This window comes from Pempheris klunzingeri, chromosome 21, assembly GCF_042242105.1.
Source record: "Pempheris klunzingeri isolate RE-2024b chromosome 21, fPemKlu1.hap1, whole genome shotgun sequence".
Lineage (NCBI taxonomy): Eukaryota > Metazoa > Chordata > Actinopteri > Acropomatiformes > Pempheridae > Pempheris > Pempheris klunzingeri.
This window is the reverse complement of record NC_092032.1, coordinates 16,860,025-16,964,440: the sequence shown is the minus strand read 5'-3', so window position 1 is coordinate 16,964,440 and position 104,416 is coordinate 16,860,025. Positions and strand designations below refer to the sequence as shown.

The 104,416-nt window shown below is 40.8% G+C and overlaps 4 protein-coding genes across 4 annotated transcripts in view; all 4 read left to right on the top strand.

Annotated features, from left to right (window-relative positions):
* The first annotated feature begins 2,951 nt into the window (after positions 1-2,951).
* Positions 2,952-7,993, top strand: LOC139221156 (patched domain-containing protein 3-like). Its single transcript, XM_070853069.1, has 4 exons — positions 2,952-3,704; positions 5,034-5,155; positions 5,963-6,108; positions 6,423-7,993. The coding sequence occupies exons 1-4, from the start codon at positions 2,985-2,987 to the stop codon at positions 7,991-7,993; spliced, it is 2,559 nt and encodes an 852-aa protein (XP_070709170.1). The 5' UTR covers positions 2,952-2,984.
* A 4,179-nt stretch (positions 7,994-12,172) lies between these two features.
* gpr158a (G protein-coupled receptor 158a) lies at positions 12,173-73,327 on the top strand. The gene is made up of 12 exons (XM_070853233.1): positions 12,173-13,050; positions 24,769-24,874; positions 44,039-44,141; positions 47,261-47,487; positions 50,049-50,117; positions 63,096-63,205; positions 64,825-65,063; positions 67,149-67,287; positions 69,738-69,843; positions 70,636-70,782; positions 70,876-70,959; positions 71,444-73,327. Exons 1-12 carry the CDS (start codon positions 12,173-12,175, stop codon positions 73,325-73,327), a joined length of 4,092 nt encoding a protein of 1,363 aa, XP_070709334.1.
* Positions 73,328-90,965: 17,638 nt separating this feature from the next.
* Positions 90,966-96,804, top strand: anxa13 (annexin A13). The gene is made up of 11 exons (XM_070852845.1): positions 90,966-91,067; positions 92,154-92,229; positions 92,345-92,439; positions 92,582-92,752; positions 92,900-92,933; positions 93,820-93,899; positions 94,750-94,818; positions 94,902-95,003; positions 95,357-95,432; positions 95,619-95,731; positions 96,428-96,804. Exons 1-11 carry the CDS (start codon positions 91,053-91,055, stop codon positions 96,545-96,547), a joined length of 951 nt encoding a protein of 316 aa, XP_070708946.1. The 5' UTR covers positions 90,966-91,052; the 3' UTR covers positions 96,548-96,804.
* Positions 96,805-101,498: 4,694 nt separating this feature from the next.
* Positions 101,499-104,416, top strand: part of LOC139221324 (coiled-coil domain-containing protein 106-like) — a 5,093-nt gene continuing 2,175 nt past the window's right edge. Inside the window, exon 1 of the mRNA XM_070853262.1 lies at positions 101,499-101,573. The gene's annotated coding sequence lies outside the window, so the exon portion shown is untranslated. The remainder of the gene's footprint in view (positions 101,574-104,416) is intronic.

The window sequence follows — 104,416 nt, the reverse complement described above, 5'->3', positions numbered from 1 at the left end:
TTACATTAAATACTTAAAGGAACTGATGGTGTAGAAACCTTCTGAAGGTAATGTAATCATTTGTTTATCCACATTATTAGTGTAATTATTAAAACATCCAGTATTTTGTACCATGAGTTGTTGTTGAAAGCATTTTCAACTCATTTAGAGGAAACGTCTTATCGCGTCTTTATGACATCCTCTATCCTCATATTCGTGGTGACTTCAGGAATATATGACCTTGACTAAAAAAAGAAAACAAATGAAACAGTATATGAAATATTTGAGAGTGAAACTGTAGAACATCTTACACGTTTGTGACCTCATGACCTTTCATTACAGAATTAGCTTGGCTGGAAGATGCTTGGTTTTCTATACCAAAAAAGTCACCTGATCTGATCCAACAACACAGTGAAAACTGTGTGTGTGTGTGGAGAGTTGCTTTTTTTAGACTGGTGTGTTATCAAGAGTAATACTGCATAGTGAAGTGATTCTCTCCACGATCGATGGTTTCTTTCTGGAAGCAAGAGCCAAACAATCAGCCAACGCATCTCAACATCGTGTTCACCCGAGGCTCCCCTGCTAATTACCTAAGACATTGATTCGCACCCCGACATGCCTCTGCCAAGTGTGAGGAAGAGGAGGAGAGAGAGGAGAGACAATGAAGGTGTCAACAGGAGCTCGCCACCAGAAGATGATTGTTGTTGGATTGAGCTGATTTGCATTTTGATGCAAACCCGGGGCTGAACAATCTGCACCTATCTGTTGTTAACAGTGTTTGACAAGCACAAAGACAGAAAGCTGTGATTCGATTCAAGGTGAACTAAATAACTGAAGGGTCCTGAAACAGATTACACTTAACTGATGCCTCCATCAGGCTTCTGGCAACCGTCTGCCGGGATCTTCTCCTCTCTCTGATGAAGGCAAGAGAATCCATTTCTCACTCAGAGAATGAGAAATCAATGACCCCGAGATGGATCAGTGTGAAATGAGATATGAGCCTGGTCTCGGAGGACTCGGCGGGAGCTCGGATTGACAGCTGACTGACAGGGGTTAACTGCCATGGAAGGCCGACTGGTTTTGAAGGTGTCAAACTGACCCTCTCGAACTCTCACTTCAAATGTGCAGCCGAACGCGAGGTCGAGATGCTTCGTGTTGAGGGCAGGACTGATGCGCGGAGGCCGGCTGCTGCTGGATTCCCAAGATATTCCTGTAATTGACCGCTCGCTAAGCCCCAGACCCCCTTACTTACTGTTGCTACGCCTGTCAAGCTCTCCTTTCTGGTACAGCATGTACGCAGTTCAAATAATAATGGTGGCAAAATGAATGATGTTTTAGGATTAATAATGCGGTAGATACATGGAAATGGAACAGGTACCTGAGTTGCATCAAAGGCCCCTGAGACCTCTCACAATCAGGACACAGCCCTTTCATTTACACTTTATTTGCCTTCCCTCAAACACTGAATATGAATCACAGTGTTATGGACCTGAAAACTATGCTGCAGTTGTAACACCACCCACCCCCTCTTCAAGATTCAACATCCAACATGTTTATTGTCACTCCACTTGTACCAGTGCACTTGTGTGAAAGTCTTTGGCTGGAGGCTCCATTACAGAAAGATGAATATGAAGACAACATAAATTAGTTAAAAATAAATCAAATCTATTGAAATGAAACAAAATAAGATAAAACAAAACAAAATCAAGATCTATATGTCGAGCAAATAAATATAAATGGAATATGAGGTATCCTATCCATCTGTAAATACAACACAGCATCAAATAAACATAGAATAAAATATACAACAGAGGTAAAGCAATAAAAAGGTGCTCATGGAGTCAGTGGTCAATTATTGCAGAGATATTAATATAGTAAGATATTATAATATTAGTAATATTAGTAAGAATATAATAAATGGTACAGATATTGATGTACTGGATCCCTCTGTCATGTTTCCACCATTTCCTTTCCTTTTTTAATGTGATCTATCTTAACGTTATCTTAATGTTTATTTCTAATATGTTCGATTTAAGTTCTTTACTCTGTTTCCTCCGTTGTTTAAGGTAGTGGCTGCTTAGCTCACTAGTTTGTATTTTCAAATGATATCTTTACACTTTTCATTATAAGAGAAATGCTTTTGGGATGAAGACTAACTGGTGTGTTCAGCAAGTGTCTTTCAGGTTACACTGGGCTGGAGTGTAAACCTCCATAAATTCAATAAAAAGCAGGAGAGAGAGCTGCTAACGTTAAACTAAACTCGGTGAAATACTCAAAAAATACTAGACTTACGTCAGAGCCTATAAACACACTTGTTTTTGGGTCAGCCTAAACTCTTAATCTGAAGTTTAACAGACCTGCAGTTCCTCGCTATGTTTGCTAAGCTATGATTTGTTTAGACAAAGTTTTCAGTGAATTTTTAAGGTGTTGCTCAAATATCAAGCTCCAGTTCCAGCTCTTATTGTGACTAATATTAACAATTAAATGTAGAGCAGTAACTGTTTGGCCATTAACAACTCACAGTGGTTAACCTTTGATCTCCAACACAGGAAACAGACATTATAAGAGTCTCAACATTTTTATGATCTTGTTTTCATTTCAGTGTTGAAGCGTAGTTGTCTGTTGTTTTCATAAGAAAAGCCGATCAAATGACAAAAACAGATTTAGTCATGGATGCTTGTATTGTAAAGTAATAAAATGCCATGCAAGTTGTAACAAAGTCTAATTTTTTTTCTGGGAAGTCACATTTTATTATCGCTCTGTTTTAAGATTGTCTCCTTCGGTACCATGTTATCTCCACTCTTATCATTTTACAACCACTGACAAGCACAAGATTACCAGTAACACCAAATACTTTTCCCTATTTTCTTTTCCTGGTAAAAGAGTTATTAAGAAGTCTTTACTGACATTACAGTAAATGCTACGTGTGTGAGGAATCCTATCATCTCCACAGCCTTTAAAAGGCTGCAGTTCCTCCACATTTGCTCACACCGTCCTGTCTGAAGATGGGCTGCAGACGCACAGACTGCCTCACACGGCCTCTGTCAGGCCTCTTTGAGAAACTTGGATCGCTGGTGGGCTCCTGTCCTTTTTATTTTTTTGTAATTCCTCTTATACTCTCAGCAGCACTCAGTGGAGGCTTCACTTTTCTCAAAGACAGGGAGGATAATGACTTCGAACGGCAATTCACCCCCAAGAAAGGACCCTCGAAGGCAACAAGAGCTTTTGTCAGGGAAAGCTTCCCCTACAATGACTCCATGTTTTCAGAAGACAGGCTGTACGACAAGGACAACTTTGCATCTCTCATCGCTGTATCAACCAATAACTCAAATATAATAACACATCCTGCCTTTGAGGACATCATCAGGCTCAACAACAAGATCCTTAATATCACTGTTCACAATGGGAGTGTGGGATTCAAAGAGTTGTGTGCAAAAGTCAACGGAGAATGTGTGTCGAACATCATCCTGGAGGTCGTGAGCTCTAATGAAACTGCTCGAACCAGCATCGTCCTCCCTGTACACACACACAGATCCACGCCTGTGTTCCTGGGCTCTGTGCTTGGCGGGGTTATCACAGATGCCAACAGCTCAGTCATAAGTGCTCAGGCTGTAAAACTCTCCTACTACTTAGAGAATAAGGAGAGCACAGCTGGCGCCTCAAAATTATGGCTGAGAGGTTTCAAAAAACTCTTATCAGATGAGATGGACAGCAAACACATTGACGTACGTATCACACTGCTACTGTTAAACTGTTCTCTCACTGCATCTCTTTCATTGGTCTCTCTGAGAAGCTAAAACATGTTCCCAGGGCTCCTTAGATCCCTGCATGTTTTACTAACGTTGGTGTCCTTTAATGGGAAAATCCACCTTAACAACACTTTAAAATGTTGCACTTGTGTCTAATGGGCACAGAAACTTCTGTGAAAAGACTCACCTTACTGGCCTTGAGTTGAAAAGTGAAAATTATTTATCAAGTGTGTTGCATTTTTGGTGCAATTTCGTTGTTAAGCGATATATTTTTCTATTTTGGATGTTTTAAGTTTCACTGCAGGTGAAGGTCAGGTGTCATTCAGCATCAGGAGCATCTTTTCAGACACGATGCGTCAGGACAAATATCATAATGGAAAAATACCAGTTTCTCCACCTCCAGTGGCCTCGCTAGACCACAATGCAATGCACCTCACGACTTCTGAACAGCTGTTTTGACAGGAAAACCTCTCATGCTCTCTTTCACGGCTCTTGCTCTCAGCTCCCACGTGTAAAACCTACAACCAGGACTGTAAACAGAATTTTAGAAAATCAGAGGTCACGAGTCCAAATCCCCCTGAAAAACATGTGCGCATCGTTTTCTGAATATTCTATTTTATTCACATTCTTTATTCATCTAAACGGCCACACTTCTGCAAATGGTATCTCCCTGTGTGCCCTCTTGCACGAGAAGAATTCTGCTACAGAAATGCTAACTTACATCGTATGTTATATATTTTTAAAGATATTAAGTCTAAAAATATCAGAATAAGTCTTAAAAAGCCCCTCCATTGGTACTTGTGTGTATTTGTAGAATGCTCAGATCAACATTATCAGAAACAGAAGAGAGATCATGACCCTACAGCCAAAAGCAAAAAGATTGTGTAGTCACAGTTTAAGCAGCATCCCAGTGCAACATTAACTCCTCAAATACATTCAAAACCACAACATGGTCAGTATCAATAACTGCAAAAGTAAATAAAGGTAGATTTCATCTCATAGCCGGGCACGCTGCTGCACTGACATGTGAAGAGAAGCATCAGCTTAGTATCTAAAATAAAAGAAAGCATATACAGTAGATGGATTTCCTAAACATATTAGTTCCAGCCTGTCTGCTCCCACTGTATCTTTACACTTCCTTTTGAGATAATGTGTTTGGCGAGGCTGCACATTGCGCTGCGTTGTGCTGAAATCCAAGCTGTGCTGTCACACACTGCTTTCATTGCTGTCATGACACCCGTGTGTAAACACTGTTGTCTGACTGAAGTGCTCATGTTGGCTTCTTTGTGCTGTTCTCTGTTGCAGGTGTCTTACTACACCTCCAAATCCAAGCAGGAGGAGATTGACAGTCACACCACAGATGGCTTCCCTTTATTCCTCATCACTTATGCCTGCGCTATCACCTTCTCGGTGATATCCTGCCTGAGGTAAGACGTGATCAGTGACTGTCACACAGTGAGAGATTTTCACGACTGCAGGCTGAGTCTGGGACGCAGAGAACGAGTTGTTTATCAGCGTGACTGATGCAGGAAAGACACACAGGCAGGTTACATGTAGTGATCATTACAACTTCAGTGTCCAAAGCAGTGACAACCGCAAATGAATTAGAATTCAGTTCACTCTTTTGTTTTTTGTTATTTTCAATGCAGATGCAGAGGTTTTAGTTCATATTTAATCTCTGTCAGGTGCAGCTGAGAGTAATCTGTAATAGCTAGATTGTGATTTTCCAGCAAGTGGATGAAATAATAGAAATGCGTAATGATTGGACACAGTCTATTAAAAAAAACAAGAAAATCTTGCTTTTATTGCTGTTAATTCTAAATGTGAAGTTTTAAAGTGAGACTAGAGGAAATAACACATTCATTCTTCTTGAAAATGAAAGGTTGAATTCTTAAGCCAACAAATGTAGCTTCACGGTGGTTAATGTCAGCTATAGTTTGCAAACTGTAGATAAATGTTGCTGATTTGGTTTGTTGACTTTTTCTCTCCTTGTGCTTCTGTAACTTTTAGCAATTACCGTTCTAAAGTATTTATCACTTATATCCTAAGTGGCAAATTTAGCAAAACTTTCAAAGTGCTTGTGGAGTTTTCTTGTAAACACATAAAGATTCTGTTCTCAGTGTTGATGCCCAAACTGCACTGTGTGTAATCCTGAGGTCTAATAAATGTGTTGAGTTGCCTTCATCAGTTACATGAATTAGAGTGCCACAACAACATCTTTACTTCCTCGACAGATTGGACAATGTGAGGAACAAGGTGTGGGTGGCTGTCTTTGGCGTCTTCTCCTCTGGCCTGGCTGTTCTCTCCTCTTTTGGCTTGCTGCTCTACATCGGAGCGCCATTTGTTATTACAGTCGCAAACTCTCCTTTCCTAATACTTGGTGAGAAAAAGCACCCGTGTCCTTTTTTTTTTAATTCCATCCTCGAGTTTTAAGGATGTAGTAATAATAATATAGTGCATTTACATAGAAGCGACCACAATGTTGAAATACTCCTTTGGTCTTGTGCAGAGCATTAAATTGTTAACCACTGAGCTGTATCTTAACCGCCTCATATATTTTAAGGTAGATTAGACTACAGCAGTTCATCGTGTTTTATGAGCATTTTATCTTTTACATTAAAAGTCTTGTTTAAAGTCTCACAAATGGAAGTACAGCACCTCAAAACTGACATTAATTTGACATCATTTTTCCAGGAATTGGTCTCAACAACATGTTCATAATGGTGTCTGACTGGCAGCACACCAGCGTGAGAGACCCGGTGCCAAAACGGATGGCTCACTCCTACAAAGAAGCTATCATGCCTATCACCATCACCGCCCTGACCGACGTCCTCAAGTTCTCCATAGGCGTCACGTCCGACTTCCCTTCAGTGCAGTCGTTCTGCCTGTACACCGCCATCTCCATCATATTTTGCTACATCTACACAGTCACCTTCTTTGGAGCCTTCCTGGCTCTAAATGGGAGGCGGGAAGCCAGCAACAGACACTGGCTGACCTGCATGAAAATACCATCAGACAATTCTGGTCATCACACTGAGATATATAACATCTGCTGTGTGGGAGGCGACTATGATCAGAACACTGGAGCAGAGAAAAAACAACCTGCGAGTAATTTCTTTAAGGATTACTACGGCCCGTTTTTGATCAAACCCTGGGTCAAAGGAGTTGTAATCTTCCTTTATGCGGTGTATTTAGCTTCAAGTATTTATGGATGTTTCCACGTACAGCAGGGGATTGAGCTCTATGATCTGGCAGCTGATAACTCCCACGTTACAAGATTCATAAGGAAGGATAGGCAGTATTTTTACGATTACGGTCCATCTGTGATGCTTATTGTAAGCGAGGAATTCCCATATTGGGATAAGAGCGAAAGGCACCAACTTCAGGGATGCATTGACGACTTTAAAAGGCTCCAGTTTGTAGATGAGGATGTCTATACGTCCTGGCTGGACTCTTATTTATCATATGGACAAGACACACATTTAAACCTCGATGATAAGGATGTTTTCCTCAAAAATCTATCCAAATTTTTTGATTTATTTCCTTTTTTCAAGCAAGATGTGACCCTCAGTGGAGACGCCATCCGTGCATCCCGGTTCTTCATTCAGACTGTTGATATTGCGAACGCCAGCATGGAAATCGACATGCTCAAAGGTCTTAAAAGCACCGCAGGCAGGTGCAGCGCAGCATCTTTATTAGTCTATAACGAGAAATTCATCTTCTACGACCAGTACGACGTGGTGGTCAGCAGCACCATTAAAAACGTCAGCGTGATCACAGCCGTGATGTTGGTTGTTTCTCTCCTGCTGATTCCAAACCCCGTCTGCTCGTTGTGGGTGACGTGCTCCATCGGCTCAGTGACTGTGGGGGTGACCAGTTTCATGGTGCTGTGGGACATCAGCCTCGATTCCATATCCATGATCATTTTCACCGTCTGCATCGGCTTCACCGTGGATTTCTCGGCTCACGTGTCTTACGCCTTCGCCTCCAGCAGGAAAGCCAGTCCTGATGACAAGGCTGTGGAAGCTCTCTCCAATTTAGGCTATCCCATACTTCAAGGGGCCTTGTCCACCATTTTAGGGGTGTCGGTGCTGGCCATGTCTGAATTTCACACGTTCAGAACATTTTTTAAAATCTTCTTTCTCGTCGTGTTTCTTGGGATGCTTCACGGCCTCATTTTCATTCCAGTGATTCTGACATTATGCACATGCTGCTCAGACAAAGAGGAAAGTAAAAACACGACTTTGAAAACGAGCAAACTATGACCCCTGTGACGCTGCTGATCATGTGGAGGTAGTTAGGTTAATTAGGCATGTTAGGTAGGAAAATGGACTTGCAGATACTATAAAAACAACAACATTTGGTTTGAAAATGATAAAAACATTTTGAAAGAAAAAAAATTCATTTACTAAAAACATTTTCAATCTAAATTCATCCAGCCGACTACATAACAAACAATTTGTCTAATTTGGTGCATTTGCCTAAACAATGTGAAGAAATGTAAGAACGTGTTAAAGTTAAAGTGTGCTGTATTTTCTAAGTTATTTACTTTTATATTTATTTTATTGTCTTTTTCCTAATTGATGAACCTTTCAATGCTTTTGATAATTCCCAGTGATTGTAACCTAAACTAGTTTAGGTTTCAATAAACATAAAATCCATTGGACGTGTTACAAACGTCAATAAAGTCTTCTGTTTCATATTGAATGTGGACTTTGTGGTTGCTGTTCAGACACTGACTTCCTTAAAAGTTGACAGTTAAAACCAGCTTTTCTAATCTCCCTCAATGTAGCAGTGAATGAATATATATGCTGAAAGGCCAATAACATCCTGTAACCATTGCTGTCCTGACAATGCCTCTTACTAAGCAGCTTATAACAAACTGTATAATTAGTGGGGCACATTAATGTGCTGCCAAACTTTAACAGCATAAAACACCACCTGGAATGACTATAAGACACTTTTATTTCTTTATTTTCTATCTTTCATTTTTATTGTGGCATTTCTTTCACTGGGGATGTGATCATTTACCAGTGTGTGGATGACTTCATATTTCTTAACAGATATATTATCTAGTCGTTTTTTACATGGTAAAAGAATGAATCACTTTAATGTCACAATTATGACTAACTTGGGTGTTATGAAAAATAGAGGTCCTGCTGATTATCTTTATGTCATTGTGAGTTATTGGTCAGATTATTGCTGATGTGGAGGCCTCTAAGGCTGCAAATATGAAGGTCACCTAAACGTACACAGTTCACAAATCTGAATTTCTCACACCAACATTTTAAAGTGATGTTTTCCCTCTCATTTGGGGCAGAAAAAGAATTTCATGCTCTGATAGAACTGTCATATTATCCCATATATCCTCATATTATATGTGTAATTAAGCTGCACCATAATTTCTCAAATCCAGGAGTCGGCGCTGATGACAAAACATGGTCTCCAACTGGCAGCACATTAACATTAAAAACCTACTGCTCATGCAGATGGATCACACCTCCAAAGAAGGTGCCATCTCCACCTTCGTCACTGTCACCATCACCATGACTGATGTTTTAGGATTTTTTTTTATTGCTTTAATTTCCCTCTCTGCAGCATTTTGGTGGCACCGACATCGACGCCAAGACTGAACGGGAAAGAAAGAAAGGTTGGGAAAGGTTCTCTCTAAGGCCCACATGCTTTCATTAATATAAATGGTAAAGCACAGACAAAGACATGAATACGTTTAGTTGTGCAGAATCATGTCTTCCTCGTTATATTCTGTACTTCATGTCTCAGGATGTTTGCTTGCAGATATCAAGATTTGAAGACGGGCTGTGCGAGCACCCCTCGGATGCAGCTGGATGTAGCTTTGTCAAAAAAAATCCAGGAGGTCTTCAGGTTCCAACTTCCAGCATCCTCGGTGGCCCGTGCAGCATTCAGGCCGGCTCCCGGCTCTGTCACCCTCCGTCACGCCTGTCTTCCTCGCCCTCCTTCCAGGACGAGATGCCTCTGGCCCACACAGCGTGACGTGACATGCCCCTACATCCAGGACAGAGAGGGAGAGAGCAAACTTTAGAGCTTGAACTCATAAGAAAAACAGAGAGAGAGAATGAAAGATTGGTGCCGATGTAAAGATAATAAGCTTAGATCTGAATCTGATGACAGTTGGTGTGTTATTGAGACAACCAAACAGCCCTGATGAAGCACGTCCATGCAGTCTATTAGAGTGTTAAACACTTTTAAATGACACAATTGTTGCTTTTTATTATGACTATGAAGTGTTATAGGGAAAGAGGGTTTAATTGAATTTACAGGGCCTGGCCCAACCCATGATGGGTGATAAATTAAAGGAACAACCTGAATAAAGAGCAGAGAATAACATCCAGTACAGATGTTTTGATGCTCCAGGGCTCGATGAATGGTTTGGTGACCAACGTGTGAGACAATAGTTTCCACCACATCTCCATAAAACCAAATTACATTGTGGGAGACAAAGTAAAGACATACTTTATTATTGGTGATACATGATACTTGTTGACAGACTACGTTTCTGCTGTTAGCTGCTGATGTTTATACTGTGGGTGTATTACAAGGCCCTTATTGGTGAAGTGTGCCTCCTAGTGCCATAATGGAGAAGTCAGATGTAAAAAGCTGATTAGTCAGCAGCTAGTGAAGGAAGGAAGTTGCCTTATGGTTAGTCTGACTGAACACAGCTTTGGTGGCTGTTCATTTGGAATATTTTGGATTACTCTCTGTGGAATACAGTTTTTGTTTGTTTATATGGATTATCATTCACATTGGAAAAAACGTCGATGTCTGCTTGGAGAGACAGAGAGAGGTCAGCTGGGGTGAGTAACAACTTAATCTGAAAAGGATGCACAGTGTAATGATAGGAAATGTGTCAAAACAACATACAAACTAACATTAAACAGCCATGTCACTGCATTTACTTTCAAAACTGTTAAGTACCATCTGTGATTGTTATGTCATTTTGTCATGTCTGCCTACGTTTGCTTGACTTTCTCGTCTCTCGTGCAAAATAGATTGTGATCACCTGATTTCTCACACTTCCTTTCAGTGTTTTTTCCTTTAATTTAGGACCCATCTGTATTTGGAAAGGGATGTTTCTGGATCTGCCTCTCACCCAGTGTCAGCTAGGATTGGCTCTGCCCCCCCCCCCCCCCCCCCCCCCCCCCCCTGATCCTTAAGGATAAGTAGGTGGATGTTTTCTCATCGTTGGACATACAGTGCTGTCTTTCATCATACTGACATGTTGACATATACACAGATAATACTGTCACCCAATTTTCTGTATTCTATAATTTTATATTCATATCTTATTCTGGCCTAAAGTTTTAGTTCATCCAGTGGATTCATCATTCAGATTTGGAGGTGTTGCTGTTCAGTGAAGACAAAGTACTTCATACTGAATGTCATTGGTACCATTGGGTCCCAAAGATATCAACAGAAAACAAAATAAACAAACAATTTTTCTATTTGTTTTCACGCATAAATAGATATAGATGTGTGAATTTATCTTCATCATAGTTTTAGAATTAAAGTTGGCCTGATTGATTTTTTTTTTTTACGTGTATCTACATTGAAAACGACTCTTTGACGCCAACATGAGAGCACATCTCCATGAACTGATCTAAATTAAAAGCCTAATTTGGATGTTTCAGCACTGGACAGCTCCTTCTCCGCCTCGTGCGCTCCCGTGTTTCGGCACCGGACAGCTCCAGCTCCGCTCCACCAAACGCTGCGTCGTGATTGACAGAAGAAGCGACCAAACGCGGATCGATGGCGCTTCTGGAGCCCTATGAGAGGAGGAAGAAGACGGGCTTTAAGGGCGCACGGCTCCCGATGTGTCTCCTCTCCGCTTCTGTAGGCCTACTTAATGCTTGTTGTGGTCGGAAGAGGGCGGAGTGCGTTTGACATCCAAGTGAGAAGCTCCCTGACTCGGTGCTTCCTGAAGAAAGAAAAAATATAAATATATAAATGTAATAATAACCTGCCCTTTACCCCTCCCTTCCTCCTCGTTTTGATTCAGTCTGTGTAGCCTGCACGCAGAGGGAGAGCACAGAGAAGCCAGGACAGTCTTGTCTACAGTGAGAGAGGGAGAGAGAGAGAGAGAGAGGGAGAGAGAGAGAGAGAGAGAGGGAGGTGGGGGGGAAACAGCTGCAAGCGGATACTCAACATCAACAAGCTGTATGAGGCATCTGTAAAGGAGAAGAAGGGATTTGGCGAGGACAGCGAGGGGGTTCCTTGTGCTTTCCTCCTCCTCCGCTTGCTGATTTGAAGAAGAGAGAGGCGTGGAGCGAGCAAGAATATCCTACAAGTGGTGAAGCGATGGTTTAGCGGAGCAATTTGGTAGATTTTCCACAGCACGCCCGCCCAACGACACTGTAATTCCGAGCAGCAATCCCCCCCAAACATCTGTGGACGCTTTCCGGAGGGAGATGGCTGTTTTCCGGCTGTCGTTCCTGCTGCAAGTGGGATTTGTGATCGGATCAAACCATAAATACGCGGAATGGTCAGCGCATGGGGAAGATGTGAGGGCACAGGAGGCGATGTACGGCGCTCAGACGCACCGTCGGCAGCTGGCGCATCTCCGTGCGTCTCATCCTCCTCCCGGGGAGACGGCGGAGCTGCCGCAGAAAATAGAGGAGCATCTCCCCAGGGTGGTCACGGCTTTTCTTCACACCGGGGACTCGACAACCTTAAAGCACGCCAACTGCTCGCGGAGGTACGAGCTCACCTCTCTGCGGGGAAGGTCACAAGCCGCCCCGCATTACTCCATGAGCAGCGTGCTGGATACGGTGCTGCACGCCACAAACTTCCTCAACATGGTCTTGCAAGCCAACAGGTCCAGGGAGCAGAGTCTCCGGCGAGACATTGAGTGGTACCATGCCTTAGTCAGGAGTGTACTGGAGGGAGACGCCAAGATTCACCGGGCGGTTGTCACTTTTAGCGCGGATTCGTCCGTGGCGGGGCCCTCGATGCTTCTGCAAGCCACCAGGGCCGGTGGAGAGATAGTCCTCCAAGACCTCTCCAGCATGGCCCACCACCATCTGCACAACCGCACAGCAGACACAGAGTGGTACCACGATGTCAAAGACAGGAAGAAGCCCAGTTTCCATAAGAGGGTGCTGAGCCAAGACTTCAGATCAGTTGACAATTCTTTAAAAAGAGGAGAGAGTTTTATCCCGGACAAGACACATGTCAAATGGTCTGCGCCCTACCTGGAGTGTGAAAATGGGAATTTTGTTCCCCGTTGGCTTTTGACCTTATCGGCAGCTTTCTATGGCCTGAAGCCCAACCTGGCACCTGAATTCAGGTAAGCACACAGATGGTTGAGAGCTGAGCAGTGAAATAGAAAAGCTCAGCAAAAAACATCACTTCTGCCCTCTTGTCTTTCAAAAGACTAGTTCACACACCCCTGATGCCTTCACTCATGTTATAAAACTACAAATGTACGTGAGGAAGATTTACATTAACTTAAAGGTGAGTTCAGGTGGGTCGAAGCATCACTACGCCTCCAGTCCCTAAACATAAACCTGGATAAGGTGATCGTACCTGCCTCTCTTTCCTCCTCTTGTTATAGGAGGGGGTTTTCTTCTTTCCTCTAGTCTGACAAGGCGGCTGGATGCTAAAAATAACCCTGGATGTTACTGGATGTAGCAGTGGTGGAAACCTCTGGCTACAGGCCCTAATTCATTTTTCAAACTCACTGTCCTGCGTGCTTTACTACTCAGGAAATGTCGTGTGCCCTTTCTTTTCCCTTCTTCTAGGGGGGGAGGCTGCTAAATCTGCGATGAGTCAGAACCTTCCTGAGATTAGAGACTGCCAATTTTTTATTTTTTTTTCAAAGCACAGCAGCCAGTGTCAGCAGATGAAGAAATGCTGAAATACGTCTGATGTTTGGGTGCTTTGTACAGTCCGTGTCCTAAAGCCACCCCTGGTGCAGCCTGCTTGTGTAATGTGCCATGTTTACGCCACCGGTCTTGATATGCACTCGAATAGTCAAGTGTTAAGGCTCCATAGGATCCTGACCAACATCTTTCCAATGAATATTTAATCCGGATCACTAGTTGTGTGTGTGTACTGCCTTCAATGAATCTTTAATTGATACACTCGAGTCGCTCACAGGCAAGCACGGATTGCAAATGAGTCAAAACCTGCAGTGATTATACAGTAATAGGCTATCAGCTACCTAGTGTTATCCCAGAGCCTCTCAGAGCAGCTTCACACACTCACTCTCAGTCTCCTAGTGAAGCAGCCTGATAGCAAATTAGCCTGGACACTCAACTGATGAACAGCCAAATCTACTTTACACCAAAATTCCAGTTTACTGTTCGTTTGTGAAGCCAAATGTATGATTTACTTCCCCTCCGTTGTTGAAGGAGCTGTTTTGTTGTCCATTTTCCCCCCTTTGGAGGCCTCCCCCATAAGATCGAAGGTGTGACAAGCGTGGGCGTCTGGTATTGTTTAATGTCCCTGGAGAGTAGCCCGATCAGTGGCACTAAAAGAAACATCGAGGGGAAGGACAGCAAAGTCCATTCATGAATGTGCTGCTTATGGATTGCCTGTGTAAGTATTACAAATAAAATATGGAAAATGGAAGGCTCTACACACTTAATACCAATGCAAGTATTTAACACAATAGTTTGACATGTTGGGAACAACTCTTATTCACTTGCTTGCCAAGAAATAGATGGGAATTCTGTTGGCAGCTGGTTAGCTTAGCATAAAGACTGGAAAAGGGGGGAACGTCTAGCCTGGGTTGTTTGTCTAACAAATGAGATACAGCAATAGCTAATTAGTGAGATTTAGATGTGCTGGTAGGTGGATTTTGTTAGCTTTGTCCAGATCCTGGCTAACAGTTTCGCTTTGCTTCCAGTCTTTATGTTAAGCTAAGCTAAGCTAAGCTAAGTAAGTAAGTCTGCCAAAGCCTAATTAATAGATAGTTCAATATTTTGGGAAATATGCTCATTCAATTTCTTGTGGAGAGTTATATTATATGAGAAATTTCTCTTTACCCCTCTTGTGTTTGTTCGGTGGATGTGAAGCTATCACCAGCAACTAGTTAGCTTGGCTTAGCTTAGCATAAAGACAGGAAGCAGAGGGAAACAGCTAGCTTGGCTCAGGACTCTAGAAAATCGATACTCCGTCAAGAAATAGCCAATCACATAATCTGTGAAATCACAACTTCTCGTTTTTATACTTTGTTTTTTTTGTACAGATAGAGGTGTTTTCCAATCTTTATGTTAAGCTAAGCTAATGCTGGCGTTAGCTTCAAATGTCACTGACAGCCAGGCCACAAAAAAGGAAAGAAATCAGTTGCTCCATGTCATGACCTTTTTTCCACCCATCACCCTTCCTTTAGTTTGTTTCTTAACAGCCATCTTTCAGACGCTCATATCAAAGTAGCGGGCGGCTCATCCTGCATCCTCCCTGTGCTTCAGCACCTCGCCAGATAAGACACAGGAGAGGAGGGGATAATATAGCTGCCTCAGACATCAGCTCTCCTCCGTTTCTCCTCCAGATGAATACACAATCAATACAACAATGAATTAATAATGAAAGATGTAGAGCAACAACCCTGAATGGGCCATCTTGATTCCAGCCTTTTAATGCTGCAGTCACTTCCTGTTTGGTGACTTGTTTTCAGATGCATCTGGCATAATATGGAAATAAATGCAAATTTAAGGCGGTTTTCTTTCCTGTTTGTTTGTTGAACACGCAGGTGCTAAACAACTAATATGACTTGTTAGAGCAGGAGTGCATGGACATGTGTTCGGGATAGATCGACCTGTTGTTTCTGCGAAGGTGCAAGAAATCGCACCTCGCACACTTCATCTCTTCTCTTCCTGTCTGTCTCTTCAGCTGCACTCGAGTCACAGGGGAGGCAGCTTAGACCACACAGAGAGGACTGCCTGTTTTCAAGCGTGCAGTGTGAGTGTGTGTGTGTGTGTGTGTGTGTGCATGTGTGTGCGTGCCACTGTCGGAGGCTGAGACATTCTTCAGGCTGATACGCGCTGTCCTAATTGGCAGATCACTCTAACTTCAGACACAAATGCAAAAACCAGTGTGAACAAACACACAAAGTGGGAATACACAGAAGAGGAAGAAAGGGAAGGGGAGGCAGGAGGTGGTGTGTGTGTTGGGTGAACGCTCGCTGCACTTCAAACTCACCTTTCACAACACAGACCTTAATTGCTTTGAGGCTGAAGCTCAGGAAGCAGCAGCACTATGATAAGGCAAACTAATTGAAAGTACCTAAAAAGTTCAACCAAATGGTACAGAAATTTACACTTTTTTCAGCATATTTCTCCAAAGGCCAAATAGGTTCTAATTAGATGGCAGGATCGTCTTCATTTACGCTTGGCTTAGCGCCCTATTTTGCTGTACAAGCAGCTAAAGTCTGGACAGCCTGACTGCTGTGGGACGCCTAGGCGTCTAACAGAGCGGGAGGCCTCAAGCTCCAGGAGGAGCTGGCAGCATCTGCTTAGATGGACACCATCCAGAAACAAATAGGAGGGAAGCCCCACAATTCCCGGGGCTAAGCATGATAATATATGATGGTAAACTGAGATGAAAGAGAGCAGGAGGGGGAAAAATTGCATTTAAGAGGAAAATTAGTGGGGGCTCGGAGCTAAGTATTTCAGAGCAGGAAGCTTTCTTACCCGATAAAGAAGCTGAAATTATTAGTGCACCTGGAATGAGTCTAACCTGAAGCAAGCGGGGGTTAAAGATCCCTAAGGTGCTGCTTCTCTCCCCGCTGACGTCAGTGGGACTCCACTGCTCTGTAAGGTGGCCTGTCAATATGATGCCTTCAGCCAGTAAATGTCAGCCTTACAGAAAATCCAACCGCCAGCCTTTCTGGCTTGCTGTACAGAGATATTGTATTGGTAATAATACTGCTAATGATGGGAATCATCTCAGTGGTTTTGATACTGTTACGGTCATGTAATTTGGATGCCTCTCAAAGGATTATTAATCTGTAATATCATTGCTGTAGGTTTATCCTTTAGTAATCTGGTGTGAGAGAAATGGACTCATAGTACTACAGAGAACGACTCTGAATGGAGCACTTTGGAGTGTAGTTATTTTCAGATTTTGTGGACAAACGTGAAAAGTTGCTGTTAAACCTCTGTCATCTCTCAAATTGTGATAGACCTTCAATGTGCTGAATATTTCACGCTCCTTTCATGATGTATAGATGTTACAGAAGGTGTAAATACATTATAGTTTAGTTCTAAAGGAGGCAGGAAACAGGCTACATTCAAGGACAACAGAGAAGTTAAACACCATTTTGCAGCTCCAACACATTTGATATTTAACATGCAAACACGACTGTAACCTCATCCCTTTGTCCTTTGGTTCATTTAGTGTTATGTTGCTATAATATTTCCACAGAGGAATCATAACAGTTTCATCCTGTCCCATCTTATCCTGCAGTTGTCAGCAATACTGGATGATTTTTAAAGTAAGGGCAAAATATAGAAGAGAATATATTTGAATGCGATGATGGATAGTTGAATATTGCTTGATGCATGAATTATAAGGTGAAAATTTCAATTTCAAGCACATTATAGGATGATAAGAGTGGAAATGCCGAAGATCAAGCCCTGTTTATTAAATGTGTTAGACAAGAACTGTTTCATTCTGATGTAGCTTGTCGCCAGACTATCAATCAGCTAACATTCTCCTCATGACTGTCAGGTCTCTCTTGTCAGCAGCTCAAATTATTGAATGATCTCCTGACTTGGTGTTTGGTCTTCAGAGGACTGCTTTTAATGACAAGAGTGTCAACAGTGCAGAGGTCCAGCTCTCATAGGAAAAAAAAGGAGGTCTTTATTCGCTTTCTGTGACAGCTGCCTCGCCACAGGCGCTGTGTCGTTTTTGATGACCAGCGACAGAACTCAATAAAATGACCCAGGTTGCATTGAAATGCTGGTAGACAAGCAGCATCCTGCCCACTGGCTATACTCACATTAGCTTCTGCTCGTCCTGTCAGCTTAATGCATTTCCATCACATAAGAGACATTCTCCTTGGGAGGGCTGAGCTGTTCTTGTATTGAGATTGTTCCACGACATAATGCATGAACTGTGCCCTTCTGAAAGGACAGCGATGTGTTCTTGTCAAGACACCGTGGAAGCACGAATGTGCATGCAAGTTCATCTGGGCATGCAAGTCTTCTGGCTACATGGATAAGCTGAAGGATAATGTTTTAGCTTGTGCAAATCTTACAAAAGCATGTTCACCTCTGCTTAATATTATTCTTGGTTTTCTGCATGCAGTCAGTATAACTGGAGACATCGGGGCTTATTCCTCTTTCCTTCCTTATGCTCTTCATTCTTGTGCAAATATACTGATATAGAGATATATTATATATATACAGACAAAATGCCAGGTAAATATGAGGTCCTAACATTCCTTTCTTTTTTGTTGTAGTTACAGTCAGAAAATCTCCACAACACACAAAGATGCAATTTTACAAATAAAAAGATTTTGATTTAGTTTCCCAATTCCATACTTTATGCTTATTCTGTGAAGGATATGAATTTGTAATATGTTCAAAAAAGTAAAGTGAGAAAAAAAAAAAAAGTGTGAGTGTGGTGATGATGAACATTATTGACCACCGATGCAATTATCAAATTAATTAAGTTATCGAAAAAAGTATATGGACATCTCACAGCTGCAATGAAGAACAATAAAACACAGATGGTTGTAGGAAATAATAAATACATTGGAACACACATATCTGCCTTATATATACAGACCAGTTTCTCCACTGAATGCACAGACTAAAGTACATACATACATAAAAAAGAATGTTGCATATTCATAAAAGCATTAAAGTGATTCACTACATTGCTCATATCAGCCTGTGCCCACTTAGCCTTATGAGAAATATCTAATTATCTCTGTTAATAGAATAGATTCATGTGTAGCCTTGATCTGGTATTAGTCTTAATCCATTCACTGCACTTCATTGTTTTATCACATCTCTGTGCCAGAGCACTGGATTAACTATGAAACTAAGACAAAAATCATATGATATGATCATATCTTCCTACATAATCTTTAGATGGCTGTTCTGTGCTACAATTACTTAAAATTCAGACTTTACCACAGCCTCCTGTTCTCTACAGAGCGGCTAAATGGGCAAATCAATCTGAGAGACCATTTTCTTGGCCTGAATAGAGACATACAGCTCAAAGCGTATTAAGACCTTCAGCATTCATTCATGAATACATCAAAGACTGACTTGTAACAAAGAGGGCACACAGAGGCCTTCATTTCGAGAATGTTTTGGTGAATATCCTTTTGTAGCCTATAAGCAATTACCCAGATATATCTAGAGTCTACTTCATAATGCTGGAGCTAACATTAGCACAGCCTGACTGGTCTGTCAGAAAGACCAGAGCCCCTGCTGGTGGGATGCTCCTCTCTTTGCTGGCCTGGCCTTTAGACCCACACAGAATGGGGGATGAAAGGAGAGAGCACTCTGTTTCCTGGGGCACCACTATCTCCTGCTCTCTGTGATAATCCCCTCTTTATGCCCGAGGGCCCTGATGGCCACCATGATGCTTCTGCCCATGTTCCTCGTCGCTACTCTCAAATTACGACCCAGTGTTTGAGGCTGCGCGCATTTTCAGTTGCCCTCTCCGTTTCAGACCAAGCACGTGCCCTTTTTTTTTTTTCACATGCTAGTTTACACGCCATATGTCCACTTTGGCTGGGACGCTGAAGATTGCCTGGAGAGCTGGAACCAGACGAAAAAAAAAAAAAAGATTGCTGGGGAAAAATGCTGTTTTTTCTTTGTGTAGATTCTCAATTTTAAGAGCAAAATGCTTGAGCTTCCAGTGAAAGAGACATTTTGATGAATCCTACATCCTAAACAAATGATCCTGTTATTGGGCTGTTTCCTACCCTTAATACATAACAGAGAATTGAAACAGAGGTAATTTCTCAGCAAAACAACCAGCAGTGCAGTGGAAAACAGCGAGGTCAGTTCGCCCCGAGGCAGGACCGGAGCAGCAGTTATTAATAACAGAAGTACAGGCAAAGAGAGCGTTGCACTCGCATGGTGTCCACTGGGAGCTGGATATAGTAAACCAGCTCCCATACACCTGGAGAACATGCCACACCAGCAGTATTCCTGTGTGTATGTGTGTGTGTGTGTGTGTGTGTGTGTGTGTGTGTGTGTGTGTGCTAAGGACGTGAAAGCTGGAAGTTCAGAGAGAATAATGCATTTTATGCCATTTTCTAAATATCAGGTATCGAAATGTTTTTTTTATTGCTACGTTGTCAATATTTAAAAGAACAGAGGATGTTTTCTGGCATAATAAGTCGTTAGTGCTGTAGTGGGTTCATTTGCTGTACATAATAAATCCATTATGGGCATTAGACCTTAAAATAGACAACCCATTACACATATACTAGTTCACGCTAGCAATCCACATTTGATTATAAGATTTTTTTTACTTTTAACCACTTGTTTCCACCACAGAGCTTTTATTTATCCTGCTAAATAAAGCAATAATACCGAAGCCTTGATTACCAGCTGGACAAAAAGGGGGAAGATTGGACCTTCAAGGGGGGCTCGAAACGTTTGGGACTATACATCACAAAAGCACATTATCAAATGCTATTTTTTACATATTTTGGATGTGAAATTACTATTAGGTACAAAAAGTCTTGGAATTGGTCCAGTAGATCGCCTCAGCTGACAGCCAGGAACGGGCTACAATGGCTGTAATGTAATCCTTTGGGGCAACCTTGCCCGTCAAAACATGAACACTAAAAGTGCTTGTTTTTGTCAGTGACAGGGTCACATTGTTATTCTAAGTGCCTGACACCATTACTGATAGGATCCCCTCAGAGATAGACCTGTGAGATCCTTTTTGTTTAACAAGAAACAGCCGTTATATTACTCTCTTCAAAGTCACCAGAGTCCACTGACAAAAACCGTAATTTTACCCTACAGAATACAGGAGTTACTGGTCTTCTGCTGCCTTGATCAGCTGATTTGTTTCTTTTATTGTGTGAGTTTGATGTTTGAAAGACTTAGTTCAGATCCAGAGTAACATGTTAAAACACCAAAGTCACAGCAACTACAATAGCAACTCCTGTGTTCTGCATGGAACAATTACTATTTTTGTCAATGGAATCTGGTGGCTTTGACCTGAGGGATATAATGGCTGTAAAAAAAAAAACAGGCCTCTGTCCTTGGGGATCCTTTCTGTAATCTTGCCAGACACTTAGAATAACAATCTGAGACTGCCAAGTGGACCCGAAAAACCGTTAGTGGACGTACTCTGTTGGGCGCAGTTAAAGGTTACCCTTTAAAGAGCGGGTTAAACTCTTGCAGTGTACTGTAAGATAATTTTGACAAATGTGTGGAAGCCAATCAGACACAAGTGTTTCCATTTGTGTTAAAAAAATATATTATGTATTATGTAATATAAGACTGTGAAACATCCGTTTTACTGACCTTTTTCACAGCAGACATTTTGACTCATCATAGATTAAAATTATTAATTACACTTGTGCTTTTTCTGCTCTGACATGTCAAACTGTCTGCTGTTAAAAAGGCCAAATATAGATCAGTGGGGAGTTTTATCCTTTGGTACCAGCTGCTCCTGCAATTTCACACTTTGTCACAGTTGCAGTTTTCAGTGCTTTCTGCCATCTCTTCTTTAACTACAGAAAACTGGAACTTATTCTTTCCCAAAGTGATAAAGCAACACAGACAGCATCCCCTGCCACGTTCTGTTTAGTGGCTCTTTTCTCTCAAGTTACCACAAGAGATGGTTTGACAGAGGCGTTACTATGGAAACCACACTTTGAGTAGCTGGGACGAGGTGTTTACATGCCTCGGTGTCCCAGCTATAATATCAGCATACCCCCAGTTGCTTTTTCCCCAATAGCTGGGATATAATCCCAGAATTTACACGTGCCAACTCACAGACTGAATGTTCTAGATAAAATGTGTACTGTACTTTAAATGCATCAGTTACTACGATTCTCTAACTCTAACTCAACACATTAATACTTAATGATTAGAAATAATTTACTGGGGAGTTTCCTTGAAGGAAATATGTATTTTGGTACTAATTGTGTTGACTTTCTATGCAGACCTGATGGTTAATTTCCTCTCAAAAACAACTAACACAATAATAAGGTGACTGGAGAGCAGATCATGGCATGTTTTTACTCTCATGCCACACATAATGACATGTTCTTGTCTCTGATGCAGCTACAGTACAGTACAGTTCATTATTACTGTATCAAGTGATTATCTACTCAGAGATATGATTAAAAAACATAAGGTTGCATCATTCCCATAATACATTTATTTCCAGTCCTTTAATTTGATTGGCAAATATGCAAGAGGGGTAGAATGAGGTGGAAAGAGTTGTTCATTTAAGGACATATCCCACGTAATAATGTTCCCCATTAATATCTTACTGAGACCACTAAGGGCTCTTTAACAAAGTGGCACCAGGAGCAAAATGCATTAATAATACAAATCACAGCTATCTAATTGAAGCCTGATTAACCAATGATCACTGGTACAAACTTACATACTTACTCTGAAGGGGAAATGAACCCTGTAATCTAAACAAGTTATCATGCGGTGCTTTTGAACAGAAATCCTGGAAATTGTGAGACCAAAATCAGGAGTGAATGTGCTTCTTTGCTCTCTTTGCTATCTGTTAATCCCATAACAAAATAAAACCAATGAGAATGTCGATGCTCAAACAAGCATCACGGCAGTTAAAGGTTATTACAAAGTCAGCCACTGATTTATTGTCAGAGAAGCAGCTCTGGGTTTTGCCTGATTAAACAGATTACAGCGCTGATTCAGTTTCTGGCTTTGAAGGAGAGTTGGTGTCTTTTATTCACACTGATCAAAGTGTCTACGGGTATAATCTGTGGTTTCTGTTGAAAACTACATCTCGAACAAGCTTTGCTTCCTTTTGTGGTAGCTGTTCTTTATGCAAACGATGTTCGTGTGTGCGTGATGGTGTACTGTACTGAGGAATTTGTATTTTTTTCTCCAATGGTGCACATTATCGGGATGTCATGACACTCTTCCAGCAGAGCTATAACTCTCAAACATGTCTTCCACAAAGTCCGTATAGATTTTCTAACAACACTTAGCCTCGGGCTGCGCTCCATTTTTTAGTCTGCCAGGAGGGAAAGCCTTCACGTCGCCGAGGCAGAGTTCAGGGGTTCTTGCTGAACTGTCTGAAATGTATTGTCTTGTATTAAATAAACAGAATAAGACAGTGCACCTCTGATCCCCACTGTGTGCATTTGCTTGTTTTTCTTGTATGCACATATATAACCATATTCGGCTATTGGCTTCTCCTGTGTGCTGCAGCTGTTAGGTAGAAAAGACATATGCCACACCTGTGAAAAGACAGTCAGCATCAGAGAGACTGACCTTCAGCTGACATTCTCCTTCATAGAGCTTTAGGCAGCTAAGTAGGTGTAAATCCTCAGCAGTCCTGTTAGAAGTTGCTGCCTGGCTCAGCTGGCCCAAATGAAGCAAAGACCGTAGCCTTTCCAAGCTGCTGTTGCTGAGTGTTTTGTTGTGTTAAGTGATCTGTCTGCAGTTTATCGTCTCGCTGACAGGCTGAGTTTCAGCGGAGCAGGGAGACAGGTGATTAAGATGTGGATGAACTTCTTTCTGTTTCCTAAAATGCAGATTTGTTTCACTTAAATTTTTTTTTTTTTTTTTTTACTGTTGTTCAACAATCCGAATTGTTTTCTAAATTTCCATTTATAGACTTTTATGTATGTATGTGTGTGAGTAAATCTTTTATTATTAAATGTAATAAAAGAAAAGGGGTTTCTATGTCTCGGCTTTGGAGACGTAAACAGGAAGTGCTATGTTGCCATGGAGTCACTTATATGTTAGCTGTTGGCTACAACTTTAGCCCCGTTGTTTTACCTCATATATCTTTACATTTTGAGAAACTGGCACTATTAAAAGTATGCCGAATTATCTCTTAGCAGTTCCTGTTTGCAGTGTACCAATTGATTTACAGACAACTATCATCGGATTACTTAGATACTGAAGATAACTTAAAAACGTGATGATTTTCAGGGAAGTTCTGCAGTTAAGGACGGTCTTTTTTTCTATGATTTGTTAGCAGGTTGATGGATCGATGGATAATCTATATAACTATACCCTCGGAAAGTGTGAGTGACTCTGAATTTAAGAATATTACTATCCTCCGTATGTGTTCACATTTGACCGAGTTTGGACTCCGCGAAAGAGGTCCAGCTAAGACTTTTACGGTACCATGATTATCTGCTTAAGCTAGCTGTACGTATAAAAGTGGCTGAGAAAAAAATAATTCCTACAATTTAAATAGAAAGATGAGGTTTCTCTTTTACCTTTGGTATTGTGCAGCACGTGGATGGATGTTTTATGAATCAACAGGATGCTCACACCTGTCTGGCATGTGATTAGTGATTAGTGATTAGTTTTCTGTTGTCTTTATATTTTCTACCACAAAATGACACTAAAAGTACTATAGATACTATTCTGATCTTGATATACTGATATTGATACTTTATATTGTTCGAGGCAGCTAATGTACTGTCATTTAAAGAAGAGAAATAAACCTATGTCGTGATTTATGAGGTGTATTATTAATAGGCTACTTCTGAATATATTTTAATGCATTTTGTTTTGTTAAAAATCAAAGTGTTATGTGCTCAGGATGTAATCTAACATGTGAATGATACTGTTTTTCATATTGATGGTATTGACATTAATATTGATACTGAGAGTAAGACTTTGTATTGATAGTGTTGATACTTCGGTATAGATTTTCTGAGACAATATTGATATCCAATCAGATAATTTTAACAGTTCCCAAAACTCTACGTTGGAGGAAAAAATAAAGTGTAATTTTTCTCTTAATGTTTAGAAGATTGCACCTGTAAAAATGCAGCATCCCTCACTTTGCACCGACAGTCTTAATTCTTCAACAGCCAGGTTAATGGTGTCCTCCTGTCTTGCAGGGGCGTGGTGCGCGTTGACATTAATCTACAGGATGTTGATATCGACCAGTGCTCCACTGACGGCTGGTTTGCTGGAACCCATCGATGCAACCTGACCACTATGGAGGTGAGTGTGCCGAACATGCGGATTAGACAGAAGATTGATTTGCTCCGGAAAACTGAACTGTAACGTACACGCGTTCAGTCTCACATCTCCAAGAGCCACTAAATGGAGAAGCACTAAATCTGTACATCTCCTGATAAATGGATGGTAATCTGGTTCTTTAATGATACTGTTACAGCCTACTACCAGTTCATTAAACACTATAGGCTTCCCTTTAATTTCCGTCTTTTTTAACATCTCCTTTAAGGCAAGACTTCTTCTGTTTCCCTTAAACATATATACAGTACAACGGATAGAACTGTTAGTGCACAAAGAATTCCTTTATTTTCATCCTTATAAAAGTGTCCTTCAGTTTATCAAGATACACAGTGAAACATGGTCACACCTGAAGCTTCGGTAAATGCACTTGCACCCCATCGTAGTTATTACCTATGTGAAGGTTATTTTGTTATAAAGTATGATGTGTTCAGCTTTGCATGAAACGAGGTGGACAGATGTGGACAGCTGGACCAAGGTTCACTTAATTTGTAGTCATTTTTTTAGACATTAGTCAAGTAACAGAGATACAGTATAAAGCCATGGCTCCAAATCATTACAAGGTCAAGAAATATATTCCACTTAAAATTTAAGTGATAGGAATGGAGGTGGAGAGTTGGAAACGTGTGCAGCATTGGCAGGGGAGAAAATAGCTCTGACCATTTTCATACTGATGAAAAATAGCCTGTCTCAAGGCCTTGGAACATGTGGGCAGATCTTTTGGAAAGGATGATAAAACTCTCAGTGCTCTGCTATTTTTAAGAGGATGTCAAATGTCCACATCCTCCATTTTGAATTTGAGAACTAATACAACCAGCAAGTCGAAATATTTTTTGCTTTTAAGTGGCTGTTTTGCTTTAATTGCTTTGTTGATTAGTCGAACTTTTGAGCAACAGTTAGCAATTTTCACATCCAACAGTTAAGGAACGACATTATCTTTCATTTAAAGTTTGTGGTCACCTGGCGTATTAAAATCAGATATTCTCCCTCTTTTAGCTCTGTTTTTGGTCTCCACCAGCTCGTGAGAGAAATATCTGGCTCCTTAGCTGCTAAATGATCCACGTTGTTCCTCAGCTTATTATTCATTTTGTCCACTTTTGGTTTGAGGTGAGCCAGTATTGTGTACAGTGGGTTAATCAGAGCTTTTTAGCTGAAAACAGCTTCCACTGTGAGAGTATCAAAACAGACAAAATTAGCTAAAAGATGCTAACACGCTGCAAAGCTGAGGGAACATGCAGAATCAGCTGATAACTCCTTGCGCCTTCATTGCTACGAGTCACTCAGGTGGTCATGTTTTACATATGAAAATATTGATTATAGACGCTACGTGTATTCCCTTTTTTTTTTTCAAAGCACAATTCATTATAAGCTTCTGCCTATTTTCATAGTAACATTTCATTTCCTGAGTGCAGCTGTCTATAGCAGCTAGCCTTCTGGTCGATGCGTCTTACCTGCCGGTTCGGTTTCATCGTTAGGAGCGATAGATTTTGAAGAGTTGCTGTAGATCAGACTGCTTCATAATGCATGTGATGTAATGGATTGCAGTGAACCTCTTTGAATAATTAATCACTCTCTTTGTCTGAGTACTTCCACCTCTCCGTGGACAGTCAGGGCCAGAGACATTTGACATTAGTGTGTGTGTGTGTGTGTGTATGTGTGTGTATGTGGAGGGTGAGTACAAGGAGAGAAATACATTGTTAATGGTATAGATTTTAGCTGGGTTTGCAAAATAATGATCTCTGTGTGCTTACAGTGCAGGGGTGTGTTGGGAGGATGCTTGCTTACAGCTGAATGATGAAAGCTGTTGTGGTCATGGCATGTTGCGGGATGTGTCTTGTCTTGCATGGCAGCTTTTATCACACAGGAGTGCTCATTAATGTCATGTCTGCTAGATAAACAACATAGATAGGGAGAGGTGTAGACGTAGGAATATATATACGGAGGTAAATTTACCGAGGACAACAGTGATTTTAACCACCTTGTTATCTTTCGTGAAGGTGTATCGCAGAGTTTTTATCGTAGTTCATAAATGACACAAGATACACATAATAGTAGTCTTGTGGAGCCATCTTTGTATCTTGTTCCAGCGAACAGCCTACGTTCTCAGTCCTAAAGTGCACGACCAGGTAAATCAGAGATGACGTGGGAGGCTGATGTTTCTCAGGCTGTGAATAAAAAGCACGACTGCAGTGTAATCAAGTCTTGTAGGGCCGCGTGCGTGTGGTAATGTGATAAAAACAGCATTTGGAGGGATGCCCTGTATTTGCGAACAGGGATTAATTTTGTGTTATTGCCGCATTTTCTTTCTCATGCAGGTATTCCCTCTGCATGTGCAGCAATTTGGTGTTTAATGGGTTTCTTTGAGGCCATTGAAATAAAAAAGACAATCATTTAAGGCTGCTAAAGATCCACAAGTGTTTTCTTTGTTATATCGGAAACAAAGCAGTTGGTTTAGTTAGTGTTGGGGCAGTTTATTTACTTCAAGTGCTTCATTGACGTCGTCACTACCCGTCCATTCTACCCTTGGATGGTCTTTGCAAAAGCATTTTCACCAGCGCTGCACTTTTCCTTACACTTAGACGCCACACTCTGTTTTGCATGCACAACTCTTAAATGATTAATCCAACATCTATGAATTCCTTTCATCACACGTCAGCTGTTGTTCTTTTGCTTCTTAGCAGCGTTTTAAGTGCCACCATTCCAGCAATTGAATTTGACAAAATGCAGTCGTTCCAGCCAGCCGGCCGGCTCCCTGGCCTCGCCTCACATCCTGCCTCTCAAGCTGCTGTTTGCCCAGCCAAGCATGCAGGCAGCCCAAACTCAGATGGAGGCAGATGCTATGGATGACTGATTCACAGGGCAAGCAGAGGAAGGCAAAACAAAACGCGGCTCGGACTGTTGACAAGAGAAATACAATAACCCAACAGTGTGAGGAACCTATGGTTATTTGAAGGCAGTGCTACTTTAAAATCCAACAATTGTTAACAGTTTTCCTTCATTCTTTCCTCACAGATCATTTTCACAAAACCCAGTGTGGTTTTTTTTCCAGTGGTGCCACAGAAGACTAAATGCTAACAAGCCTGAGGATGGTGTATTCATTGATTATTTTTAGTTTTAGTTCAATCATGTCAAATTGATCTTGATAGTTTGGAAAATTGTGTCTGTAGCTTCACTAAAATCAAGTAAGAAGACAAATTATTGGAGAAAGTTTATTTGTATTAGAAATAATCTTTCTTTAGTTGCAGATTTCTTTATTTGATAAACAGTTAGTTTTCTGGACTTAATCTACAACAAAAATTACATGATAAAAAATGCTGAAGTGTAGATGACTAAACTGAATAGTAAAAACAAAACAATATACCATTTCCACATTGTTGTAAATCAGTTGTTTTCGCTAATAGGCATATATCACATATATCATATAGCATATATCACCATCACATTATATGAACTTGCATGCAATGGAGAAAATCAACCATAGTGCGTCAACGCTGCTGTCAAGGACAATATACAGCAATCAATTTTATCATAATCTCTGACTGCAGACCGGTGCATGTATTAAGCTAAGAGCAAATATTGTATTTACTTTGATTAAACATCTAGTACAGCACTGACTTATGCCAATCATGCTAGAAGCTAGATGAGCCACCGCATCGCCAAGCGTGCAGCCCAAACATTATCAACCACAATTTGGGCTTAATTTCAGGTGGATAAGGTGTATACATGCTGTTTGAGGCTGACGTTTTCCTTTCTTCCTCTCATCTTTCACTAATGGCACTTCCATTAGTGGGTTTCACCGTTCTTCAAAAGTCTAGGACTTTGCCGCCCTGGGGGCACCTTTCATATGAGAATGTGGCTGTGGATGATGATGAATGTTTCAATCAATTAGCTTATTGCTCAGAACAAGTGCTGGAGCCCTGGGGGACTGTAGCCTGTGAAAGGCAGTGACACATAACCTGAATGATTACTCCAGCCGGCACGACAAGGACTCCTGAGTCTGCGCAGTTTCTTGTTGAGGGCTGCTGAGTGAGAAGAGTGAGGGCCAGCGGTTAGAAATGAACATCTATAAACTAAGAGTGATATGAAAACATGAGAGGCCATAAACAGGAAAGTCATTGTGCCCTGTAGATATTTTCTTTTTTGGCGATTTATTTAATGCTCTGGAAAGAAAAAAAATTGTAGTTCAGTGTCATAATACCTGAATTTGGACTTTTAAATCAAACAATTTAGTACATCCTTCCACCCACTGCTTCTTTTGATGCTGGATATTACAACATCTGGTTTGTACCTGTTCTCAACCATGTTACAGTGCTGAGGCTCCAGGGACGGTCATGTCAGTCCACTGAAAAACTGAAATATCTCACCAACTATTTGATGGATTCTCATGAAATACTTTACAGACATTCGTGGCTCCCAGAGGATGAGTCCTACTGACTTTACTGATCCTCCGATTTTTTCCTCAAGTGCTCGTGAGTTGACATTTGTGGTTTTGAGTGAAATATCGGATGCCTGCACAAATGGTTTGTGCAGACATTCACGGCCCCTTCAACATGAATCATAATAACTTTGGTGGTAACCTGTCTGTTCTCTAGAGACATCATGAGGTCAACATTTCATTTTGTTCAATAATCTAGATGATTTATATGTCATAAACAAATGGCATTGCTGTCAGCCTCATGCGTCACACCTGCTAAGCATTAGCACGGTCACTTTACTTGCGTCCTGATTTTAACCTTTACCTTAATTATTTACCTTATTATTTATTACAAATTTAGCCTACATTAACCTAAATTGAGTTAGCATGGCTGTAAACTCTTTAGTCTTGTCAGTTTAATTTTGTTAGCCACATTAGATGAACTGGAATCCAGTTCATGTAGTGGATGACTGTAACTTCTTTGTCTTTTCATCTTCTAATAGCACCCCTGGTCCACATATTCAACCCTTTTACAGTTGACATTTAACTACAAATTCACTCCCAGAATGCTTTGCTGAAATATTTTTTAGAAATGCAATTTTGGATTCAAAGTCTAGTCTGAGTTGAAGTATTTAAATTGTAATTTCAGTCATTCTAGTGCTAAAGCTAACAACCCACATGTATTGACTGGGCTGACTGTCCACATCAAGACACAAACAGCAAAGTAGGTGTCAAACCACTGAATGGCAGAGGACATTTGATGGTGTTTTGTACACTCAAGAGCATGTGTGGTTTATTTTTTGCCTTGATGTGGTGCTCCTTCTGTTGTTGAAAAGCTGAAGTGGATATTCCAGCTCTGTCTCTTGAATCACTGCTACATCTTGACCTTGGTTCACAAGGTTGTCCTGGCCCGGCCGGCTATCATCTCAATCACACGCTGATTTCTCCGCCGTGTACCTTGTGCTGCTGAATTAATAACGCCATCAGTGTTAAACAACTGCTGCTACCATCCTGCTCTCACCTTCTGTCTCCCTCTGGTTCTATCTCTCTCTCTCTCTCTCTCTCTCTCTCTCTCTCTCTCCCTTTGCAAACAGAAAAATGTACACTCGTGAGGACATCACATAGATGTAGATTGATTTCCTGGAGAACTACCCCAGCTCCAACCATAACCACTTTATCCCACACTGAAAAAAACAAGTCCGAACCCAAAAAGAAATAGCACCAACTGTGGGAAGAAGCTCTTTGTTCTCAGATTGTTTTTGTCCCTACAATTGCCACTATGTGAGCAGAGTCTTGTAACCATGTGGACAAACTTTGACCGTTGTCCTAAAAGTAGCACCATTTAGATTTTTGTGGCCACAGCAACTGTGTGCACATATTTTTGTCCTCACAGTGTCACTATGTACATTTCCATCCACTTGATTTACGCACATTTTCTATTTGCAAATAAAAAAAAAACCTGGATGGATATATAATGTGGCGAAAACACACACAAATTCAATTTTTTGTCCCTACAGTAAATGTGTAAATGTTTCTCCTACAATGTGATAATTGCAAGTATGTAAACATGATGGCATTGATAAAAAAAAAATCAGTGCCAGTGCTGTAGTTGGATTAGAACTAAACTAAAAAGAAATAGTTGATTGGCATTAACCCCAGTGTTGACCTACAGCTCAAGCCATTCATGCCATGATTGTCACTGTGATTTACATCTCATTGTCTCTTGTCCTGCAATCTTTTTTTGCAGGTGCCTATAACTCACAAAGATTAGACAAAGGCCTTCTATTGTATTGGCAGCTATGATAAACAGTCCCTTATCTGCAAAGCATTAGAAGTGCTACAGAAGAACATACATTTCCAGGATGCACTTTTGCTCAGCTGCTAGCACCTGTTTTGAATCATTTGAGTGCTCAACAGCCAGTATATATTATTTTGGTTGGCTCATTGCTTCAGCCTGAGAAGGATATGGCAGGCTGAATTGCTGAAATGGGATTAATTTAAAACACTTTGAAAACTGATTGCCAACTGAAATTCATTAATCAGTGTGTCACAGAAAAAGATTGATTCAGGCATCAGAAATGTTGCCTCATTTGCATTTTAGGCCTCATTTTGTCCCATAATGAGTTGTCTTTTGTGTCAGCAGTCTTTTTTGGTGGATAAACTGTAAATGACCATTATTTCACTGTTGAAATGAACTCTGAGCACAACATATAAACAATTAAAAGTGCAATTAAAACATTGTCTTCATATTAACTTTTGTTTACCAGTAATTCGTTTGAGGGTGGTAATGCACCCGACAACTCAACATGTGCTTTGAGCAATTGTAAAAATGAGAAACCTTTTATTACGCAATGATTTCTGGTTTGAAAATTGAATTGTTAAGATATCTCCTTTTGCTTACAATAAGTAAGCTTTATAGTCTTTATTTGGGATAAACTTTTATCCCTAATAAATATTAACAAATACTAGGAATTGATTTGTTCATTGTTCATCTCATTCATTGAAATGAAACTGCTCAATAGGTCATGTTCTCCTTCAAAATCCTAACACAGCACATAGTTTTATGCCACATTTAAATATGTCATTCCTCACTGGGACTTGATTGTTCATTCAACATGCTGTATGCTCTGTAAACTCCCTAAGCTCCTTCGTGATACACGTTAGTTGAGCAACAGTGAGTAACGTCTCCCTGTTCAAGTCTTTCCTCCACACTCATTCTACAAAAATGCTTACCTCATCATGCGCTGGCCCAGCAGCGTATTATAAGATTAAAATTTGCTTTTTAGCATCTTGGGAATTCCCCCTCGGTTAGAAATATGGCATCGTAGTGGGGCAGGGATTCCCCAAAGGGACCCATATCAAGAGTAGTTTCACACCAAGCCATGGCCCTTTCAACCTGCTGATCTAGTTTCAGCTATCTGGGTGGAGAGAAAGGGCTTGAAGCATCCTAATTAACTACATTCCTTGCTATGTTGCCTATTGGAGTATGTTCAGGAGCCTATAAATAGGGTAATTGCTAATTATCTACAGTGATCTCACCAAAGCTGTGATTATGCTTCAGAGCTGATAAGGGTGCTTGATAGGAAGGGAATAGTATACTGCTGTGCACCAGCAGATTTAAATTCACCCTTCAATTTGAGCAAATCCTTTTGTGCCGGATGAATTACGCAGCATTGTAGTAAAGCAGTAGAGAGACCAGGACCAGGAGAAGATGGAACTGGAGATGGCAGCCGTGTCTTGAGCTTCTCCTCAACTTTGTGTTATTGTTATCTTATTTTGTTTTAAGTCATTATTTAATTTGGACTTATTCACATAATGCACACTACCCAAGTGAGCCCTATGATATAATTTAATAGAGAACAAGTCTGTAGTCCCCACATGTTTTAATAAAACCACCATTGAGCCTGTCCCCAAAAAGAAAAGGCAGTTCTCTGCCTGAATGACTACCACCCAGTAGCACTCACCTCCGCCTTAATGAGGTGCTTTGAGCGGTTAGTCATATCTGTCACCACTTCAGTTTAACTTGACCAAACAGATCAACAGAAAGTGCAACATCCGTGACCCTCCACACTGTCCTCTCTCACCTGGACCAGAGGAACACGTATGTGAGGATGCTGTTCATTGACTAGAGTTCAGCAGTCAACACTATCGTGCCCTCCAAGCTCGTCATCAAGCTCAGAGACCTTTGGCTCACTACACCCCAGACTGTGCTGGTAGGCACCACCACATCCTCCACCCTGACTCTCCACACTGGTGCCCCTCAGCCCTCTCCTGTACTCCCTGCTCATGCAAGACTGCGTGGCCACCCACAGCTTCAACACAGTCATTAGGTTTGTTGACGACATGACCGTTATCAGTCTGATCACTGACATTACGATCGGCTACAAAGGTCAGAGCCCCTGACATCTTGGTGCCAGGACAACAACCTCTGTCTCAATGTCAGCAAAACAAAGGAGCTAATTGTGGACTACAGGAAGCGACAGAGAGAGGGATTCATCTCCATCAATGGGACATGCTGGAGAGAGTCAGCAGCGTCAGCCTCCTCTGGGTTCACATCAGTGAGGACCTGACCTGGACTCATCACACCTACAGCGAGGCAGTGGTTCTTCTTCCTCTGCAGGCTGAGGAGGTTCAACATGAACTCTAGGATACTCTGCAGCTCCTACAGACGCACCATTGAGACTATCCTGACTGGCCTAGAGTAGGGTGGTGAAAACTGCTCAGCACATCTCCAGGACAAAGCTGCCATCCATGGAAGACGTCTACACTCATTGGTGCAGGAAGAAAGCCAACAGGGTCATCAAAGACCCCAATCACCCAAGCATCTGGGGTATCTTAGCCTGAACCATTTTTAATGTCTTCAATTCTCACTTTTACATTTTCTTATGTGTCTCTTTTTTATACACATGGTTTGAGCTGAGATTTAAGATTTTTATCGCCAACAGCTGTTTCTCAGTAATTGTTGTGCACATGACAAAAAAAGAACTTGAACATAAACAAAAACAATAAATTTGGGTTTGTTTCCACTATAGAAAGACAGATTAAGGAGTTTACGGATGAACAGAGAGCTAGATCTGTTTGCAGCCTGGCAGATGGATGGAGAATTACATCTTCATTCCAGTGCTGGAGGAAGAAAAACACACCTCTTTTAATGTTTTTATAGTGTTTTTATAGCATGTCAAAATTTCATGTTGCGCTAAAACAGTCTGGGTCAGAATATTTTAGTGTACTTTGAATATTTTCCGTAACATTTCATCATTCAATATCCAAAAAAATTGGAAATTCTGTTTGGTTCAGTTTCTGTCGCCATCTAATAAATAATATTCATTATACAGAACATTTTTGTGTTACCGATAAATGAAACCACTAATAAACAAAATTCAAATCCCATATTTGACTTTAGTCAGATGCTCTGTGTCCCCCGGTTCTGTCTATTTAGGGGTATTGGAGATGAAAACATCAAGGTTGAGGGCTGTTGGCCATAACGCATTGGGACAAGAGATCACAGGACACTTCTGGTTTTAACTCTGGCTCCCGGCTCTTGGCAGTACAGCCCTTCCTTAACCACTGTCCCGCTAATTGGCTCTGTGGATAATGCTGGAACTCTGAATTTACATGGAAACACTTTGAAGACTTGAGTACATTTGCCCCCGGGCGCAGTCTTACATCCAGTCTGCCCAGCCTTAGCAGCACTCCGCAAAGCGAGGCAGAAAGCAAACACTCAGTCCAGGGAGGATGGGAAAAAAAGTGGAGTGTAGAGGTAACATTTGTCTAGGGACCCATGAGATTGGATGTGAAATGAGCACAGCCGTATGGTTACAAAAGATAGAAACAGACAGAGAAAGAGTGAGGGACACTGGCAAAAAGATATAGTGACGGTAGCTTGGCTGACATACACAAAAGTAACCTGCCTTCCCTTCAGTTCAGGCGTGATTACATACTGCAACCTGCACTGAGCCTCGGTGTTGTCCTAAGTAGACCTGCTGCCCGAGGTGTCTCTCCACAGAATCCAACAAATCAATCATTTTTTCCACGTGAAGATTTTGGACCATCGGCCCATTTTCCATCATTTATCTGGGTGCATGTCATGATGACAGCAAGTTAAGCGTGAAAGCCCAGACCTGCTTCTCCTCAGCCGCATCCTCCGCTCCTCCTGGGAGATCCTGAGGCATTTGCAGACCAGCAGGGATATATAATCCCTCCAGTGTTTTCTGGGTCTGCCACCGGGTCTCCTCCTAGTTGGACTCAAGGAATACCTCCACAGAGAGGCATCCAGAAGGATCTGATACTCTAGAGATCTCTACTGGATCGTTTCAACATAAAAGAGAATGGGTTGTAGTCCGAGCCTCCTGCCGATATTGAGGCTACTCACCGTGTCCCTGATGGTGATTTCAGACAAACTCTTTTTGGCTGCTTGTATTTCAATCAAATTGTTTCGATCAGTCCCCACATCTTATGACAGTAACCCTCAATAGTAACCTGCCACAATAAGCTACATAACATAGACAGTTGCGTTTTACGAAGTCAGCAAACAGCTTCTTTATCCAGGATATTTTCCTATATAGTGTCATGATTAAACCCTCAGTGTAGATGGCAAATTTCCCCCCATTTTGCATTAATGAAAGTTGCATCAATAGCCTGCGATAGGTCATATAGACTGTGAATTTAGGAGCGTTTGAGTACAAGGAATCGTCTGCATCTTACATACAAGCATTTATCATATTCAAGCTACAAATTAGGATGACAGGTACTGTTGCTGTATATGAGTCGAGAGTCACGCAGGGTGAGTGGACGACAGTGGCAGACTTGCCTGGTCTTCATCGCCCATGACCCTATTTGTGCTTGTTGTCGCTGGAGGCTCCTGTGAGGATGTCATAAAACTTTGTGTGCTGCTGATCCCTCGTTTGTGTTGAATGTGCTTATATATGCAATTGTGTGTACATGTGGTTTGTCTACAGTATTTGCAGTATTGTCCATTGCAAGATGCAAGAGTCAACATTACTGTGCATTTTACTGTGTGAACGTGGAGTATGTGCCCAGCCGGTTCACTCTGACACTTACATAAGCTGTGAATGTGATTATGAAAGCAATATCCCAGTGGTGTCTGTTGTGTGCACTAGTCCCAGCCTGATGGCACTGTTAAGCTCCCTCTAGGCCAGAGTGTTTATCTCACTGGTGTTTAGGCTTTGGTCTTTGGACTGCACCCAAAGCCAGTCCTGCTGTCCAGGCAGCTCTGCTCTGGCTAACTCCTGCTAGTTGACCTCGTTTAAAGGCCTGGCTGGCTGTCTAGCTGTCCCTCTGAGCACAGAACCACAGCAATCCAGCTCTGTGCAGCATCCCTGCAGCATCCCTGCAACTGTGGACACTTTGTGTGTTTGTGTTTGTCTGTCCGTCTGAGTTAGAGTAACGTACAGACCTGAAATTGTGGACTGAGGCAGACACAGTGCCAATTTATTTAGCCCACAGTCACTGCCCAACAGCTAAAAAAGCGTGAACTCAGCCTTAAGCAAATATATTGATGTCAAAACTCATTTTTCTCTATCTCTGTTTTTCTCTTTGTCTCTTTCACTCTCTTTTATGCAAAAACTAATTCACTTTTCAGCCTTGCTGCTCTAACTTATGGACCTATTCATCATAAAACATTAAATGACTAGTGAACCAAATGTATATTGTACCCATTATTTTCTCAATGACTGTAAGTGTAATATTAGACTTAATATATATTTATATTGTAGTTTACTTCACAATATTGTAATTCTACCACTGATTTGTTTGTATTTTTTTCTAATCCAACTGGGGGTCTAAGGATAGAGGCTGTCACACTTTGTCCTTATTGTGAAGCCCATGTGATTTTCTGTTACAGACATAAACTTCACTTGTGAAAAGAGTAACATTATCAGTAAGTATGTATTACAATGAGTACACAATGCAATACAATACGCAAAAGTCAATATGCAATACAACACACATTTCATACACATCAATACATGTCACACGCAATAAACATTTAAGTTAACAAATAAACATAATATCAATGTTTGATTGTATTATGTATATTTTAGACTCAAACCTGGCCTGAATCAAGCCTTTTGGTTCCCATTTCATCAAATTACATAACACTTATTTGGCAGAAGCTTTTGTCTACAGGAACTTTCAGTAAAAGCATCCAAACTCAAAAGGAACAAGAGCTACATGTCCAAAAATTGGAAAATCAGCCCACTCAAATAAACAGCTAAAAGTGTTTTAGAAAGCTACAGCACCTGATACAATACCCATCAGGCTCGGGGCCTCACAGCTCCCACCTTTAGTACAAGTTAAAGGAGTATTCCAGCAATTTATTCCCCATTAGATGGAAGAACTTGCAAGAGACAGTCCGACTATTAAAACTCTGAAGCCCACATAAATGCAATTTGATGTAAATGCAAGCGCAAGCTGAGATAACCCTGGTGACATCACCAAGGTTATTTTCTCTTCCAGAGCCATTACACAACCCCATGAGTTGTATATTAATGTGTAACATCGATGGAAATGTGTGCAAGTCTTCAAGTGTATTTATTTTATTTCAAGAATCTCATTCGATTGAGTGTCAAGAAGAAAAGAAATGTTTAGTAGAGCATGTAAGACTCGTGTGTGTTTTTTTTTACTCCTCCTTCAAAACAAACTCTAGCTTATCATCTAATTTCCCTGGTGCCTTCATGCACATCCTGAGCTGGCAGTTTATAGCACACTGCACATAACATGCAAACACACGCACAGACACAACTGCACCGTATGTGCAGAGTAAATTGTCCTCTAGCCAAGTCTCCTCTCTTCTAACCTCCTTTCTGTGCATTCTATATTTCAATCTGTAATTATGTAGGATGAGCTTTCCTTTAGGGTTTATGTTGCACTCTGTAGGATCATTACAAATATCTACAGAGGCCTATTAGTGGTTGATTAGGCACGGTGCTGGACCGGAAGAGCGTGGGCTTATTTCAAAGACAGGGAGAGTCCTTGGCAGGCCTTAATTAGCCAGCAGGATTGAGCTAGTTCCTGGTTTCCTGGTCAGGTGGAAGATGCCTGGCCTCCGCATCAATTAGTGTTACTCTTGGAGTTGGTTTTTATTCCCCTGCTCCGTGTCACAGAAAGGTGATGGAGGAGAGCTGCTGTGTTTGATGTAATGAGAAAGAGTATGTAGAATGTGTACATATTTGTATGCAGGAAGTGCTGCAGTCTTATGTAGATTAATGCAAAGATGTACAGTAAATATGCAGTTATAGTGAATTTATGATGTGAATTTATATCAAAAAGTTAGTGAGGTCCTGACTATCTTGTTTGCACAAGTATTTACGCCTGTTATGCTTAAAGTAAGACCTATTTTGCATAGTCTTCTCATTTCATTTGTGCATTTCTTATAACAACTATTTTGTTTTTTACTGACCAAACACATTTTAAAGTACAAACCTCTGCCCAATGGTTGAGTTACTCATTTACAGGAAAGGAACTTTTAATGATCTGCATGAATGTTTTCCATTACAGTGAAATAACAGACATTTTATGCAGAGGAACAACCCCGGATTCACCTAATTAGCCATATTTTCATTCAAACTTTGAAGAAATGTCCTGAATCATGCTGATATAATAATTTCCACAAACATACAATAGAGTAACATCACATTTATCAGACTGTTATCAGTTTAAAATCAGAAAATGTCATGCAATATTCATTTCTGGTTAAAATGAATAAGTTAACACCACCTTTAGCACGACTGGACATCAGTACTGATTGGTTGAGCAAGCTTTTAAAAAATTACAACATCCTCAGACTATTTTGAGAGTAGTCATTTACATCATTCAGTTCAGCAAACCCTCTAAAATGAATCAAAATCAAATAATGTTATTATCTTTAAAAACTGAACAATAAACAGACCACATGCCAAGAGTGATATTTCTGCCACAAATTTCCTGGAAAGAAGCCACTAAAAAGGTCTGGTTCTGAAAATCTCAGTGCACCCTGGGGATTTTACTGACACTGCTAGTGATGGCTCAGACAAGTTAAGGACAAATAATTTTTCAACAAGAGATCACGAATCAAAATGTGGTCTGTCGAACCGGTCTGGTTATTGAAGACCATTACAGAGGTATTAGACATCTGTCACATGAGTACAGTTTTATTTTGTAATATAGATGATGTGTTTAACAAAAAAGAAATAGTAAAAAAAAATAGAGGTAGTCAAAGTTAAACATTTTAATGCTAGAAAACTATTCAAGCAATTATCAACCACAATAATTCTGTTAACTTTCTTGTAAATGCTGAAGGGGAGGAGTCCTTGTTGCATCCAGGAAAAATGATGTGAGGTTGGGGTGCTGATGTAGGGTGATGTGGCCTGAGGCCCGTTTCACCAAATCTGCAACATGCAAGCTGCGACTTGCAACGTGATAATTTCCTCTCACACCAATTTTGACACGTATAACTAATCAAAAGAACGAAACACAGTACTCGTGATCTGTGCATGAGCATGTGAGAGGGCTGAAGTGACAGTGATTGTTAAACGTGCAAAGGCATAAATTGCGTGCAAGTAGTGCTCGCAAATTGCTGAATTGTGAAACAGGCCCCTGGCTCGCAGTCACAGTTCTAGTTCATCCCAAATGTGTTGGATGGGGCCACCTTGGAAAACCATTTCTCTATGGACCTGACTTTGTGCAGTGGGGGGCATCAAAAAGAAAACCTAGGTGAGAAAAAAAATCACTCTTCGGTGAAACGCAGCACATAAATATACAGTCTGTGACAGTGGGGGGTTCTCAAGAAGACATTGCTCTATTTAAGGGGTCACAAGCCAAAAAGGTTGGGAACCACCAGTCGAAGAATTTCAAAATATCATGAAAAGATCAGACCAAAAGTAAACCACAGACCGCAGGGTGTCCACAGACTTTTGGCAATACAGTATTCAAGTTTGGTTTTCTTGGTTCAAGGCCAACATGTAGTCCTGGTTTCTGTTTTTTGCTTCAATATGGGTTTGGTCTCTGTTTACCAATTTCAATTTAGATCACTGGTGAATTATGAATTGATCACAATTTTACAAGCAGCACTGGCGCAAGGAACTGCATACAAGCCAGAGAGAGACTGAGTGTGTGTTGTGTCTATTTTTGAGTCCTCCGGCCCTTTTAAAAGTGCTCTGTCTGACAGCGTGACGCACTCCGATAAAAAGGCTCTCGCTTGCGGTCACACACATGTCACCATGGCAATTAGCATGTCAGAATGTGTGTGATTGGCAGCCGCCACAGCTGGGATGTAAACAAGAACAAGCGGTGCTGGTGGCGAAACCTGGAGGCACTCGGCAAGCTGTAGGTGTCTCGCTTACATGTGACTGTCATGAAGAATGAACGAGGCAAATCATATTTACTTATCTCTGCATCCACAGGTATGTGACAGGGATAAGTGGACTGGAAGAGACACTTTATTTTTTGTCATTCACTTATTTTTCACTTTTTTGCATCCATGTCAGATAATATCAAAGACAGCACTAAGATATTCTGTATAGTCCAACACACCATCCTCTATAATATGACTTAATTAATTATGGGTTAATTTGATGATGTGATTTCTGCTCTCTGGCAGCACAGTTGATGCCTTCAGCTCATCATGGAACGAACAATATGGCTGCCTGAGTTGTTCTCTATCAACAGAACATCATCAGCATAATTCATAACATATGTCATGCATATAGAAGTAGGTCACAGCCTTTGTGTGCTCTGTTTTAAATACATACAGCTGTATGTTGTCTTATAATTAGAAAAGATTTAGCTGTATTTCTTGTATATTTGCCAATTATGTAATCCTATATAGACCATAACAGTATTTCATGTTGTAATTTTGCTGCTATATTGATTTTGAAAAATCCGTTTGGAAGGGCTGTTGTTACATTTCTTTGTTGATTAATCATTGAGTTATTTTCTTGATCAATTGATTAATTTTTTAGTCCATGATGTCAAAAAATGGTCCTCCACTGTTTTTAGTGGACCAACTGCCCAAAATCCCAAATTATTTTATTTACTGTCACATATATGAAGGGAGAAGAGAAAAATCCCCACATTTGAAAACCTGGAAATAGCAAATGTTTGGCATTTTAGTTTTAAAAAAAAAAAAATCTAAATCATTTCTATTTTTTTGGTGTTTCTCACCAAAAAGCATTGACTGTATCCTTGAGGCCTGTTTACATCCATGTTTGCTATCTTGCAGTCTTTTTATGCATTTAGCTTGTGTGTTGCTGCTTGTTTTGCCATCTTTTGACCAAAGGAGTACTGTGGCTCCATTTCACAGGAATGCATTTGAATTCAATTAATTTTTTTAGATTAAATCTCATCTGATGTTAACTTCACTCAACACTTTTATCCCAGGAGCCCCCTCAGCTCCTTATCCCTGTCTGTAGACCTGAACCGATGTGGTCCACAAGCTCTGTTTGTGTTATGGCCTGTTGAGTCTGGCTCCTGGTTGGACCACTGCCGCTAAGATCACATGTGACTGATGGCAGGTAGCTGGAAGGCAGGCCGCGCTGCTGGGGCTGCCTCCCCGTTCAACATACTCCACTTCCGAGCCCCCGCATCAATCACCGCAGCAGGCAGGAGTGGGATGCACTGCCAGGGCTATTTCTGGCTCTCCCTGTCACACACACGAAAAATATGCATACTCACACACACACACACACACACACACACACACACACACACACACACACACACCTGTCTGGCTGTTTCTTCCAGTGTCTCTGTGAGGTGGGCATATTAACAGTGGCAGGCAGTAGCTGCAGCACGCTCCACCTGTCCTGGGGAGACAACTGTTGAGGAATCAGAGATGAAATCAGTTGCCTGACTCACGTTGCACCACAGTGCTCATTTAAAGCTGCACCAGGCAGATTTTAATGAAGGGATACACAACTCTGAAGTCTAAATCAAGAGAGGCACCAATATGGTGGACCATCTCTGCTGCAGATGCATCCAATTTGCCCAAATAAAATGTACACTTTGATGCCCACAGGATGTATTGAATTAACGATAACTGTTGTGATCCAAACTATTTCCTCAGCAGTCAGGGAGCACGTCATTCACTGAGAGGCTGCTTTACCAACATCAGATTTGCCTCTTTGGTTTTCTGAGAAAAATCTCTCAGACTGGCTGGTTTGGTTGACATGATCAGTTACCTGTTGCTGTCTTTTAGAGACACTAACATGCACATTTATTAGGTTATTATACATCTTTTATAATAATCCTTCAGATTATCTAAATGCTCTTTCTCATAATTCTATGAAATATGTGTTCTAACTTGGCTACATAATGCTCTCTGTAGATTGGTGGGTTTATCACAACGTGTTGCTGTTGTAATATTCAACAGTTGTTCATTCTATTATAAAAGCAAGATTTTTGGAACAAATGTAGGTTTATGTGTGATTAAAATATATAAAAATTGGGGCACTGCAAATGTGGCTGCTGACGGCACTGGCAGCCTTTTTTCAAAATGTCCACCAGGTGGGTGCCAAATATTCCTGAATTCTGCAGAAAACTAATATTATGACTCTTGATGATTGCCAGGTTGTGTTCAAGATGACTAGATCATTTGTCTAAAGACCACAGACATGTTTCTTACCTTCTGTATGATGTTTTTAAGAGTACCTTTTAAAAGCTTTTAACCTGACAAAAATGCAAAACCAAATAGAAGGGGCTTGGTCACTTCAGGGTCAAATTTCATCCCATTGTCTCTGTGGTAGAATTCAAATCATACATCTATAAAACAACATGATCTTCGGCTTTCCATTGGTGCATTTCTCTTTTTGTCAGCAGTGAAACTGACAGATAACACTGGATTAAGTTCTGTTTCCCTGGTAACCCCTTTGTCATAAGTCTGTGGTCTTCTGAAATCAGCTTGAATCTAATCAGCTTCAACACACCCTGGCAATCATCAAGAGTCGTGAAATCAGTTTTCTGCAACATTCAAGGATAGTTAGCGCCTATTTGGTGGCAATTTTGAAAAATCTGGTGGCAAAGATATAAACCTACGTCGGTGCCAGTACATGACGGTGGTACACATTCAGAACATCTGGGGCTAATGTTAAAAGCATACGATAAAAACATGTCTTGAAAAAGGAAAATACATCCAAGTATTCCATGCTGTTGAGGTCTAAATATGTCATGGCAAAGCACTGTACACAGGTTTAAGATTTTAAGATCAAAAGGGCTCTTTTCAAGGCTGTCACCACTGACACGGGAAGCCGTCTTCAACAGATTAGTGCAGTGCCACTTTAAATGCTTTGGTCTCTTCAGTGGAATTTGTTTGAGGAACTTGTTCGCTGAATAGTAACCTGGTAATTACCTTGTGCTTTTGAGGCCCAGCCGGCCTCTCCAAGGCTTTGACTGAGGGCCTACACTCTCAGACTGAAAAATGCATTCAGACCTCACCAAGGACCTTGAGAGACAGTCAGAAATAGCTGCCTCTTAAGACGTGCAGAGTCCACTCCGCTGTGAGGAGCATCACAGTGACTGATGCTTCATTTAGACGCCACCACTGGCCTTGCCTCTGGATCTCACAGTCAGGTCACAAACACTTCATAGCGTGTCAAGTGTCAGCTGAAGTACCGTAGCTATTCTGGGCCCTTTGTCGTTTCTGGGGGCTCATAAGTCATTATCGTCTTTGCTTAGAAAAACATTACGTGAAAATAAGAAAAATTAGAGCTTTATGTCAATGACCCAAATGTGTTCGTACAGAAGAGAAGATGGAATCTCATTCCCACAAGAAATAGAATTAATGGTTCTGCTTTAATCATGCAAATAAGTCTGTTCTTAATTTAGATATTAATTATATCGTAATTTGGCAAACGGCACACAAAGTCTGCCAAGGATGCCCCCTGACGCCCCTCGTGTTTTTCTCAGCAGCCCTCAGTCTGTTTCCTATCAGACCTTCAATCAGATGGAAGAGGCTTCACTAATTTAATATTGAGTGGCGAGAAGGCACAGTTAGACGCAGCGAGGACTCTCACAACTTAAATAATTAGACCCTTGTCCCTCCCACAAAACCTTTGATCTCACATTCTGTTCATTGGCTTTCAGCTTTAGGTTTACATCTTTTAATTGCTTCTATATTGGTGTTTTATCAGTCTGCATTATAAGATGACATGTTTAAAATTCAAGTTCAAATTGCATCCGCTGTCTTCTGTGTGTGGTTGATGGATTTTTTTCTCTCTTCACAGTGTTTGCCAATCCAGGGTCATGGATTTGTTTTAGACAAGTACAAGTGCCACTGCAAGAAAGGGTTCTACCACCCCAACAGAGTAGCCGTCAATGGCTTTACAAGTAAGTCAGTAGCTGTTATCACCTGTTGTAGTGATTACAGATAAGATATTTTCTTTGTTGCTGTGTGGTAATAAGGATGTTAGGTTCATGCAATAATAAAGAAACAACTAAAAAGTCTCTTTCTAATGTTATTGTTTGCTAATTCTTCATGCACTTGTTAATTATCAGCTATTGACCAGGGCTTGGCACTCTGTTGTGAGTGTGTTATCCAGCTCCACCTTCAGATGCATTTCAGACTATGAGCTCGTCACAAAATTTTATTATATCACACATTTCAAGCAATTTGCCAGCAAAGGTTAAAAACAACAAAGCAGCCTGTTTGGAAGAGGAGTCTTTTCATGTAAGTCCCTTTTCTTCTAATTTAGTACAAATGTGGCAGACAGGCTCTTTTTGTTAGATTCTGTTGTTGTATATAATGCTGATTATTGTGACGATCAGCAGTTACAAAGTATATGTTCACCTCATATGCTACGTTACATAGCATGTTCATTTTGTAACCGCTGTATGGTAATGATGGAGACACGCTCTGCTGCCCTGTCTGAAAGTTGAAGTAGCCCCAGTACCTGGGGAGGCTAATCAGGTTCAAGATGGGAAATATCTTTTTAATGGTAGTTACTTTTCCCAGTTTATTCTGTCTGCTGTGAGTTAATTAAAAAAGGCTTTTGCAGACACAGAACCCCAGTGGTTTTCACCTGCCCTCCATCACTCTCTCCGCCGTACTTTCATTTCGATCCACTTTCCCTCCTGTCTCATCCCACTCAAACCTCATACAGCATGTTCCTCTGCATTTCATCTCAATTTTACCCCTTCTCTCACCCATTTCTCTTCCTTCTTCCTTCACTCAATTTTTGCAACCATCTTATTGCGCCCATTCTTTACCCTAAAGTATTTTCTCTTCAAGCACAGAAAAGCAAAAGCCAACAAAAAGTCTCAACAATTCCTCCCTCAGAGAGCTGGATATCCGTGCTGTCTGCCTCTGCCTGTTTGCTGTGCTGCGAGTGCACACAGACTCGCATGTTCATGCCTGCAAGTCTGCATGAAAGCTCAGTGTGTGTGTGTGTGTGTGCATGTGTGTGTGTGTGTCTCTGGGAACACAATAATAGAGAGGAGAGGCAAGCCTGTTAGCGAGGCGTAGTGCTGCAGTCTGGCCCACCATGGGGCCAATAACAAGCCTGTTAATCCACAAGGGGACATCCTTGACACTCCTTTGCAGAGAGAGCCAGTGCAACTCACTTTCCTTTGTCTCCCAGTGATCTTCCACTGTGGATCGTGTAAATATAAGGGAGAAGTTACTACAGCTAAGCTTCCCCCCCGACTGTCAGTCAACTGCATGAGAAACAAACCAATGAGAATGAGCTAAAGGATATGACTCATTGCTACGGAGATAAGAAGTCCTTTTGAAGGGATCAATGATGTGCAGAGTCATAGCTTTGAAAAATAGGCCAGTTTCTTTTTAAAGGCAAAATCCCTGCAAATCTCTAAGACAATGGTTGTTTCCAACAAAGCCTCCATAAAAGCTCTATATAAGTCCACCATTCGTTATCTATCCAACCATATGGGCATCTCTCAGGGGATTTCTATACAAACCAATAACAAGTCCACTAGCTTCTTGTTGTCCCTTTCGTTTGTTTGGTTTTTACCTTATTCTACCCCATGAAGGATTTTACCATGAGGCTTTTTTTAGCAGTCACCGCTGTCCAGTGTGACAAAACTCCTCCTCTTTAGGCAACAGAGCGGCTCCTTTTGAAGCAGTTACTGGTTTAGAGGTTTATACCTCAACCTCAGTGGTCTTCTTGAATATCCCATCCAGATCTTCAGAAAACATCGATTTTTATGGTCTCAGCCAACCTGCACTTTAGACTCCCCACCGTCCCTGTCCTTGTGAGGATAAAAAGACAAAGTCCTGGCATGTCTCTGTGTGCTTTTTTCCACAGTTATCAGCCGTGTATGATATGCCTGCAGCTGAACAAGGTGCTGCAGTGTTGACTTTTCATGTTCACACATATAGATCCGTCTCCCTTCTGTTGACACAATGTCGATGACTCCTTGTAAGGTCAGAGAGGGATAAGCATATATATACTCAGGACGCCTCAGTCTGTCATAGAAGCACTTCCTCTCCTTTACCTTTTAATACTGGTCTCCACAGACCCCGAGGATCCACTAACAAGGAAGCATAAGATATTATAGCTGTTTTCACACAGCCTGCTTCAATTCTTGTATCACTAAATGATGAACAAGTTCTGTAAACTTCATAGTTGCATGACAAAGTATAATACTTCTGGAGCCACATATTTACAGGTGAAGTTTTTCAATAAAGAAGGTTTTCTTTTAGGAAAGGTCAGTGTTAAGTGACAATAAGTAGGTTTTCTGTTAAATGTGCTTAGATACCTCCAGTGGCACCTTCAGGCACAATACAATCTCATGTATTTCAAACGGTGTTATTTAACACTACAAATTAAATAAATGTGATTATTGTTAATATTCTTATCAGAAAATGTAACTGTCCAAGTTAAGATCCGTTTGGTCAAGTTTACATTCATACTACCATGAATGCAAAGCTGAACTGGCCAAAGACATTTCAACTGCTCATCCATTGCCCAAGCTCTCAGTTTCAGCTATTATCACTTTTAGCTTTAAACGATTTCTTCATTACGTTAAGCTGCTTACCATTCATCCATAACTTTAAACTAACAAATGAACCCTTTATCTGCTACTTTTAGCTAATGTTTAGCTTTTTTCTTTCATCTGCTACTTGTAGCTCTCTACTGTCTGTTCTTCTAGCTTACTGTTCACTCTCTAACCAGTTTTTATGCACCAGCAATCACAAGAAATATGGTTTTCAGGTGTTACATCAATATGTGGATACATTCATATAATCAAATCATGAGTTAATTTCTCTTAAAATTAGCTGAACTGGTCCACAATCTTTCCATATGCACCACATGCGATAAGAAGTACCCAAGGTTAGGAGTCACTGTTCTTCGGCATATAAGTGATGCTATCTGCCGAGGATTGATAAGCTTGCGAATCAATACCAATGGCAGAAATATTATTGAAACAGTTGCTGGGATCTCTTGGAATTACATTAAGACACATTTTTTCCATCTTGTTTCTGACAGGGATGGGGAAAAAGGGAAAAGCTGCAGACAGCGGCCCCAATGCCGATGAGGGGTCCTCCAGCGACTGCCTGCCGTGTCAGCAGGGCTGCGCCTACTGCAAGGACGACACCCCCTGTGTGGCACGAGAGGACGGCGCTCTCCGCATGGCCGTGCTCTCTTTCCAGTGCCTCTGCTTGCTGATTGTTTTTGTCAGCATGGTCCTCATCTACCACTTTCGCAGGAATAAGGTATGTTTAATTTCATGTTCATAGCAAACATTCCCTGACAGAGTTTGATTCATTTGTGGTAATCTGACATTGTGAGTGATTAATGGGCCTGTAACCAGGCATTGGGGACTAAACTGAGATTGCTCCAGATACACTCCAGAGAATCTTCTTTTTATAATCTTTAAGACAGATCACACACCATAATATTCTCACACCACTTTCAGCTTAGAGAGAATTTGTTAGTTGCCATTAAGAGTGAAAGTTTGAAACTCAGCAGTGCTACACAGACTCATTACAACATCACATCAGTTACGTGTTTGATATTCTCTGGGCCATATGGTCATCAAAGCCCTTGCGATCAATAAACCAGTGTGTATGTGGGTGGTCACAATAAACCTTTGAAATCATTTCAAACAGCTCAGACGCACACAGATCAACACAACATCAGCAGCTTGGACGGCAAACAGTGTGTGCAAACGAATGCACTACCGCAATTTTACCATGATTTATACATCAGACCACTGAGCGCCTCATCTTTCATAGTTTGAGTGACAATGTTAAGGCATAAAACTTTATAAAGATGAAATGTGCATTGGTATTTCATTCATATCATGTATTTTTTTTAATTTTTAATCAAATCTATCTCTGTTGTTAAATGTGGCTGTAAGAAATGTTGACTGATTTCATGGTCTGCACCTGGCTGACAATGTCATCACCACCTAATTTAAGAGCTTTAGTAAATAATATATTCTGTGGTGACATTTTCACTGCATCCTCCAAAGGTGATACTAGTTTCCTAGAATGAGTTGTGAGGTGTTGTGCTTTTATGTATCCAGATCACAAAGAAGTTGTCAGATTATTGGAATATTTTTGAAAAAAGTAGTAAATGTTAAGATTCTTACTTTTTAGATTTGACAGCTGTGTTTCTGCTCATGTATTTCCTGGCAGTCAGTCAAACAGAGGGGACAGTGAGGAGTAACTTGACTTGACTTGTTGTCTGCTCAGCCATGGCATCTGTGTCTACCAGTATCTGCTCAAGTCTTCTTTCCCACATATTACTGCAGTTTCTACTGAAAATGCAATGCCACTACAAAACCTGACGCAGACTTACTTATACAGTAGCTGAATCATAAATATATCAATCAGTAACACAGAACTGTTTGTGTAACGGTACAATTACTACTCTGAATGTGACAGTAGACATTGTATTTGTCACATTTATCATGGTCATGTGGACAAAAGCCTCATTGTTTACTCACCTTCTGATCACTTAAATCGGTCATACAGTGTCTAAATTAGTCAGTAAATCAGTGACAGTAAATCTAAATTATGTTTTTTACTTTTATTTTTAACACGTTATCATTTGCACTACTGTTATTTGGTTTACAAATTTCATTGCTGTTTTTTATATACATACTATTTTTTACATATCTGTAGTAGTTAAATATTTATGCTTAACGCTGCTCAGCTTTGTTGTCCTTGTTTTTTCTCTAAGTCTATTTCTGTGCAAGTACATTGAGTACAATGGGGGGGAAAAAAACACGTAGTCAACTTTTGACAACGTAAACTATGGCCAAACTTTTCCTCTGAACCTCTAGTTGCTGTTGTCAATTAATTGGCGTAATCAAAGGCTTTGTCGTGATCATTAGACATGTGAGGATTAGCCTGAAGATTCTCCACATTTCTGACAAGGGAACATCTAGCTGCTCTGTCTCCCACATACCTGAAGTCCGATGCCAGTATAGCAACCAGAGTTGAACAAAAGATCGCTCCTATTAATAAAGCAGATGGAAGATTTAGATACTCCAGAGCTTTGTCATAATCATGTAATCCCCATTTATGTAAGATCCATTAATCTTATCAAACTTATTAAAGTTCAAGAGGTTTGTTTCAAGCCAGACTTGCAAATAAAGTAAAAACATTCATCTGTATAAACAAATTAGTTCATTTGGGCCGTAGATTTCTTTTATATTTTAAAGAAAACATCACTCATCTGGTCTTCATAGCTGTGGCTAGTGTTTTGTGTTGTCTTTTATATGTATTTTTAAATAGGGGTCACAGTTGTCTTGTGTTCTTTGAAAGCCCCCTCAAGCGTCGTGTCAATTAGAGGACGACATGTTGTTAGATATCCTACACAAGAGGTGCACACAAAGGGCCTGAAATGCTGAACCCTTCTACTAAAAAACTCCTTGAGGCGGGAGCCTTCACTTTACTCAACCAACAAAGAAGAAGTCCCATTCCCCCTTTTTAAATCTGCACTGAATATTATGATATGCTGCTGCTTTGGACTTGTTTAGACATTTTAAAAGTACATATCACAAACTGTCCTATATCCATCTTGTAGAAATAAAAACATATAATTTAGAGATTTTGGACATTATAATTCTGCAAGACAAGAATATAAGATACCCTCCATCCTTTTAAAAATAATTCTCTCAAGAGTTGGTGGAGACCAAACCAGAGCTAATAAATGCTAAATGAATAATTTAGTTTACAGCCTCTTGCTCTCGCTTAAATAATCAATGCATGTGACATGAACAAATGAGAAATTGAACAATTGGTGCGACTTTCTTTTTTGGCAGAGTATCAGAGCATCAGGTCTTGTCCTGCTGGAGGCCATCCTATGTGGAGCACTGCTTCTCTACTTTCCGGTAAGCCTGACAAACTTGCTATATTGTATATTTGTATATGTGTGTGTGTGTGTGTGTGTGTTTGCACGTGCAGGCTCACGTCCTTTTGTGTGCTCATTTCTCGACGTGTTTGCTGATAATCCTCATGCCATGCTCCTTTGAGCTGAAAACAAAAATCTTCTCCTTGACTGAAGGTTGGCATTCAGTTTGACCTTCAGTTCACTCTGTCGCTCATTCATCTAAAACAGAATCAGAGCTCAGAACAAAGTTTTATATCTGCAGCAGCAGCGGTACAGCGCAGGATTGTTTGCCTTGTCAGATAGTACAAACCACAGTCCATAAATCATACCGTTCTGGTGTTTTTGTTTGACAGCTGCATGGAGCTGTGATAAGCAGGGTTGTCACAGCCAAGGTGTGCGTGTGATAAAACAGGACCGGCAGAGACAAACATCCTAGGGCTTGTTGGTGACCCCCTGCTAACTGTACACAGGGCTAGCCAATGAACCCAGCAGCCAGTCAACGCTACCATCTGTTGACCAGCCACTCACGCTGCTTCACACAGACCTCATCATTCACACACAATAAACTCCATTAGATTTTATTTGACCTTAACCTTTTAAGACTTTTTATTCTTAAATCATATTCTGGGCATTACTGCTTTTAGTTTTTTTTCATATTCATTTTTAAGTCCACAATCTAAGAACCCAACCATTAACCTTTTAACACCCAGCGCCCTTTTAGCGACCGAAAGATGATTAATTCTTCAAGCTAAAAAGTCAAACATCTGCTCTCTTTGAAAAATGAAACTTGTTTTTTTACTCTTTTCTGACATTCTATTGACAAAGTGATCTATTGATTGAAGAAATAATTGTTGCATTGGCTGTAGGGATTATTTACATAACTTTTCATCATTTTTTAAGGTTTTAGTTCTGGATCATTACTTACTTGTTTTCTCTTTTTCTTTTTGAAAGTGACTGCGAAAAGACAAAAACATACACAAATTACGTGTTTATGTTCATAAAACTTTTCATATTTGCAATTTTTTAAAGTTTTGCACAATGAAAGTGTCCTGCAGGCATAAAAGTGGGTGGTAAAAGGTTAAAGTGTCAGCCAAGAAAGTACCAAAGTATTGGCCAAATCAAGTGGATGTCTTATTACAGAGCAAACAATCAATGAAAACAGCGTTCTTCAAGTTTCACTTTTGGCACTGATCTTTGATTGTTGCCTTTGGCCTCAGATGACTTCTTGGTACTGATATGTCTCAGGTCCAACAGCCTCTCTCGCTTACTTTGTTTGATGTACCAAACAAATTGGATGAATACGCTCTGTAATAGAGCTTAAACATGTGGAGACAGTAACTTAGTCCGGTCATAATTATTATAATCTACTGTACGAAAATCAATCTATATTATTATGTACCAATTAGAAAATAGTGACATTGTTTGACAACTTGTGAAGCACCTCGTTATTCTTGCAGATGACCAGCCTCTGTTCAACACCCACATATCATCGATTTACATGAATCTACCATTATGTCTTCCTCTTGGGTGCTTGGGGCATTGGCTAATTGCAATTTAGTTGCAATCATGTGGAGCTATATGCTTAGCGAAGCAATGCAGGGTAGATGTAATTAAAGCCAACTGATTTAGAGCCAGCTAATCAATGCAATTTGCTGCGACAAGGTCCTGGAAAGCAATAATGTTTGAAATCTGCGGAGTGAAAGCAAGCTGGGAGTCAGGTTATTGGTTAGTGAATGAATGAATAGTAGATGATAATCCTGTATCCTGCTGGTGTAGTGATGGCACCGAAGGCTAAAAATAGATTGCTTGTAAAAAGGTTCTACAAAGGGAACTTGACTTTGTAGCTTACTCTGTAAATCCTACCTCGTTTGAGTGCTTTAAGTGTAGTGAAATTCAGTTTGATTATTCTGTGCTGTTTATGCTGAAATGGTCACTGTGAACACGACTTTGATAAAATATCTCAGCCCGATCATGTGAAAACAGCATCTTTGTGCACGGCTCTGTGCCGCACGCTAGATTGATCTCCACCCTGATGCATTTCCATGTCTCCCCTGCGAATCCCACATGAGCCGTGGCTGTGAGGGTGAGACGCATCACTCCCAATCTAAATATAGATTCAGAAATATTCTGCCGCTGCTGCTGCTTCTATTTTAAATAATTCCACTGTTATTAAGCAGCAGGAGATACATCTCATCCTGCTCCCATGGCATTCGGCTTTGTGGAGTAATGCAATTCCCCCCCACCCTTTTCTCTCCAGAGTGTGTCACATGCAATAACTTCAGCCCCCCTGCTTTGAAATGAAAGGGGAAAAACAGGGAGTGCAGAAGGAGAGAGGCAAAATTATGGCAGTGCCAAAGCCGGCTATTTCCGTCTGGCTGTGGAGATGAGAGAGGGGGAGAGCGGACACGCATTTGTGATTCACAATGTGATCTCTGGATTAGCTTGCCAGTCCTGCGTTTGTCTCTCTGCAGCTTCTTATTGACGCTGCAAGGAAGGCTTAGATTGGAGTAAAGTGACAGAGTTTGGATTACTATTGCTACTTGTTTTTTCAGATGCCGTCCTCTCCTCCAGTCAAGCCAGGAGTAAATTCAGACAGGAGTGATGAATCAGAGGCGTTGCATTGTGCTGCCACCTGCTCTCGATTTATCAAAAGGCACTCTGATAGGTGCTCAATGGGGAAAATGCAAAAAGCAGATTAATCAAACATGATTTTACTTGTCATAGCAATAGTTTTTGTATCTTTCTGTCCTCATGTGTCACACAACAGCTTGCTGGAGAGATAATACCTCTTAGGGAACAACGAAATCATCACTTCGACCTCTTTTCCCTTTTTAACCTCACAGTTACTTTCTTTTCACAAGAGGTCAATAGAGTTTATCTTTTGTCACCCAACTTCCTTGTGATGTTTCCTCACTTCTCCCCACTTTTCTTACCACTTCTCCTTTAATTTGAGTATGCATATAATAAATGGCTACCACCATCAAAGCACCAAATGAGGGACTGTCTTTTGCAGGACAGGTGCTCATCTCAGACCTCTACAGAGCACTGAAGCTGTTCTGGAGGCTCATGGTAGCCCAACATCTTACTAAGACACCGTATGTTGTTTTTTCCTTGAATTTGTCACTCGTTGTATAGTTCTAAAGCTTCAAGAGTCATCTCTATAGTAGAACAATACACAGTTTTTTTCCTGTGTATGCACAGGTGTTTGAAATGAGCCTACTGTTCAGCCGTGGAAACCGACTCAGTAATTATCCGATTAAGTCAAACCTTTGATGCTACTGCTGTCCTAATTTGTGTAAAGTCTGTCATGGCCACACAAAAACCAGGTTTCTGTCAGTCCCTTACCCTGATTAAGTTTCTCTTTTAAATTATGTTTAAGAAATCAGGTTACTGCAGAAAGCTGACAACACTGCATGTAAACATGTCGTCTGAGACTTATTTTCCCATTGCTGCTTCCTACCCATCTGTGTGTGCACCAGTGCAGGCTGCCCCAGAGACGGCACTAGTTCTCTCCCTGCATGTTCTCCCCTGTGAGACGTGTCACACCTCCTGCTCTACTGCTTATGCATTCATAAATGTTAGCTCACACAGAAGTGGTAACCTGCAAGTTTCTGTCTCTATTTTAGTGACACCTTTTGTGCTAAGCATTCATCATTGTGGTGTTTTTGCAGTACGCTTCCCAGAGATCAGACTTTCCCTTACATCCCCTTTCCCTTCAGATCTGCCTAAAATTAAAAGATATTCTGTCATGGATTACGTCCCTCCACTTTGCACGTTAATCCAATCCTTTAGGAGCAAAGTAAAGAGCGCCATGTACGTTTTGCTCACGACAAAACTTTGTGGTTTTCAAACTGGTGTCCTCTGGGTTCCCCTGCCCCTCGCTCCTTGTCTTTCCACCTGTCCAATCTCAGCATTGCCTTGGTACCAAGCTGGGCCAAGGTGCCACCTCATCCCCAACTCAGGGTTTTGCCGTGCATGGCAGGCAGGCAGGCAGGGCTTCACAGCACATCAGGGGGCTAATGAGAAACAGTATGGCCAGGGGATAATATATCCTGACCTGACAGGCCATGAAACACAGTCTGCCAGCCACTTCGCTCCCTTGCTCTGCTCTGCTTTCTATCCAAGCTGTTCTGACACTTTCAATCTGACTTAAGTGAATCTGGAGGGTTGCTGTTTGCATTTCCAGCCCTCCCTTCATACCCTGCTTCCCCTCTTCCTGCTGCAAAGTGCTGTACAGTCTCCCAAAACATACGGTCGCTAAGTTGAAGTTGAGGATGCACTGCTGCAGCTGGAGTGCTCCTTCATATCTACATGAGCCCAGAGATAGAAAGTGTGAGAGATTGGAAAAAGAACGATAGCATCACCACATGTGGGCAGGCTATTCCCTCTCCGATACGTCCCTTTGGGCCCAAGCAAGATGGGAATATCTTTCAGGATCTAACTGGTGATGAGGAGGGAAGGGAATTGTGGGAGGCGAGCACCAGCCAGCTCAGGTCTTGGCTGTGCAGAGGCCGAGTTGGATGTAATTTACACTTGGCCCACCTCAGGGAGCAGCGGGAGGAGAAGAAACCATTACCTCCCTCCAGAAAGCTGCCCTTCCCATGTGGCAGTGAGTGTCGGCTTTCATATAAAAATGGATCCATTGCTATTACAACACCCCACCTCTCCTCGGCTCCTACCTCCCACCGGTGCCTCCTCCTACTCTCTCATACTAAAGGTGTTTTGTAGATTAGAAAAAAGAAGAAACGGGGAATGAGCAGGAGATGATGACCAGAAAAAGAGGGGCATGGGCGGACCGGATGGCTGTCACTATTTCATGTCAAAACATTAAAAGTAGCACAAGAGCTTTGTTGTGACAGAATGATTCCCGAGGCTGCACCATCCCATTCTCTACTCAGATGGAGACAGACACATTAAATGGCTGAAAGTCATTTTTCTCCCCTTTAGCTGGTAGCAGTTTCCAAAGAAACTGTGATAACAAAAGCCTGAAATTCAGCACCATCTGTTCTATTGACTGGAACTGGCTAACTGTCTTCAGTTTTAGTCATTTTTAAATCTGCAAACTGATGTGTTCATACTGCATCATTGACAGATGACTAATATATGATATTTTATTTTGGCATTTTCATTTCAGTAAGTGCTCCATTAGTATGAGGTTGCTCTTCTACCCGTCACAGCTGCCGACATTAATAATAATTCATCATTCAAGCCGTAATTTTAAAAGTCTGACAGAGCCACGATTCAGAGGCATTGAAACCGTTTGGGTCACAGTTTGAGCGTCTTAACTTTATTAAGTTCTGACCACATTCATTTAGAAATATTAATGAAGTTAATATAAACAAGTTAGGTTTCTAAGATTATTGGCAAAGACTTCAAGCTCCACTATTCAGCATTTACCCCTCAGCTCTACAGAGTTTTAGTGTCTTTTAGTTAATTGTTTTGGTTTTAGTGTAGGACACACATGTTTAATGTTTTAGTTCTTTCTCTCACTGATCAACCTTATTTCCAGCTGCAGCAGGTCATACTTGTCAATAAAAAAAGTTCTTGTAAACTTACTATATGCGATACTATATACATACACAGCGGCATACAGTGGACAGATAAAATTAGCGACACAGCTAAAAAGAGAGGAAATAATGGATATATAGTCATCAGGTGGTCAGAGAGACGACTCAAAATGAAAGCTAATGTTGCCATATCATCTTCCTGAGGTCATGATACATCAATGTTGGATTCACAGCTTATTTTACTGGCACACAGTGACTAAAATCAGTTAATAAAACAATTAAAGAAGGACTGAACACACTGTTTGGGCGTCAGATTGAGATGGACATGGATTTCCACAGGATAGGATAACTATTTTTTTCTTGGAAAAGAAGAACTGCCCTTGAATAAACACTATAAACTGTCACCAGATTCAACTTAAACTTATTAAGTACATGTATGTACATGTAATATGTTGTAAGTGGATGCATTGTTACAGTTACAGCTTGGTATTTTCACTCTCCACTGCCGTAAACTCATTTCATGGCATTGAGGGAGAGGTCTGACATCCTATGTGATCGATACCCTGTGGGACCCTGACCTTCACAGGAAAGGGGATCAGTCCCTGAAGCTTTCACCCTCTGCATCGACCCCCGTGCACACACACATTTGCATTTTTATTGTCTACACGTTACAAGTTAATTACACACTGCTGCTTTTTGGTGCTCATTTGCTAACTGCATTAGTCTAATAAAAGAATCCACCCACTTTCTTTTTTAAAGTGTTATTTGTTGAATTGTCTCCTGTTTGCCCTGCAGCGAGAGCTAATTATCTAAAGCGGTCTAGCACAAAATTATTTGTGTATGCTCTGCGGTGCATCCAGTTGGGCGTCATATTTTGGTTGTTGGTGTGTAACCATTCTCACATGAAGCCATTGGGGGACTGCAGAGTGCCAGAGTTTGTGTTTTCATTACAAAAAAGTTAGGTGCTATCACTAGCTGTGTCTATACTAATGGGGTAAACCTGGCTATTATCCTTACTCCACTTAAAGTAATGTTTAAAGTCTCAGCATACGTAAAACAAACAGATTGTACAAGGTCTCATCCACCCATGTCTAAAGCTGTTCTTAACTTTTCTTAGTGGCTTAAGCACTTTAGAGAACTTTAAAACTTGGCTTGCTTTTGTCAACTGTGTAGTAACAATGACAGTAGCAGTTGACTTCAGTCTTCAGATCAATTATCCATTCAGCTGGTGCAGCAGGCCCCTGTCTGCATCTGTCTCCTTAGTGTTTCTACAATATAAAAGGTCACAATAAGAAGAGAGGACTGTCCATGCTCTTTTAAAAAAGCCAACATCACAAAAGCTCCCTGGAAGGCTGCTGCTCGCACCACAGCTGGTTGGCTTGCGTCACCGTCGTATCAACAGGGACACTCTCTAGCGGGTAACTGGCCCACTGAATCTGTGTGTGGAGCCAGCTGGTGGGTGCTGAAATGAGAGATGATTAGGAATGAAAGATAGCTGCAAATTAAGTGACTGAGTGTTGATTGAATGAGTAAGTGGGTGAGCGTGTGAATCTTGCTGTTGTTATGTCTGTCTGTTCTTTTGGGCTCCTGTCAGTCCTCATTTTACCAGTGATCATTGTTGAATATCCTGAAACATAGATGAAACAAAAAATAAATGGATCATGCAAATTAACTTTGTAAATCTACAGGGATTGGGAATCCACTGGGACGTCTCTATACTATATATGATATGTGTCTTTTAGTCCGACAGTCTTGATTTGTCTGAAATATCTGATCAAGAAACATCTCAGTGGAAAATTTGGGTAATTAATTAATTTGGACGTCTCCCCGTCTGTCTTGTGTATAATATGTTGTGGTGGTTAGAGAAGCTGCCCTTTATCCACCATCACAGGTCAAAGCCCCAACAATGTTCCCATCAGCAGCCATCGTGTCCTGTCGTTGTCCAAAAACAAAACACTGATCACCCACCTGCTTAGTCACTGTAATACAAGTCACTCTAGATAAGATAAGAGCATTAACAAAGCCCCTGCTATGTGTCATAACATCGGCTGTTAGGTTAATATCTCTTTGACAGCAGTCCATGTGCATCGTTGAGAAAACAAATTAACAACTGATGCATTATGTAATGCCGGTTTATAGAACTTCCAGTGGGATGGAGACAACTTTAATAGTTGTTGAATCAGCTGTATGGTCACTTTGCAGAATGTAGTTCGTGGTGGTGTTGAATTATACTGCATTGTACATATTTACAATATATTATTACAAGGCTAAATAACAAAAATATCTCTCTCTAACTGAGTTTAATTATCCAAACTATTATATTACAAAGTAGTTTGTAATTATACCCTGTTAATAGTTTTATATTTATATTGATATTCTGATAACCAATAAGTGTTAGAGCAAAGGGATCATTTAAGATATTGTGTCACGTTGATATATTGGTGCTTGTTTGGTAACTCTTGCACTTACAATAATAATCTGCTGGTTAAAGCTCAACTGTGCACATTCCTCTAATCAAAGCAAAATAATTCTAAATAAACTTTTTTTCTGTTTTGATTACAATTTAAATGAGAAGATCGACATAAATCTACAGCCAGCAGTGAACTTGCTTAGGTTTGCATGAAGACTGTCCAAAGGTTACAATATCCACCTACCAACACCTCTAAAGTTCACTAAGTAACACATGATACAGATACAGAATGAGAGGATCCAAGCATATTTCCCATTGTCTTACTATTTCTTTAAAAGTTTGCATGACAAGTAACTAACTTTCTGCAAACATTTGGTCTAAATTTCATCTCCTTAATGAACAGCAAGGCAGAAAGTTTGTTATGAATAATTTCACATCAGTGAAATACTGAATGAAGCCTTGAAAGAAAAAATAAGCCATGTTGTGCTTGTGTCAGTCAGTTAGCCACCATGCACTCCTTCAAATGTGCCATTATGCACTTCTACAACTTAAAAAAAACTTTCATCTGCTTATGGAAGCTAAATGTTACCCTTCTCAGGTGTGCTTGTGTAGAGCACACTGTTCTCCTTTGTAGTTTCCACATGACGAGACTCTGTTTTGGAGGCTGGAGGCAGAACCAGGCTGTGTTAAGTCAGGCGTCTGGGGAGCCTGAAGACCAGGCCAGCAGATGAACATCATCATCGGGGGAGACATCCAGCTGGGAAATGTTCACCTGCCTGCCTGAAACCAAAATAAAAGCCTAGATATGTCCTAAGAATGTCCTCAGTCCCAGTTCTGAAATCTTTGCCATTTCAGAACAAGGACACTTTAAACAAACTTCATTGAAATCATCAGCAACTTTAAAATGTTGGGTGCTAACAGATGTTGGCAACCCTCACTCAGCATTTCAAGAAGCCTTTACTCATACTGTAACTGAGACGAGGCAAACGGGGAGAGTCAGGCTGAAGAGTAGTAAGTGTGTTGATAATTGTCTCCTGGATATTGATGTCCATTAGATAGGTATACAGCTCCCTGATCCTCTCAATCCCTGAGCGTGCACACTGGCATGCACATACAGTACACACACGTTCCCAAACAACACCCGATCCCTTTACTTTCCCACGGCGCTGAATCTAAGATTCCCAGCACTTAGCATTGATTATTAATGGAAGGTTTCAAAAGAAAAGGGGGGCAGAATCTGATCTTACTCTTTATGCACGCTGGCGTTAAGAGAAACCTGTCAGAGGTTCAGGATGGAAAGTGCATGACTTGTGTAATTAATTTCTGCTCAGCACTGTGCAGTCTGGGGGTCATGGTAATGTTTGAGGACAATGACTGCGCTAGGTTTTGCTCTAAAATGAGCATTGATATTGGTCTGAGCATCAATGAGGACACTGGAGGATGGGGATATACCTTATAGTATCAGATGAACTGGGGAGAGCTGAGAATCCAGGGGGAACAGGTTGTTGGTTTTGAGTTACAGTGAGTACTGGTACTAGAATTTGAGCCTCATCGTATTCTGTAATATTTTCCTCTACATGGACAAAAAGATTAAAGCTCAAACTTTAACAAAAACAGTGCGTGTTTTAACCTGCATGGAAGCCAAGCACATTTGGCATTTATGTCACATGTCTCAAAAGGTAAACGCTCCTTGAATACACCGGTCAAACGCAGAGGACATCAGGAGACTGTCTGAAAAGGCTGTGTGGTTTGTCAAAACTGATATTATGTCATTATGGGCGTAACGCGGTTTCTCAACTATTTACAGACGATCATCCATTTTTACATACAGTCTATGGGTATAATTTTTAACATATTCACTATCTCAGTTTATCATGTTAGCATGCAAACATTTGGTTATTAGCACTCAAGCGCAAAGTACAGCTGCTGCTTGGAGGAATGTTTTAAGTTTTTCAGGTTATTGGGAATAAACCAAACCATGACAGAAGATATTAGGGTTTGTTATCTTTGGACCATGAAAATGTTATCGAAATCCATCCACAATCTGTCTACATATTTGAGTCGGGAGCAAAGTTTTGAACAGATCATCCCCAGAGCTACGGTGCTGGTGTAGTTAAAAATGTATTCAAAAGCAGTCGGTGACGTAGTAATCAATATACGAGGAAACCTCCCATGATCCAATCTGCTTTTCAAGTGACCCCATGTAGGCTCTCATTTTCAACCTTCTGTGGGATAACGACAGCGATTTAATTACTAGCAGTTACTCATGCTTACAGGGCTTAACATGACAAAATGAACTTCAAGTTTGATAAGATAGCGACGTAGCACAAACCACAGATGTTCAGAAGCCTTGTAAGGAGTAAGTCAGGAATGTTTAAACTGGTCCTGATGTTTTCTGTGATGCTAACTGCAAAACTAAATCTAAAACTTTTCCATTGTGATTTTGACCAGTGAAAACAAACAGCAGGTGAGATCACGCCATCAAGAGAGAAGCTTAAACTGCTAAATGTGTTTAAATTTGTTTATGACGACTCATTCGGATCAGTTGGAGTCAGGTCTCGAGGGAGCAATGCTGCTGATAACACCTCCCGGTCTCTGTCTCATCACAAACAACACCAGCCTTACACTGGCACGTGACTGAGATCCAGCTGCTATTTTGTAGTTTATCTACAAAGGAGTCATGAACTGTGTTCTCCCCCGATGCATTTTTACTCATCTTCCTGTGCCCTCTTCTGTCCCTGTGGACTTAAATGTGCGTCAGCAAGTTGCTCAGCGCTTTGCCAGCCTGCTATCTTTTTATCGGATCCTGTGCCTCCTTCTCTGTTTGAAAAAAAAAAAGAATGCACAAAGGAGCGGTCATGTATTTACTTGGTTATTTTCTTTAACCTCAGAATTGAGTTTTTGTGTCCATGGATAGTCTACAATACAGCTTCAGAGTCTTTTACATCCTCCCTAGGGTAAAATTCAACATGAAACCCCCTGCATGCATTTAAGATTAACCACTGAGCAGTTGTCTATTCTGTAGTTTCTGTGTTTGGTCGGCCAGCGTCTGTGAGCAGATGAAGATGTGGACCACCCTCTCTCCCGTGGGGTCCTCCGTGTCCCTTGACTGACTCAAACCTAGTGAGCAAAAATATCCACATGCCTGCGTCTTCTCCGCCGCCTGAGGGAACGTAATAATGCCTCGGCTAATCCGATTAACATTAACAATCCCACAGGGGAAATCGCTGCACATCTGCAACGGACAGATAATTATGTTGCCTCAGATGTTTGTTTCTTCGTTTTTTTCATGTGTTTGTGTTGGCGCTTTTTATGTCTTTGGAAGACCATCAGAGTTTTTTTTTTGTGTGTGTGTGTGTGTGTGTGTGTGTGTGTGTCAGCTTGGATGGGACACCATCACAGTGTGTTTGTAGGTCTTTGCAGCACACATGGGTGGATGCCCTCCTCCTTGTCTCAAGGGCAAGCTTTGCATGATGTTAGCAGGCTCAGATGGATTACTTTTTTGAGTAATGCCAAGGATGGTTATAAAATGACACTGCACTTCACTGTTCTGTCTTGTTTCAACTACTGAGACCAAATCAATTCGTGGCCTTTCTCTTTGATGTATCAGGCATGAATTTCCACCATTAATATCAGTGATAGTGGTAGTAGTAGTAGTAATAGTACCAGCAGTCTCTAGTATATATATATTATACTGCTCATATAATTCATGTTTAAATTATCCTTATTTTCTCTCATTCTTAGCCTTTCATCCATTAAATCTTACATCTAAGACATCACACTGTACACAGTGCATACCAAATGCTTAATTGCTGCATTATGCAATGATTGCACATTAAGGACTTCTTTACTTGTACAACTTGAAAGGATATCACAGCATTAAGAGTAGGTTTCTTTGACAGATTCTCAGAGCTGAGACCCTGGCATGACACACAACTCCACTACATGTTTAGACATGTTTAGACTTACTGCACTATATATATATATATATATATATATATATATATATATATACACACACACACACATATATTTTGTCTCAATCACATTAATAATCAGACAATGACATGCCCATTCAGTCTGGTTTTCAAACAAGCTTTGGTCATTTGGCATTTCACCTCGCATTTTAGCTTCCCCTTGGATGCATACTTATGATCTGACCTGCGTGTTGATATTGGCTGGTGGCCACGTCCCCACTGTCCAAAGGTTGATGCCATGAAATGTTCTGAACACGGCAAAATAAGAAAATGCAGGGAAAGAGGGCAGCAGGGTCTCTGTAGATACAGGCACCACCACACCGCTTCTTGTGGGTTATAAGTAATGTTTAAGAGGCTTTAGACTTTGTGGTGGATGAGATGGGAGATGAGGACTTCATGTAGGTGAAAGTGTCCTTTGTCAGAATTTCACCTGTTAGCATGAAGTAGTAGCAGGAAACCACATTGTGCCTCTGACTGTACCCAAGTGGCAGGAGTGTGTAGCTTTTTAGCATACTTGGCTAAATTGTGAGTCGAACTCAAGCCAGAAAGCAGCAGTGTTGTGTTATGTTTTAATATACTGTTCTTGGGCTGGAAACTTACTTTAATCGTTATTTTTTTGTCACAATTTAGTGCTTCAAACCAGCTTGGAGTACTATTTGGACAACATTAATTGTTTAAATAACTAAGACTTTATTATTTTATTTATGTTACAATGTTTGGACTCCCAGCTCAAGGTCCATTTACTAGGTTTTTCTGGAGCTTTCAACATATCACACATTGACATGCAGACTCAACTAACAATTGTGATTATATTATTTCAAATTCCCTTTGGCTTGATGCTAAAAGAGGAAAACTGGAATAAACCAACATTTGAATAAGATTACTCCAGTCTTTAGAGAGCCGTCCACTGAGAGCACAACAAGCAGCGACTTCCCATGACTATGTATTTCATTTTCCCAGAGATAGAGGGCCCATTATCATCGAGATAACACCCACACCCACAGTCGGACGGCTCTCTTGTCTTACTATTTCTTACTTTGTTTACATCACCCGTGTTATTTATGGCTTCTTCTGTGCTCTTGCAGGTTGGGATCCTCTATTTCCAGCCGAGTGTTTTCCGCTGCATCCTGCTGCGGTGGGTTCGACTGCTGGGTTTCGCTACCGTCTATGGGACACTGACTCTCAAGTTATATAGGTAACACACACACACGCACACACACACATTACACACACATCTACACTTACCCGTTTGTTCAACATTGTTACCCATCCCAGGAAATGCCTGGGATCGGATTACACTGACCTCTTTGAGTGCAATTACGCCGTGTCTTACATCTTAAATCCTTGAAAAAGAAAGAGCCTCATGAAGTGTCGAGGCAGCATGTTTCTCAGCTCATTCTTCACCAGACTACACTGTTGTACATGTTTAGGGGTGGATTCACTGCCTCATTAAGTGGAAGAGGGAAATGCCAAGTAAAAGTAATTAAGAAAACACAGAGTGCTTTGGCTCCAAATGATCTCTGTATATAACATTGTATTAAATGCTGGTTGGCAAGAGACAAACGGTGAGACAAATCTGTGTGAGATCAGAGGAAGGGAAAAGACTGCTGGAGGATACAGTGAGGGGGAGGCGAGAGGGGGGTTATCCAGCACTGAATAGCTGTTAATGAGACGGGGGGGGGCTGCTGTATTTAAAATAACGCACTTGAAATTGTTCATCGGTGGGGCTTTTTGTCAGGTGAATCTGTCAAAAAGGCCTAATGAAGATGCTGATTAAGAGGATGTGGCTAATACGAGTGGGAGCCAAGTAAACCCATAGAGGTGTAAGTTAACATATTGCACAGATCAATTTTTGATGGGGGGCTCATTAGTGGGGAGCGCAGTGGACACTTCATCAATGTCCGTGAAGGGCAGAGCCTAAGAATAGAGATGGCTGGTCATGTGTTTTAGCACAGTTTAACTCCAGTTACACAGTTTTTGTGTTTGTGTATTTAAAGTTATAGTCTTGAAGATCGTCATGTAAGTAAATGTCTGTTAAGTCACCATCTGTAACCAAACGAGGTAACAAAATGGTGATGAAGCCCAAAGCCCACTTATGAAAGCCCTTTGCCTTTGCAATATTACCAGATTAGAACTCAGTGTCAATGGCCACATTCCCAGGAGAGCTCACACGTGATGTCCATCACCCAGCAGTAGCCGGTCTGCCAGAGAGGATCGGCGGAGCTAACGCAACAGACTCGCTCCTATAACACATCCATGTCTTCAGTTCACTCGTGTGAAGTAGCGTTCTGTTTTTTCCCGTCTCTGTTGCGAGTAAACCAACTGCCAACTGAGTCTCTGGGAAGTGCGGTTTAAAAACACACCTGAAATTACCACCAAACAGAACCAAACACAAATCTTTGAGATTACAACTTTAAAGTTAGATAGAAGCTACATAGAAAGGCACGGAATAACTGCTCTGAACGTGGTAAATGACAAGTGGACTGTACTTGTATAGTATAGTATTATGTTTGTGTCAAATTGCAATCAAAGACCAAAGGTTACTGCCTCACAGTACATGTTCAATAGTTATATAGTGAACTCAAGAGACCAGAATGCATTGCAACGACAAGAAAAGAAAGTTTTGTTATTTGTAATAGTGCCGTTACTTGACTCAGAAATGTTCCCTTTCCCTCTAGCTCTTGTTTTTTGTTGTTGTTATCTGGTGTACCTACATATGGTATTCCCCTAACTGATGCTGTCTTTACTGCTTAAAATGATTCTGCTATAATCTACAACAATGACAGTTCGAGCTTCTCATCTGCCCCCCCACAGAGTACTGAAGGTGTTCCTGTCCCGTACAGCCCAGAGGATCCCCTATATGACCAGCTGGCGAGTGTTGCGTCTACTGGGCATCATCCTGCTCATCGTCTGCTGGTTCCTGGTGGCATGGACATCTGCCGTCTGTCAGAACCCGGACAGGAAGTTGGCACTTATCGACGTGGGCTACACGCCCAGCGGGCTGCAGTTCAGCATGTGTCTGCTGGATCGCTGGGACTACATGATGGCAGTCGGTAAGGCCCACTGCAGCCCTCTGCGTCCACAGCGTGTTGTGAATACTTTTGTATAAGCTGAACTCTGCCTGTGCATACCGCAGTGAAAAAACACGGGTTATTTGAGGTATTCATGGCAGAAGATCAAGAGGTAATTTGTTAGGCGTGATAGCATTTAGAGTTCAAAGAGTGTGATGAGTGATGAGTTGAAGTAAAAGTTGGATGAGTAAGACAGTTTGCCTCCATCTACATTTGGCACTGCTCTTATGTTTCCCAAACGGAGACATTAATCCTCTCCACTGGTGCTACACTTTTGGATGTTTTCCTGTGTTATGCGTGAAGCAGAGGGCAACCAGCAGCAGCTAAAGACAGATGAGAAATCAAAGATGCTCGGAGGGGAGCATCTCACTTTGAGAGAATCTGCATGCTGTTTTACGTCCTTTTTGCCTTTCTGGGAAAACAGATGGACCCCCAGCAGAGCCTCCATGCTGTGATACTGTATACTGAAGGCACATTTTCTTCCTGTTTATTAAGAGGTAAAAATAGACTGGTAGGTGCGAGTCAGCCCTGACGTCACCCACATACGGGTCAGAAATTACACACAAACCCAGACGCAATAAATCTTTGTGATTTAGAAATCCACATCAGCATACACTCCCAGTCAGTGGTCTCATTGTAATACATTTTTGCTGTGCAAAAACCAACATGCAAAAAAGTTAGTTTCAAACCAATAAGGATGTATCATTTAGCCCAGAAACAGAGCAAAGCAGTGTCAGCATTGCAATGATATGTTAATTTAATCTATGATATTATATTTCATTTCATTTATTTCACATCCTTTCAGAACTAACAGCATTTTTTATGCCTTGGTCCTTTCGTTCATGCACTGTAAAGACATCTCTTTGGTCAAGTCATTTTTGCCTGTAAAAATGGAAAAATCTTCTACATCCAAGCTGTGTAATTCTGCTTTATAGACTAGTAACAATAAGCCATTAATAAAAACAGCTGTTGGGTTGCCATGTTGGGGTGGTGGTTATCCTCCTCAAATGTCTCACCTTCTGCTTATGAATTGAGCTGAAGCCCATAGCCCACTTATGGTTTCACACTTTCTAATAAACTGTCAGCAAAGGTTGTAAGTAATGTGCAATAATGAATGTTAATATGCTGTTCATTTAAGTTCTAGATGCTCTGAACTGGCTAAAAATAGCAAAGCAAGTGTCATGCTGGAGGAGGATATACTGTGCATTAGCCAAAGTGTTTTTTCTCAACTTGGAGAACTGAATTCTCATTTTTAAAGCAATTTAGATGATTTATTAGTTGTTAATGAAGCCTTTAGTTACAATTCATAATCCCTTTATAAAGGCTGCCCTAATAGACATTATTACTCAATATTTTTATTATATTATATTTATATATATTATATTTATTTCAAATAAAACACTTTTCATGCAGTGACCTGCCTTGTACTTTTTAGATACAGACATGTTTTTCTTTTAAGGGCTGGTTTAACTGGAGCTTTTCCTTGACACATTTAGGTGAAATCAGTCTATTTGGCTAAATGCTTCTGCGCTGTAGGTCTCCTTTAGTTCATTTTAGATATTTTAACACTCACATGCCCTCTCATAACCTGAACAAATAATCTATGAGTGGCCAGTTGCTTCTGATGCTCAGTGTTGTTCCCATTGTGAGGAATACATGTGATTCACTCAGACCACTCAGACTCTGACAACCCCACAGTTCAAGCACATGACACCATCAATGTCAAAATAATGGTTTTCACGGAAAAAGCGACGTGTTTATTGCTGTGGAGCTGGCTACCCAGGAGACACTACATGGGGTTGCCATGGAGGTGCACGGGGATTTATTTATCACCCAGAGAATACAACCACAGCTGTAACAAATGAGTCTGATAGCTTCTGTTGAGCGGGGCATGCTGCTGTATACCTGTGTCGTACAACAGTTTGCACCAGCTGCATGAGAGCACTGAACTGTAAAGTGGCTGGTTGGTGGGTGCATGTCCCTTTTTTGGCCTGCAAAGCCTGTGCACTGCATAGGAATTATTTCTTGGCCCGTGTTCACCGTCTCTTTCTCACTGTTGCTCCGCAGCTGAGTTCCTCTTCCTGCTGTGGGCGGTGTACCTGTGTTACGCTGTGAGGACGGTGCCGTCGGCGTTCCACGAGCCTCGTTACATGGCCATCGCTGTCCACAACGAACTCATCTTGTCAGCGATATTCTATGTCATCAGGTAACATCTCCTCCCTCCCCAGTCATCAGGATTCCTTTGTGGGCATATGTGAATTAAAGGGTCAGTTCACCTACTCAGGTTGTGAATCTATTCATGCTGAGCTCTGGTTTTATTCATCTTGGGTTTTTTTGCTGCTTTCCAAATACAATAGAAGTGAATAGAAAGGAATTTGTGGTGGTCACAGCAATAAAAAAAATTCATTTCAAAGGTTATCCAGAAATATAGAGCTTATCTCATGTTGGCGTACCTTCTACAGAGCATGTTTCCTAATATCATTCACTTCAGTCACTTATTTCAAATGGGTCAATGAGGATATGATGAACTGAGAACCTGAAATTAAGTTTGAGTTGGTTATATAAAGCGAAACCCGTCATTTTGTGTAATTTTGTGAACTGACCCTTTAAATGACAATCACAGAAAAATCTTTAATACAAACAATTTCCTGGCACTCTCTTAATAGTTTTGGTGCAGTAAACCCCACCCATCTAGGGCTCCAAGGAGGATAAAACAAATGTAATTACTGTCAAAAACATCATCTTCAGCATACAGATACTGTCACTTACATTCACAACATGTTTCACATTTAGGCTGCTTGCTCCATATTTGATATCATACTCCTTAATTTGATCTGCGCTGTTGTCACTTTGACGTTTATGTCCTCCACTAGATTGTCTCATTTCCATCACATATAGGCTGCCCCTGCACGAGGCTCCCCTCTGTTCATCTGGGAGTTGTTTTTTATTGTAGTGAAAATCGGCCCTCTCCCTCCAGTGTGCACGTGAAATAGCTGCACCATGCAGTTTATAAATGAGACTTTTCAGCTGACACTGCCACAGACGCTCCTAGCTGGAGTCCCCCTAATTGAGAGCTCAGTTCCATCACATTATTTACTAATGAACCATGTCAGAATGATTTATGTTTTTTTTTCAGGACAGAATAAATAGCCTGAATTATTGGCAGCCATATTCCTGTTATAAACTGATATCCATCACTGATAAATTGTGTATCATCGGCGTATAGTTGATAGTTTCTTGGAAGAAATTAGAACTTTTAACAGTTTTCATGGGGTTTGAACATCTGGCTCTTTGTGAATTCTTTGCCAACTCTTTTAATCTGCCTCTTCAGCCTTGTTGTGGGGCTTTTTCTCTACAGAACATGGCCAGATGAGACCCCTAATAAATTGGAAAGTTGCTGAGTGTGGCTAGTTATTCTGACTGGCTGCCACTGGAGACCACAGTGTACCCTGGGGCTTGTTAGAGGCATCCACGTCCATTTGTGTTACTCACAGAACCTGCAATTTGATCCCACAGTGACCAGTTAGAGCTCAGGCTTCATTGCTTGCTGTGATAGTCATCCAGTTTTAGCTAGGTCCAGGTGTGAATGGGAAGCTGAGAGAAAATGAGGGGAATGCAATAGCTGGAGGTCGAAGTGTGAGTGATGGGGAGTGTTTTAGTGAGATGCTGCAGGCTGAAGGAGACACCATGCCAAGGTTATTAAATCCTCATCTGCACAGAAACTCCTCACAAAACATGAATGAGGGAAGACTTCAAAGCTTTGGGACATTTCATATGCTGGACCTTTGCCTTCATTCATGGCTCTCAGCTATTACCACAGTAGCTGTTCGTTAATTAGCCATTTGCCAACTTCAACAACGTAATGAGCCTGCTAGATGACATTTGCTTGAATCGAGGCTCTCTGGTGGTTGAATTAGCACCTGACAGGACGTACCTTCATATCCTTAGTGCGCATGAGGTCTGACTGTGCTGAAAGCCTGTTAGTTGATTTTAAATAAAAGGCTGCCGCTACTCCTCGCACTGCAATTGTTTCTGCCGGTAATTATCTCATTTTCCACCAACTGCTGCGCCACAGTCAGCCCGGTGTATTACTGTCTGATGTGTAAATAGGCAGAATCTTGTGACCAGATCAAGGTCACACCCCTTTATTGTGAATCCAGTTGTAAGAATGAGGAAAATATTGTGTCCTTGCTGGCAAAGGGATCACCCGAGTGGAACATTATATGAGGCAGTGGAATCAACGCCTAGACAGGCGACAGTGTATAAACCTACTTTGGCTGAAAACACATTAAGTCTGCTGGTGTGTGTCTCTCCAGGCTCCACTTCCATCTAAGAGTTTTACTGAAATGTGTGTGAATATCACAGCATAATTTAGTCCTGCTTCACTGCATTTTACTGTACGTACATTTCGAATCAGCTGTCATAAAGATGTTTTGCATGTGTTTGTTAATAAACCACTTGCACTGCAGAATTTGTGAGCACAGATACAAAAATACTCTGTCGATAAACATGGTGAGCTTGATTTATGACATTGCATTATTATTAGTCATGTTATCTGCAGCCAGTAAAACACTTGAGTAACATCTGGATGTCCCTGCAGTTGTATTAATACTGGAGTAAATTTTACTTTTACTCTTTCCTGTTTCTCGTGTCCAGATTCACTCTTGCTCCAGAGCTCCATCCGGACTGGATGCTGCTACTGTTTTTCACCCACACCCACTTAACTGTGACTGTAACGTTGGGACTGCTACTCATCCCTAAGGTAAACTTCACAAGTCATGTTTCACATTTTACTCTGCTGTCCTAAATGAAAAGAAAGAAATGTTGCTTTTTTAATTAAATGGCATGACTGCCCTACTATTTAACAAATGCTAAATTAAATTGTTCTATTCTTACTTGGAATTTCTTTTGTAAATATTTAATTCTTTTATTTCTCTTCATGCATTTTTGTGCATTTTGTTAAGGACTTTGTGAATTGCTTTTGAGAATTCAATCAACGCTCTTCAATGTTTTACTTACTGTCAGAAATTCACATGAAAAACCAACAATAAATTGATCCTAGTAACAAGTATTGTCTTTGTACCCAAACCCTGATATATCTTATTACTGTGCAATAGAGCTCCATTGATTTATTTAGTCACTAGATACCCACTAGAGCACCAAATGTGTATTAATGCAGAGCTTAAAATAGTCCAGAGCAAATGCATTATTTACCCCGTTTTACGTAACATTTCTTAAGAGCTACAGCGCCCAGCTTTTTTTAGGAATTTACTAGCAATGTATTTGTGACAAGTGTGACAAGCAGAACCAGTGGACCTGAGAGCAACAGACATGCTGCAGAAGTCAGATTTTTAGATTTGTTGACAAACAACAATTTGAAATTTATAAAATATTATCATTATTCAATTTCCAGCAAAATTGGGAGATTTTGTCATTAACAGCAGTACTACATTATATAGTCTGATTTCAATAACTTTATGATTGTTGCTCAAGAAGTGAATTTTTTGGAACAATGCATCAACCGATTTTGTTATTTCTTATGTCACTCCACCAGTTCCTGTTTGCTGGCACCCACATGAGAGATGATATAGCCTCTGAGGCCTATGAGGATGAGCTGGACATGGGTCGTTCTGGGTCGTATCTCAATAGCAGCATCACATCAGCGTGGAGTGAACACAGTCTGGATCCTGAGGACATCCGGGTAAGCAGTGTTTACTTTTACCTTTCATTTTTCATTGTATAACCTGGTGAAATCTTTTGAAAAATACTGAGCCATGGCAGTTTTTTATTGCAGACACCAGACGAAATGGGCCATCTCAGTTCTATTAATGGCTGTGGCGTAAGGTCTTGCGACAGTGTTTGGGAAAAACGTACCAACGTGAGCAGAGATTTCTGTTTGTCTGTTAGAGCTGAAGAAGTCTCTCTACCAAAAGATTTGGGCAAGCCTATTTACCAGAGGGCGTGATATTACGTTGCTGCTACTCCTGCTACATGGAAGCATTCATTGTACCGGGCATAGAGACAGAAACACGATGAATTCAAGACCTGAGCTTAGAGGCTGTTTCAGACCTAACAATAAAACACACTCCGTTTCCTTATTTGATGCTGTCCAAGACTGTCCTGTCTTTGCTTTTTTTCAGCTCGCATGTGATATTCCGTAGTGCATCGTTTAACAACCGTTTGTAGTCACGTCATGAATTTGTACTGCATGTTCTCTGTGCAGTAGAATGTCTGCTTTTTTTGTAACAGTGTTTTAAATAGAAATACGTTTTTGAGGCTGTATGAATGCAATTATTTGTTCTAAACAGGCAACTGATTACTTTGCTTCTGTCCTTCCCCTTGATTCCTTCATGAATATGTAGGAGGAGCTGAAGAAACTCTACTCCCAGTTGGAGATTTACAAGAGGAAGAAGATGCTGGCAAACAACCCCCATCTCCAGAAGAAGCGGAGCTCCAAGAAAGGTTTGGGTCGATCACTGATGAGGCGCATCACCGAGATTCCAGAATCGGTGCACCGGCAATGCAGCCGTGAAGACAAGGAGATTGGAGAACATGGGAGCAACCGTAACAGCATCTGCATGTTGAAGAAGAACCCCTTCGATCCGACACACCCAGGAAAGCCAGCGAAGGAGGAGACACTAAAGAACAAGGTTTTCTCTCTTAAGAAGTCCCACAGCAGTTACGACCACGTGCGCGACCAGAGCGAAGACTCCAACAGCTCAGCGACAGACAAGATGGAGGTGACCACAGCTGAAGGCTCCCTCCTGGATACACTTGTGGGCAAGAGGCTGGTCAAGAAGAAGTCCAGTGAGAATATCAGTGCCCCCAGTGAATCCACGGAATCAGTTCCTTTGGTCTGCAAGTCAGCCAGCGCCCATAACCTCACTGCAGACAAGAAACCAATTCATCCTAGAGCCTCAATGCTGCAGAAGTCCCTCAGTGTCATCGCCAGTGCCAAAGAGAAGACTTTAGGCTTGACAGGAAAGACCCAGAGCACCGAGGACAGCAATAAGAAGAGTCAGCCAAAGAGCAAAGACACAAGGGCCAATTCAGACCCAGAAAACGAATGCCAACCCAAGATGATAATTAGCCAGTCGGTCGAGTACAAACAGAGTGCGACAAAAGGCAGAGTAATGAAACAGCCAGTGAGTGGCAGCCAGCCTACAATCTGTTCTGATCCAGTCAAGGGAAAAGACCTCTACGATCTCTCTGAAGTGTGTCCCTGGGAGGTGGAGGATCTCCCAACTCCTTCCGAAAACAAGGTCCAGAAGCATGTATCCATAGCACCAAAGGAAACCACAACGGTTCACGGAGGTAGCACCAAGGGAGGGAAATCTCAGCAGCAGAAGCAGAAAGCTGCTGATCAGTCTCCATCAAGCGGGAGGCATTCAAAGGAAGTTCAGAGATCGACCGCTGTACGAGCAGATATATGTCCATGGGAGGATGGAAGTGAAAGTCAAGGCAGTCAAGTGGAAGGCTCAAAGCAACAAATACACAGTCAGACTAGCAAACCTACTAAGACCCAACAGCCTCATTCTGCAACAGAGACCTCCAAGTCACACCGGGCAGACGTTTGTCCATGGGACTTCGAAGAAGTCCAAAAGACAACAGAGTTGGCTCGTTCACCAGAGATGACAAAACAAAGAAAAGCCACCTCTCCAGTGGATGGTAAAGGGAGAAGTACCCTTTCAGATCCATCCAAAATAGGAGGCTCACTACAGCCACCACCTACAAAAGTTGATGTATGTCCTTGGGACTACGACAGCACTGCCACATCTCCAAATTCTGGACAGCGGACACCTAGTCCCTCTCAAGCATCCAAAACCAAGGAATCCCCCTCGAAAAAGAAGGGTACCCCTTCAACAAGAACAGTTGAGAAAGAGAAATCAAAAGACGCTGATGATGAGAAAAGTAGAACAAAAGCTAAGGACAAGAGTAAATCTTCAGAGAAACACGTGAGCCAACCAAAAATGGCTGAGGTATGCCCGTGGGATGTAGAGAGTCATCAGCAAGTGCCGGTGGTAGAAAAAAGGAAAAGCGCAAATGTCGGAGCAGCCAAAGCAAAGCCGGCTGACGTCTGTCCGTGGGATTTTGAGGATACATCAGATAAAAAAGGTACAGACAAAAGTGCTTCTGTAGTGAAACAGAGCAGTCCAAACCCTACAGGTGGGGTTGTAAGTGCTCCTAAAAAGGCAGATGTTTGCCCCTGGGACTTTGATGATGGCACATCAAGCAAAAAGGCATGACACTCAACCTTAATGGACCACTGAAATGATAGTTATTGATGTATACTTTTTTTTCACTTTGAAACCGTTAAATATTACCTTTTACTATTAGTAGGGTGACTTGGAAGAAAAGTTGATCAAGTTCCACAAGTTGCCTTCCTTTCCGCTGTTTTGTTCCTGTTTTATCTATTTTGAAAACAAGTGAAATGTACAAAAGACAAAACAAAGTCACGATGAGCATTCCAGATTATTACAGGAAAGTCCTGAAGATAAATCTTAGACTAATTATGCAACTTTTGATTCAGCCTTTTCACCTCATGAGCTATGTTGAAAATGTGCATATATCATGTTCTGTGTCCAGTCAACAATTCTTACATGGCTTTTTTTTTTTTTGTGCATTAACATCACCACATAATGGACTAGGATATGACACGACATTAGGAGGTGTAAGGAAAAGGAGGTGTGAAATTTTGGTTGATGTTCAGAACAGCAAAAGTGAAAGCCAAAGAATAAGGGCACATTTGCAAAGAGGGATTTTGGTCTTAAGGCAGTAAAGTGAATTTATTAGTTAGTGTCCAACTCTTGGCACAGAGGGAAGGAAATCAGTATATAGCACTTTAGCCTCCATAAATGAAGAACTGAGGACGTATTCTGTTCCTCTTCTACATTATGTGTTTTTATTTTCATCTCCATGGCATAATATCACACAGGATATCACACACCGACCAAACTTTTTTTTGTTTGTTTGTTTAGATCTATTTAATTGTAGTTCTCGGCAGATTCAAATGCTTCCAAGTCTGCAGAGATGTACTGTATGTGCCTAACTAACTAGCATTGTCTTGTATCAATCTGAAGTGAAGCAAGTGGCTTCTTCTTCAGCACTTTGTGACGGTGAATTATATAAACAGCATGCACAGCCAGGTATCAAGAGTAGTTGGACCCTACCGGTTTGTCAATGCATTGACAAATATATAATGTTTTAGTCTTTTTAATACCAGAGGCAGTTCTTTTTCCTGCTTTCATGTTTCCAAAAGCTCGTTTAATGTGGTAAAGATTAAATGAGAGCAGTGTGTGAGCATGTGTGTCAAAATGGCTCATATGGAAAAAATACGGAGGGAAAACTAAGGAAATAATTTGCACCAGCTTTGTTTATGAATCCAGCATGGGTCTTTGTGTTGGCTTGCAACAAGTGCGTGTGTACGTGCGTCTCTGGGCACAATATCATGAATTTAAAGTAAAGATTTAATGCTCTACTAGAAGAATTGAACCTCTGGAGTCTCATACAGGATCAACTCCTGGCAGCGCTTTCTGCCCTCTGTCTCAAACACCAAACACCTTAGAGAACCCGTTGATTAAAGGATAATATTGGTTTATTATAACTTGGGTCTTGTTTTCTTAGTTTTGGCCCTCTAGTTAGTAACATTTTACGTGCTGGGACCTGGAACCAAGGCAACATCACGCCAATAAAATCCACTGGGGCAACATGAACACGAATTGCTTAATAAGGTGGAGATGTAGATTCAGAGGCCTTTAACCAGTTTAGGATTATCACTGACATTTTGGGTGAGTTTAATGTCAAATTAAGTGGTTCACATAACCTGGCTAAACTGTTTACAACCTGTCTGATCACGTGACCAGTCGTGTTTCTTGTCTTGTCAACCTTTGTTGTGGAGATGTCGCCTCGTTTCCAGACCTTAGCGGTTGCTTTGGTGTGTACAGCGTTATCGTAGCTGATAGGAGCAATAGCCACAACTACAGAAATTAAACCCAAGTTCTTTTAAAGTGGAACTATCCTTTAATTGTTTTGAAATAATATCCTTACTGTACGGCCATTATATGACGTCGGTAGAGTGTTTATTCTTTCACTATTTGAAATATTACAGTATAGGCACTATACTGCTATCGGTTATTTGTTTGTGTTTCTGTATTGAAAGTTCACAAGTAGCGTAATGCATGTTCTTCCCAATTTAGAGCAAATAATCTAAAGCCCAAATGATTAATTAAACTGATCATTTTAGAATTAGGCTTAGCAAAGTGGTTATTAATTAATAATCTGACTAAACCTTTTGAGGGGTTTGATTTGTTCAGTGTTTTGTATCAAAATGTCTAAATATTCATCATGCACTATCCAACCTGGGATTACAGCGAAAAAAAGAAATCTCCTGCATATATTAACCTGTTGAAAACCTGACAATAATTGCAGTCGTGAGGAAAACTATGTATCAATATAGCATCTATAGTACTTTATGGTATCTTGTGAGAATTACATGGTATCACTGAATGTTGTCACTGATTGTAACTATCTATAACTGTCAAATTCCTCAATATCTGAGCTCCGTAGGAATCCTTCATAATCGTGAAAAAAAAAATCAGTGCTTGTCAGTGAGAAGTTTACAAAGTCCTATTTGATTAAACACCGTTCGTCAGTTGCTAAATTTCTTTGCCACAGCTCAACTGAAAATAATCCAGTGACAAATATTTGTAGCATTTCTCCTCTGATTTTGTTTAACATGCAGACACGATTCCACAGCGAGGCGCTATAAACATGATTTAGATGTTAAGGCTTATATCTGCCTCCACCCAGAGAGAAATTACCTCTGCTGCTGACCTGTGCGGGGGGGGGGGGGCACTCGTCTGAAATATTTCAAATGTGGAGTGTTTGCCTTACAGCGTGAGATTTGTCATCACCTCTGCTTTACGAGGTCCTTTAGGAACGGTGTCTGAGAAGAACTGTCAGCGTGCTTCGATTGACTGTGATGCTTTGATGGATTTATATGATATTTATGAACCAGATGTTAGGAGTCATCCATCATATGCATTGTGGTAGCGGATGCAGGATCATACCAGGGGGCCCCTCATGTGACAACAATGGCATTTCAAACGCCCCTCCTTCTGTTTTTAAAAAAAAAAAGTGACTTAAGTGTTTGGAATCACTGCCGCATTGGATTTTACTGCCCTGAGTGATGAACAATATGCTGTATATCTTTAAAACGAGCCTCTTTTTCCTTCTCATAGGAAAACTGTTTTAACGAGGAGATGTGTTTAAAATCTACGTGTTCATACCGGCTCTGAAAATATGATTTTGGTCCAGTTCAATCCATTTATTACAAAAAAAAAAAAAAAAAAAAGAGCCAGACAAACAGTACACTATGGCATTCTCAAGCAAAGAAGATATTTTTCATGTTGTTGAATCAATTTTTTTTTATTTATTTATGTAGATTTTAATCTTGTATGCACTTGGCCCATGAGATTTCCAGAGCAGAGATAGTTGGAGCACAAAGGAAACACTTACTGATTACACATATACAGTCTTAGAGCAGAAAATAATGTATAACAGTGCAATATCCCACCAGTCTACTAAGGAATCTGTCACATTTCAGTCACTCTACTCTGTTGTTTCATTTGCATATTTTCAGATAGTATGCTTGCTGTAGCATCCCTCAGTTCAGTCAGTCCACAGCTGTCTGTGTATTAAATTGTGATACATAACCAGTGTCTTACCGTTTCTCTGGAGATTATCATTGTATTTTAGCTGTGTCATCAATGAATCAGTGAAAGTCTGAACCTCAACCATTTTCTTGGGTGTGCAAATCGAGACCGTTGTTCTTGTACCATCTTGACATAGACGATACTGTGTCCTGTAGCTCTTTGCCCACCGATCGGATCTTTACTATGGTGCGTTCTGTTGGCTTGCTGCTTTCATTTAAACCTGACTCTTCTCTTCTCTTGTGACCAAACCCAAGTCACCCGATGGCAGATACAACTACTACTATTGCTACTACTACTATTCAATGCTGTAACGTTGTAGATCTTGTGGCTTCTGCATGAATTCAAGAAAAAAAAAAATAGGACCGACGTTTCACTGCCCTTGATAGAACAAAAAAGAAAAAAAAAGGATCTTTTATGGACTGTTACAAGTTGTATAGTGAGTGATACTGTCCCTAACCCACTGTATTATGTGCTTGTTATAACTATTGCTCTATGACAAGCTTATAGCATTAATATATGGGAATATTTGGTAGATTTATATTGTGTTATATTGTGATAGCATGTACATAAAAGATACCTCCTCTGCAATAAATATTTATATGAAAATTAAGTGTGTGCTCAGTGTGTTTCTAAATATGTTTTTCTGTAGTTCCAAATGAGTTATAATTTACATTTCAAACTGAAAATGCTCCTGCTGAGAACGCTGAAGCAAAGATAATTTTCAATCAGTCCTCTAAAGTGTTCCTATTACATTTCAAATCCCGCAGGAAGTTCACACAAGACACTCCCATGATGCATTTCTGCTTAGCAATCATCCCTGTCTCAGGTTTGTTTGCTTATTCCTCGTGTAGACCCGCAGTTGGAGAAACCCTGGCCTTTAAAAGCCTCATGCATCATAACCACTTTAGGATATGCGCGCCTTGGCGACTGTCCTGAAATGCTTTTATGGCTTGTTGTGGTCTTTTGGACAGAGATCAATGGAGGCTCTGCAGGAAGCCAGAGATACAAGATGGTATCAAATGCTGACTCCAGATCCCTGCAGAAAAACTGAGTGCTGTTATTTTCCAATTCCAAAATAATTATTGGCCAAGGTGAAGTTATTTATTTACTGAGCCAAAGGGAAAATCATTTCTTGCTCTATTAATACTATTTCAACCCTATAAATTCAGCATAATGAGCAAATACATGAAACATATACTGTCTACATTATCACAACTACTTATGTCGTTATGAATATGGCACTGATGCAGCCAAATAGCATTGCAAATTGTGTAAAGCAAACATGTTAGCATTGATTCCTATTTAGAAGAGCACTTTTGGAGCCTGTCTAATAAATAGAAGTTCGATACAGGCTGCTGCTAGAAAAGAGAAACATCAGAGAAGAAAACAGTTAACTATGAGAAATAACCCGTGAGGAGGAGATGTGGTAACTGTTGATGCTCCGTTTGATATTCATTACACTGAGATATCACTTTGTGTCTCAAAGAGTGCATATAACATAACATACACAACATAAAGCAGCTGCAAAATGTATTTATATATATATATATAGAGAGAGAGAGAAGTTTTACAGCTGAGCCCCTTTCACTTCAAACTGATAAGAAGAGCACAAGAAAACACACAAAAACTGAAATTTCCCATCTGAAATAGCCAAAAACCATCTATCATCTACCTTCTAAGATTATTATTATTATTATTATTATTATTACTACTCATGGTCTTTAATTTCTTTTCCACCCAAACCACCAAGACAACGTATACTTCAGCTCCATCTATTGTTGTTAGTGCCTTACTCTATCAAAGAGTGTTAGAGCCAGGCATTAGGGAGAAAATGAGTGTTTCAGGAATAAAATAGAAATGAAGACTATTTGCCATTTAGACTTTATTCCTCAAATATGATGAACAAAAGAAAAATCGTCCTCGTCTCATTTTGTCTCATTTTCTCCCCTTATTTTCCCCCTTATCGTTTTTCCCCGGCCCTTATACTCAAAAGCCAAGCTGAAACTGGAGCCAGCAGATGTAACTGTAAAGTTTTATAAGGAATGTGACTGCCAGTCATCCTCCTCCAAAATCAGAATAACATTTTTAATAACAGAAAAGTTATATAAAAAAAAAAGAAATGATCTCTAAACCTCAATTAAAGAACAGCCAACTTGTGCCATGAGGTGGCTGAAAAAGTCCTCTGGATCCTGCGTGGTGCATGTGAGGATCACAGCTGGATGTTTGTGCGCCTCTTTGTTGTCTTTGCGGGACAGCGGGACACATCCTCCAGCATGGCAGGGCTTATTTTTAAACCTCAGACGGTGATCGGTGCATGAATCACAGCCCTTTGTGTGGCAGGGCCATGTGGGCAGAGACGGACGGCGGTGGGGAGGAGGAGGGACAGGACATGAGAGGAGGCTGATCACTTGGCACAAGCCAGCATGCTCCATCGCTGACTCATCTGTCTTTCAGATGCAGGGACGGCCGGGTGGGAGGGGGCAGTGGTGGTGGTGAAGTGGGAGCAGCGGGTGGGGGCGGGATGTTGAGGACATCTCGTGTGTCGTGGTGGACTCATGACTCACATGGAGGGGTGGTGTGTGGGGGGCACCTAGCTGGAGACGTGTGAGGAGGTTTGCACATGTGGAAACACACAAACTGTGCAACATAATCACAAGGACTTCAATACCCAGAAATCATGTGGTTTGTTTGAACTTTCCTGTACACAGCGTTTTAAACACATTTGGCAGGTTAGAACACCTTTTCTCATTTAGTCACTTTAAAATAGGCTGATTTGAAAGTTTAGTTCCTTTGAGGAAAAAATAAATCTGTCTCATATTTCTTGTTTCTAACTAACAGTCTTTGGACTGTGGCCATGATCTTTGGTTCTGTGCCTAAATCTAACAATATTACACCTTAATCACAGGGACAGAGGGGTAAACTCAAGTCACAGGACTCGAGCCAGACTCCAGTTAAGAATTGGATGATTTTAGACATCACTTAAACATGAATAACTTGTGATTTTACTCAGACTTCAGCCTTTTGACTTAGAATCACTCGTCATCCTCCCAGTTATAAAACAGTTAAATAACTGTTCTATTTCCTGCACTTAAAATCAGTGTGACAGCAGCTAATCATGTTCTGCGAGCAGAAGGAAAAAGTGCGTTTGGCAGACATCAGAAGCTTCAAATTATTAATGTGCATAATGACTTAGGAGTTTAGGTGTTGAAACACAAAGTTTAGGACTTGGCACTCAGTAGAAAAATGTCAGCATGAGAAGTTTTTTGACGACAGTAACAAACAATGTATTTTGTTTGGTTTTGAGAACTTGGATGTCAAGTTTCTATCTAATTTGCAGAGTTTCTGAGATATCAGTCTCTGGGATTTCGGCCTCTGGCTCTGCCAGGAAAAAAAAGGCAATTAAAACATTTTAACAGCAACAACATGTCTCTTCAGAATCACTGTTACTCTGGATAATCCTCGGAGCGCGATGTCTATAATACTCATGGGGACTATTTTTTCGGTTGAAAGGAGTTCCAATAAAAATGCTGTCTACAGTTCGTTCTTTGGGGATACCATTTCCTGAAAGACACATTTTTCCTTTTCAGCACCACAAGCAAAATTGCCTTCACCTCTACAGTCGGAGGAGGAGGCAGGTATCTCAAAACTTGGAGAAATGAAACCAAAACTGCCTGCATGGCTAGATATCAGATATCAGTGATATCAGATATCAGTCTTTCTTTCTTTCACATCTTATGCAACAGCTTTGTGAAACTACATTGGCGATTCATTCAAAATCAAAATAAGCTTTATTGGCATGACAAATCAGAAGCCCATATTACCAATGCAGAAAATAAGTCACACTGGCAAATGAGTAGCAATAGATATACAATAATATGCAAATATTAACAATCATATTAAATGATACAATTTAATCAAAATAAAATAATCTTTCCTGTTATTTATGAATTAAGTTCCCCACTTAGGTCACTTGATGACACATGAGCTTTTTGCAGAGGAAGACTGTGAAAAGCTCTGAAAAGCCAGTAAACAGACCTTGTTTTACATGTTTGGTTTTGTTTTCTGGACTTTGGGTGAACTGACCCTTTAAGTAATCACTCTTGCTCAACCAGACTCGGTTTAAATGTTCTGCTGATTTTGAGAAAGCACAGCCTCCTGGGATGCTTGATGTGTTGGAGCACCTAGTCTCGTAATGTTTGACACGCTGGAGACCTCAGCCAGTAGGCAGAGAGCCACCCACGAGGTCCCGTTCCTCCATCCTCTGAGGCTACACTCTGGTCTGGACTCCCACGCAGCTTTCCCAGCCTCAATGGTGGCTTCATCATTAGAGGAGCCCCCGGTGATGCGAGCATCCGTGACTCACAGAGAGCCTCTGTTACGCTCCTCCGCCACCACAACCACCTCCACAACTGGAGGGCTGGCAGATAATCCACACTGCAAACATTAACACCTTTATATTACAATTCAGCACCCAGGTACACTCTCACAGCTCAGTTACTTATCCATAGGAGTGCTTGTAATGAACTGCTCATGCAATGAGTAATTCTTTGCCCCCGTAGGAAAGTGTCCTCGTTTGACTGCTGCAGGGACGAACAGGGGGAACGGCTCTTCATAACCTTGAAACTGGCGTCACTCTGCTGTCGTTTTCTGCAGGTACATCAGCTCTTAGCACCAACAGATGCGTCTGTGGAGGACCGACAAGTTAATGTTCATGTAAAAACACCAATAAACACGCCTGTGACTGACCAGCGCTCACAAATCCTGCATTTTGTAACATTTTTTCAAACCGAACCTTAATTCTACACATAATATTTAATTCATACATCTTGAATACAACTATTCATATCAAACAGTCCCGGTTAATGAAAAAGAGTTGGAATACATCCATGTTTGAAGCTGAAGCTGGAAAAGCTCATAACAAGGCGTTTCACAAAGAGAAACACACATTCTTTATGAATACAACCTTTTATTATTCTAAAATAGCATCAGCCTCCATTTGGCACCTATTCTTACAATGTGATTGATTGCACAGAATTATCATAAACACAAAAGGCTAATAGTTCATTAATCTCCCTGGTTGACAGGATGAGGCCAGTTTTGGCTCCTCGCTCATATTGAATGACTAACTTTGGCTAATGGCTCCGGTCCAGACTGATATACAGTGTTTTTTTGGAGATGAACTCTTCAAATATTGGCAATCGATGTTGTTACTGAAACCCAAGATTTCATTTATCACCGGACTCCTCCTCCACAACCGAGGCTCATTAGATATTTAAGAGCCAAAACTGCTCATCCAAGTCGAATGATACCAGAAACAGAGAGTCACGGCCGCGCAGAATACGGCTTTACAGTAATTATCTCTGCTGCAGACAGTATGCATACACCGCTGATTAAGATTCTGTGAACTCAGTGTCAGTTACAGTCCCTGTAGACATGGCAGGAGGTGGATTTCCTCTGCCCCCTTGTAGGAAAAATGAGTTTGTTTTCCCCAAATGATGAGTCCTCCCCGGCTGTAATTCTCTCCTCACATCGTTGTGATTAACTGCTGAGGCCTGATGACACCTCCCCCAATTAGGGAAGCCCTCTGCCTGCTCCTGTCAGACTACATACACCCCCACGGATCCACACACACACACACACACACACACACATGGACACACTCCAGCTGTGACCTAACAACACATCTTAGTGTTTTTTCTGTGTGTGAGAGTTTTGTATCTCACTATATCTGCTTGTTGATTGATTGTGTCTTTATTGCGTCAGGGAAAAAACAGTGTGTCTTACACCTTTTGTTTAGAAATGCTATACCAGCTGGCCTCCATGGCAGGAGCAGGGTCTAGATGGGACAAACGTAAAGAACAAAAAGAAACAGAGAGGTAACCTAATACAAATAAATAAACAGATCAGTTTATTAAATCATGTGATTATATGAAGATAGATGGGATGTTTTTGGGTTGTACAGACGAAATCCAGTGGTGAAATGTAACATTTACTTAAGTACAAATCTGAGGTACTTTACTTTACTTGGGTATTTTGTTTTTCGTCTTCTTCTCCACAACATGTCGGGGGGCAATATTGGACTTTTTTTTACTTTACTACATTTATCTGATGACATAAGTTCATTTACAAATTAAGATTTTGGCACAAAAAACATGTAAAGAGATCACAAAATATGACGACTGCCTAACTGTTTATATGTATATAGTCAATCAATTTCTCAATTGACAAAAAATCAAACAGAATTTTTTTTGATAAATGTTTGAGACATTTTTCATGCAAAAACATTTCAGGTCTATCTATCTATCTATCTATCTATCTATCTATCTATCTATCTATCTATCTAGTTAGTTCATAAATGAGCTCCATCTCAACCTGCTCCAACAGGAGAATCCTGCTTTTCCATGAATGAACAGGAGACAGTTTGCTGCTTTGAGTACTTTTACTTTAAGTACATTTCCCTGATTATACTTTTACTTGTCATGGAGTATTTCTACAGTAAGTGATCAGTACTTTTACTTCAGTGATGGAGCTGAGTACCTCTCCACCTCTCACTGAAACTACACACTCCTGCATGTTTGACCACAGCACTTGACGCTCTGCTGCGCACCGCCCCCTAGTGACGAGACACCTGTACGTCATGACGTCCTGAGATGTTGACGTTCATGTCACCGTCAGCTCCATTCTGCTGATTTTAAATGTTCACAAAGTGAAGCCACCGCCTGCTCCTCTCTGCTGGCTGCACCATCACATCAAGGTAAAGACAGCAGGTCACTGTGGAGCTCTGCGTGCTTTGCACTAGTCAGAAACACCGAGGCTCTTTGGAGCACCTGAGTTTTATTGTAGTGTTTGTTTTGGTGGAAGCCAGTCACGTGCTGCAGATAAACTTTACATTAATTAATAAGAAGATTTTCTGAGTAGGCCTTCTACTTATGTAAAAATACTAATACAGCAAAATCTATCTATCTATCTATCTATCTATCTATCTATCTATCTATCTATCTATCTATCTATCTATCTATCTATCTATCTATCTATTGTACAGTTGACATGTGGCCATTAACATTCATGTGATGTATTAAGAAAAATTGACTTTTCTGATTCATTATTCTCATAGTTTCTGTTTTCTTGTAACTGTTCCAACTTTCTCTGCCTCTACCTGTCTCATGGTTTCAAGTGTGCTGTTGTTAGAGTCCACCTCCATTTTAAATCAAGTTAAAACATTTCTTTCTCTTGAATCAGTTTGTTTTTAGTGTTCTTAGTCATTCTCACCTGGCTTGTCAGTATAACTGTCTTTTCTATTCAGATTTATTATCTTTCTGGCTGTTTCTCTTTCTCTTTCATGAATTTGTAAAGCACATAAATAACATTATGGTTGTTATTATTATTATCTGATTTCCACAGGGCAGGAGAAACATGGAGGTGAAAAGAGAGGACTCCAGCAATGAGAGGGTTGAGTTGACGGTGGGGGTGAAAACATCCAAACCTAAGGTGTCAATCAAGCTTTCTTCTTGTTTCTGCGAGGACAGTGACGCCTGTGTGTGAGTGAACAGCAGTAGTAAAAGTAAAAAACACTAAACATCTACTTGAAAATCCAGCTCAGCAAGTGAATCATATTATCCCAGGGCTCATCAACACGACGCTGATTCTGACAGTGGTTACGGCCCCAGAGCTGTTTACGCAAACATGGAGGCATCGCGAAAGGACATCCAGCGTGGAGAGGACGAAGGCAGGTCCACTCATCTAATAATCCAATTTGTGTTGATTTTACACTAGGTGCAAAAAATGGCCCTTTTGACTCACCGTCATCACTCTGTCTTTCACCAGGGACTGCTGCAGCACAAACACAGATGCTGAGCACAAAGCCCAAGGCCAGGACGCCGGTGAGTCACAGTCATACCGACGTGTGTGAATGAAGGCTAAGTGAACGTTCATTCAGTAGGAAAATAGGCTTTCATTTGACGTCAGCGGTCTTAATCACTCAATTATAGCAATTTCCAGAAGGTAACTGTTCTTTATCTTTGCCGTTTCTGCCTCCAGGTAGCACACAGGCATCTGATTGATAGCAACGAGGCGGCCTCACTCAGGGACCAATGTGAGATCATTCACACACTGTTAGTCACTGACTCTCAATCGTTTGTGCTGGAAATGTCTGAATCATACCGTGTGTGTTTGATGGTGTATTCATGATGTTTCGCTCCCCTCAAAAGATAAGATAATACAAAGAAAAACACGATAAGTCTGAGATGAAACTTTACTTTACACGTGAGAGGCCTCAGGTGCCGATAAAACATGTTTGATATGAGCCGGCAGTTTTAACACTATGTGGCCAAAAGTATGTGGACAGTTATTTGCATCATTAAGATTTAGTGTCACACTCCTCTGAGATCAAGTAAGCTATCAGAATCAGTCATTCTGGGGGCCTGCATTACCCACAATGCAACTCAACCTGCTGGCAGTTGAGCTAGAGATTCAGGTGTGTGTGTGTGTGAGCTACAGAGGTCTGGTAAGATCGCTTCTTTCTAACTCCACACATCTAAGATGTTGTTCGATTTCATAGTTGTAGCCTGGTGACATCACTTGAGGCAATATATCAGATCTCAAAAGCCACAAAAGGCTTTGTAGATCTTTTTTGACATACAGTATGCAGTAGTTTCGCCCTTCTCCACCACCACCACCTTGAAGTTCAACCATATCCAACACGTCCACATACTTTTGGCCAGTTAATACACTATAAAATAGACAATTTCTTCTATAATTGTGGTTTCACATGAGAGCATCCTGATGGCAGTTCAAGCATGTGAAATGGTTGGGAAAACAATCTCACAGGGTTCATTCAGTAGCTTCTTCTGGTGCTTTTGATCATTCGTCATGATCTTCATCAGCAGGTGGAGTTCGCCTGGTTATCTTTTTGGTTTATCTATTTTTTTGATATTCTAGGTGTTCAAATGTAATTTTTCCATTACATTCTTTTCTGGAGAAGATCACATAGCATGACCGAGAGCTCTGGAACAGCACTTAATGAACCTTGAGAGCTCGTTTTCTCAACAGCTGTTTCCAGGCTCAAGAATGAAACCCAGCATGCGAACAAGCACGAGTTTCCATTCATTCAGTTTAATGATGGATTAAAAACATGTTCAGTGATCGTAAATAAGCTCATGACATGATGAAGCGTACAAACTCAGTATGGATAAAACAGTGGAAACTAATGAGTAATGAATAACTAACTGATAAACTATAACAATTAATTATTTCCCAGATTATATTTGGTCCATGTTTCAATTGAAACAAAGAAAACTGCTGTTTATGGCTTAAGAACAGAGATGGGATTAACTCTTTATTGTCAGGCCGAGACACCATACACACACACACACACACACACACACACACACACACCTCCACTCATGGGAAGCCTGGGGGAAGTACAGTACCAGAAGAGCGTGTGCTTGCAGTCAGAAAGGGAACGTGAGTCAGCCTGATAGTACACTTATCACTACAGTGGGCGCTAAATGGATCACTTTTACAGGGAGCTCTTCCAGTGGAGGAGACTGTCTGGGTTACAAAATAGATTTATTGATTCGTTTTATGTGAGTCCCTGCTTACTCTGGGCCGAGCTATTAAGGTTTGTGTTTGAAATGTATTTCACCGAAGAGAAATTTGGATTCAAATCGTGTCTTTTAGACTCTTATGGGTTCAGAAGGAGTTCGAATTCTGTAACATCACAACAGACCAAACAGATTAGAGACAGAATTGTATAATAAAAGTATATTATTGACAAAGGATGGTTTATAATAATGCTGCAGTTACACTGGATACTAACATGAGTCTAACAAACAATCATTTTCATTGCTAAAGAAATAAATAGTTTATTAGTTTAGTTTTTATTAATGATGACTTCACTGACTGTTAGAAGTTTCTACCAATTCATTTTCAACTAATATCATATCATTTCAGTTGAATTCACCAGTTTTATTATTTTTCCTCAGCTCCCCTGCCACTTTTATCCCTGGAAGGTACTGCACGTTTGGTGAGCAATGACCCTTTTTATTTTATTTTTTATAATGTTAACCTTTATTTAACCATGCAAGTAAAGAATAACAAAAGGACCTCTTCAGTTCATGCATCCACCTCTGTACGTTTTAAAGCTAAAACTGTACCAAATTACCGCCACGTTTCTTTGTTTTCTTTCCTTAAAGGATAAGTCTGGCAACATTTTTGTCGTTGTCAACAGATCCCATGTAAAGCCAAAAACCACAATGTGTGTCTGAGTACCAACCAGTCTGATCTTTAAATACAGGCTACAAATATTAATTTATTTTCCAGAAAAGGTAAAATAATTTCCTGTGACAGCTGGGCTCTGTAGTTTTTAGCAAACGTTACTCAAACAGGAGTAAATAGTGCGTTTTTTGGGGTTTATTATTACTGTTTTCAGCCTTGGATTGACACACAGTATGTGGACAATATATGAGATTGACTCAAAAATAACTATAGTCAGTTTTTAACACTTCTTAGGTTGAATCCATTGTTGGCTTTGGTCTTTTTATAGGATTTGTTGACCGTATTAAAAATATAGGATATTACAGACCAACCATTCAAAGCACATTCAGAGTGTAGTTAGTAAATGTGACCACTAGATGGAGGCGTTGATCCACGTGTAGCAGTGATTTTAATCACAGCACCGACATACTGACAACATACATCCTTCCAGGGAAGACCTTCACTATCAGCTGCTGAGCAGGATGAAGCCCCAGGACTGAACAGGGAGCCGTCTAACATCAGCAGAGAGGTCACACTGCATCTTCTGTTGAAGTAACCACATATCACTTTCTGTCACGGTGCTCCTGTGTCACCTTTCTTTTATGTTTTGTGTAGGAAAACAAACGTCAGTATTACCAAGAGCTTTGCCTGCAGGTAGAGGAGAGGAAACAACAGATAGAAAGGGAGAGAAGTAGAAATACTGTTGACGAGCTAAAGGTATAAAATGTGAAAAAAAGAAGAATAGTATACAGTAATGCATGGAAAAAGCTGCCTCTGTGCTTTCATAGTGAGACTGGTGGTAGATTACTTATATTCTTACTAATGGTGTCACTATTCTCCTGCCATCTGCAGCACAATGACACCGTGCGACTCTCCATCTGGGGGATGCCAGGCGGTGGTGCCCCAAACTACCACCTGGGCACAGTGAAACGGACCAACAGCCTCTACACCGCAGGCATTTTACCCCAAGAGCAGGTAGACAATGCACCGTTCATTAGCCAAGGCGATTGTTCTGTGCAACAAAAGCCCAGTGTGCTCAGAAGGTCTCCTGATCAGGCCGGCTTTGACAAAAAAAAAAGTGCTGAAACAGAGTCTGCGGCCCTGCAAGTCTGTCTCTACAGTACAGTAGAGTCATCTGTAGTCATTTTAGATACAAGCAGCAGCACCAACAAAAGCTGGGGCAGTAAAAGTGAGCGCTGTTGCTGTCCTGCACATCGATGCTCTAAAAAACCTCCCAGTGAGACTAATAATGTTTTTGCAAGTAAAACTCCACTCTGGCCTCCTTTCCACTCATTGCATCCACCTTGTGGCGGCTGAAACTCAAACCTGTGTCTGTAGCTCTTAACAGTAGGAGCTGGTCAGACTCTAAACAAGTTGTGTTTGAGGTCATAACATGAGTCTGGGTCCTGGGCCAGCATGACATTACAGCCTCTTACTTTGGCTGCCGCTTCTCAATGCTGTCTTTGTTCCCAGATCCGTGACAGAGGCTTCAGTGGGACCCCCTTCCACCGCCTGTGAAATGAAGACCTTCACTTCCCTCAATGGACACAAACTGAGAACTACGAGGCAGCCGGGCAAATAGTTCTCTGACTTCTTTCTGCGAGTAATGTTAGCTTTGTAGCCATCACGGTATTTGGGCTATTTCAGCAGCACATTCTGGTGGTTTCAAAGAAAAACAGAGTGCAAATAAAGACAAAGAGCAACAAAAAAAAAAAAAGAACAGAGAACAAGTGAGGCTTTAACTACATGGACAGCAACATTTTCAACTTTGCATACCAAGAATGGGCTCATGTCCTTCATTGATTCTTCCTATAATAGAGGAGTTTTCTGAGAACTCAAAGCGGAGCTAAACGTGCAGCATTTGATACAGCAGAGGCTTTTTTTTTTTAAGCTGGGCAACTGAGAGGAGATTTTAAGAAACCGAATGGTCACAATTGAAGCAACAGAAGAAGCCAAAATAGTCTTTTAGCCCCTAGCAGGGTCCTAGCTTTAAACACATTGGATCCTACAATTCCCATAATGCAACTCAAAGGCACACACACACTTCCAAGAACAGGTATGATAACTGTTAGTAGTTGATTCTGCTTTGCTGGAAAGTTTGCTGATTTAAATTCCACTGATGATCTGAATACACTGTCGCTGTAAATGACTCACAACTTGGAAGAATAAGTTGCTAATTTGCTCATTATAATTTTTGACACTAGAAACAGTCACACTGTTTGGATAATCAGCTCAGATACTTTGAATTATTTGTCCAGAAACTTTCCCTGATTGATCTTCCAGGTAATTTCCGTATAATTATATAGTGAGGACAGATGACTCATCCTCCTGTAATTGCACGGCTTTGTTAGCGTGACGTTAGCAAGCTCTTAATTGGAGCAGTTTACTCAGACACTACGTGTGCATGCATGTACTTTTCATGGGTTAAGGGCCTTATTATGGAGGTCAGCAGCAGCCTTCCTCCCCAGTGGGTGAGTAATTATGATGTAGGGCCAGTTAGAAGGGACAGTGAAATACCAGTGGTTACAGTGCAGGCCGGCATGGTCGGTAATTATACTGCAGAACACCGAACTCTACAGAGGACGCTGGTTCACTGTTGTCCAATTCAACATTAAACACTAAAAGGAGAGAAACTGTTCAACATGTCAGAACTTGTATTAGTTTTTTCCTCTCAGCTTTGACCAATTTGTGTATTAAGGCTGGTTGAACTGTTGAAATAGTGTAACAACTGTAGCCGTGTGAATCCACAGCTTATATCTGCATGTTTTAGCCAGGGAAGCATGCAGTTACCACAGTCTGAATTATAAACAACCTGAATTAGCTTTAACAGTGGGAGCAGCAGTGTTTACCCCCATGTCCAGAAAGGTCAGAGGTCATGGTCAGCAGTATTTCATCCCTCCTGCAGCAAGATGAGATTCAGTATTTTGCTCACAGTCACACAAATAGTCTTGATCCTTAGTCGCCTGGTTGAAAAAGGATCACTATGCTGTTTAAACACTGCAATATTACTTAAAAGACTCATATACTCAGTGGTAGCCTTTGTAATGCAGAGTTATTTATGATTATATTCCCAGTAGGAACCACATCCACTCTTAAAGACAGTGGAGGCAGAAGTATACGTAAAAACACTTTATTGCAAATAAAAGTCCTGCATTAAAGATCTTAAATAAAAGTAGGGAATGATGACTTAAAGTATCAGAAATAAAAGTGGGCTCCTGTAGAATGGACCCTTTCCTAATGTTATTGTATACATACAGTGCAGTAGCACCAATAGCACCATCTTATAAGATAACTGACTATGACTGAGTGCTAAAACTTCCTAAAACAAGTGATGTCTAAATATTTGTATTAATTTCCTTTTCACATCCCCGGGGATCAATAAAGGATTATTTAGTTTCACCTTAAATGACAAACTAACAAAGTAAAAACGTGCAATTTTCCTAAGTAGAAGTATAAAGTAGCATGAAATGGAAACACTCAAGTAAGAATAATAAATGTCCTTACCGTCACATCCCACCACCGCTTATAGAGACCGACCAATATATATTTAAGGATTATTATAGTGACACCATAATAACATAAAGCATGAGAACATTACATTATGTCCCACAGATGTGTTGTTAGTGGTGGAAAGTCTCTAAATACACTTAAGTATTAAACTTAAGAATAATTACTGTAATATTTCCATTTTCTGCTGCTTGATACTAACATACTAATCTTCAGATGTAAATATTGTACTTTAGACTCCACTGCATTGAGATGTTGGCTGTAGTTAGTTTGCAGATTCACATGAATGATGCCTTGGTGTCTGGTTCAAAGGGTGAGCCGGTGATAGTGGATGTAAATGGTTAAACCGTAGCGGTCCGCAGTGACGTCACAGGCTGGTCTCTGCCGCTTCGGGCCGCATTGAGTTTGTTCAGGAGGAGAAAAAACAGGCCGAAGCACCTCACCGCTCTCTTTACACCGCGGATCAGCAGCTGCAGCCGGAAAAACAGCCTCAAAAATGGGCAACTGTCAAGTAGGTGCCTCCGTCTTCTGGACGGTTCGTGGAGAGCTCATAGAAAGAGAGAGACAATCTCACCAATCAGCAGTGTGAGCGTCTGTGAGCCACACTGGGTCAGGACCGGGGTTTTAATCCGGACAGTCATCAGGTTAACAGTTACTAATGTGGATTATAGGAGTCATTTCCCATCAGATGTTGAGTTTACTGCGTATTTCTCCTGATGGATCCAACGCTGCGCCGCAGTCAGTGCGCACCATGACGGATCTCTTTATTAGGGGGGAAACCGAGAGCTGCGCCTTCAGATTCTTAATATTTGGTGTTTCTTTAAATGAAACGTCTTCAAATGGTACCGTGTGACAGACAGCCGTGTCTGGGGGGTTTCACGCTGAGGAAAAAGGCCACTCCCCTGCGGAATTCATCACAGCTCCGTTACCATTAGATGTGTGTGGAGGCCACAGGCCGCCTGTGGGGTGGATGAATGAGAGGAGGGTGTCCGCTTATGTCAGGTTTCTGTCTGTTTTTGGTGCGTTTGTGTGCATTTGTTTATTATTGTACCTCGGTTATACAAGCTGGCAGTGAGAAAAGCTGTATGTAACTAAAACAGCCTCGGTCTGATGTATTTTATAATGTATTTTAAATGTATAATTGTGAAACAATCTCTAAAAAGTGATTTTAAAGTGGTAAAATGACACCAAACTAATAAAGTTGGTGCTCATACCGTGGCATTACATAACTGAGCTCTAACAGTAACAGGATAGGCCTCTAGAGGTTCTGAGTAACTCAGTGAAAACTCTTCCTGTACAAACCCAGTTCCCGTCACATTCTCCCTGTTCTGGGACAGAAAGGTGCCATTAAACTGCTCCTTACTGCTGGGAGATGATAAAGCTCCACTGAGGTCTTCAGGCGGCCCCCTCCGAGTTTGTTTAAAGATTTGTGGACCTGAATTCCTCAACCAGAGCATTGTGATAATGTCCTCCCCTCCCCCATCTACCAGCTGCTTCTACATCGCGATCGTGCCCCCCTCAGCCTCCTTACTTGAATGAACAACAGTTTGATATTTGCTCTGAAAAGCTTTAAAACAATCTGTTTTTATCCCCTCAGCCCACAATCGTGCCGTATGAGGACTTCGATGTCGTGGCTGACATTAAAGCCATCCGAAAAGCCTGCAAAGGGTTTGGTAAGTTGGAAATGCTGAATGACATTGAGTTCTAGTAACGTCTCTAGAAGTATGAAGTTGCAAACTACACTGCTTCTCATCCTGTTGGATCTGGTTTGCATTGTCTTCTCTCCAGGCACTGATGAGCAGGCCATCATTGACATCCTGGCGAACCGCTGTGCATTTCAGCGTCAGGAAATTAAACAGGCCTATTTTGATAAGTACGATGATGTGAGTGTCATTCAGTAACACACACACGATAACATCTGCAGCCCTGTACCGCATCACTCTCACCACAACAACCACTTCATCTGCATTTCTCCTCCTTTCCACCAATGACGATCCCATGTGTGTGTGTGTGTCTCTGTGGCAGGAGTTGGTAGATGTGTTGAAGAGCGAGCTGTCAGGGAACTTTGAGGATGCCATCCTCGCCATGCTGGACCCGCCCGTCATCTACGCCGTGAAGGAGCTGAGGAAGGCCATGAAGGGAGCGGGCACCGACGAGGACGTCCTGGTGGAGATCCTCTGCACCGCCACCAACGCTGTCAGTTACAAGTCAAAAGCGTCACGTGAAATGAATGATTTAGAGTTAATACAACAGTCTGTGCGCCACTATGTTGAGGTGCTTTTAACTTTAAAAACACTAAATGATTAAATTAGTTTAAGATTTTCTGGATTGTCTTTTCCACAGGACATCGCCATGTTCAAGGAATGCTACTTTCAAGGTAAGCCAACAATAATAATAATAATAATCATAATGGATCAAAACATTTCAATTACAAAATCATTTCGTGACACCCATCTATCAAATCCACACTGAAAATGATGAAAATCATGCAGTGCAGTATTTAAACGCCCACTGAGTGACTAAATGTCACTGTTTCCTTCCCTGTATCATGAACCCTGGAGGAAACGGCTGAGAGTGACTCATGAGGACCCACATCTGTCACATACAGAACTATTCTTGTCCCTTCAGCCATGTTATGTACATTCACGCTTTGTTTAGTTAAGGCCCATCCTGCTGCCACTTCCTGTGACCTCTGATACCAGATTACATTTATCAACATCTTTGCTTATGTCTCTATTACCTACTAACAAACGTTATACTTACAAGGCCTCCTGTATAGTAATAATCTGTCCCTGGAAGGAAACAGATTATTAAACAGACAGCTAATGTTATACCGCTCTGAATCCAGTTAACTTTTTACTGCACTAATTCATTTTTATAGTACCTTTAATTGTATATCAGTAGTTTTTTCTGATTTGTAATCAGTATCTTTGAATATGTTGTCCAATACAGTTATCACAGTTTGACAGTTACTTCCAGTTAAAACTCCAAAGACAATCGGCTGAATTCAACTCGTAGTGTCATTACTCTAAAACACACTGCAGTTTCAGGACTTGATTTAATTTAAACAGGCCAGACTTGAAAATGAGAATTGATAATGATAATTATGAAGTTAAAGTGAAAAAGCAGGTTAAGGGGAAGAGGTTGCACCAACAAACTTGTACCTGATGGTTCAAGAGGGTCTACAGTAAGGGTGGACTTCCCCTTTAAGTACTGAGATGTGAAATAAACTGTGTTTTGTTTACTTTGTGTCTTTCTTTCAGTGCACGAGCGTGATCTCGAAGCAGATATCGAGGGAGATACAAGCGGGGACGTTAGAAACCTGCTCATGGCTCTTTTGCAGGTTAGTGTTCTTGTGTTTCTACTCCACTGGCGTAATTAAACTCCTCCCGTCTGCTGTGACTGAAATGGAGCTCACTCTCCCTGCGCCCGATCATTCCCCGTGAACACACACACACACACACACACACACACGGATGCTGGACACTTTCCAGACACCCTCTCATTAGGAAAACGGAGGCCAGATATAGTTACTTCAGTCAGACTAAAGTCTCTTTCACACATGCACTGCAGCCCTGAACTAACCAGACACTACCTGGAGGAGCGGTACGCAAGTGTATGAATCAGTTGGACTGGACCTGGCCGGCTCCCTTATCCATGTAATGTCCCAGTGAGCCCATTATCATGCGCCTGTCAGACTCTTTTCATTGATATTGGGGCAGCTAGAGCTACAGATTGTACATGAATCGTAAGGTTGGTGGTTCGATTCCCAGCTCCTCTAGTCTGTTCAGCTCGCTCCTGAAGCATACAGTGTGAAAGGAAAGTCCCCTCCAAGCAAATTCAATGGTCAAAAAGACTATATGTGCATTACTAGTACAGTCAATTTAACATACTATAGGTAAACTGTTGGATAAAGACAAACACACACAGTGGTATCATGTAACAAAGTGTTGAAAGAACAATAAAACTTTACAATTTTCTACTGTTTTCTACTGTTGTTCAATGTTCCAATATTGTGTCTGAGTTTAAACTGTGGCATGTGTGGATAGGTCCAAGTGTGCAAGTGGTCAAGTGTGTGCTGCATGTGTTAAAGGGCCATTCTGGAAAACGTCCAGACATCATTCTGCGGATATTATCCAGAGTTTATAGGAGAAAATGACAAGCGAGGTCTCACCATAATCTTCTTTTTCCAGGGCAGCAGAGATGAAAGTTACGAGGTGGATGAAGATCTGGCTGAACAAGACGCTACCTCCCTGTTTGAGGTACCGTTTTGATGTTAAATACATATTCATATTAATCTCACGGCAGGTTTGTTGATCCTGCACGATATTAATGTTTGTTGCAGGCTGGTGAAGGGTGCTTTGGGACAGATGAGTCCACTTTCAGCTACATCCTGGCCAGCAGGAATTACCTGCAGCTCCAGGCCACCTTCAAGATGTATGAGCAGGTAGGTTTGGGTGTCACACTGTCCGTTCATAGCTGCACTCATATTGCATAGCAGTTACGTGACCTGACATTTCATCTTCAGCTAGCACATGAATTACTCAGGGCTGGTATCTTACTTTATCCTTAAGAAGCGCTATAGGTTCTCATGCAGGTGCAGACAGAACTACTGGCCACTTTGGGACTTTAAAATGTCCTGAACATCTTCAGTTGTACTTCACTCAAACATAAATCACTAGTCACAGTATTAAATCCTTTTGGGGACAGTAGGAGGAAATTATAGGACTCGGAAATGAAACGTTACCACTTTGAGGCATCGCTGGTGCCCAGATTGAGTTAGTCATTTTCTCTCCTTAGCTCTCTGGAACTGAGATCCTGGACGCCATTGAGAATGAGACTTCTGGGACACTGAAGAAGTGCTACATTGCTCTTGGTTAGTATGAAGTACATCCACTCTAATCATGGAATAACACTGAATGTGTGCAGACAGAGGTTAAAGAAAGTGTTGAAATAATAGACTGTGAGAAATGTATTTGACTTTATTAGGGACAAGGAGCTAATGGCAGCGGAAAACAGGATATATGACGGTTGAATTTAATGAAAGTCTGTCTGTCCTCAGTGAGAGTTGCAAAGAATCCTCAGCTCTACTTTGCTAGACGTCTACACAAAGCGATGAAAGGAGCAGGCACCGACGACGACACCCTTATTCGCATCATTGTGGTTCGCTCTGAGGTAAAAGCACTAAAAGTCAAAAGAGTTTTAAGGGGGTATAAGTTAGGTTATAGCTCAATGCCACTTTGTTTTCTGCAGCACATTTTAGTGTAGGAGGCTGAGATGAGCTTTGGCCTCACAGTTAATCACCACTTATGTTATTGTATCAATGTTTAACTTGTTCAACTACTAGGTTACCAGACAAATCAGGTTTACGCAGGAAAGTGGTTATTTGCACTGTAGTAAGCTTCAGCATGTGACTGTAAAATCTGGTTGATAGTCAGAGATCTTCAACCTGATTTTGAAACTGTAAGTTTATCAGTGAAGATGTTGTTTCCTGGCCTTTTTCCTTTTGCTCAGAATTACATTTTTTATTTTCATAACAGCGTTAATGTGTTAATGTGTGAATTTTATAGATAGTCACATAGTTACCTTTGGAAAGTGATAGTTGAAGTCTGACTTTAAGTTGAATTATTTTCAATACTAGAAAGCACCACAACACGCAGTCCTCTAATCCTGCTGCACTACTGTCACAGCAGTATTGTCCTTGTTGGAAGCCTTTACACATTAAAGTATCCAAGAAATTATTTTCCCCCAGAAGAAATCTGTTTCTCTAATGGCCAATTACTAAATCTGAGCAGTATACATGACATTTTTTATTGCATTTCATAATCCGCCTTGCTTTACCTCTGGTCCTTTTTTTCTTTTTGTCAACAGTTTGATCTGGAGACCATAAAAGACATGTATCTGGAGAAGTACGACGTGTCTCTGAAGGAGGCCCTGAAGGACGAGTGCAGCGGCGACTTTAAACGTCTCCTCCTCGCCATCTGCCACTGAGAGTCGGAGGGTCGAGCCGAGCGGACGTGGACGGCAGAGGCAGAGGCAGCAGAGTCCGTTTATACTGAGGGCGCTGCTGTTGTTCTGTCTAACAAACTAATACTACTCAGTCTCTCCATGTGACATTATGTAGAGAGCAGGGGGTGGAAGTGATGAAGTATTTAACCCGGCTCATATCTTGTCTGAGTTACACTAATGTCGGTGGCTCTGTTTATTAACTTCTTCCACAGACATTAAAGGTCTCATATTATGCAAAATGCCATCGTTCATAAGTCGTTAAACATACGAATGTGTCCACAGTGTGCCTGGAGACCACCAAACTATAGCAAAAGACCATCCTCCCTCTTTTCCTCTGCTCCATCTTTCAGTAAATTTTGCGTGAAAACACACGCAGTTAGGATCTGTTGATCATGTGACCTCCTCCGGTCCTTCAGCGAGCTGACTGTGCCCGCCAAATGAAAACCTCCTGAATCCTCCTCACTGTCCGTCACTGTTTTTCCCTCCCTAACACCAGCTCCTGGTAACATGAAGGTGTCTACGGCGCGAGCAGAGCATGGAGAAAACAGCTGCAGCAGCCATGTCTGGTATGAGAAATATAATGTGCTTTTTAAACATTAAACCATTTAAACCTATTGTAGTATAACTTCCACATACAAGTATTAGCATAATATGGGACCTTAAATTAACCCACATTGACCTGGATTCACTCTTTGTCTGTGAATCTACAGTTTCTATCAATCACTGCCCGTTTCTTAGTCCCTTTGTAGCGTTTACCAGCATTTACACAATGATGAGTCAGTCCTCGTCACCGTAAACAAGCACCAGAATTTACACATTTCCAGGAGCCAACAGTAGTCACACTGATGCAATTACACTGAGTGTGATTTAATCATGTGGTTTGAGGCTTGGTAGGATAATCACATTGTAAATGCAAGACATTTTTGTGCACTGGGAAAAAGTCTATGGCTTCAGTGTGTCTCCCTGATAATAATTAATTAATCAAGTGTTAATCATTACCACCGTATAAGTATTAAATTGCTTTAGATCTAATCATTCTTCATTTATATCTCCAGGGCCGTTACCTTTCACCCTCCATGCCCCAAACTCAGTGGCTGTTATACGTCACTGCTGTTTAAACTAATGCAATCACTCCATAAGGCTTGAAGTTTGTGCTTATACGTGAAGAAATGTGAAAGTTTGTACTGAAGGAGTCATAGCTTGTATCATGAAGGAAATGCAAAGTTATTATGTGAAAGGTTTTCTGATTTTCCTCACAACTGATTCACAGAAGAGAATATATATTTTATCAGTTGCTTATTGAAAGAAACTATATATTGATTTACATCGTGTTGCTTTTTTTTTATTTTTTATCCCATACTACAACTAGAAAAACTTGACAAATCAAAATACACCTCACCTTGTTATACATTTTTGTATTCTGACTAACACAGTGGAGTGTTTAATATATAACATTATTTAGTTTACTGTTCTAGGTAGGCCAGAGAGTACACTGTAACCTGAAGGAAACATGTCACATCTGCGCAGTCTGATGTCTCTATTTGTGTGTCTCCATAAGGCAGCTGAGATTTGTCATAATTACCACTATTTTAAATGTTTTCCAACAAGCCGAGTAGATACTCAAGTGAACTGCAGCACATGAGATAGTAACAACAACAACAACCAGGACGTCAGTTGAGTTGTGGGACTAGTGTTTGTCTCTCTGTAGCCAAAGAAATGTAGTCTTAACTGCAAATAAAGTTCCCTGTAACCTCAACATGTCTGTTTTGTTTATACCTTGGCAGCCTCTGCTGGCACTATGGTGAGGTAATGCACTTGAAAAGTTATTTTAACCAGTGGAAGATCTCTGCAGGGATCCTTTCTGTAATACTGACACTTAAATTAACAATGTGAGCCTGTCAGTAGGCGTACTTTGGTGATTTGAGCTGCCCCAAACACTGGCGTTGTGTCCTTTGTAGCTCGTTTAGGTAACATCTTATCTCTGCCAGCTGAGACAATCTACTGGACCAATTCCTAACATTTAGATGTTAAATTTAGTTACAAGCTACTTAAAAGCTGCAGGTTATTAATACAAAATATTACCAACAAATAAAGTATGATATATTGTTATGAACTGAGCTGCACACTGAGATATATATATATATATATATATATATATATATATTTATATAAGCCCGAGCTGCTAAATTAAAATGTTACAAACATGATTATGATCATAATACTTGAATATAACTTAATATTTCTACATTTTGATATTTCTACTTTTACTTAAAGTGATCTGACTCCAGCACTGCTGCTCAGTGCGTTGACAGTCACATGAAAGTTTTCATCAAGTTATGTTTATACATGGTGATGCTGTTGTCGTGGCAACGCATCAGCCCACCCCCCCCAACACGATTTCCATGACAACCTTATCAAGCATTCAGCGGCTGTCAAGTGTTGCGGAGTGCTGTGGATGTGAATGGTCCGTCCATCACCTCTGTGAAAGGACACGCCCCCCCTCAAGCCTGTCACCGCTGTCGTGCTGCCTTTAATGGCTGTCGGTTAAATGCCAAATTCAAAAAAAAAAAAGTTGCATTTAAACCCACAAAGTCTGAGAGAAGAATGGGAAAACGAGTAATCCAGGCCACTTAGATCACCTAGCCGTGGGTATAAACTATATTTAACACCGTATCACACAGTTTGCATCTTTTCTCTTCAAAACTAGTCTTATGGGTGTTCAGCATCAGTAGTGATCTATCTATCTGTCGCTCATAATTATACACAAGCATATTCTAGATGGATTGTGCATCATTTTCTCTGAAATTCATTGTGACATATTTGAAAAATATCTGAAAACTTCAGGCTCTCGTCCTTTGAGTTAAAACAATGTCTCAGCATGGTTTTGTTTTTTTTAAACATGCTTTTTCTAATTGATTTTTTTTCTTCCAAAAAATAATCATCGGATTTTGAAAACACTCTGCAGTTCAGGCATTTTCTAGTTGATTTAATTATTTTGGGCGATAAACAGCTGTTGAATGCCTTAAAAGGAATTGCAGTAATTTCAAAACACCGTTCACATACACCAGGCTCGCCAGTGTAGGCCCTTTAGTCGGACTCTCGGCGGAGCCCCTGAAGGCAGCGCAGTGTTTGAGCAGCAGCGTCAGCGCTCTGCTCTCCGTCTCCGCCTCTCTCTCTCTCTGCCATGCATGTTGTAGTCTCGCTTTTTTCTCTCCACTCGTCTCTTGTTTATATTTTTGAAAAACGGAGCTTCTCACACGAAGCGAGACTCCAGCCGGCGGCAGCGCAGACACAGGAGCATCTCCAGCGCCAGTTTCACCCCCTGGACCCTCCTGAAGGTGCGTTGTCTTGTGTGTTTCTCAGGCTTTGTTGCTCCTTTTTCTCCCTCTTTTGCTGGTAATTACAGTCATTAGCATCCATCTTGGTAGAAGCTAATTAAAACCACTGCAAGGAGAAATGGTTGGCCCTTTAGCCAACTAAACATCACCTGTGTGTCTTTTAGGAGGTTTATAACTTCTGTCACACCAAATGTGCTGATTAAAATTCTTACCAATTAAAACTCCAATATATCTCTGTAATCATCAATAGGAATATAAATAACAGGCCTGCTGACTCTGTCGTTTTAATTTCTCACTTTATTAGTATTTACACCCCATGTGCAAGCACTAAAGAGTGTAAAATGTGTTAGGCTTATTTCTGGGAGAGTATTTCAGTGTTAGCAGGCTGTGTCAGGTGCTGGGCACAGATAAATCACTGCACCACTCACCACTCATCCGTGTTTAGATGCTGCAGTTTGCACGACCATGAGTCCATCTTCATCTCCATGGAAACATGCAGAAAAACAGTGATGTCCACTTCCTGCAACAAACAACTGAGCAGACAAACTGCTGCAGTTTTATCTCTTCTGTCAGTGAAATATTGGATCCAAGTGTGAAGCGCCTGAATGCACCACATATCCTTTGTATTGATACTCAGCAGCCTCCAACCATATTAGGTGAAGTCTTATTCTATGGGCCATGACCTGATTACTATTATTATTATATAATACAGCTCCTCACTCAGAGTGTACATGTTGTTATATGTTATTATTATTATTATTATTATTATTATTATTATTATTATAATACAGCTCCTCACTCAGAGTGTACATGTTGTTGTATATTATTATTATTATTATTATATAATACAGCTCCTCACTCGGAGTGTACATGTTGTTGTATATTATTATTATTATTATTATATAATACAGCTCCTCACTCGGAGTGTACATGTTATTGTATATTATTATTAGTAGTAGTGGTATTATTTGTATCATTACTTTATTCTTATTCTTTTGGAGCTTTGTGTAACAAAAAGCAATTTCCCCCTGGGGATTATTAAAGTAATTCTGATTCTGATAAAAGTGGAAATATGGAATAAGATGAAGTTGATGCGTAAATAATGCAGGACTCGTGGTGATTTAATGCATCATTAGCATGAATCCCTGTTGCTCACTATTAAAAAATGATAAAGTCACTATGACTTCATGTGATTACTTAAAGGGGCACTCCTCACCTTCTACACATGAATGTCTTCTGTAGTTTATTTTAGAACAAAATACTTAGTTATAGTTTAGCTAATAATGATTAACTAATGAGTAACCCATGAGTCAGTACTAGTTTTTTTCAAAGTTACGCTGGAACTTCTCATGAAGGAAGTGGTCAGTATGTCTCCTCACAGATATTTATGAACTAATCATTACCTAATTATTCATTACGATAGTATCTCCCAGTCTGTTTGCTAGTAACTCATCATTATCTACCACACAGTCCTCAATCCAGGGTTATTCAGGAACTACTTGTTAACAATTCATTAATTATCAGGTCACTCTTCACTTCTTTAGTAGCTACCACGGTGTCGTCCTATGTTTTAATATTTCTGTTATTTGTAATATTGCATCCAGATGTGAAGCGCCTGAATGCACCACATCTCCCTTGTAAAACTCCTCTGCAGCCGGTGACCACATTAGGTAACATCTTATAACTATGGGCTACAAAATACACGCTGAAGTAATGCATAAGTAATGCATGACTCATGATGATTTAATGCATTAATTAATTCATCATTAATGATGAATGTTTCTCATTATTTAGAACCTATAAAGTCACTATAAGCTCGTGTTATTAGTTAAAGGGCCACTCCACCCATTTCACACATGAATGTGATCTGTAGCTTCTTTGGAAAAACAGCCTTAATGATGTCATAAGATAAGAAGGAAGTGAAAACTAAAGAAAGATGCTGTTGAGCTGCATGATGGTAAATGTAGGATCTATTGTTTTAATGGACTAATAGTCAGGATATGTTGGCATCTGCTGGCTTGATTTTGACCCAGTCGTCAACAGAAGATGATCTCGAGAAATGCTGATAAGCCACAATCAGTTTTGATGCCCAGTTTCTACTTTTCACACTTCAGTACATTTTAAATTATTGATGAATGCTTAAATAGTCTATCAAGTAGGTCGAAATGTCAGCTGCAGGAGAACGGACAAACATCTTAGTTTTAGTGCACCATTGCCACACTGCACTCATTTCCAAAACCACAGATAAATACAGTAACAAAATGAAGTGAAACAGGACAGAAACAATGACTGATGTCATGCAGCGACGTGTAGATTTCTGCTTTATAAATTGTTACCCAACAGGAAGCAAATCATTTCTTCATAATCTGTCAGTTCATCGTGCATCAACAGAAACACACTCTAACGTGTCTTTACATGCCGCAATGTCTGATGTTTGATTCCTCTGAAGTTCTGCAGCAGAAATTACCACGTTCAACTGCAGAAACAGCCGTTTGGTTTATGTGAACTTTCCTGTGATCATTTTTTTAAGCATTAGTCTTAACGTTTAGTGAGATTTTTTTGAGGAAACTTTGCCAAGAGAGCTTGGAGCCACTGAGACATCTTAGTCAACTGAACTAGACTTGACTTTAATATTTAATATATAGTCATTTTAGTTAAAAACCATATACAGTACATGTAAGTATAAGTATACACAGTATATGTATGTATATCAATGTGGAAAATATACATCAAAAGGAAAAACAACATTTCTTTATTCACACCGTCGAGGAACTTCAGTTTCTGAAGTCTGATTCTGAAACAAAATTAGGATATAAGCACAAAAATTATGGGTCCCTGCTCATTCTTAATTAATGCTTAACTAATGCATGATTCATCATGTTCTAATGAATGTATTAATGCGTCGTATATCATGAACACATGTGGCTCAGGATTAATAAATGATAAGGCCTTTTATTAGTTTTGTCTCCCGTCATTAAGTCAGTCAGTACAAAGGTAAAATCATTGCTGCAGTAATAAAATCACATAGATGCAGGAAGGATAGTCAGTTAACCATTAGTTAACAGTTCAACGCGTTAACCAGAGGGCCACAATGCAGACGATGTCACGGAAAGTTAAGGGTGAACATAGTTACAATATTGAACAGATGTGTTGTCCACAGGACATGAATGTGCTGAATATAAATTCTGTTATTATGATGATGAAAACACTCTCTGCACTGATTGGTGTGCCGCCCGTATTTAGAAACGCATTCATGAGTTTCTCTTAATTCAAATGCGTTTCTCATAACTCACGAAGCTTCATATGTATGAGAGCACACATGAATTCATGCAAATGAATGTAGCCCAATTAAAACTTTAACCAGAGCCTTTTTTGAAAAATGAATCATCTGAAGCCTGGCAGTCTCTGTTTTTATGTTTACTTTTGAGCATAAGTGGTTTACTCTAAATTCTGTTTCACTGCTGCTGTTTATAAAGGGACAAAATATCTTTTAATGGTCTTATAACAGATATGAGCTCAAATTGTTGCTCTAACGTTGCAGCCAGAAAACAAATGAACAGCGGTTTTGTCCTAAAACACACAAGTTGTTTGTATCACTGAATCTGAGGTATTTAACTTCATCCTGACAGCCTTATCTCATAATTATGTCTTACTCATCTCATCTTTTGGACTTACTGTCTCATTATTACATTATTATTACATTATTCTCATTATCTCAGTATTTAGAGTTAGAGCACTAACACCTCACCTGACGGTACAAATCCTTGTGTGATCCCATCTAAAATATCACCATGTTTGGTAACAGCACAAAACATACAATTAAATTTGATTAAAAGAAACATATGTTGTTAAGATTGTAAGTTTCAAACTTTGAGATACGAATTACAATAATTACAAGATCAGGCTGTTGTTTCTTCTTCTTTCTCTCCGTCTGTTTTAAATGACCTTAATGTATCACTGTTTATGTGATCATGCGAGTCCTGCATTAATTTCATGTCATCAAACTCCTGAATGTCAAAAGTCTTCAACAGCAGAACGACATCTTGTCTTGAAGTGTCAGCTATATTATCAGTGAATATCTCAGGCTGGCAGCAGTTAGTCTTTTTTTATACAGCCTGCCAATGACTTGATGGTCCATTGCATGATGAATAATAATATAAAAGTGATGCTGCCTTTATTATTTTAATATCCAGTGACAGCGGATCATGTAACATGATGCATTTCATCACGGTGCAGTAACTCAAGCATTAAATTAATTCCTATATACAAGCATTACTCATGCATTAAAGCATCATGAGTCATGTTTTAGTTCTACATCATGTATCTCTCTCTCATAATTTTGATGTAGCATTGTATAATTACAAGATCCATATTACGATCTTTTATGGGAATAAGAGATCGTAATTATAAGATACAGATCTCATAATTACAAGATCTGTATCTAGTTGCTGTGGAAACAGTTTGGGTCCAAGTTTACTCGCTGTCAACTGCTGACAGCAAACATTGCAACTGC

Excerpts from the sequence above, each read along its gene's own strand:
- LOC139221156 (XM_070853069.1), top strand. The coding sequence starts at position 2,985 with ATGGGCTGCAGACGCACAGACTGCCTCACACGGCCTCTGTCAGGCCTC. Across the intron at positions 5,156-5,962 it reads TCGGTGATATCCTGCCTGAG|ATTGGACAATGTGAGGAACA; the intron begins GTAAGACGTGAT and ends CTTCCTCGACAG. Across the intron at positions 6,109-6,422 it reads CTCTCCTTTCCTAATACTTG|GAATTGGTCTCAACAACATG; the intron begins GTGAGAAAAAGC and ends TCATTTTTCCAG.
- gpr158a (XM_070853233.1), top strand. The coding sequence starts at position 12,173 with ATGGCTGTTTTCCGGCTGTCGTTCCTGCTGCAAGTGGGATTTGTGATC. Across the intron at positions 65,064-67,148 it reads GGACTACATGATGGCAGTCG|CTGAGTTCCTCTTCCTGCTG; the intron begins GTAAGGCCCACT and ends GTTGCTCCGCAG. Across the intron at positions 70,783-70,875 it reads TGGATCCTGAGGACATCCGG|ACACCAGACGAAATGGGCCA; the intron begins GTAAGCAGTGTT and ends TTTTTATTGCAG.
- anxa13 (XM_070852845.1), top strand. Across the intron at positions 95,004-95,356 it reads CCTTCAAGATGTATGAGCAG|CTCTCTGGAACTGAGATCCT; the intron begins GTAGGTTTGGGT and ends TTCTCTCCTTAG. Across the intron at positions 95,433-95,618 it reads GAAGTGCTACATTGCTCTTG|TGAGAGTTGCAAAGAATCCT; the intron begins GTTAGTATGAAG and ends GTCTGTCCTCAG.